The sequence below is a fragment of the Diadema antillarum genome, unplaced genomic scaffold, assembly GCF_040938485.1.
Source record: "Diadema antillarum isolate AM-2024a unplaced genomic scaffold, OU_Dant_1.0 seq00002262_RagTag, whole genome shotgun sequence".
NCBI lineage: Eukaryota > Metazoa > Echinodermata > Echinoidea > Diadematoida > Diadematidae > Diadema > Diadema antillarum.
Window position 1 is genome coordinate 13,518 of NW_027272891.1, and position 144,179 is coordinate 157,696.

The 144,179-nt window shown below is 38.8% G+C and overlaps 1 protein-coding gene, 1 long non-coding RNA gene and 1 other non-coding gene across 4 annotated transcripts; 1 reads left to right on the forward strand and 2 right to left on the reverse strand.

Moving 5' to 3' along the window:
* The first annotated feature begins 1,859 nt into the window (after positions 1–1,859).
* Trnas-gga (transfer RNA serine (anticodon GGA)) lies at positions 1,860–1,932 on the forward strand. Its single transcript has one exon. It is a non-coding gene; the product is annotated as a tRNA-Ser (tRNA).
* An 18,894-nt stretch (positions 1,933–20,826) lies between these two features.
* Positions 20,827–101,255, reverse strand: LOC139714388 (uncharacterized). The gene is made up of 3 exons (XR_011709693.1): positions 101,062–101,255; positions 62,976–63,034; positions 20,827–21,757 (listed from the first exon to the last, which is right to left on the reverse strand). It is a non-coding gene; the product is annotated as an uncharacterized lncRNA (long non-coding RNA).
* A 35,537-nt stretch (positions 101,256–136,792) lies between these two features.
* On the reverse strand, positions 136,793–142,134 carry LOC139714387 (galectin-3-binding protein-like). 2 transcript variants are annotated; one of them, XM_071626099.1, is made up of 3 exons: positions 141,972–142,134; positions 140,593–140,931; positions 136,793–138,792 (listed from the first exon to the last, which is right to left on the reverse strand). In XM_071626099.1, the coding sequence occupies exons 1-3, from the start codon at positions 142,039–142,041 to the stop codon at positions 138,500–138,502; spliced, it is 702 nt and encodes a 233-aa protein (XP_071482200.1). In that variant the 5' UTR covers positions 142,042–142,134; the 3' UTR covers positions 136,793–138,499. The 2 variants fall into 2 exon arrangements, with proteins under 2 accessions (XP_071482200.1, XP_071482199.1); XM_071626098.1 differs by having other exon boundaries at positions 140,593–140,934.
* Positions 142,135–144,179: the final 2,045 nt, after the last annotated feature.

Genomic DNA, 144,179 nt, shown 5'->3' on the forward strand with positions numbered 1-144,179 from the left:
CGGCCTCCTCCAAATTTCTATAATCCTATATTCAAAACTTATTGGAAATGTTTTATTATTAGATGTCTTTGAATGAAGATTGTTAGGTAAAACACTGCTCTTCAAAATGGGATGGCTACACATACTTTTGTTGTCTACAGTAAAAGTTTTTTTTTCTAAAATTCCATTTTTTTTTATATAAGAGTCTACTGTATTTGTACAGTTTGTGTATTTTATTGCTTGGTTTACGGAATAACTATGCAGCAAAATGTTCAACTATATTTCAATTGCGGGTGACACGTACATGGCTTTTGAACAATCTTTTATCTGCACTCAGTATATAGGAATATTCCAAACTTTCAAAAATTGTGATAAAATGAACTCAATATGTGTATTTGTTGATTATGTATGTATAATTTTTTTTTTTGACAGGTAAAACACATCCTGGATGATGACTTGATGGGGAAACCAAGGCATGGAGTTTTCAAGTGGTCGTTCAAAGACGACATCTCCGGAGAATCTACAAACAATATCCTGTGCAGAATGCCTGATCCCATTCTCTTGGAGGAGCAAAGCACCACAAGACAGCAGTTGTTGTTTTTTTTTTCCTTCAAGCTGTAAAGTATATCAGATATGACTTGAGCTTTTAACTTTTTGCAAGATACAATGTACTAAGAAACCACTTATGAAATTTTTATGAGCATACAATTCTACAAGGAATTCAAAGTTTAGCTTATGAAACATGGTCTTCAAATGGCTGAGGTATGAAACCACAAAGTAAACCAATGTTATTGAAATAGAAGATCTGGGTTTCAACTTTTATGAGGATCACTTTGTTTAACTTTCTTTTTGGATATCTCAGCCTTTTCAAAACCGATTTTCACTTAAGTAAACTTTCAATGCCTTTAAGAGAACCTATATGCTATTTCAAAAAGTTAAAAGCTGAGTCATCACCTAAACCAATACTTACCATCCCTTTTGTTGTAAAGCAAGATATAAACAGGGATACAACTGAATAAAAAAAGTTGTTACATTAGCTGCTTTGTTTCTTACTGTGGCTGATGAACATTAAGGCGATAAAAGAACGGACAATGTCAGTTTTTATTATGTTCAGAGCCTGTATGTTGATTGAGTTTGGAATATGATGACTGAAATTCTAGGATGGGCCCTATACGCCATTTGAATGCATATGTATCGAATGGGCGGGCACATAAAAAGGGTGGCTTTTTTTGTGTGTGTGTGTGTTTGTTTGTTTTTGTTTGGTCTAATTTACAAATCAACTCATAGACTGTAAAGTTAAGAGTTCTCTGACAGTACCTGAACATTTCGGAAAGTGTTATTCTTCGAAAACAGTTGATGGCACATTAACTTTTTTATGTTTCTTACTGTGGCTTATTTACATTAAAGGTCCAGTTTACCTTTGGGAGCAGTGATTTAAAATATGTTCAAGATATCACATTTGATGCATATGTGTCAGTCTGTTGTATCACAATATCCTACCATTTAAAATGTTTGCAATAAAGCCGAAAATATAAGGAGATATCAGTATCATTCTTGATAAACCACATGTTTAGTAACTATGGCTGATGGACATTAAGGCGATAGAAGAGTGAACAATGCAAGTTTTAATTCTTGTTTATGGAGCCTGTATGAGCCTAAACACCATATAAAAATGTACACTGTATTGATTTGGCAGGCAAAGAAAAGGGCGCATTCAAATTCATGGAATTTTTCTGTCAAGATGTTTTCATTGCTGTCAGGCAGAAGCTCAGTGGTCTAGTGGAGATGACGCCTGTCCGGAGATCAGGGGGTCGTAGGTTCAATCCTGCTCGAGTATGTACGTCCATGATTTATTAAATTTGTTTCTGCTGTCAGACAGAAGCTCGATGGTCTAGTGGAGATGACGCCTGTCCGGAGATCAGGGGGTCGTAGGTTCAAATCCTGCTCGAGTATGTACGCCCATGATTTTTTATATCATGGCTACTATAGAAACACTGAACAATTTCAGAAAGTGTCATTCTTTGTGTATTGATTCCCTGTATGGATTATTTCCTTAATGAATGTTACAACTATTCATTTTCAAATGAATGTAAATTGAAATGAACAGATTTAACTGTTGCACTATCAAATAACAGCTTCTTTTCACATTGAAATCAGCTATTGGTACATTAACTGCTTTATGTTTCTGACTGTGGCTGATAGACATTAAATGCAATAGAAAAATGAACAATGCAAGTTTTAATTCCTGTTTCAAGAGCCTGTGTGTTGATTGAGTTTGGGATGTGATGACTGAAATTCTAGTTAATTCCTTATAAACTGTATCAATACATTTGTATGTAATTTTGTATCAGTAAAAAAAATTCACTTTAGTTTTAAATTTGGACAGGCAAATACGATCCACTTGATTTACATGTACGTGTATGTAGGAATATCAAGGTGTAATGGACACGAAATGATAACTGCTGACCCAATGACAAGAGCAAAATGCTCCTTTGCATACAGTATTTTGATATTTCAGCCTTTGTAAATACTGCACATTGTGGTTTAAAATGAACTACACAATATACTGGAGAATGGGAGTGTATTGTATACCTTGGAAATTAAAAAACTCTGTAAAGTTCAAGTTTCTGTCCTACTCTTGTGTTACATACGTTCACCACTAATGCAGTGATACATGTCATATCATGTACTTTGGAATTTCAAGAAACTCTATATGCCAATGAAGCTTTGGCTTTCCCTCACACACACATGCACCCACACAGATATGAATATGACAACAGTTTGCCCGATTATGGAGGAACTTAGTACAAACATGATCTCGCCTTTCGGATATGATGCACAAATTTTCTGGCATTAATCATGAATGCACACTTCAAAATGACACAAATAATGAATGTTTTCACAAATATGGACAACCTAAATTGTTCTTATCATAATATATCAGTACAATAAATAGTGTCAGATGATTTCAAATCAATATTTGTATTCTTTGTATGAGGAATCCATCATTCCAATATTTCTGTCCTACTCTATGTGTTACACGCGTTCGCCCCATAGCTATTATACATGTCTTACTTACATACCCACTCAAGCTCTATTTGAATACAAAGTTATCTTTTCCTACTTAAAAATATTTGATATAGGTATTAGGCAACCAAACTCTGAAATATGGATACTCTGAAGACAATTTTAATTTTTCATGTTTTTCCAACCTAAAACTACCCATTTACTGTGGAAATGCCCACATGCACTTCAAGATCAGGCTACTGTAAAAAGTGGAGATTTCCACGAGAGTATTTCTATGCAACTTTTTTCAACATGACAACTTTTTGCAAAAAAGAATAGAAATACTACTACTAATGAAAATAACATAACAATAATGACAAAGGATTAAAATTAACAATGATAATAAGCATGATGATGATGATAATAATAATAATAATAATAATAATAATAATAACAACAGCAAAATATGATGAACTAACAAATGCTTCGATCAATTGGAGAATTTAGACACACAATATTGTCAATGTGTTCGGATAGTGCTTTCGCCTTTTTTAGTATCACATCACACTCAGCTCACTATGTCTACGTGGGCGGGCAAATCCTATCAGAGTTTCGCCAGTTCACTTCTTCTTGACTGAAATTGGGCACACACAGGAATTGAAGTGCAATATTTTCTTCCATGCCAGAGTTTAATGTAAAAGTGTGCACTATTGCACTGCTCATAATGATAACAACCATGCTCCAACAAAATTTTAGATGTAACCAATATGTATTCCAAGTGACTGTATGATAGAAAAGTTGTGTATTAGGATGGTAGAATAGATTAAAAAATAATAATAATCAATAAATAATAATAATAATAATAATAATAATAATAATAATAATAATAATAATAATAATAATAATAAAAATAATAATAATAATAATGATAATGATAATGATAATGATTAACTCAAATAAGTTCAAAAATGTGCATCAATTGGATACCTATGGGGAGGTAAACACCATGAACAGGAGGACTCAATATGCTTTAACATGATATACTTCATTTTGATTTGAATTAAAATGTTTCTTGCATTCTTAACAAAGTAGTTAAATATCTGTAATTGGGTGCTTCCAATCACATTTCATTCATAGCCCAGTGTGAAAGGGCTATACTAGATTGGAAATCACAACTGTACAGATCCCTGATAAATATCTGATACCAGCATATGTATGATATGGGGGGGGGGGAAGACAAACACACTCGCTATCTGACTCATAACACTTTTTGGGTCAGATGGGTCCTGAAAATCCCATTCATAAATAGCCTGTCCTTGCAACAAGTGTATCTTTATCACACTCAAGCCTCTCCTGGAAGCCTGGCAAACACTTGTGAAGGACTGATACAGCAGATGGACTGGAACACGAAAACAAATATCCTCAATAACATATCACTTCACAATCACTTCATATCAGCAAAGTTTTCTGTATTTAAGAGTGCAGGGCACTGTTGCAGGTACAGAGTTTTGAACACTGCCCATTTTTGAAAGTTGTAGTGCTCACCAACGTAATACATCATCCGAAAGGCTTAGAAAAGGAATGTATCTCGTTTGAAATTTGTTAGAAATTTCTAAAATTAGTCAAGTGCTGATTTGTCACAAGGGAGTTTTGTGCTTGCTTAAAAATTTAGCTGCGCAAGGTAAATAAAATTGGTACTTTTTGGCCAAAGCACCGATGAGCAGTAAACCAATCGGATACCAAAAATCTTTGTACAATGTTGTAGATAAAAAAAAAGTCATAACGCCATGTGACATCTTCATCTCATCCACCCATTACATGAACCTTTAACTTTGAGAAAACTTTCTGCTTTCATGTCTTTTTTCAATGAAATTTGTAGGGCCTACCTATAATTATGCTGTTTAAACTCTATTATTGAATTTATCAAGAAAATGGAGTACAACTTGCATCAAACTCTGTTCTTCCATTTGAAAGGATTTTTCCCTTAACTCATTGAGGATGGTTTGATTTTGCTCGAACACGCATTTCCCATATACACCTTCACAAGTATACGCGGGACTCGTCCTCAACGGGTTAAAAAGTAATTTTTCTCCAACCCCCGAATGCTGTACAGCCACCAGATACCTACAAGGCTAGATTACCCCACATTTCTGAACACATTCCACTTGTGGAAGGCAGCAAAGAGAAAGTCAATGCAACCTCTTAGCAGCTAAGAGCTACAGTAGACCCACTCCTTCAATTCTGCGTCCCCCGATAAGTGTCACCCATGGCCGACTCCAAAAGGCTATGCGGGCTACGCACAAGTTGGAGGGTTCGTCCAGTGTTAAATGACCCGTCTGAATATTCACCTGCATTCACCTCGCGAGATCAAATTTGATGACCGGTTTGGGCGGCGAGGGTTGTTTTCACTCGCCAGGTCGAGGAGCAGAAATTGATGCGCCGTTCTCGGGTTTTGAGTCGAGCCCCTGACAGCGAGCGCCAGATGCATCGATTTCGCGGGGGAAACTGGAGTAATGAGGGGCCTGAGAAAGGAGGCCAAGATCCACTAAACAGCCAAAGAAACCAGAAAACTTGACAGACCAGAGACAATCCATACAAAATCTGCTCTCTCTTCCATTGTTTCTACTTTCACTGAGTTGAAGAAGTTCCAGACTTCAAAGGCCTTGCAAAAAATGGGGACAAAATCAACTTTTCACCGAGTCGACACAGTCTCAACCTTCAGCAGCCGACCTATATACTCCATTGGCCATACCTGCACTGCACAGTGCAAGATGCAAGCTGCGTCAGCGATGCATCAATGAGACTTACGCAGGTACACTCAACCAGAACTGTTTGTTAGTAGTTCATCTCCGCTTGGATCACTGCTCCACAAACTTGCAACCTTTACCTTCTTGGCTGACATTCAAACATGACATTGTCAAAACAAACAGACTGCCCGGTGTACATCATCCGTGATTCCAGAAATGTGAAGTGTTGAGAGGCAGTCATCCTGAAGAATGAGACTGTGTGAAACATTTTCTTGCCGGGCACAATGTCCTGGAGCATTCCACATAGCAATGTCTACTGTAAAGGCCATTATTTTCGCATGTTATTTGCGAATGAGGAGGTCGCAGCCCTTTTCGTGATTTAACATTGAGGTTATCATAAGTGCACCAAAGCCTGTCGGTTCACAATATTTTCACATGTAGTTAAATTCGCAATTCCAACAAGAAGTCATGATATCTGCAAAAATTAAACCCATGCAAAAATAACAGCATTTACAGGACTGTAAAATATGATATATTCGTGGCAGGAAATTATCACGAATTGGAGCCGATGGCCTTTTCGCTGCATGAAATTTTTGCGTATTGCCACTAGCATTCGATGCATATAGTGCAGACAAGAACTTTTGTGTGCATTTTAATTTCACAAATCTTATCTCTCGCGAAACTTGCAAAATTAAAATGCACACGAATGTTCCTTGTTTTATAGTATCACAACCGACGCAATGATTAAGAGTGAATTGGCAACTTTTAGGTGCATTTTTTTTTTTTTTTTTTGGGGGGGGGGGGGGGATGGGGTATGAAGGAACGGCCGAAAGGAAAAATATGGCCAGTAACGGTGTCCATTCTCCATGGTACAATAAGTCATTATGATGTTGATCAAAGCAAGATATATGACATCATAAATCTTCTCTTATTGTAGACTGCCAGCTTTGCCTTTATAAAAACACTTGAAACAAAATGAAAATGGAGCAATTTTATTTGTCTTCCTGCCATATTCCAGTTTATTAAAGGCTTCCTCTTGGAAAGTACTGCTGTCCTTCTCAGTGGTGGAATCCCACCTTCAAGCTAAATTTCGTGGATATTGCAACAGCCTCACTGGTACATGTAAGAGTGCTGCTGCAGTGAAAACAAACAATGCACATATCTGGCATTCGTCAAAAAAGCTAGTTATACGTTAACTTGCTCCAACGCCCGGACCATCTCTTTAGTGATGACAGATAATCTCGAGATCACCTGTCAGCCAGACGACCATAAAGTCAAGTGACAGTGAAGATGCTCTTGGAGGAGGCCAGAGATAAACAGAGAGAGAGAAAAAAAATATATATATAAAGAATGAAAGAGAGATAGAGGCAGAATCTTCAGCCTATTGAAGGAGGCAGACTTAAAGGCCCTGTTTATCTTTGGGAGCAGTGATTTTAAAAATGTTCAAGATATCACATTTGATGCATATATGTATAAGTCTGTTGTGTCACAAAACATCCTACCATATAAAATTTTTGCAATAACGCCTAAAATATAAAGAGATATCAGTATTTTTCTCATTAAACCATAACTATAGACGGTTTAGTCTGGAAACATTTTTATTATAACTATTGTTCACATTTTGTGTACTTAACAAATTACTTAACTTCGATTATACAGATTCAAATTTTTACAGTGGTTGTTTCTGTCCCTAACTCATATTTTAAAGCCATTTTGAAGCACTGATGCTGGGTTTTTGTTTCTTCTGCAAATGATGGTAAATTGTGCCTTTAACCAGCAGAAGAAGCAGAAGAAGAAGAAGAAGGAAAAGAAGAAGAAGAAGAAGAAGAAGAAGAAGAAGAAGAAAAAGAAGAAAAAGAAAAAGAAGAAAAAGAAGAAGAAGAAGAAGAAGAAGAAGAAGAAGAAGAAGAACAAAAGAAGATGATGATGATGAAGAAGAAGAAGAAGAAGAAGAAGAGAGAAAGGGGGAGAGGGAGGGTGCACAGAGAAGAAAGAGATGGAAGAGACAGCTAAAGATACAGAGAGAAAGAGACTGACAGATACCCAATTTAACCCAATTTTGAATACCAAAATTTTAATTTGAGTTTTCAAAACAACGTTTCTACATTATACGACATGAACAATGGATTTGTTTAGCAAGTAAGTAAAAAAAAAAAAAAAAAAAGCTAAGGTGTTTTTTTTTTCTTATAAAGATTCATAATTTTGAGATATGAGGTCTTGCCACCCTCATATATATACATGTTGTATATTTATGTGACATGATACTTGTGCTGTTCCTTCACAAGATGACACAGTGTATCTAATTTTGATATTTTTTCAATGTTGTGCTTATAAAATGTTACTTTTTCTTCTCAGGCCTACTTTTAATAGGCCTAGACAGACACATCACTTGCAGGACCCCTCACCCTCTGTTGTCTTTACTAGTGATCACCTTTTTTACTCCCATCGAGGAGATTTTTATAATACATGTATTATGTTATTGCCAACATTTTGTTTGTTTGTTGGTCAGTTTGTTTGTTTTGTTGGTCTGTTACATAAAAAGTTACAATGAAATTTTCAGGGTAGGTCTGGTCCGTAGTGAAATAATACACGAAACAGGTGATTTGTGTTTGGTGGTTATCCAGATCACGATCTGGATCCAGTATGATTTTAACCCTTTTGCGTTCTTTCAGTGCTGATTGGCACAGAAAACTCCATAGCAATGTGCACACTGTCCAGAGTCCCTGGTACAGACAGAGTTAAAGGAGGCCTGAACAGTTTTATGATCTTCCGAGTGACCCCGTGGCCTCGATGCATGTTTGCACACTCCGAGGACCTTTAAGTTCATGGCTACATGTGTGAATATGAGCAAAATGAGGAAAACTTGGCATGGTCTCATACAGCACAAATGTGAGACACAATACAATCCAGAATATATTGTACAGAGATAGTTTCAGTTTTTCAGCGTCAACAATAGATTCATACCTATAATCTTCATAAACCTTTATCCCGCATACAACAGAGTATGGTCGATACAGGTTTAAAACACTGCGGCAAATTCTCTCCTCAATGGAGTGAAGCGCAATATACAGAGACAAGTTTCAGAACCAGCCCTCGGAGACCGCGAGTGATAGACGAGAGCCATTAACGACAGGGAAATGCAGAAACAGGAGATGGGCGCAAACCGACAGCCGCCCCAATCTCGGCAGCGCTTTAAACAGGCCGAGCGTCAATGCAAGGCATGTGAACTATCCATGATTTTCCCCTCTCCAGGACCAATAAAACCGTGCCTAACTACCACTCGCCCCCATTTTCTCGTTTGGCATTAAGATTGATGCCACTGGAGATTGCCTTTCGCATCCTCCGTCAGTTCAGAACCCCAACCGAACCGGAGGAGGGATGCCAGGAGTGGTAGGGGGGATGGGGGGGGGGGGGGGGGGGGGGAGGGATCATCATCCTCTCCTCCCTGGTCCTTACAGTGCTGGCAGGAGGACAAAAGAAGATGACGTGCTTTGGAAATTCCTCTCTCATGCTCCGCTGGCCACTCCCATCAGTCAATGTCGCAACGGTCTAGATTGACAGTCCGCAGGCCTCATCCCCCTCCTCCTCCTCCTCTTCCTCGCTTCTCTTTAACCACACACCTCTCGTAATTCAGAGAGCAAATTGGGACGAGGGAGAGAGTGAGCCTGTCAAGTATCAGCAAGATACGACTGCATCATCGGAAGGGCCTCCTCCCAATCACTTCATATCTTGTTATATGTTTACAAATTGCTTTACAGATTGCTTACTATACCAACACACACACACACACACACACACACACACACACACACACACACACACACACACACACACACACATTCATATAATCAAACATATACACATACTGGTAATCCATTTCTGCATTCCTATTCCTCTTTTTATCCTCTTCCTCTTCCTTCTTTTCTATGTCATTTCCTTCTCATCAAGCCGAAACTTTGCAGTGTGCATTTAATCATTGGACAAAGCCCTGCTGCACAAATTGTCATTTCATAATTATATAGATGACTATTGCACAACAACATTGTTACAGTTCATTCTATAATAGGTGTTCAAAATTTGGCGCATTCACTTTCTATCAATGCTAAGGTACATGTGCACATTTTATCACTGTATAAGTTTCTACAAAAAAAAGAAAGAAATTAATCAAATGCAACAAATAACACTAAATAGATGCTCATGTTATATGGCTGCTTCTCAAAGACACTTTGACTGTCAGTCAAGTCCAATTCAGTTCTGAGCAAACATTTGTATAATGCTGATTTCACTTTGATATCTATATACAGTGTATTCATATTATGGGGAGAGAGATCAGTAGAAAGCTTTCTGTAAAATACAATTGCATATCTGTGCATTTTTGTTCTCTATATTGCTATTTACTCAGTATTTTTCCATATTATTGTATATATTTCCACATTTGCATGACTCAACTTCTCTTTACACAAGGTATAATGTTTGAATGGAAAATACACCTGACCAAAAAACAAACAAACAAACAAACAAACCACAACATCTTTCCCTCAACCCTGACAAGGCTACATACCATACAGTTATGAAACACAAACATTAGGCTAATGAATGTTGTTAATTTGGCTCGTCCATTAGCGTTTGCAAAGGCCGAGGTGGTAAAGGAAGCGAAGAGCATTATTACATCAAAACGTCACATGACGGAACGAGGGTTGGATCGATCAATACGATATGGGTATGGCCGTCATTCGGGCCATACTGCATTGATCGCAATTCTAACCTGATCCATAAAGGAAGGTGGGGGGAAAATTAAAGTACCTTGAGGGGATGTTCACATCTGTAGCTAGTAGGATGTAAAACTGAAGCTACGTTCACACTGTAAGTTGATTTTCTGGGAAGTTATACTTGAAGACCTGTCAGCCTAAAAAGTCAACACTGATGATACAAGGTGCTATATTTCTAAACTCATCTGCTTGCTTACCAGACAAGTACAGTTTTCAGAATAAGAAAGTAAAATCCTTCAGATAAAATCAAGTATGCTGTGCATATGGAGGCATTTTCATACATTGAATAGGACTATTCAAAATACTGTAACAACATACTTCATTAAACCCCTAAAGTTTAACACTGAAATACCAACAGTAGATATTCAAGATATCAAACTCGGTCTTTTGAATAAATACCAAATTTCTTACTTTTTAGCCAAATCACCCATTTTAAAGGGATGAAGGGATGGTACAGTATTGGTGGAGATGAGAATTGGGCTTTTAACTTTTTTGCGAGATACCAACAAAATACTTATGATATAGTACAGAGCATACCATTTTAAGAGGAATTCAAAGTTTATTTGATAAAAATCGGGTTTGGAATGACTGAAACATCCCGAACAAAAGTAAAACAAAGCGATCATAAAAATTGCTCTTTTTTGGATATCTCAGCCATTTAAAAACCAATTTTCATCAAATAAATGTTGCATTCCTCATAGAATTACATGCTCTTTCATATTTCATAAGAGGTTTCTCATTATCTCACCAAAAAATGTTAGAAACCTGAAATTAGGTCTCACCCAAAACTATACGATCCCTTTAAGGCTTTGTCTTTGTGGGAATACAATCTTACCAACACAGATACACTGTAGATATTTGTAATTTATTTGTTTTAACCCTCTCAGCCCCTAGAAACAAACAAATAAAAGTATGTATGTTGTATATGCACTCCAAAATTTGCCAACACCAGGTGCTCATTAAACCTCCAGAACACAAAGCAGATTACTATAAAACGAGGAATGTTTGCGTGCATCTTAATTTCGCGAATTTTGCGAGAGCCAAGATTCGCAAAATTAAAATGCACATGAAAGTTCTCGTCTACATTATTCGTATTGAATGTTAGAGGCAACACGCAAACATTTTTCATGCCGCGAAAAAGGCTGTCGGCTCAAAATTTCATGCTGCAAAAATATAATGTTTTACAGTAATGATGCTATCATTAGTCTTTATTAGCATAGCTCATCAAAGGACCATACACACACACACACACACACACACACACGCAAAAACATTCGTTCCCTGTATGGATGCCAAACTTTATCCCTAAAAAAAAAAAAAAAAATCAGCAGAGACAAGAGTACCCACAATCCAATATTTGTTGGTGTCACAAGAGGGAGGGACTACTACTAATGGATCATTCCCATTCCAAATATATCATCCCTGGCTTTTCTCCAGGGCTGTCTTTTCATTTCTTCCCAGTTCTTCTTCTTTGTGGGTGCAACATACAATTGTATTGATACAGAATGAATGATCGATCTTTTTTCACGGTTGTCAAACACGCACGCATGTCTTTCTTCCCCTCACCCCCCCCCCCCATATTCTTTAGTCCATTTTTTTTTTTTTTTTGCATGGTACAGAGTTCATGCTAAAATGACATTGAAAAATCATCATACTCATAATGACAAAAATCAAAACATCTCATTTAATGTTGAAATAGAGCACAGATGTCTATTGCATGTCTTTTGACACCACACACACACACACACACACACACACACACATACATTGATTTTACTACACAAACACAAAGTGGGGGCACTGTGGCATAGTGGATAAGACTCCCGACTCCCGATCAGAGGACCCGAGTTCGAATCCCGCCCAGTGTTTACCTCCTTGGACAAGATGTTTTTACCCACCATGTCGCTCTCGACACAGGTGTATAATTATATAGAATGGGTACCTGGCCACGCTAGGGTAATAATAATAGCAGGGCCCTCTGGTAGAGCAGTGGCAACACTGAAGAGGCTACCCTGGGTAAATAAGACCTTATTATTAATATTATCAAACTCTACTTTGACTTTGGGCTTCAGTGATAAAGCATTCCCTTGCAGAGTGTGGTGTGGAATCTTGAGCAAAAGTTGACTCATGAAAGTAAGCTTGACTAAAAATTTACCCAATCAACATCACCATGACGTTCAATTCACCACTAAAATGTAAAATCTCTGCGGAAAAAAAAAAGAACAAGAAAAAGGAGACAGCTTCCTTAGATCAAAAGCAAACTTATTGTCTACAAACACATTCCCTTCAATGAGCATCTCCTTTAACCTGTTGAAGACTAGTCCTGAGTATACTCAGGCAGGTGTCTATGGGAAATATGTGTTAGAGCAAAATCAGCTGATCCTCAATGGGTTAAAGGGATCGTACAGTTCTGGTTGAGACCTAATTTCAGGTTTCTAATATTTTAAGGTGAGATAATGAGAAATCTCATATGAAATATGAAAGAGCATGCAATTCTAGGAGGAATTCGACGTTTATTTGATAAAAATTGGTTTTGAAACGGCTGAGATATCAAAAAAGAGCGATTCTCATAAAGTGTGGGACCCACACTTTGTAACGATCGCTTTGTTTTACTTTGTTTTTGGATGTTTCAGTTATTCCAAACCCGATTTTCATCAAATAAACTTTGAATTCCTCTTAAAATGGTATGCTCTGTACTATATCATAAGTGTTTTCTTGGTATCTTGCAAAAATATAAAGGCCCAATTCTCATCTCAACCAATACTGTACTATCCCTTTAAAGGGTGTGTACAGTTCTGGTCGAGGTGAAGATTTAGCTTTTAACGTTTTGCGAGATATTCAGAAACTACTCTATGAGATATCAAAGAGCATGCAGTTCTAAGGGGTATCAAAAGTTTATTCGATGAAAAGTGGTTTCGAAATGGCTGAGATATCCAAAAACAAGGTAAAACAAAGATATCCTAATAAAGTTGTGGCATGTCGCCTTTTATTATTAGCACTTTTTTGATATCTCAGCCATTTGAAAACCAATTTTCATCAAATAAACGTTGAATCCTTCTTAAAATTGCATGCTCTTTCATATTTCATAAGAGGCTTTTCATTATCTCACTTAGGAATGTTCAAAACATGAATCCCTACCTCAACCAGTACTGTACAGTCCCTTTAAGTACTGCGGTATATTCCAAAAATCATCAGGTAGGCAGCTAGAATTCCTCAAGTGAAGCTCCTTAAATGTCTTTTTTGTTTATCATCATATTATTCTATCACCTTTCACTTTTTATCTACTAAACCAATTGCATTTAGATAAGCCCAATATTAATGACATACAGACAATGACGGACAACTTTGTTGGCAATTTGTAGGGAGCATGTGCGTTTGTTTTCTATTGCTCGTTTTTCCACCAAAAAAAAATCAACGAGTGCACTTTGGAAGAGAAGTGGAATATAGGATGCACACACAGCATTATGCTTTATCATGGCTATACTCATGATAACAGCACAATCAAAATATATCCTACTGACTGATACTGCAGGAGAGATATAAATGATATCTAGGAGGAAGAGGACCCCCAGCTTGAGACTGATGTATTTAATATACTCCAATGACAATGTAGCTGTACTCTGGGTTCATTCAAGAGACCCGATCCATCATATTTCTTCCCCCTAACCCCTAGCCAATCCGTCAAGAGTCTGCATATGTTCTGCTGAAAACTGTGATACACTTTTATGACTTCTAGACGATGTATTGTTCTTTTCTCTATATGAGGGTGTAGAATCATACTGATTCACTATGCAGTCCACATTTCTATGACTCAACATGACTTTGTTTTTGTTTTCAATAGTTTTACGGAACGCTAGTTTAAAAAAAAAAACAACAACAGCACAATACAGTCATACACTTTGATGAATTTTCTGCTTCATGAATTGTGCAATGTCAAAGCAAAATCTTATGGAATGAGGAAGTACTAAACTCTGTCAGAAGTACCACATTTTTTCATTGCCACTACAGACTGGATGAGGACAAATCTGCTCCATGAGTAAATGTCTCCAACACGAAATTTTAAATGTTTTTTTTTTCTCCTCACTCAGAGTCTCTGATTACAACAATCAGAACCATGTGTACTTCTATGACGATATTACTATTTCAGGGCACAGTATGATAAATGTATTTTGAAATTTGTAAATGTCGTTATCATGCCATGAAGCGGAAATTTGTGAATGAATGAATGAATGAATGAATGAAAGAATGAATGAAATGAAATAATGAATCGTGAAGTTTATCACAAGAGTGTGACATTGTGTAACTTGTCCAGATTGAACTTTGAAATAATGGTAGACTGGTGACATTCATAGTATTTCCTTAAATCTTAATCTACATGTACATGATTGCAGGTCCAACTGATATACACTGCAGTGTTGATAGACAATCTGTGCATGAGTAATGTTACAATACATTGTACAATTACTACCCAAGAAGGTAAGGAGGGAAAGCCTATAACATTGTATATCAGGACAACAACCCCACCCCCCCCCCCCCCCTAAATAAATGCAATGTACTGGTTTAATAGTGATAAGGTTAGAGTGAAGATTAGGGTTAGGGTTAAGTTTAGGGTAAGAGTTTGGGTTAGGGTAAGGATTAGATTCAGGATTAGGATGAGGGTTCGGGTCAGGGGAAGGGTCTGGGGTAATTGCTCAGGGGGTAATTGCCCTAGACCCATGAATTATATAAATTTCAAGTTGGGCAGTATGCTTCTCATGCTTGTACAACCTCATAGTAGGCATATCACACCATTTTTAAAACTTTTTTATTTTAACTTAAAACCGTTTGCAGAGGAAGGAGGGGCATAAAAGAAACACAAAACAGAAAAAAAAATTGAAATTCGTTTTTTCGTTCTCGAGTTATGCGAAAAATAAGACTCGAAAAAAGACCCTAAATTCAGCCATTTTGGGAAAATTGCATTTTTGGCACATTTTGACCCAGTATTTAAAAAAAAATCATAAATTCATAATTGCCCAAACACCGTCAAGTTGCTAGAAAGCTGGACATACCACAAAGAAAAGAAAAAATGAGCATTCAGAATTTTGTAATTTTCTTGTAATAAAGCGTGGAAATACCTCAATTTGGTCATGAAATCACTGACGGGCCAGTCAAATTTGTTGAAAAATAAACTAAGTCCAGCTAACATGTGTAAAAGATAGGCATAGCGCTGCACAAGGTCAAACCCTGACTCGTGGTTCGCGGCCGTAGCGTAGCATAGGAAGTTGTGCAAAAAAGAGTGGAAGGCGGAAAACAATAAGCTGTCCCAAATGCCATGAAAATAATTGAAAAATGAATCATATATCAAATGAAAGGAAAATACTTCAAAATTAATAATCTGATATCGAAATTTAGATATTCGAGCAAATTCGGGTAAAAAAGTACATCTTCTTGCCTTCCCGTCGCTTGCCTGCGCGAGTCGCTATCTTGGAAAATTTCGGGACTCGGTACCCGATGCCAAGGTATACAGCTTGGTGATTGGCAACCTCATTTCCAGATATATTACGTGTGGCACCCGGAAACGATGCAGAAAGCACACACAAACAGGTTACGAAATTGCGTGGCGCGGAGGTTGCCACCGAGATATCGCCGTTCGAGCTTCCCTGACCGTGTCGGTAAGCCGCGCTTCAAGCCTCTTTTTTTCGTATTTGTCATCCAAAACAGACACACATCAACACAGACACGCAAGAAACAGATATTTTTTCCTTAAATATGTATGTTTTTATTTCTCATCATTCAAAAATTTGACAAAACAATCATGATTTCTCACCCCAGTATCATCACTCACTTCACATGAAAATGGCCGAACACGCACGATCATTTTGAAATGGCTGATTTTTGGGTGCGCGCGAGTGACGTGCCTACTCATAGATTATAGGACGAAATACACAAAAGTTTGTCACATGGATGATTTGATTTTTGACGAATCAATAAGCATAATTGTTTTGATTTTTAAGATGATCATTTGCATTACTGTAGGGATGTTACAGTTTCAGTTGAGGTGGATGGGACCCACCTTTTATTGGGACCACTTTGCTTTTGGATATCTCAGCCATTTCAAAACTGGTTTTTATGAAATAAATCACTTTAAAGATATGAAAGAGCATACAATTTTGAGAGGAATTCATTATCCAAGTTCATCCAAGTTAAAGGACAAGTTCACCTTCATATACATGTGGACTGAGTGAATGCAACAATATTAGTAGAACACATCAGTGAAAGTTTGGGGGAAATCGGACAATCCATTCAAAAGTTATGAATTTTTAAAGTATCTGCGCAGTTACTGCTGGATGAGAAGACTACTACAGTGTATGATGTTATATGCATACAACGACATAAAGAAAATAAAAAGAGAATTTCACAAAATTTTGCTTTTTGAAAAAAAGTGTAAATTCCCTCAACTTGTCACGGACGTATGTTAAGGGTAATATTATTCCCCTTGCCTTCTAAAAGAGGGAAGTCAAAAGACCTTTTATTAAGCGAGGAAAGTGAAAATATGTTAAATTTTCTTCATATTTTTTTAATATCGTTGTACTCATGTGACATCACAAGCTATAGTAGTCTTCTCATCCAGCCTGCAGTGAGCAGAAACTTCGAAAGTGCATAACTCTAGAACGGAGTGTCTGATTTTCCTCAAACTTTCACTGATGTGTTTTACTAATATTGCTGCATTCACTCAACCCACACGTCTGTGAAGGTGAACTTGTCCTTTAAATGTATGTATGGCCTACGTGTTCATAGAATGTGTTCCTATAAAGCATCTTTACTCAAAAGAACACTGGAGATAAGCAAAGGAGCACCCTAACCTTGTATCCTGTTGGGTACATGTCATACCCCAGCTCTGCACACGCAGTGCCTCACCTTTTCCAAGATTGTCAGCGTAATGATACCACCAAGAATGCATCTTCAACCACACAATGAACTTTTGACCCACTTCTCCCAGGCACCTAGGGGCCACCAATACCACTGGTATTACTCTCCTTCCCCCCTGCCCCACCCCCTCCCTCATATAGCTCCTCGCCTTAATTAACCACATTTTTTTTTTCTTCATATACCTCATCCAACCAATTTTCATCCCCTATTTGAGTCTCATTCCAATTTATTATCGCCTCCGATCGACAATGGAAGTAGAATAATCAATCATGACCTTGGACCTGACACAAATAGGTGGGGAGGAGTATTCATCCATTCATAATATTTTTCTTTTTGTAGGTAGCTACAGTACCACAGAGGGGAGTGTGCCTGTGTGTGTGTGTGTGTGTGTGTGTGTATGTGGGGGGGGGGGGGGGGAGAGCAGGGTATCGCTGTACCCTGGACAGCTACACAAACAACAGGCCACAAGGCTGGCTGGCAAAATGTCACCTCCCAGTGTCCAAGCTGTCCCTCCCACTTCTCACCTTGTCCTCACATCACCCTACAATACAAACAAACACAATGACACACACACACACACACACACACACACACACACACACACACACACATATAGACACACACAAAGACATAGACATACAGACACAGACACACACACACATGTAAACTTTTAGTCTTGCTTGTAAGCGAAAATACATTAAATTACTCTATTACGTGGAGCAAGAAAGGATGGAAAAGGGAAGAAAGATAATTGAAGTTCACAGATGAATATCAAAATACAATTATACATTGTGTAGGCCTATATTTTAAAGGGTGTGTACAGTTCTGGTCGAGGTGGAGATTTAGCTTTTAACGTTTTGCGAGATATTCAGAAACCACTCTATGAGATGTCAAAGAGCATGCAGTTCTAAGGGGTATCAAAAGTTTATTCGATGAAAATCGGTTTTGAAATGGCTGAGATATCTAAAAACAAGGTGAAACAAAGAGATCCTAATAAAGTTGTGGCATGTCGCCTTTTATTATTAGCACTGTTTGGGATATCTCAGCCATTTGGAAACCAATTTTCATCAAATAAACGTTGAATCCTTCTTAAAATTACATGCTCTTGCATATTTCATAAGAGGCTTTTCATTATCTCACTTAGGAATGTTCAAAACATGAATCCCTACCTCAACCAGTACTGTACAGTCCCTTTAAAGAGTAGTGACCCTTGGATATAGCTAGATGGAGAGATGGAGAGTGATGTAGAACATATGGGTCAAGCACAGGGGAAAGAGGACAGAATTAGAATGCAAATATTGACTGTCATTCATAAAAAGAGGCTGTCCATTTTTTGTTAGATATCAAAGGCCTCCAATGCATTATAGGATGACCCACCCCTTTTTTTTTCTGTTATCAAACACCCCTTACTAGACAAACCGCCCCTCCCACAATACACACACTCACTCACTAACACACATACATGTACACACTTGACCCTACCTCGCAAATGCGTTCACACACACATGCACAAACAGGCAACATTCTGACAAAACCTTTTTTGGTCCAGATTCCCTTCCAACAGGTTTTTTTCTCAAGTTTTTAATTTTTATTCTAATTATTCACTGTACTGTTGAATATTGCTGCCCATTTGATAATTCTGAGCTGCATGGTTACACATGCTACCATACAGTCTCTGTAAAAGTGCAAATATGAAGGTGTGGAAAATTCAGAGTTGACAGCAAAGGGCCTAGCTCACTAGAGGAGGCTTTGCCATGACTGCCGCCACTGATCAGTCACCGCAACTCATGCAATTGGAAAGACCACGAAATGGCTTGAGCTCTCACCTAACATAGAAGGCAACTCGAGAGCAACGTCCCAAACATCTCAAAAAAAGGTTACAATGTATTCGCCCAGTAGTCACAGAGACATCGGCACAACATCTCTGAGACACCTTCTCAGTCACAGAGATGTCTCTGCGGTGTCTCCAGTAGGTCACCAATGGGCATCTGCAAGGTCAGGGAAAAGTCTCGTAGACCTCAGGACAACATCAGTCTTTGCGACTTGGCCACAAATAGGGAGACGTCGCAGAGACATCCCCGACATCAGTTGGAGACTGGAAAAATTCTTTTTTTAAAAAATTAATAACATGTTCAAATCTCTTGCGACTCCCCAGAGACCAGGCTAGTCTCTAGGAGACAAAGTGGAGATGTCTCTAGGAGACAAAGTAGAGATGTCTTCATGATCAATTCATGACCAGCGAGACTGGAGTTGCCACCAGGGCCCCATTTCATAAAAGAGGTTAGGATAGCATCTCTTGCTGGAATGACAACTTCCAATAGCAACAGCCAATCAGGAAGCTGGATTCCTTGTTGTTACCATGACAATTGCTATTCCAGCAAGAGTTGCTGTCATATCAACGTTTTATGAAATGGGGCCCAGGTTGCCACCTAGTCTTCAAGCCAATGAGATACACACTTTAATGCTAAATAGTTGGGGAGGGGGGGGGGGGGGAAAGAAACTTGTGAGTGACCAGATTAGCCAAACTCAATAATTTTCATAGACAGTACTGTTGGAATAAATGCAGTTCATGGCTCAAATCAAGTTCAAGAGTATGATTCTCAAAATTTTTGTGTGCAGGAATTTGTTTTCATGCTTTTTGAACATCATCATACAGCTAGCTTTGTCAGCAGAGTAAGATAATTTCTGAGACTGATTAACAACATTACCAAACAGTATCTTTAATGTTAACTTTGCCTTGCTTAGTTCTACATGCTTTACTTCACAAGCAAAGGGTGGATTCCTTTCTTGAACTGCTTTTGTAATTGCTAGCAATTTTTTTCGAGTGTCAAAATATTTGCTGGACCTGCATTTCCAAATGCCGGCCATCTGCCGGCACTTTAAATTTGGGTTGACACACAGAATTATTCATTGAAAAGGAAGGTAGTGAATGTCTTCAATTTCTTTCAACAGTGCACCTCTACATTCTAATAATGTCAAATTTGCAATAATAACGGAACTCAATCCCCCCCCCCCCCGCCCCGCTTCTATCTCTTCTCTTGCATATACACACACACACACTATTAGGTCAACTAAAATGAAATGTGGGGCTATAGAAAAGGGAGTGTACAACTGTATGTTTGGATGAGCGCTACGTGGACAGAACAATATAAACATGACAGCCAAAGAATACTCTACCTACTCTTCTCCTTTCTGTCCTGTGATCACACACAAAACTAATCAAAATGGCCAATGAAAGCATGGAGTTGGGGGGGGGGGGAGAAGTTTGCATCCGTTCTCTTCACGTACAATGCTAGCTCAATATCTGGGCAAATACTTGAGCAAGAAATCATCATATTTGCCCGAGCGAAAATCAACATTTGTGCAGGGAGTTTTACCCCTGCATTCTCTCTCTCTCAATCAATCCCGTCTCTTGCCATACCAGTGCAGTGACCTGTTGGTGAGCTCCTCCTAGAGTTTATATGTCTACCCACGCTACCTTCTTTGGACGACATCAGACAGCAGTAAGAAACAGGGCAAGCACACACAGACGCTTCGGTGGGCTCAAGGTTTTTCGGTAATTTTTTTGGTTGTTTTTTGTCGAGTGTTGACCGCTGCTAGTGATGAGAGCAGTTTTTCAAGCTTTTCCTGTGTTGACTCCAGACAAACATTTGCGCAAGAATACACTAGAATGTTTGACTAAATAAAACACGAGTGATCAATAAAAAGAAAAGAAAAGAGAAGGAAGAGTAGTACTCACTTGTCGTCTGTATCAAGATTTGCAAGGTGGTTCCGCAGCAAAAGTACTCCGATAGTGTCACAGACAATCAAAGAAATCAATTCCGTTGTATGGTTCGGCACAGAGGTCGGATGAGATCGTCACAGATTTCGCTTTGCAAATACGGCAAAACACGGTCCGCTCAAATTAGCACTCCATTGGAAAAAAAACAAAATGAAATGAAATTACAAATAAATCCAACTTCCTCAGTGAGCACAGCAGAGTTAGAACATCCGATTGAGAGGGAATTCCAGCGGATGGTCGGATCCAGATGAAGATACGATTCCGAAATGAAAAGGGAGTGCAGACTACGGGATCGTGAGATGCATGCATAGGGAGCAGGAGTTAATGAGAGTAAAGTGGCTTTGGTATCGTTTTTCCCGGCCCTCTTTTGGCGATCTTGTCAGGGCACGATTATTGCGCTTGACGTTTTGCGAACTACCATCTCCCTCTCGTCTCGATGCTATTGCTACGCTGGTTGGCTGCACACGCCGTTCCCTCCTCCGCATACACACGCCCGAAAAGAAAAGATGAAGAACAGGAAGATGCCGCACGAATCGAACATCCGCGATGATTTATGTGCAATTAACCTGCAAAGAAAGAAGGATGGATCAGAGCGAGGACTGCCAAAATAAAGTGTAATTGTGGAGAGACACAACAAAGCATTTTCTGCCTCGCATGCCCACAAAAGGAGGCGAAATCAGTTCTCTTCACACACCAAATTGCCGTGTCGATCGCAGAAATCGCAGAAAGGAAAGGGGGGTCCCTTTGCTCCAGCCCCTGCACCAAATTCTGTTTGCGGAACAGCAACTGTAGCCCGCAGCACTATGAAAGCGAGAGAAAAATTGGAGAAGGGATAAAGAATGAGAGAAAAAAGAAAGAACCTCATCCCCATCCCCCCCCCCCTTTTTGATACACCAAGAGCATGGCACGTTCATTTCATTGTATCCTATAAGAAATCTATTAGAAAAACAGTCTTTCCCATTTCAACACTAGCCTACAACCACCAACAGAAAATGGAATAAGAATTATATGATACAAAGCAAAATAAAAATGGTAATGGACAATAGAAAGAGAGAAGTTCAGATCCCTTCACACAAACTGCTAAAAGATTGGTTGTCCCAGAAATGCAATTAATCAATGTTATTCTTCAGGCAATGCTTGGCAAACAAAAATTTGGAGAAAAGAAGAAAGAAAAGGAGGGGGAAAAAGTGGCTGCACATTTGTCATAGAGAGAAGGGGGGAATATCTTTTGTCAATATTTTGCAGAGAAGTGGTTTTTACCATTGGATATTCCCAGGTTGGTTGAAAAGCCCAGTTCCAGACCCCTTTGTACCCGCCTCGACCACCAAAAACCAAAGACCCAGAGGGAGCTTGGCTTTAAAGGAGGGGTGCGGCCACCAGATCATCGTTCACCGAAATCTCGGTATTAAAAACCAGGGTCACCGCAATATAATTTCTGTTCATAATCTCTACTAAACACCTTGTGACAACCGCCTTCCAACGATTATTAGTGATTGTCGCCAATTTGACACATTTTCTTTGACAGATTGTTTTTTTCCTGTTTTGTTTTGTTTCTGTTTTTTTTTTTTGGTTGCCTTTGCCCCCTCCCCCCCCCCCTCCTGCAGTTTTGACCCACATGCATCATGAATGGAATGCAAGTGACACCTTACAAATGCTGGCTTACAGATCTATGGAATTGACCTCCAGTTGGCCTCAAAATCCTCATGTATTTGGTGAGATTGATAGCCTTCATTATAATCACTTTTTTTTTTCCAACGGGGATAATTAACATTTTCTGAGTAGGAATAAGGTCATACCAGCCTGCCCCTGAAGCATTAATACCTAATTACTCCTGACCCCTAACCTGCTGATAAAATGTGACCTTGCATGTAATGCTCTTTGATTTGCAACAAATGGGTCGACGGAGTCTCAAACAGTACTGAGGAGCAGCCTCTGTAACTTCATCAAACAAGCTAAGATTCTTGGATCTCGAAAAAACAGTTTAAGAGGATACATAACTTTGATGTATTTGATAAATAAACTATGTAATTCATAGTAGGTGTTTTCACATCAGCTCAATGTTTCGAAATAGTGCAATATTTTCAGAATCTGGAGCTTGGATTTTCTCAAGTGCAATGTCAGATACTCATTAAAACACATATACACACAGGGCAACCGAAGCTCACTTTTGGACAAGAAGAACGAATTAGTGCTTGTTTGCTGAATGTAATAACTAATATACAAAGGACACCTCAAATTGCAAAAAAAAAAAAAGCCCATTGAGGCAAGTGGTAAAAAAAATTCTTTGTGATGCCCTGATACAATGTATGTACACAATTGTATCTGAGGGATACGTCATAGCCCTAAACAAACTGTACATGGTAACACAAGATGAGACAACATCTTTAAATCATAAGATCCAGAAGGGACTAAAATGCCACACAATATGAAATCAATCCCATCGATGGATAAAAAAACAATTTGATGAAACAACTATTTTGAAAAATATCATTCTATAGAAGAGAGGATGGAAAGATTGAGATAACAGTGTCCGCCGATAATTTTTGAGAACGCCATTTGAAGATTTTCTGATGTGATGACGTTTGGAAAGTGATAATCCATTGTCCACTGATGGCACTGGAGTTATCTCGATCCGTCTGTTCGTGGGAGGAATATCTTTGAGGGCGTCGACCTTGTAGCATCACCTGGGAACACAGACCAGGAGGTACATCCATTTAAAGGATGAAGGATGAGCACAATTTAGGTGCATCCTTTGTCTCCCGATCACTGCAGCGGAGGAAAGATGGAAATCGTTTGGGGATTACTTCTGCGCCTTCTTCCAAACTGTCAATATATTGATGTCCCCCCCCCCCCCCCCCCCCACCAATTCGCCAGGACCCTCAATGCATGCTTTCATGCTCGGCTTGATAATCTGATTTCAGTCAAAGATGCATCATCAGGTATGAACTGGCAGATTGGGAATTGCGCCATAAATCTTTCATGTATCTCAGAAATATCATACACTGGGACCATCAGATTATGGCGGGTTATAATCACCGCTAAATTGACGTCTAATAAACGATCGATAGATCGGTATCAAAACAAACATGGTAATCTTCCCCTCACAACGCCAGCTTAGAAATGTGACCCAGGGGCAACTCCGTGCCTCCCCTTTTGCGAAAGGAGGATTAGCATTCCATAATGCACTGCTCTTGATGTTAACAACGATGACAAGAGGGAACAATGATGATAATCAGGGGGCGAAGCGCATGCACCGGATTTGTTGAATCTTTCTCTTCAATCTTTTTCTGTCTTTGATAGGGCCGGTTACCCCTCCATCTCTTTCCGAGGACTACAACCTGTTCTGCTGATTTTATCATTCAAAAAAACAAGATGATAGCTTACTTTTGTTTTATTTGTTTGTTTGTTTGTTTTTTCTATGGAAAAATACACCATATGCTGAGTTGAGTTGTTGCTAAATGTCTCTCTCCTGTAAAGCAGAATGGAAAAGTCTGAGAACCATTCCTCAGTTGTACCAAACGCTCTAATATGAATATGGGGTAAATTATCTATTTAAAGTGATACCAGCGTGTAAAAACTGATTATTTGTGGCTTTGATGAGGGGGAAATACTCAATATAATGCACCTTAATAGGAGGCATGAAATTCACTCTTTTGAATTCAAATATAAATAATACAGTATATGTTTTAGCATAGACTCAGAAAACACATGCAATTTTGGGATGGTGAAACCAGTCTCTTGATTTTAGGACAGCCAGATTCATCTGAGCAGAACCTTGGGGGGGGGGGGGGGAGGGTTGAGTAGAACCACCTCCCTTTACCCCCCTCCCATGTCAATGAGTCTGCAAAGCAGTTTGAGAGTCCCGTAGTCATAGCAACATACCTGTTTTTATTCTCTCTAATCTTAGAGGAGGGGGGGAAAAAAGCAATTTTGTGGAATCTCGTTTGTGACCAAAATACAGCAGAAAAAAAAAATGAGAGAATCTGAAAAAAAAAAATTTGGATAGTTGAAACAACACACACAATATCAGACAGTCAATTGTCCATCACACACGATATGTACAACAGATGACCAGTCCAGGTTGGATGATCACAACACTGTCCCCATGGTCATTCCTGTGAGATGAGTATGTATGAAAATGTCACAACTTTTCATATTATCTGGAAATCACCCTTTTTTTCTTTAATTCTTCTTCAAAGATTCGACTAAAGAAAACAAAAATCAAGGCTGATTTGCTGTGAAGTACACATCCTTCCTAACAGAATATCTACCTCCATTTACATTTCCCCAAAGTGGCCTGGTATCTTGGCGAGATTTTGTTAATTCTTTAAAAGCAAAATGAAGATTTGATTTCCCTGTCGTGAAATTTTGTGGACGAGTGCGGCTCACACTGTGAGATATACAGTTAGTCATCATCATTCCAGTTTCTTTGAAGGTTTCTGTTGAACACACACACAAACGCAGACACAAAGAGTCTAAATCCCCCCATTAGTTGTTGCAGAAAATAGTAGGAGTCTTCTTTTGGGGGCATTTTGCTGGGTTTACATTGTGCGTGCACTCGTTCATCAATCATGGAACGGTGGAATTGTGCGGGAATACTGCCCGCAGGGATGCACTATTATCTCCCTCCAAGACTGATCACAATTCAGCACGGGTCCACGATGACTTTTGAGGGCTGCGATAATGATCGCGGGGAACGCTGATCAGATGGCAGCATGCGCCTTTCACGACATATTAAAAATGTGACAACGCATTAACCTTGAGCTTGCCAGCACAATGGACGGGAGTAGATAAAGTTTTGCGAATTTTCGGCCTGGCAAATTTGGAAATGATTCCCCCGAATATATCTGTCTTCTTTTCTTTTTCTGTCCTTTTTAGTTTTGGAAAGGGGGGGGGGGCCAAGTCGAGATGATTACCTTGCTTTCACGCTTTAAAGGTTTAATGCAAAGCAGCTTTGTGTCGTGAACTTCTTGTTAAAGACTAAATGTGAATATAGTTGTATTCCAACTTTAAACATGGGTTAGCATCCCAATCGATCATCTTCACTTGCTGCATATCTGTGTGCGAATGTTGTCCCAGTCTCATTATATTAAATCTAGAGATACCAATCAATGATGCGGTGGATCAATTCTAAATGTTGCCAACCTCTGCTGATGGAGCAGCCACATCATACTTTAAACAGGTGACAAAACCAATAACAGCTCAGGCATACAAAAGCTTTATTACAGAAAGAAATCATGCTGTCATGACTAGAACTAATCCAGACTAATGATACCAAGAACGCCAGAAGAAAACCTTATCTGAATAAGGATCATTCTAACACTACTGTCTATGTGTGTTTGTGTTTGGGGGGGGGGGGGGGGGAGGGGAGGGTGTCTGCAAGCATGTATTTTGAATGTTGCAGAACATATCAATATTCTTGAATTGTTGCTAAAATGTTTCTAGAATTGTTATCATACATTTCTATTACATTGATCAATGAATATTACTGGTTACATTCCACATAAATGGTCTACAGAAATGAGGATTCTTGAATAGTCTGGCATGGTGACTGCGGCCATCCGCACCAAACTCTGCGTCACATCATGGAAGACTGCTACCTTTGGAAGCTTCCAAGAGGGCATGTAGAACTTGTCAAACCAAGTGATGCTGCCCCTGGACTGGATCAGCAACTTGAGCATTAAAGGTACTGTTTACCATTGGGGGCAATGATTTCAAAAATGTTGGATATATCACATTCGATGCATACAATGTACAATGTGTAGGTCGCCTGTATCACAAGGTATCCTACCATGTAAAGATTTTGCCATAAAGCCTAAGACATAATGAGATATCGCCTTTTTTTTTTCTCAATAAACCATAACTGTAGACGGTTTGGTTTAGAAACATTCTTATTAGAACTATTGTTCACATTTTGTATATTTAACTATACTTAACAATAATTATACCGATTCGAATTTTTACATTGGCTGTTTCTACCTGAACTTACATTTTAGAACTATTTTGAAGCACTAAAGCTGGGTTTTTGTTTCATCTGCAAATGGAAAATTATGCCTTTAACCTATGAGGCTATGACCGCTCCCTTGACCAGCATCATACGGACAGAATACAAAGAGGCAATGACCAGTAAAGGAGAGACAGAGAGCTCAAGACAAAAAATATATCACTGGGATCATATCTATATTAAATAGCTAATTAGGTTTGGAGGATAAAAAACAAACAATAAACATGGACTGGTTAATCCTACATATATGTTCAGTAGATGTCCAATAAGCTGAAATACATTCTAAATATTGATACTGTTTAAATACAGAAGTCAAAACGTAAGTTCTCATGTACACATTATAGACACAGCACTTTTAAACGGATCAAGATTTTTATGCCACAGAGAAAGAAGACTCTGAATATTCAGTCCCCCAGTAACGACTCCAAACATTTGGTCCCCCAGTAACGACAATTCAGAAACTCGTTACGGCGCTTACTAGCCCAAATGCACAACTCCATTGCAACTAGATGGGTGCTCGTGGAGTTTAAAACGACCAGATCAACACAGCTTACCACCGGCTTTCCCAATTTCCATCAAGAATCATTTCCATCATTGCTAACTTGGCTTCTCATTTCCGTCCTTATTAGATGGAATTTTGTTGGAATGGCTAAGACTCAACATCCATGTCCTCTGTGCAATATTTTTTTTTTGTTCTTTTCTTTTTAAAAGGCTGTGAGTCGGAAAGTTGCGCTGCACTTCCGAGGTCGCAATCCTGGTAAGACTAGGGGAATGGGAAGCACGCAGTATGGGCTGTGACTGTGAGATTTACCAGTAGCGAGCCTGTTAAGGCAATGCAGCGCACATGTCAGCGTATCTACACTGACTCGAAATGCACAAAGCTCACGGTGGGCGTTTGGCACCTCTGTATGCATGTGACCCGCTACAACAAAAGGATCCGAAAGTCAGGGGAGGACAGTTTTCTGAAAATGACATGAATTTATTCCCTTACTTTTCCACTTCATTTTCATATGTTATGTTTGTTTGTTTGTTTGTTTGTTTTATTTAAACACGGGTAAAAAATACTTGCACTCAGCCGTTAGGCTGTTTTTCAGCAAGTCCGTATGATATACTCTGTACAAAAAACATAATGTGGTACAATCAACATATAGAATAATACATAGACAATAATCGGTATAACGAAACAAAAAGATGAAAAAAAAATACATATATACACAACACTCTTTACAAAACAGTCAGACAGTAGAATGCAGTAAGAAGAAGAAAAAAATCTCGGAAAGGAAGTGATTAAAAAAAAAGAAGATATTACTCAGAAATAGAAAAACTCATAAATCAAGTAAGAAAACAGAATCGATATCCTTCAGAAATTGTGCTAACCTTGTACATGTTCTCGTGGCTTCCAGTAATTGATTGAATAATTGAGCTGCTATGTAAACAGTACTACTTTTGCAGAAATGTAACACAACTCCTAAAATTGCTCGGATATGGAGATATTGATGAACTTATTAGCGCATGTCGTGTGGTTTAGGAAATCAGCGTTTCGAAAAAACCGCCTTCAAAGTTTTCCTTTTGACGCTATCATGATCAAGGGGAGGCAAGACAGTTTTCACCTCTTGACAATGGAAGGTCTGCTCATAGCAACCTCCGCGATGTTCATTCAAGCTTAGCACCAGTGGTCTACACACAACCAATCAGTAACAAGGATGCCACGCACTGACCAATAACATCACTCCCTCGTTGCAATGGGCGGAGTCTAGCTGCAGCGCTAAATCCAAATCTTCGGACATGTTTCTGTTCCGTTGAAAGTCGTAAAATCGTGGCTCAGAAAAACGCTAATTTCTTGCCTTTCCTTTGATCATTTAGCTTCAAAATTTCGGCAGATGATAGATGATGATACATTAGACTACAAAATTCTACCAAAAGCAAAAATCCAATCGTTTCGACCAATTGTGATGATCTGACTTCAAACTCGATTTTCTCGGCTCAGCCGTCAGCGACTTTAGGATCCTTTTCTTGTGGTGGATCACATATGATAAGACCATCATAATGTTGCATCACAAGCAGTGAACAAAGTGTCTCCACACAAAATCCATCATCATTATTACATGCTGATATCACACTTTAATTCAAAGAGAGTCCGCCCATTTGCATTTGTCATAAAGATGTCCCCTCTTGTATTTTGTGAAAAAGTACAAGAAAAATAAGAAAATGCATGCTCAAGTATGTGAAAAATTTTGCAGCGCCGCCAAGAATGGAACATTTGTTTGCCCAACAATGTCGAAACATCGGTGCAACAATAGATGGGAAAACAGAGGCGAAAAATATTGACACCTTAGGGGCTGTAAACAGGTGTATGAATGGGAATCGCTCTTCCCTTGCCCCACCCCCCCCCCCCCCCCCATCTCTCCTCTGTGTCCCAGTCAGGGTAGCGCGGCTTGTGTAGACAGTCCGTCAAATTTTATACCATATGATGTCAGTTCACCGGTTCACCCGTGAGTTGATGCTATAATACAGGAACCTTGTATACCCGGTTCTCGGAAAGAACAGGTTAAGAACCTTTTCAAGTGCTGCGACCAAAACAAACAGTTTTACGTACATTAATGAGCAACAAAAGGCTCAACTGACAGAGAACTTTTTACTTTGCTTTTTAAAACAAAACATGAAAAAATAAACAGTAACAATAGTAAAAAGATAGAGCAAAAAACAACAACAACAAGGGGTTTCTGAGACTTCCAGGATCGAAGTTCAAATGTGCTCTTGATAAACACTACATGATTTCTAGAAATTTGAATAGCTAACTGGTACTGGGCGGCCATCACTGCACAAGTTGATTGTGTGTGCAAGATGTGCTCTTGAACTGCTTTTGAGGTCAATGGAAACTTGATGAATTTTATGACTGTATAATATGGGTATTACTTTATACAATAAATTCACGATGATCTTTGTTTGTTTTTTTATTGCGTAGGGGGACAGTTTAATGACCAAGTATTGTGTGTGACACAAGCCAGAAACACATGCCAATATGTTGAAGGTGCACATTTTTCATTTGAGCAAATCATGTGACCCATGATGAGAGAGATTTGCCTAGCTTTCACACGTACCGAGTGATGAACTTGAAACACGATTGCAACGACATGACACTAGAATCGTTTTTCAAATTTGAAAGCATTCCTGCTGTGTAAATGCAAATTGGAATCGCGGAGGGTGATTTGACATACAAATTCCAGTCATGTTTCAAATGATGATGCAGAAGCGTTTTCCAATCACGTTTCACCAAAATTAAGCAGCGAAACAAAATTGTGTTTTTGGGGGCGGAGCTTTCAGTGACCTTTCAAACACTTCCGCAGAAAGACCGTGCTCCTCAAACACTTGCACTGCAATCAAAGCGCGCGCTACTTACAGCTCAAGAGTGATTGATGGAAATTTGGAAAGAAGACAAACCATCCCTTCTCAATCTGAAATTCAAAACTGAAGAATTTGCGAAGCCTTCCTCAGTTGTATGAATGAACAATGATTCAAATTGTGATTGCAATCGTGTTTGTAACTCAGCATTCAATATTAAGCACTCTCGGTATGAGTGAAAGCAAGGTAAGACCATTTTCACACGAGCAGAGAAATTTAATAACTGGAATGCTGAACTAGAAATGTCGCTACAGCGACTGGTTATACCCCCGCCAAACAACATTTCATAAGCTTTGGTCAAAACAACATTTCATAAGCTTTGGTCAAAAAACTGAGGAAGTAGTTAAATCCGCAAGATCTTTCCTTGATCTTCTGCCATTAATATGCCGTTACCATGGCAACGTACTTTCGGGTACTGTCAAAAAATGCGTCTTGCACATCTACAACCAAAGGCACACATCTGTACCAAGTTTCATAGAAATTGGGCAAAAACTGAGGAAGTAGTTTGCAACACAAAATTTTCCATCATTTTGGCTCATAATATGTGAGCTGTTACCATGGCAACATACTTTTTGTCACTGTCAAGAAATGTGTCATGCTGACCTATATCCTAAGACAAACATTCAATATGAATTCCATGAAAATTGGAAGAACACTGATGAAGCAGTTTTGCCATGAAGCATTTTGCCCTATATTTTACCAATAACATGCCGTTACCATGGCAACGCACTTTTTGCCACTGCGGAAATATGTGTCTTGCACATTAACCCGTTCACTACTGGATTCTGAAATCCCCATAGACTTAATACACAGGCCACCAGGTTCCCGTATGGAACGGGTTAACATATTCAGATGAACATCTGTACCTAATTTCATAAAAATTGATCAAAAACTGTGGGAGGAGTTCGCGACGCAAGATTTGTACCCATTTTTGCCCATAATATGCCGTTACCATGGCAACGTACTTTTGGGTACTGTCGAAAAATACGTCTTGCACATCTACAACCCAAGGCACACATCTGTGCCCAGTTTTATGGGAATCGGTTGAAAACTGAGGAAGTAGTTCGCGACGCAAGATTTGCAACGGACCGACCGCCCGACCGACCGCCCGACCGCCCGACCGTCCGCTGATTCCTATATACCTCCTTCACACTTCGTTTGGCGGGGGTATAATTACAATTCCGCTATTAAAATCATCGTCTGTACAAATGATCAAGGAAGGCTTCACGGATTCTGCCGTTTTGCATTTCAGAGTGAAGAAAGGAGGTGTGGCTTCTTTCTGAGTATCTATCAATCACTCTCGAATGGAGCTCGCAAAGCCATAAGAGTGGCAAATTTGAATTTCTCCTTTTGCTGTTCAACCAGACTCACAAGCAGTAGTAGCGGTAACGGTAACTTTACTGCCGGTGGCATTTCTTCTTGTGTTCATCCTCTCTTTCGTGAAGAGGTGGGTATATTTAAAGGATTTCATGCACAAATTGAACATTCATACACATTGCTTTAAAATCTGTTGATATAAAAATTAAGGTCTGGCTTTCCGCACTCATAATACAGCACAGCTGCACAGCTTCACATGCAGTGCATGCATTTAAGGCGCACATAACAAAATTTGGAAGTCAATCCGTGCACAGGACTGTTTTGTTCCATCATTTAGGCGAATTGTCACATGACTGGAAATTTGAAATTTTTGCATAATATTCATATTTTGAATCGCTCAATTCAAAATACCCTCCGTGATTGTAGTTGGCATACAAAAAGCCAAAATGCTTTATTGGAATTATGATTTGTATCACCAGAACCCTCAATCAAATGACACATTCTCCGCTCGTGTGAAAACGGTCAATGTGTGCTACAGCACTGCAACAATTGCCACCACGGAGGTGCCACATACCCCCTTGTTGCTACTGAGCACTGCTGTCACATATATCTTGTCTTGTGTGAAAATTTTTGCATAAAGCACAAGAGAGGAATTATGTTTTATACCAGCTGTTAAACAACTGACAGGTAATATGTTGTGGTAAGCTAGAATGAAACAATAACCATTAACACCCCCCAGGCACTCTTTTCACTGCACGCCTGAAGGGCAATACCCTTGATGATATCGCATCAAAATTTTCCCTACAGAAGTTTCAAAGAGTCAAGGTCAGGATAGATTTCTAGACAATGGCCTCTTGTCCAGGCTGAGAGCCATATTTTTCTCTCTACCTGCAGTATATTTGTGTGTTTGGCTTTGCTCCTTCCAAAATATCTATCTGGTGCAAGCTGAGAAGTAATCACACGCACACACACACACACACACACACACACACACACACAGATACACACACAAACACAAAAGACTATCAAGGCATTCACACGTACCAAGAATGCTTAATTTGAAACAATTGTGTAATTAAGCAAACTCATATCAAGTTTGTAATCGAGCAAGTTTGCCGTGCGAATGGAAATTGGAATCGCGGAGGGTGATGTGACATTCAATTACAATCATTAAGTTTCAAATCCCGGTCCTGAGGTGTTTTTCAACCACGTTTCGCCAGAATTAAGCAACGAAACTAGCGTGTAAATGTGATTGACCTCCAATCATGTTTTCGGGCGCAGAGATTACGTGACCATTCAACCACTTCCAGAGAAAACCAGTGTTCTCCACAGGCTACAGGAATGATCGACGGGAACTTGGAAAGAGGCCACACCTCCCCTCCTTGTTCTGATATTCAAAACCACAGAATCCGCAAAGCTTCTTCCTGCATGTGAACAGACGGTGATTTGAAACTTAATTGCAAACAAGTTTGTAATCAAATGTGGAATTAAGCAACTCGGTATGTGTGAAAAGGCCCTCTCACATACCCGAGATATTAGCAATTGAAGTGAAATACTCTGTATGGATTGGTTGGAGAATAATGCCTGTCAGCCTTGCCACAAGGCCACACCAGAATCGACATGAAGCGGGATAACCAAGGATGATGACGTTTGATGGCATTCGCATCATGACTGAAAGAAGCCAGACACCGAATTAAGGTGCACTTGGACCCACGTGTCTAAGACCCCGTTTACAGTGAGCGAAAAAGCCGGGCTCGGCTGCGGCAGAGCCCGGCCTTCATTTCAGTGTAAACGCGCAAAAGGCCAAATGCGGGGCCAAAATCGGCCGCGCATTTGGCCACGCTCTGGAGGTGGTCTCAGCCATGGCTTAGCCGCGGCCAAGCCTGGCCTTTTCTCAGTGTAAACGCAAACTGGGCCAAATGAGGTACCAAATTTAGTCTGGCTTCAAGACCCTCTGCCCGTACTATTTCGCTATTCAGGATATTAACCCCCTAAACGTCGAAAACTAGTAGTTTAGGGTGGTTTTGTCCAGGAAAGGATTTTTCCTTCGGCAAAGGCCTTTGCCGCACGGCGACTTCGTCACCACGGAATCCAGTTGGCAAAGGGTCTGGAAACCAGACAATACCAAATTGCATTTGTTTACAAGCAGAGCGCCACTACGACAAAATATTGAAAGGTTTGAATTAAAAGTCCGGGCCGAGCCCGGCACAGTAAATGGACAGAATTGCAGGGCTCGGCCCCGCAATTGAGGCCGGGCTCGGCCGTGGCTCGGCCGCGGCTCAGCCCAGCCCCGCACTGTAAATGGGGTCTTAGAGACGTGAGCAGCAGCAGCAGTGCCAAGTTGAATGGCACTCCATGAGATATCTCACACGAGGGCGACAAATAGCAACCACCACGGCATCATCATCATCTCCCCCTGAAAATTCTCGGCGGCCTCCAAACTCATTAAATCGCACTCATGGGCGGCTGACAGACAACATGCTTCACCTTGACGTACGGGAAGATCATCAAATGAAGGACTGGTATGTGGAAGATCTGAAGAGCATAATGGCTTCAAGTTTTCCACACTTGTCTTCGTGAGCACACATGCAAAACATTAAAGGGGAAAGTCCAGGTGAGATTCGTAATTTCACGTCATGGAGTACATAAATCGACAGCTCCACGTTTACATTTGTGGAATCAATTGTGGTCCTTGATAAGAGAAATCAATACTCTGAAAACTCGAAACAAATTACACTGAACACGGATGATGACATAGCAGCATCACCATAAGAATGCATGAGTGGGGGCTTACTATAAGAATGCATGAGTAGGAGGCTAACATACTTCAGAAATACAGCAATGTAACTAGACTTGGAACTTGTCAACATTGACAAATTAGGTGATCCGATCTATTCGAAAATCCATGATTTGAGTCCTGATCCCATTAGGCATGACCATACAGATTTCATCTATGTTTAGGGACATTGGCCGTGTGATGTTTGGATTCTCATTTAGAAAAGGGAGTCAGGTCTGCCATCTTTGGTACCAAATTCCGTATACACTGTAACAAAGATACAGAATGAAGTATATTTGACCATTGACCCCACTTTGCACAGCCAAGATGGCTTCTGAGCAAAAAGTGGTTATTTTGTGAAATGATCCTTGTAACATGGTCTTTGCATGTTCAAAATATGGAAACAAATGTATTCACCAAGATACAGGATGAAACATTTATGACCTTTGACCCTAATTTACCTAGCCAAGATGGTGTTCGATCAAGTAGTTGTTATTTTATAAAATAATGTACGTTACATGAGCTAAACATGTGCAAAATATGGGGGTAATAGGGAATGTCTTTCTCGAGTTATTGCAAAGAAAGTTCAAAAAAGAAAGAAATATGAAAATACATTGAAGCTAAGCTTTAATTTTAGCAAAGTTTTTCGACATGATTTCCACGTCTTATGAAAAAACGGAGGACACATAACGATAACGCAAGGTCTCAGCTACAACATATTAAAATCAAGGAGAAATTCACCAAGGGGTAAGTGAGCTAGTGCTCGATAAAGACAATCATGTCAATTTTCACATCTAGAAAAATTCCCTCCCATAGAGATAACACGTTATAACGAAGAGAGAGAAAAAAGTACATATGACCTTTGACCCCACTTTGCACAGACAAGATGGCATCTGAGCAAAAAGTGGTTCTTTTGTGAAATGATTCTTGTAACATGGTCTTTGCGAGTGCAAAATATGGGAAAGATAGGACATGTATTCACCAAGATACAGGATAAAACATTTATGACCTTTGACCCTAATTTACATACCCAAGATGGTGTCCGATCAAGTAGTTGTTATCTTATGAAATAATGTACGTGACATGAACTAAACATGTGCAAAATATTGGGCTGATAGGGCATGTTTTTCTTAAGTTATTACAAAGAAAGTTGCAAAAAGAAAGGAATATGAAAATACATCGAAGATAAGCTTTAATTTCAACCAAGTTTTTGGACGTGATTCCGACACCGTATGAAAAAACGAAGGGCACAGTAACGATAGCCCAAAGTCTCAGCTACAACATATCAAAATCTGGGAGAAATTCACCGCAGCATAAGTGAGCTAGTGCTCGAAAAGGACAGTCATGTCAATTTTCATTTCCAGAAAAACTGCACTCCCATAGAGATAACACGTGAACTGGTCAAATTTGACAAGATTACTTTCAATCCATTTTTACGAGGTGATGCGGTCATCCAATCAAAATTGTATTATCCCATTTTTGAAAGACCATTAAATAAGCTACAACATACTGAAATCTGGGTAAAAATCGGCAAAGGATTAGTGAGATACGCTCGAATGAACTTGAAATTTGATGACGTCATTTTAAAAATTTTCTTTTTTTACTTTATTAAGAAATATGATATCTTTTAATTATTTTTTTAGCATCGCCAACCCATAAATGACATGTACAACTCATCAGCTTTCAGAATATGTAAAGAAAATTGGGGGTCACCGTCCATCCTGACGAGTAAAATCAGATTTGAAATTGGCGGTTTTTTGGCATAGTTGCACTGTATATCGCCATTGACGCGCGCGGAATTTCAACTTTGACGGGCCCGTATGACGTCATATTGGGGCGGATTGACTTGAAACTTGGTAGAAATATTCCTTGACATTTCAGACATCTGATCAAAGTGAAAAAACGGGAAATTTCTATTGTATATGAGCTGTGCATGCGTATATGTGCGCGCGCGTACGCGTCCATCCAATTTTTTGAATTTTTCAAAAAATGCTCCAAATGGTCTGAAACGTGTGCAAAAAAAAATTGAGCTTGATTGGAGCATACAAATATTTCAATGCGCGCATACACACGTGTCTTAAGGGTAGATATGAATATAGAGAATATGAGTAGAATTCGCTTGACTTGAAATATATGTGACGTAAATTTCATTGAAAAAATCCATTCCATTAATGAGATATGAATGAGAATGTGTTTTCATATAATGACGTCATAGTGACATCACGGTCGACTGATCACTATGATTTTACTTGATCTGTCGTCTTTGGGACACAATACATACATGGTATAAGTTTGAACTTGATATGCATAGCACTTTCTGAGCTAACCTCTGCACAACTTTTGGGGAGAAATAAAGGAAAAAAAAGAAGAAGAAGAAAGAATCCGTACAGAAACAGAAGGTGATCCGAGAGGATACTAGGATCACCTAATTCCATTTAATACAATACTGCTCACTTTGAAACAAGGTCACCTATGTAGAATGTATGCCTGCCATCTTCTTTTGTCCTGCTTCCTTGAGACCCCATTCATGCATTCTTATGGTGAAGCTGCTATGTCATCATCTTTGTTCTTTTTGATTTGTTATAAATTTAGAAAACATTATTATTCCTTAGATCCCAATGACTATAAATTTTGAAATTCTATATCCAGTATAACCAACTTATAGTTGTTCAAATGCAGAAGCCTGAAAATCATTTGGAGCGTTCCTTTACAGGGAACAGGAGCTTATTTGGGAACCACTCCTCATGTCACATGTGAACTCATCCCCAAGAGATTTTGCTGCCTTACAAAAGATTCCAGACAGATAATTAGTATGGTAGCTTCTAATATTTGAAACATCAGTATGAGGTCATTTCAAAGGACCCTCTGGTTATCTTGAAATGATATTGTGGCTTGATTTTTCATGTTAGAATAGTGTTAGCATGTCTGTTTAACCTGTTGAGGACGAGTCCCAAGTATACTCGGGCAGGTGTCTATGGAAAGTGTGTGTTGTAGCAAAATCAGTCCGTCCTCAACGGGTTAAAGGGAAGCAGTCCTGAGATTTTCACTGTACTCATAATTAAGAAGAGTAAAAAATATAACCTTTCACCAATTTATACGCGTGGACATCAAAAATTTTCTCTGTACGCGATTTTTAAAAAATAATTCCTGCAAGCGATCGTGTAAGAGCCTGCCAAATGGTGCAACGTCATTGATGCCCTACTCTCAAGTTGACAGCCGTGCCTCAGAAAACCAATAGTGTTCAAAATGATCATATCTGATTTTTTCATAAAATGTGACAAAATGTGGTTTTATTATTTCAAACAAAATATTTCAAGCTTGTTTATATATACAATTAATATAAAAATAAATAGTAAACATGTATTTACAAATAACTAGGGATGACGAGCAGAACACCGCTGGAAAGAGTTGGGCATCGATGACGTATGACTCTCCGCCAAGACTTGCTCATTTGCAGAGTCACACTTTTTTAACCGAAATGTACGAGCTTATTTGGTGATTTGAAAGTTTGTTTTTGATGAAAGTAGTTCATTGGAGGTAACAACAACAACATATTTTTTTTAATTTCGTGAGGACTGCGTCCCTTTAATGAAAGGTGTCACTCGGGGTGAAATTTATGAAGGCTACTTCCACACAAAGGTACACCTCTACAATATATTTTATTATATTCCACATACTAAGAATGTTGCAATAGGATTGGTCCAGAGCTGATCACATGATGAAGCGTAGTTTTGCCCATCACATCACCTGAGAAGAAAAGTTCGTTACACTCTATGTTGATAGTCCCTTTTGTTTCGGTGATCTCCACGCAGTCCACACAGTCCTAACGCAGGATGAGTACGCGCGAAATGAAAGTGCGTTGCACTGTGGACTATCATGTGACCTAGGTCACTTGATAGTACACAGTGCAACGCACTTTCACTTCGGTGCCGCGCGGTGCGCGCAGCAAATTCATTGTTTTGTCATCTACGCGCACATGTAGTCTAAGCCCTAAGGATACCTAAAGACAGCTAAAACGGTTTCAGATGTGGAATAAAATGGGAATTTCTAGGACCCTAGATGTGGAATATAAAGCAAATATAGTAGAGCAGATAAGCCGAAAAATTGTGCAAAGTTTGACTAAAGCATGAAACTTTCACCAGTGTAAGTACATGTTATCAGATTCATTTTAAGATCGGGAGGTAAGTCTGAATTGACCTCTGATGACCTCCAAAGGTCAATGACCTCAAAATTTGATAGAAATTGATATTTTGCGTCATTGATTAATGTTCAATATGGTAATGATGTACTAAAAACTCATTTTTGTTACAGTGGAATTGTCTTCATGTTCCATAGAACCCTGACAGGTTTCTACCTTTGACCTCCGATGACCTCCAGAGGTCAATGACCTCAAAATTTGATAAAAATTGATACTTTGCATCATTGATTAATGTTAAATAATATGGTAATGATGTACTAAAAACTCATTTTTGTTACAGTGGAATTGTCTTCATGTTCCATAAATCCTTGACAGGTTTCTACCTTTGACCTCTAATGACCTCCAGAGGTCAATTATTGACCTCAAATTATCAGAATTTTGATATTTGGTGCAATTGGTTGATGATAAACATAACGATGTCCTAAAAATTCATTTGTGTTACAACTGAATCGTTTTCCTATTCCTCAGATCAAGGGAAATTATTTACATGTCTCTGCCTTTGACCTCTGAGGACTGTGACAAGTCAATGACCTCAAAATATCAAAATATCGATATTTGATGTATATTCAATGGTGAACTGTATACCTGGTGTGCAATCATGCATTATGCTATTAGCATTTATACTACACTGTACAAGAAGTGTCTTCTCATTCCACAGAACATTGGTCATTACCCTGTGTATATCCAACTTTGACCTCTAAGGACAATGTGAGGTCAGACTTTTAGAATATCACTAAAAATTTGTGTAGGATTGCGAATATTGATGTTTGGCTTCATTGGTTTAATCCTAAATGTTTAATCATGTACAAATCATGCTTTGACATTATAATCAAAGTACGGGTATGTATGCACATTCCACAAAGCATTGGTTCATAGTAACAGGTCTCAGGAATGTGAGCGGTCAATTACTTCATAAATGAAGCTTACGTGTCTTCAGTGATGGCAGTGACCTCAAATATAATATTTATGTTTGGGTTAGTTATGCAGACTAGCTTGCATGAAATTATGTGCAACATTATCCAATTTGCACTGGACAAAATTTGTACGCTTAAACATGGAAGGTGGGGAGAGGAGTACCATATTTTGGGTTGATGCTTAATAGTTTGTTAACAGGCATATGGCAAAGTCCCTTGAACTGGATGAAAGGGTGACACTGGAGATGCTAACCAGAAAACAACAGGCCCACCTCATCAGATGTACGTCACGAGTCAAACAACCCGAGTCGTACAGCCCATGAGTTACGCAGTCCACGAGTCATACATCCCGTGACCTAAATACTATACTAGTAGATGAACAAGGTCAATGAGCTCGACATCAAATATAATAGGCCCACAAGCTGTGCGGTCCGCGAGCTCGACACTCGAGGAAAACAAGGCCCACGAGATTAATATATGTATTACATCAGAAAGCTTAATCTATTCAGTGTAGGTCTTGTGGACCTCCCCCTCCCCCCATGTGTCGGACTCTTATGGGCCTGGTTTGCCTAAGTGTCAAGCTCATGGGCAATGCTACCTAGGTTCGAGCTGGCGGGCCTGTGTTGGTCAGTGTCAAGCTCGTGGGCTGTATGGTTTCGGTGAATGACTCATGGTCCTGGAGCATACAGTGACGTCATGGACCATCTGGAAAGCGACATACTGTGAGGCATAACATGCATTCCACATGAAGCAACCCTGTGTCTTGCAACTTGCTATTGTCATCCAATTAAGTTTGGGTCATTACATCAGGAAATTTTGGGCATTTTTTCAATGACCTGTTTAGGAACCTCATTTCCAAATAGGAGTGGAACTACTATTTACTCTAATTGTCTTCTTTATGCCTGATACTCCTTAACACTTGGGCCTGGCCAAGAGTTGTGCCCCCATGCCCAAATATTGGTTGTTTCCAATATGCCGCCATCCGGTTTGCATCCAATGTGTGAATCAGGGTACGCTGGCAGCGGGTAATATCACTTGCATGATCCGGTTAAGACTCTCTGCCAGCAAGTGATGATTCAGTGTAACCTGCTGAAATTGGTCTAGATCTATACCCTCGATCTCTTTCAAGACAGGGCAGCATCTGCGTCTTCAGTGAAGCACGCGATCGGCACACAGATCTCCTCCACGACTAAACTGGATAGACATCCTGAGGTCAGACCAGCGTTCTTATAGGTGCACAGCCACTGTATGCGATCATCAGAGTCTTCCAATGGCAATATCTAAACAGTTTGGGTGAAGGCAAGCTTGTCTCTATGATGAGTGCATTGCACATAGAGTACAGGATGCACGAGATGATAAGAAAGCTTCTTTTTGACTCGCGGGATAGGCTAGAAGCCTTTCTCAGGCAGAGGTTCTGAATTATCGGGTCGTGCTCAGTCTGCACACAGTGAGCTGTTTGTTTGTTTGTTTGTTTGTTTGTTAATTTCCATCTGCGAAGATGGCTGGATAGCCCATATTTAGCTACGTTAAGCTGGTCTTCCATGGGGTCCAGTTGGACATGAGGTGGGACCACTTCACCAGGTTAGACACCCTGCTCTTTGCGATGAATGAATGAAGCGGGATCTTTTACGTGCATGAGTTATTACTCTTTCATACACGGGACCTCCATTTTATGTCCTATCCAAGGGACAGAGTGTTTTGCCTCTTGCTAGAGGGGACGGTATGTTTACACACAACATTGCTCAGTCCAGACTCGGGTTCGAACCCGGGCCGCGTGATCGTGAGGCAGACGCGCTACCGACTGAGCCAACTCACCGCCCTGACAGCTGAATACCATATCAAGTATACGTGTGTAATGATTGTGTGTAATGATATGGGAAAAATGAATGGAAAAATCAAAGTACATGTTTATGTATTCTACGTGGAATCTGTTCCTGTCTGTTGTCTTGGAAGAAATGCATCAATCTTGCAATGCTGTTGTTTACTATTTTCCCTCTCCATCACGAGTATATAATTATGGAACGTGTTGATCAAAGTTTTTGTGATGTCGGAAAATGCCGGGCTGTATTGCATGTGGCCTATTGAAGGTGGCCTTCAATTTGTTTTTCACAGTATTATTGGCATGTTTAACAGACTGTAACTCACCAAGATGCCTCTAGAAATGTTTTGAAAAACTTCTGCTTGATTTTTCATGAGCGGATGATTATCAGTTGTCTTTCTGCTTTTTCATCTTGTGTGAAACAAAGTATTGTTTCTCTTCAAAAGATAGCGTGCCAATTAATCTGCACTTACTGTTGGTGCTCTATCGGCCCTATAAGACATTCAAACCCACCTTCTTCCTAGAAATCCGTAGGTGTTGTGGTGTGGAACAGGATCTGAACATCTCTCATGAAGCAAGACTTCTCTTTTCTTTTCTTTTCTCCACTAACAATATGAAACAAAGATATCCGTAGGCGTTGTGGTATAAAGACATGGTAGAGCGAGACTTCTCTTCTCTTTTCTTTTCTTTTCTTTTCTTTTCCCCACTAACAAACAAGTTTAGCAGGAAACACAGAAGCATTCGCACGTACTGTTAACATTTCCCATCACATGCTTTTAACATCGGAATTTTCATGTACACATTTTGCCTGGAAAAGAATTACCAAGAACTTTTCAACATAATACATGTTCAAAAGAAGCCATTTAGTTCATATATAATTTACTCGACAGAGTGATTTATAGGGGCCTACTTATCACTGTCCACGTACTCGAACAGTTTTCGCTAAAGATACAAGTATGTTTACAAGACTGCAAACAGTAGAATGATTTGCCCCTTAACATATCAGACTACTACATCTCTTGGAATGTCTTCAAACATAAATGAAAGTCATTCCTCTTAAATGATTACTCTCGGTCGACGAATGAAGTCCTCGTCTGCATGTCATTGTCGATCTCGTCAGTGTGACTGGGCCGTCCGTTGAGCGGTCTGCCGTCACGCTCTCAGTAGGCCTATTCTCTTCGTCACCATCACTCTCCACTTTGTATCAGTCTGACAGGGCGCTTCAACATCTCCATCTCCGATAACACCAGTTGACTATTTGGAGTTTGTAATTGCACTCCAAATTGGCGTAAACTAGAGTTTTGTGTTATCGTGACTCATAGTTTTTCCTACTGTCCTGCTGCTCGCCGGTTCAGTCATGACAGTCAGATCCTCATCACATTCACAGCGTAGGTCGATGGTGCATTCAGCGTCGATAAAGATTAGTTGGTTGACTTGGAGGAGGGGGGGCATGATGTACCAAGAAAGTAGAACTCCTGACTTTATCTCTGTGGTCTCCAACTATTCTCAAAGTTCCTGAAAATTCTCTCAAAATCCTCAAAACTCTGCAGCCTTTGCTTCACTAAATAGCGTGAAGCCGCTCCCACTGTGCTTGCCACTCTAACTGATTTCTCGGCTGAAACATGTTTTTTTTTTTTATAACTAATTTACTAACAAACTTCCTTTCCCTAAAGCATTTCATTGGCTCAATCTTATATCGGGGTGTGGCGTTCACTAGAAATTAATTCCTTACTGGTCAAATGTTCAATATGCTCCTTCTATTCGTTTCTGTGAAAACTCAATTTTCTATGATTCATCTCATTTTCTGATTAACTCGCCCACTGTCTTTTAGTTTCTTCATTCACTTGTTCTCTGTAACCACTGGTAAAGACTTTATTGTTTCTTGGATATCAAAATGATAAATCAAATGAATATTAGTGTCCTTATGGCAACCAGCGTCATCATTGTTCTGGGTCATTATCCCTGAATTTGTCTTTGGAGTTCCTGTTTGACCCACTCCACTAAACAATAAATGCTAAAATAGAGGGATAAATTCTGACAGGAGGGCCACCTTCCAGCTCAGACTCAGAGGGTCATTTATGTTTGGGGATTAGAGGGTAAAAACACGTCATCACGTCATTCTCCGTAATTTGACGCGGGGCTTTGGGGATGGAGAGTGCTGACCACTAGCGGGGAAAGTAGCCAACATCAAACTTATAAATTTCTATGACCATAGACTTTTCTTGGAAGAGGTGGTTTTGACCCCCCCCCCCCCCAAAAAAAAAAAAAAAAAGAAAAAGAAAGGAAATAGCTGGAAGGAAGATAAACGGTTTCATAAACTGCAAGAAGGGGAAAAGACTGAGCATAATTGACCTCACAGGGTGTCTAGGAAAAAGACTGCAGTGTTCTGTTTTCTTTTACTCTCTATCCTATTCTATTCTATTCTATTCTATTCTATTCTATTCTATTCTATTCTATTCCTTATCATAAACATGTGCTAGTAGCTATCTGGGCTACAATTGTGTCTGTTTTGTACATCCTCTAAAGGTCACCTGAGGTCAAAGGTAGAGCCCTATCTGTGCTCTTTGGAATAATGAAGACAATTTCTTGTAAAACAGGTATGCTTGTTTTGTACACCTTAACCATGTTTATCATTATCTAATGCAGAGACTCCAACCCCAAGCACCTTCTGCTGCTGGAGATTCTCCCGCCTGAAACCCCTAGCAAACGGGAGACTCCAAGTTTATGTGTGCGAAGCGCGAAGTTCCTTGGGTTATACAGTGCCGACCGCGGGAAACGTCACGCTTTTCCGAGATCTGGACGAGGCCACTGACGCGTATCCCCGCGGGTACCCGCGGGTATACGCGTTCAGTGGACGAGTCCATCCGCCCGCACGGATAATCCATCCTCGGGAATTTGCGTCTCGATTGACGCGGGTTGGACGAGGGTGGACGAGGGTGGACGAGGGTATTCAAGGGCACATTCCCGTTAAGCTTTATTTTGACCGCTCAATCAAAATACATTTCATGGAGTTCCGACTTTGCCCATTTTCATCAAATTCCGATTTCAGGGGCTTCTTTTCGATTTAATCACACTCTGATGTCCACTGCCTTGATTGTTCGCTACTTTCTAAAGAAGTACACCTGCGGAAGTTGTGCACATGCGTTCATCACTCAAGTATCAATAATTATTAGAACATATCGACATCGGTTACGATCATCTCGCTATTCACGACTTTTAACGACCTGCGCCACCAAAATTTCATTGCTGAAAATTCGGTGGCCCAATCGGGCTACAAAAAAAGTCGGATGTTTGCCTTTACTTTTGAAAATGAACAGCGGTAACAGTCGGCTCCGTAAGACGCAAAAATGAATGTCGCATGTTTACTTTTGATTTTAGAAATGAATCACGGTGACATTTGACTCCGTATGATACTGGAATAAATACCGAATGTTTGCTTTGGCGTTCGGAAGTGAATGATAATATTCAACTCCGTAAGACGATAAGATAAATGCCGGATGTTTGCTCTTACGTTCGAAAGTAAATAGCAATAACATTCAGCTCCGGAAGATGCTTGAGTAGGCTATATGTCGAATGATCCCTTTGACGTTCGGAAATGAATAACAAAAATATTCAACTCCGTACGATGATAAAATAAAAGACGGATATTTGCTTTTACTTTCGAAAATAAATAGCAATAACATTCGGCTTCGGAAAATGCTAACATAAATGTCAGATGATTGCTTTTACGTTCGGAAGTGAATAGCAGTAATATTCTGCTCCATATACGATGCTAAAATAACTGTTGGATGTTTGCTTTTAGATTTCGAAATGAATAACAGTAACATTCAGGTGCGTTCGGTGGTAAAATTAATGTTCAATGATTGCTTTGATGTTCGGAAATGAATAACAATGACATTCAACTCCGTATATACGTTTATAAAATATACAATGTATATCTGATGTTTGCTTTTACGTTCGGAAGTAAATAGCAATAACATTCAGCTCCCGAAGATGCTAAAGTAAATGTCGAATGATCCCTTTGACGTTCGGAAATAAATAACAAAAATATTCAACTTCTTACGATAATAAAATGAATGACGGATGATTGCCTGTACTTTCGAAAGTAAATAGCAATAGCATTCGGCTCCGGAAGATGACAAAATAGATGTCAGATGATTGCTTTTACGTTCGGAAGTGAATAGCAGTAATATTCTGCTCCATACGATGCTAAAATAACTGTCGGATGTTCGCTTTTAAATTTCGACATGAATAACAGTAACATTCACCTGCGTTCGATGGTTCGGAAATGAACACAATAATATTCAACTCCGTGTATACGATGATAACATAAATGTCTGATGTTTGCCTTTATGTTCAAGAGTAAATGGCAATAACATTCAGCTCCGGAAGATGCTAAAATAAATGTCGAATGTTTGCTGTGACGTTCGGAAATTAATAACAAAAATATTCAACTCCGTATATACGATTTTGCGTTCGGAAGTGAATAGCAGTAATGTTCTGCTCCATACGATGCTAAAATAACTGTCGGATGTTCGCTTTTAAATTTCGAAATGAATAACAGTATACATTCAGCTGCGTTCGATGGTTCGGAAATGAACACAATGATATTCAACTCCGTGTATATGATAACATAAATGTCTGATGTTTGCTTTTATGTTCAAGAGTAAATAGCAATAACATTCAGCTCCGGAAGATGCTAAAATAAATAACGCATGTTTGTTGTGACGTTCGGAAATGAATAACCAAAATAACTCCGTATATACGATGATAAAATAAATGTCTGATATTCGGTTTTACGTTCGAAATATAACAATAACAATCAGCTCCCTTCGACTTTCGGAAATGAATGATAATGATATTCAACTCCGTACGATGTTTAAATAAATGTCGGATGCTTGCTTATAATTTATATTGCTATGTACTTTCGCAAATAAATAGCAATAACATTCGGCTCCGGAAGATGCCAAAATGATTAATGTCACATGATTGCTTTTACGTTTGGAAGTGAATAGCAGTTACATTCTGTTCCGTACTATGCTAAAATAAATGTCGGATATTTGCTACATGTGTATTACATTTCGAAATGAATAGTAACATTTGGCTGCGTTTGATGGTAAAAAACAAAACAAAAACAAAACAAAACACACACACACACACACAAAACTGTCTGATGTCTGCCTTGACGTTCAAAATTCGGCCCCGTACGATATGATGAAATAATTGTCAGATGACTCATTTCACTTTCGCAAGTGGACAACAGTGACATTCGGCTCCGTACGATGATAAAATAGATGTCGGATGTTTGCTTTTATATTTGGAAATGACTAACTGTTAAATTCTGCTCCGTATACGACAGAGCTGCCAACCTTTCGAAGCACAAATTAGTACTCAGCAGCTCCAAAATTCGTATTTTCCACCAGAATTCGTATTTTTTTCAATCTCCCTCTTTTTGCTATGAGGCCTACAGGCTCTAAACATAACGTTATGACACATGCCGAAGCATCCAGCTGGTCACCAGCACGATAAAGATTCTAAACTACGCAATGTTCAGCGTTGATTGATTGCTTTCTCGCAATGTGTACAAGTGCAAGTTTGTACCTCCAAAATGTTTCTGGGCTGATTATGGAAGCTTCCATTTTCTAGCAGGGGACGGGGAATGCTTGATCTTCTCAAGAGAGCTTCTGTGTGAGCGGATGCAAAACTCTGTTCTGTGTTTCCAATTATGTACTATCAAAACATAATCATGCGTTGTTTTCAGGCTTTTTTCATTTTATTGGATTTTAAACATCAGTATTTTTCGAAGTATTCCAATTCCTTTTCCCCTGACTGGAATCGGAAAGTCTGCTATAACGATGATCGCAAAATGCCGCGCTGTGTGTGGAAGCGCCGATGTGGTGCAAACACGTGGCTTCATTTTCAAGTTTAAATGAATGCGCCATGTGCTCCTGCCTATAAGAGGTTACTGCAAGTTCGATGGATCGAATGCGCCATAGCTGAGCTGAGCTGAATGGCTTGTTTACGGTAAACATGCAATTTACGTTCGATATGAAGAAATCATTACGTCTTTCACGAGGGAAAAACACACAAAACAAACAAACAAACAAACAAAATACACCCACGAACGAATGTTGATAGCCAAAACTTTGAAAAGTAATAAGCAGTTTTGATGCGCGTGAACTGAAATTAATTGTCATTACACGTTGTATTTTGCTGTCTAACCAGGTGATGACTGCATCTCATTGGACCTTCTCGTAGTGAATTTGTCTGGGCATACGAGACCTTTCATGTATTTCTGTGATTGCATTTTTAATTGACTAAATAATCAATCCTTTTGTTATTGTTCAGGGAACATTAGATATTCGATCAAGTACACTATAATCGACTCTTCGATGTTCCCTACTATGCGCCAAAAGAAAGGCTATAGACATAGAACCATGATATCTTTGGAATTTTTCCTTTAATTCAACTAATGAGCTGGTTCTTCGATCGATATTTCCAGGATACTTACACGCTGTTTATTCCAATGCGCGCATTCTTTCGTTTGGCACGCACCTGGGTGTGGCACCTGCTTTTGTGGAAATTTCCACAAGGGAGAGGGGTGGGGTGTCAAGTTTCTTCGAGCCGAAGAGACTGCATACACAATCTCTTCGCTTTTATTTATTGTCATTCGTGTTTTCGCCTTATTCTTTGCTGATATTGAACATTTAGATTTAACTTTACGAAAGTTGCTATAGCACATGGTTCGTTTTGTTGTGAGGTGTACGTAATTTCTTTTTTTTTTTAATCATTCTTGAGAGGGGAAAGAAGAGTAAGGGGGAAAGAAGACTAGAGGGAAAGGGAAATAAAACAAACGTCACGTACGCTGAGCATTCACAGGAAGCCGTCTTTTTACACCAGTCACCAGCATAGTTATCATCACTATCAGACATCACTCGAGATCATTTTAGCCTTTTCCTATGATCAACATTAAGAAACACGCATAATCCCTCGAGATAAATACCTAGGAAACTCAATAATAAATACAAAGTATCAACACCTCCCAACAACACAAACATTTAGAAAAGACAGCAAATAGCACATCGAAGCGACTGGGATCAAACTCCGTCGCTTCGATTGCAGCGAAGCGGAGAAATCGCCGTTACGAAAATAACAGTGCGAGACACTAAGAGAATTACGTTTAAATACTTCAAAGTATAAAGGGAACAGATAAAGTGATATAAAATGTAAGAAATCGTACTAAACGAGGTGTGAGAAACGATGGAAATAAAACGAAGTTTAGTAGTAAGCTTAGGCCCTAGCAAAAGTTTTGCAGCACCGAAAGCTACGCGAAAATAAACACACATATAAAACTCGGTATTGCGACGAGATCCTATGGGATCAAGTCAATAAACGATACAAAACAAAGGAAATTGATTCATTTTGACGGGAAAATAGTTTGTTATAAGTATTCTGTTATATGAGATCTCCTTTAATAGGCCTAGAAATAATCGAGTTTCCACGATACTCTGGAAAGAAAGTTCGAACGCTTTTCACCTGCACATATACTGCAGAGGGCAGTGCACATCAGTCATCAATACACGAACAGAAACTCACCTCTTCAACTTCCTCGCAGAAAATGATGCAATAGCGTTATAAAAAAAAAACAGACAACACTCTAAAAATCATTTCGTACTTGGGAGGCAAGGGACAAGAGGATGAAAAGAAGAGAAAAAGAAGCAGACATTGCACAACGGGACGCTTTCACCCCGCCTCATACGGTACTGTAGTGGCAGCTGGCTAATTGGGATACCACGGCGATCCATGTAAACATCCAGGGTCCGTAGGCGACGGGGATTCACGCGCGCGAAGTTCTGTTCGGTGTACACAGTACGCAAGCAGCGATATGCGTGTGCGCACATTTTTCTATTCAGCGCTTTCCACATACGGTGCGTACGCGTTGCATCGATATCCCAGCTGAATACAGATAACATGGCACATGCGACGTGCGTTTGCTATATTTTTACCCATTATTTTGCCCCACTGTGAATTCGTACTTTCTAAGGACGTTTTCATATTGTCGTATTCCCTTCGATTTTTCGTATACGAATTTTTCGGAACGGTTGGCAGCTCTGGTACAATGCTAACATAAATAACAGATTATTGCTTTCACATTTGAAAATGATTAATGGTATACATAGGCTCAGTATGATGCTTAAATAAATAGAGGATGTTTGCTTCACATTCGGAAATCAATAAGGGTAACATTCAGCTCCATAAGATGCTAAAATGAATGTCGGTTGTTTGCTTTTATACAGTGTATTTGAAAATGATTAACGGTAATATTCGGCTCCGTAAGGTTCTAACATACTATATAGTCCATGGGCCAAGACCCGAAAAATGGGTTGTTGGTACCATCTGAGGTGGCACAACCTTTTTGGTGTCAGTTTGTTTGTCGGGCATAGATATGCTCATCAAGCTATGATAGCATTTCCAAATGAGTAGCTTAGTCATAATAAATGAATTTTTAACCAATTTGGTCTCGTTTTTATATCCCTATACTTCTGAATCGAAACTAAACCGCTATACAAAGAAGAGCACTGCCTTCTGTATGTCCACAGGTGTTCTGTTGTAAACGCGGTGCGCTTAGTCTTTATTCAAGGCAGCGAAGGGAATATCCAAAGGGTTATGATGTCCACAGCTGTCACGCGGTGCGCTTAGTCTTTATCTAGACCAATGTGCCGTTATCATATATAAAGTTCCTCATAAAAGGGATTATCTATACTGTTTTTATACTACCCTATCAACAAACACATCAGTTTTAAACAAAAATCACTCTGTTCATTTACAATATCATTCATTATAATGTATCGTAGTGTACCGGTACATTGTTTTTGCATTATCTTATATTGTTGGAGGGAAATAAAGCGACATTGGCGTGGTATCAGCGTTTTCACCGTAGCGTTTTCGCCGGAAAATGATAAATAATTGAAAGATACGGTAAAATTCACCAAGAATTGCTTTTGTTGTTGTTGTTGTTTTTAGATAAAAGGATATACACTGTATCATATGCTTTGGATATTCCCTTTGCCGTCTAGAATAAAGACTAAGCGCACCGCGTTTACAATAGAGCACCTGTGAACATACCACAGGAGCTGCATTTTACAGCTCTATGGAACATACAGAAGACAGTGCTCTTCTTTGTATAGCGGTTAGTTTCGATTCAGAAGTATAGGGATATAACAACGAGACCAAATTGGTTAAAAATTCATTTACTATGACTAAGCTACTCATTTGGAAATGCTATCATAGCTTGATAAGCATATCTGTTCCCGACAAACAAAATGACACCAAAAAGGTTTTGCCACCTCAGATGGTACCAATATCTGGCCTGGCCCATGGACTAATAGTAAATGTTGGATGATTGCTTTTACAATCAGAAATGAATAGCGGTAACTTTCGGCTCTTTACAATGCTAAAACAAACAATCTGGAAATGCTCCCACTTTCTCATCCCAAAAGTAAGCTATGACCACCTAATAGCATAGGCATCAACTTTTATAATTATCTATAAGCCTATTTGCTAAATCTTAGAATTCAGAATAATGGTGATTGAGATGATCTATTTTTGTATTCATTTATTTTAGACATGGGTACCTGTCACGTCAGTAATGCTTATAATTGTTTTTAGTAAGACCGATTTAGTTTTTCCTATGTTTTTCTTGATTTTTTTGGCCACCAAAAAAAAAATAGAAATCAATGATTTTGGTGGTCAAAAATAAAAATTAGTTTGGAGCCCTGCGATATCATTGGGCTCATCATTACTTAATCTTTCCCATGATACGCTAATATTTATATCATCAATCTGCCGACGTCATCCGACAATTCATGATTCAAATCTTTTTTTTTCATCGTCCGTAACCCAACTTTGAACACAGACAGGGTATTCTTTCTCATTCTAGAGTAATGAAGGAGCGCACTTTCGGCTGTGATCTAAGTCCTATTATCATCATGAGTTCATGTCGCCGTTTAGTGATCTAAACTTCAGCTTTGCTGAACTGTTCAATGTCTTGAGCAGGAAGCGAAAACAATGGCTGGACTAAGGAACCTTCGTTTTTAAAAGGGGGAAATAAACAACACTGAAACCGAACAAGCCGGCCGAGCATTGTTTAGGTTAACCACGCGTGGTGATAATCGCGCCCATTGATCGCTCTGTCCAGCTGGCTTAACCCTATTCTAACTGGGAGGAGTTTTTACTGGGGGTGACCCCCCCCCCCCCCTCCTTCAGATCTCGGCCACCGATCGCGCGATCGCTGCGAAATTTTTCCTGAAGATAGAGCTGGATGTCAACTACAAGATTACATGGTCATACAATAGAAAAATATTGCCTTTCTATTTTTAATAAATTGATTATGCAAAGTTGTGCATGAAATCATATTTTCACCTATAACTCCATAAAAAAGACTGAAGTATTGCTAAATTTTTGTGTCAAAATTCCTCAAGACATATAAACCAATTTTCATTTAAAAATAAAGCACAGTCAAAACCAATTTCTTTTGTTTTTTATTGTTTTGTTAATTTCTTATGTATTTTATTGATTGTTCGACCTTGTGTTTTCTGTTGTTTTTCAAAATTTGTTGCAGGCACTTTTTCAGGCTTATCTACACTATATAGAATTTATTAATTTCAATGGTTCAAAGATGAAATACTATAATTTATATCAATTTAACCCCAAAAACACAATTTACATTCAATTTGCACACGATATCATGAATTTGAGCTGTTTTCCGGTTGACATGCATTTGCATAACATTACGTAACTTCAGAACGGTGTACTCAGACGTCGCAAATTTGGTCTCAAAATATGCGGAAGACTTCAATGAAAAAAGTTGTGAAACGACGCGGCAAAATATTTGCGCGTTGCAGAATCGTGACGCGAAACGTGGGGGGGGGGGGGTCAATTTGACCCATTTGACCCCCCCCCCCCCCCCCACCCAGTTAGAATAGGGTTAAGAGTATGCATATTGACCAAAAATAGTCAGAGGGATGCTAATTTACTCTTACAAGCTATCGCTACTATTTAAGTTGAAAACTGGAACTTTCTGAAAGGTTAAAGATGATCGTAAAATCAGTTCTGGCTACAGGATTTTATAATAATTATAATAGCATACAACATGTACCAAGTTTTCATCGTTTACCTGTCTTATCACTCCAAAGCAGTTCAGCTTAACTGTTGGCTTATAGAAGTGATCATCAATCGGTAAGGATTAGTCAGATGAATTCATGAATTCACTTTATGCATCACGGCTAATCGAACTATTCAACATCGTTGAAGTAACCATACTTTTTTATTTTCATAGTTCAAACTATTTCTTAACATTTATATGCAAAACGAAAGTACTCTACACGTTTTTCAAAATGCTCAGATGTAATGAGTCAATTCCACAAAGATTGCATTACAGCAACCTTTACTGACCTAAACAAGTTTTCTATAGAGCTATCAGTTCTATTATAATGGCATTCTGATAACTTCGACTGCGTTTTGAACTCGTACCGAGCACAGCATTCAAAACAACGGGTTCCTCAGGTCCTCTTTAGGTACTGGTATACTTGCTAAAAGCATTCTCTTTAGCTTCCATTGACAACAACATGCCATGGGAGGAGAATGGAAGCGATCAACTTTCTCGGTAAATGAGGCTTTTCGTATATAGCACACATTGCGTGCCTCTTTCTTTTTTTCTGTTTCTGTTGTTTCAAACTACACTGCAGCCGACACACAACACAAACACACCAAAGTTTACATTCAGGCAACCGTATTTTGATATTGGTTAGAATCGAATTATATCTGTCTTGTGATTGGCTAATTATCTGTAGCAAAAACAAAACAAAACAAAACAAAACAAAAACAAAACAAACAAACACAAAAATGCTGAAAACTGCTTATCGAATATCAGTGGCGTGCCAAAGGAGTAAAATGGAGTCTATACTCTAAAGGGGCCTGAGCTTTTGATTCCAGAAGAATCTTCGTCAGAGGCAAAATGATAATCAGGCAGGGAAAGCAATCACATTATAAAGAAGTTCACACAACACGAACAGTCAGGGACAGGCTAGGGACACGGAACTAAGAAAACAAAAGGAGAGGATGGGAGGTCATGGGCAAGGAGGCCAACAGGTGAAGGGAGGGGGATTAAAGCAGGAGGGTGGATAGACAAAAGGTATAGGAGGGTCAGTGATAATCCTGAGTGCCATGGGGGTGCATCCATTTAAGAATGAATTTTCTCACACACCCAAGCTGTCGCCATTTATGTGTGTGCGATGAAGCGTTAACGCCGTCGCTAAGCAGGACTGTTGCATCATGGGGGGGGGGGGGGGGGGAACGGGTTGTGAGCTTGAACATAACCTGAACTTTAAGGGCGATTTTCTTTTTTTTTTCTTTTATGACTTCTAGGGATGCGGAAAGGGGTTGTTTTATATATTATTGTAAAGATAAAACTATACAATGTATGTAGAATTCAAGTATTTATATATACATGTGTAGACATGCCTAAAATTTCGTTTACTGCGACATACGCATTTCGACCGAGCGCATCACGACCTGTATGGACTACGCACATGTATTCTTTTATCTTGCGCTCTGCTTTTGTGGGAATTTCTTCAAGCATAGGTGTCAGGTTTTCCTACGTTACGTCTGCGGTCATTAATTCCATATTTGTTAGTTTGTCTGCTTTCTTATTCTGTGTTTTATGCATTTTACTTGAACTTAAAGGTCTAGACATTTCGTTTGCTAAATGCACGCGAGTCACGTTGCATTGTATGATGTATTTTGTTTCGTTGACCATTCATGAGAAGCGTTTCTTTGAGCAAACTCTCTTTTCACACCAAAATCACTTATAGAAGGTAGTCATCCACATTGGTTATCAAAATAATAATTCCGTCATTTTCCTTTCGTTCAGAAACAGGAATCAGAATTCTCAACACGTCATCCACATTGGTTATCAAAACAATTCCGTCATTTTCCTTTCGTTCAGAAACAAAAATCTGTTATTCTCAACACGTTATTACAAAAATTACATCTCACAGCGATAATAGGGCCTACTAGAACCAACTCATCGCAGCAAAATGACACATTACGGTTACGAGGACATACACAATGCTTGAACAAATTACTTTGCTTCAAAATGTAGAAACAGATGAAGTGACATAACAAGAGAAAGGGCGCACCGAAAGAGGTACACTGTATCAAGATCAACTAAGATAAACTCTAACAAAAGAAGAAGAAGGAGGAGGAAACTATTCCCCCCCCCCACACACACACACGCACACACATACACACAAACGAGTAGATACACAAAGGTCATATGTTTACCTTTGGGAGCAGTGATTTGAAAGATGTTTTAGATATCACATGTGATGCATAATAGGTCCGTTGTGCAAAGCATCCTACATAATTTTTTGTAATAAAGCCTAGAATATAAGGAGATATCAGTATTTCTCTTATAGATTGTAAAGAACCTTCGGAATTAGGACCTTTGTTTCATTTTCGGATTAACGAACCTTCGGCATAACGAACCTTATTTCATTTTTTGATAAATGAACCTTTGGAATAACAAGTTACAAACCTCATATTTTCGGATTAACGAACCTTCGGAATAGCAAACTGTAACCGTTCACATAGTGTACTGTATTTTCGATCATACGGATTCAATTTTTTTTTTTCCAGCGGTTGTTTCTATCCCTATAACTCACATTTCAGAACTATGGGGGTTTTGTTTCATGTACGTGGTGAATTAATACGCCTTTAACGCAAGAGCAAAAACATGGGAAAGTTTGAATGCTTTTCACGTGCACATCGTCACATAAAGAGAATCAGGTGCTGACGGACCATAGAAGTGTCTCAAAATCAATACTGCCATGCAGCTTGCACCAAAATCACAATTCTGATAGGTATTATCCCGTAACAGGGGAGGATCCAGGAATTCCGTAAAGTGGGGGCGCGTTTACAAAATTAAAGGGGGGCGCACGCACCCCTCCCCCATTTTTTGTTTTTTTTACATTTCTTTTGTTTCAACAACAACAACAAAAAAAATAAAGGGGGGGGGGGCGCCGGTTGCGGTCCTCCCTGGATCCGCCCCTGCGTAACCAAGTAAGTTTGAGAGAGAAAAGTTTGAGCCAAAAACACAGCGTTGACAAGTACTACCACAAATTGCATTTTAAATATGGTATATAGTACACAGTACGAGAAAGTATACAGCACGAGATCTCTAGTTTGATTTTCATTTCGCTTCAAATAGTAGACGAGCAGTGACAATCCGTCAAAGTGCAAACTACAGCTAGGGCCTAGCGGCACAGTTTACAGGTCTACCTTCTGTTCGCTGCATGGTACACATAAACAGGAACAAAAGCGTTTTCTTCTTTTGCATGTTAGCATGGGGACGATAGTGAATTAAGTTCACCAAGATTCAATGTTTGTAAACAAGAAAGCAGCGCGTAGCAAAGACCTCAGATCGTTGTTATAGCACACGTGCATCTATTGTGGTAACATTTTAATCAACGCACTAACACCATCTGAACATACTGAACGATCATGCCACACAATCACTGTGAAGGGGAAATGTTCAGCAACAACAAGAGCACGAGTATGTAGCCTACCATATACTGTACGCGCATTCATTCCGTGAGTGCCAAATACAAGCTAGAAACACACGCAATAAAGAAACATTGCAAGTTCATGAACCGAGGGACCTTTTTTTTTTTTGTCTTATATCTTAACAAGATAAAGACGTTGTGATTTCGGGTGCTGTTCGTTATTCCGAAGGTTCGTTATTCCGAAGGTTCGTTTATCCGAAACACATAAATTCCCTAAACCATAGAGGTTCGTTAATCCGAAAACGAAAAAAAGGTTCGTTAATTCGAACATTTGCGGCGTTATTTCGAAGGTTCGTTAATCCAAAAATGACATAGGGTTCGTCATTCCGAAGGTTCGTTAATCCGAAAATGAAATAGGGTTCGTTATCTCGAAGGTTCATTGATCCGAAATGATATAGGATCCGAAATGATATAGGGTCCGTAACGAACCTTCGAAGTAAGTCGAGCTTTGTTTCATTTTCGGATTAACGAACCTTCGGAATAACGAACCTTATTTCATTTTCGGATTAACAAACCTTCGGACTAAAGAACCTTACTAACGAACCTTCGGAATAACGAGCTGTAACCGTGATTTCATATCCAATTTGTTTAATTGGACCTTTTAAAAGCTATGATTGTATCGAATCATTGAAATGAAATTTAACGGCCTTCTGTCCGCCGTATCAAAAGTGTGATGATAAAGGGGATGTGCGCATTGTCATTCGAAATACATGTAACTACATGTAACTCTACATTTAAGTAATTAGTCTGATTATTATATAGCAACTGATTTTGGGATTGATAGTCACTACTGACAGTTTTTATTCTCGTAAACGGCACCTGTCAATCTCACAGGCGTCAAGTCGAAGCACTCACACGTCATGAATTGACCATAAGGTAAAAACGACAGAACTCTACACACAAGAGTTCTGTGATAAAAACACGCTGGGCACACAAGATGAGTATGTTGGAACCACATGGCGCACTCACTGCTGGCAGGGCAAGTACGTGCTTTGCTCATCGAACTGATCGTTTTTATAGCGATCATAATATCGCTGCACAGCAGAGATTCGTATTCCAATGCACAGTAGGCCTACTCTCTCTCTCTCTCTCTCTCTTTCTCTATAAAAAAAAATGAAAACATTCACACTTGAAGGGGTGGATACATTTAAAACGGAGTCAATTTAGAGTGAAATTGGAGTGAATTTTGAGTGAAAATGTTCATTTTCACTCGGAGTGACCTCCGGGATCACTCGAAGATTTTGGAGTGCTATTGATGTAGCGCGATTCCGCTGCTTAAATGCATTCAGTTTTGCTCATAATCATTAATTTCATCCTTCTTTTTTTTTCTTGGAAAGCAAGCACTCCTTAAAGAGGGAAAACCCCGATTGGACAAATTGCGAAGTAAACATGCATTGACATAGTTATGTGATACGTATAAACAATTTATCATGAAAGGAGAGAAGGGTACCTACAGTACATGTATCCAAGATAAACATTATGCATGCACGTGTAGTACCACTTCTCGGGGACTCGAGTGAAGTTAAACGCAGCTTTGTTGATTACATAATGCCACTCTGGTGGTTTCGCCATACCCTTCTCTCTCTCCTACGTTTTCTTTGTTTTCTCCCTCTCTTTGTCTTTTTTTTTTCCCTACAAATCGTGTACTTTAAGAATAGACAGACGGTGTTAAACTTCAACTCAAGTGGCTTCTTAAGATCTGCGCCTCTTTCATCCATCTTAGGGACCGTGACACTATTGTGAATGACACAATTAAAAGCATCACACAAGGACTTTCACGCCTCGTTAGACCTTTAAGACTCAGATCTTTTTCTTTCTTTTTATGTGTGTGTGTGTAGACGTGGACGCCATTGGGAAATATCAAGCTCGAGACAATAAGTGGCCACTTACAATATAATGACCGACCGATGTTGAAGGTAGATTAAATCAGTAACTAAGTCAGAAATTGGGGAACCAGTAAATAAATAGGCAGCGATCGACACTTCGACGGTTTGCCAATCTAATGTGCAGCGATCGACGTCGAAAGTGTCAATCAAATACGTTATTTACGGTCGACGTCGAAGGTTGATAAAATCAGTAAGCAGCGATCGATGTCGAAGGTTGATAATCGGATGGGTGCTGTTCGTAATATTCCGAAGGTTCGTAATTCCGAAGGGTCGTTAAATTCGAAACACACAAATTCCCTAAACCTACAGGTTCGTTAATTCGAACGTTTGTGGCGTTATTCCGAAGGTTCGTTATTCTGAAGACTCATGAATCCGAAAATGAAATTAACGGAACAATATACCTTCTGAATAACGAATCTTCGGACTAGAGAGCCTTCGGAATAACGAACATCGGAATAATAGCTACCGATGTGTAAGGTTGATGAAATTATTAAATAGCGACCAATGTCCAAAGTTGATTAGGTCATACCGTCCGACGTTAGTGATCGAGAAAACTATAAAGTAGCGGCTGATGTCGAAAGTTGATAAAATAAGGACAATTAAATCAAATAGGTATAGCGTCCATAATGTCGAGATCAAATAAAATTGAGCAGCAACGAAGTGTCGAAGGTTTATGCAATCAACTTGGTATCGCACGACGTCGAATGTTAAGCAAAATTATCTGATTTATCCGACATTTGTTTTAGCATTGTAAAGAGGCTAAAGTTACCGTTATTCATTTCTGATCGCAAAAGCAATCATCCAACATTTACTAGTATTTTGACACCTTACGGAGCCGAATGTTACCGTTAATCATTTTCAAATGTTAAAGCAAACAACCGACATTCATTTTAGCATCTTACGGAGCTGAATGTTATCCTTTTTCATTTCCAAACGTGAAAGCAAACATCCGCTATTTATTTTAGCATCTAACTGAGCCGATTGATACCGTTAATCAGTTCCAAATGTAAAAGCAACAATCTGTTATTTATTTTAGCATCGTTCGGAGCAGAACATTACCGTTATTCATTTCCAAATTTAAAAGCAAACATCCGACAATCATTTTAGCATCGTACGGAGCCGAATGTTACTGTTTTTTCATTTTGAACGTCAAGGCAGACATCAGACATTTACTTTACCATCAAACGCAGCTGAATGTTACTGTTCTTCATTTCGAAATGTAATAGCAAATATCCGACATTTATTTTATTATATGGAGCAGACTGTTACTGCTATTCACCTCCAAACGTAAAAAGCAATCATCTGCCATTTTCTGGGCATCTTCCGGAGCCAAATGTTATTGCTATTTACTTTCGAAAGTAAAAGCAAACACCCGACATCTGTTTAATCATCATACGGAGTTGAATATTAGTGTTATTAATTTCCGAACATCAAAGGGATCATTCGACATTCATTTTAGCATCTTCCGGAGCTGAATGTTATTGTTATTTACTTTTGAACGTAAAAGCAAACATCCGGCATTTATTTTTATCATCGTACAGAGTTGAATATTATTGTTATTCATTTCCGAACGTCAAAGCAAAGATCCGACATTTATTTTAGCATCTTCCGGAGCTGAATGTTATTGTTATTTACTTTTGAACGTAAAAGCAAACATCCGGCATTTATTTTTATCATCGTACAGAGTTGAATATTATTGTTATTCATTTCCGAACGTCAAAGCAAAGATCCGACATTTATTTTAGCATCTTCCGGAGCTGAATGTTATTGTTATTTACTTTCGAACGTAAAAGCAAACATCCGGCATTTATTTTTATCATCGTACAGAGTTGAATATTATTGTTATTCATTTCCGAACGTCAAAGCAAAGATCCGACATTTATTTTAGCATCTTCCGGAGATGAATGTTATTGCTATTTACTTCCGAAAGTAAAAGCAAACATCCGACATTTATTTAATCATCGTACGGAGTATTATTGTTATTCATTTCCAAACGTCAAAGGGATCATTCGACATTTGCTTTAGCATATTCGGGAGCTGAATGTTATGGTTATTATTTTACTTTCGAACGTAAAAGCAAACATCCGGCAAATTACTGATACTTTTCAAAAGATTTTCGCGGATCGATTTCAGCTAATTTCCTTCATGTAGCCGATGGTTGACGGGAGAGTTTGATTTTCATATCATTAATTCCGCGCTGGAGCGCTCGGGCAAATGCGGGTGTTTAGACGAGCGTGAAAGTGCGGGCGACTTCCCTCGTCTGTACGCGTCCAAACGCCCGCGTATTACCTAGTACGCCCGGACGAAAGGGCTTCCCGCATTTGCCCTAGGGGTTTTCGTGACGTTTCCCGCGGTCGGCACTGTAGATGCTCTCTGGTGCTATCTAAGGCTTATTTTTGCAACATACGATAGCAATACGTAAGAAATCCTTTCCAACGGGAGACATTGAGCCAGGGCGGGAGAAATTAAATCTCAAACGGGAGAACGGGAGATTTTGCAAAAATGGGTTTTCGGCGGGAGACCTCCCGTCGAAAACGGGAGAGTTGGAGTCTCTGCTAATGACACTACAGATCAATATTATGATATTTTGAGGTCATTGACCTCTAAAAGGTCACCAGAGGTCAGAGTTAGAAACCTGTCTTTGCTCTTTGGAATATAAAGACAGTTTCATTGCAAAACAGATATGCTTGTTTTGCACATCTTAACCATGTTTATCATTAACTAATAACATCACAGATCAATATTATGGTATTTTGAGGTCATTGACCTCTAAAGGTCATCAGAGGTCAAAGGTAGAAACCTGTCAATGCCCTGTGGAATCAGAAGATTTGTAGTACAAATGCATATTTAGTGCAGCGTAACCAAGATCTAAGCCTATCATTCACAAATGCCTCCAAACATCAATATTCTGATATTCAAAGTTCATTGACCTCTGGAGGTCATCAGAGGTCAAATCAGACTTACCTCCCGATCTTAAAATGAATCTTATGGTATGTACTAACACTGGTAAAAGTTTCATACTTTAGTCAAATTTTGCACAATTCTCATGATTTTGAGGGCTTAACCGCTCTACTAATAATCAACTTTTAGTTTCAGGCAATGAGACAAACTATCACTTCCTCGGCGATCTGAATGTGTACGCTATCTTTCCTCAGCTGCGCTTCAGAAAGATAGCTACATCCAGATCGCCTCGGAAGTGACAGTTTGTCCCATCACCTTCACCAACGTTGATTATTTGCTTATGGCATGATATTGGTTTGGTACAAAATCAACAGCAAGATTTATTATTTCCCCATTTAAGACACACACACACACACAAAAAAAAAAATCAGTTCATCTTCAAGCATTCCCTTTCAACTAACTGACCCTTCAGGTCTGCTTGTTTTGTTTTTTTGGTTTGTTTTTCAAAACAACAAGACAAATTTGGATTGAGCCATTACCAATAAAAAAAAAATCTATATATATTTTTAATAATAAAGATACTACTACATAAATATGACACAATGCAACGAACTACCTGTACTAGTCACAAATTTCATACTTAGCCGACTTTACTTTCTTCTCTGTTAGTTTTGAAAAAAAAAAAAACCTGCATTTTCATTTAAAGGAATGGTATATTTTCAGATGGAGGATTCAGATTTAAACTTTTTGTGAGATAATTAGCAACCATTTATATGAAATATTAAAGAGCATAAAATTCTAAGGGGATTTAAGAGTTTATTTGATGAAAATTGGTTTTGAAATGCATGAGATATCCAGATACAAAGAGATTGCAATAAAAGGTGGGACCCAACTTTAATTAGAGCCAGTTTGTTTTACTTTGTTTTTGGATATCTCAGCCATTTCAAATCCAATTTCCATCAAATAAATTTTAAATACCCCTTTGAATTGTATGTTCTTTTTATATTTCATATTAAGTGCTTCCTAATCATTCTGTAAAAAGTTAAAATCTGAATCCCCCATCTCAACCAAAACTATACCATCCTTTTCAAACCTAATACTTTCTTGGTTACCAAAGATCATAATGTAGCCACACTGCTCCCTTAAAACCATCCATAATTCCCGACTACATATGCAACAGACTCCCATCCGTGGACAATGAAAGAAGACACATTCAGGCGAGCGTGACATCATGAATGTGAATCGCCCTCGGGGTATGAACAGAATGTCACCGATGCCGATGTCTCACCGTACCGCACAATAATGTGATTACAATGCGAGCTCAGAAACCCTTACTGAAGACATGAACCATGTTTGCAACCATTGGGTGACCCTATAGCGCACCAACCTAGACAAACATATCACAACATGTGAGTTTTATATGAACCATGAAATGTTTCTGTAACTCAATTCTCCTACGGTATATATGGGGGAAAACTGAGTGCATCATTTTGCTTTTCTTTTCTTTTCTTTTTTGGGTGGGGGTATGGAGCAAATGAATAGGGCAGCTTTTTAAAGAAGAAGAATTAATCCCAAAGAAGGGTTGGTAGGCATGCCAAAGAAACCTATCGGAGAAGAATGGGTGATATATGACAAATGACGAGAAATTTATGGCACAGCTGGAATGTTAGTGAATCATCGTCTTTCATCCCATGCCACAATGTATCGGGACATCTCAATAGCCAGTTATTTCTTGAAAACTTCTGAAACTATGTGACCAAGACTGCTATCAGAGCCATACTGGCATGTTACGCTAGTGCTACTAGACTTTCTGAGGTTCAATCAGCTATCACTTTCTCCACAGATGCAAAATCCCCTACGTTTCTAAAAATCACTGTCATCTACAAATGTATTGCCTCCGCTTGAAACATGGTTACATATTTGAAATAATAAACACATCTTACCAAGCAGGACTTTTTCTCATCCATCAAAAAGCAGGATTCAGACTCCACCCATTGGTCATCTGTGAGATAGACAGAAGGTAGGGAGAGAAAAAAAAAGTGAAAGATAAACATGAAATCTACACATTATAAAACTATCTGAACAAATTAGATGATGTGCATACAAATTTGGTACAGAATGGCATATGGGACACAATGGCTAGGATTTAACAGACAACGTAAAATTTCAGTTTCTTTTTTCACCTGAACTGACACTGACCCTGGCACAAGGTCGAATCACATCTGGTTATTCTTCATTAAAGTAAAACAAACATGTAATCACTCACTATATGCCATGAACACTGTCTTGCCCAAAAATTAGACAAACTTTCTGTGCAACTACATTGGCAGTCACATTTGCTCTTTTATTTGAAACCGCTGTCAAAAGAAAAAGGCAAGAAATGTTTTGCGGGAAGGAGGTCCAGCAAATTCTTCGCTGGAATTATGACCTTTGACCTCGACAGGATCATTCACCCACAAGGCATTCATAACTTCCATCCACATACGGATGAAGTCAGATGCAGAAAAGAAAGACCCTGGAAGAGGAATGAGAGAAATCGGTTCTCCCCAGCTGTCTAAGGGTTACCCTCATGAGCTGACTTTTACCAGCCAATTGTCACAAGAGGGGGTGCTCTAATGGGCCTCCGCTGAGCAATCATTTCGCTAAATTAGTTTCCATTACCAGAGCTATGCACCTACACGCTAGATTTATGTCCTATCATTTGTACTACAGCCAAAACTTTGGGTTGCTCTGTAACCTTTTCAAGAGCTGCTTCGTACAAAGCAATGGCAAGTTAGTTCGCACTGCATGCATACACATATACACTCAAGTCAAGTACATTGTTGTGCATGCCATAACCGCATCTGTTGCCATGGTAATGGAGAAACATGAAGGGAATTAAATGTGTAAGCCTCCTCCAATACCTACCTCATGTTGTGTATGATTATAGCACTCATATTACATCACTGCTATGATGCTACAAATCAGCTTTTGAGTTGAGAGGCAGCCTTTATTTCTCAAAAGTACTACTTTCAACAGGTGGTGTATTCATGGACTGCCTTCAAGACAACCCCAAGCACAAAGAACTCTCCATCCTGAGCCCATACAAGTGTTTCAAGAAACAAGATGATCCAGTTCCAATCTGCTTTAGGTATAATACTCCACACAAGGTACCATCAGAATGGTACAAGGTGGCTAAAGAATCAGACTTTTGTCCAGCGTGAATAGGGAACTTATGCTTTGGTCATGGCAGTTCATTCAAATGGTTGATTCTGGCAACCTCTGTCTTACTTACACATTTCCCACCCAATCTTTACCCTATACATCGCTTTTCATTCGAAAGGTGTTTGTGATTTTGCTTTGGGGTTTTTTTCTGCTGCACCGATATTTCTACTTCATATCATACTATGAATCCATATATTGCTTTAACATCTGCTGTCATGACACCTCATTTTTCTTCATTTTTTTTTTCTGGTATACATCATAGACGTTTCGTTGTGGAACACTGGAATATCTATGTGATTTATTTCATGTTGTAAAGCACAGTTTGCTCTCTTCCTTTCCTCCCTTTCTTTCCCTATTAAGCTATCTATCTATCTATCTATTTGTCCACCTTTCTGTATATTCTCTCTCAACCTGTATCTTATCTCTCCATTCTATCTATCTACCTTTCTCTATTTACCTGTATCTCTATATCTAACTACCTGTACCTGCATATTTCTGCATTCTATTGATCTGTCAATTTCTTTTATTATATACCATATCTCTATATCTCTCCATTCTATCTATCTATCTTTATATCTCTCTAGCTGCATAGATCTCTATATCCCTCCATTCTATACATCTATCTTTAACCCTATCTATACCTATATGTCTATATCTTTCCAATTTATCTATTTATATATCTATCTACCTGTATTACATTTTTTCCATTCTCATGGTCTTTCCTTGGTGTGTACTATGCGCCACACACAAAGTATGTATCTCTTTACTTTGTTGGAATACTTAATCTTTGGACACATACACACACAGGGCCAAAGTGTCTTTGACAACATACATTGAGTGTGTTTGCAGGCACTTGATGTTCAAAATGTGCGCGCCATGTGTACATTATCACGTCACCAAAGTGCAGATGGAATGCCGCCTGGATTGCAACACTGAACATTTTGTATTTTTATTGCCCTCGGCTCTTCAGAAAGAGTCTTTTCGGAGCAGGAGATTACTGCGCAGAGAACCTCATCAATCATGAGAATCTGTGTGTTGTGCTCTTTCTTTCTTTCTCTCTCACTCAAAATCTCTAGTCTTCTAGTCTTTTCTTTCCCTCTTTCACTTCAGACACTTACTGCTGAATACTTAAAGGAAACCAAAACCCCAAGAGAAATGTGGATTGCGTGAAAGTAGCAACATTAGTAGAACTCATCAGTGAAAGTTTGAGGAAAATCGCACAATCGATGCATAAGTTATGAAGTTTTTGTGTTGGAACCGCTGGATGAAGAGACTACTTAAGTTTATGACATCACGAGTGGACAGCAATTATAAAGAAAATATAAAGAAAATTAAACATTAATTAAACACTTTTCTAGCATAATGAAAGAGCACTTGACTAACAGCTTTCAGAAACCAGGGGAAATAATTACTACCCTTAACATACAAAATGTATGTCAGTATCAAGTTGACGGAGAATTTTTGTTGAATTCCCTTTATATTTTCTTTATATTGTTGTCCACACATGATGTCATGACCTCTAGTAGTCTCCTCATCCAGCGGTTCCAACACCAAAACTTTAAAAATTCATAACTTTTGTATCGATTGTCTGATTTTTCTCAAACTTTTACTGATGTGTTTTACTAATGTTGCTGCTTTCACTCAATCCACATTTCTCTTTGGGTTTTGGTTTCCTTAATAAGGGGTAATATCCCCCCCCCCCTTTAAAAGTGGTAATGAACTACCCATCATTCCCTTTGGCTCGAGAGAATCATTTTCTGCCATCCTATATACATACTTCTTTCGCTGTTGTTCTTTGTTTTTGACATTCTTTTCTCAATTACATTTCTTTACAGCATGCACTGCTTCTATCTGTAAGCTGTCAATCCCTTTAATGCCACGTTTCATTTCAGATCAACATTTCTTCTGCTTCTTGAACACCAATGTCCTGCTTCGTCTCCCTCACTCTTTGAGAACGTATATGTACATTACACAAGTTATGATTTCAGATCTACATTAGATGGGAGTTCAGTCTTTAACCTCTTCAGTGCCAGGGACTTTGGACATTTAATACAGTGCTATGGAAGTTTCCTGAGCCACTACGCACTCAAAGCACACAAAGGGTTAAATGGAGAGCTCCAGTGTATGTTTGTGTCAACTGGAAACAGATGGAGGAAAACCATACACATTTAATAGCTACAATCAGAAATGGAGCAAAGTTGAGCATCTGCTGATAGTGGCATTTTATTTTTAAACAGCTGCAACCAAGCAAGGACCTTGTTTTCCCTCCGCCATTGATACCAGAAGATACAGACCTGATTCCCCCTCTCCCTTTCCCCCTTCCACTCCCCCTCCCCTCCCCTCCTGCTCCCCCCCCTCCCGCTCCCCCTCCCCTCCCCTTCCCCATCCCCATCACATTTGACAGCCATCCTGAGGAATAAGACAAGGTCAAGTTTCTCATCTGTTTATTCCACTGCACAAAATGAAAAAGAAAAGCTGTGCTCAATATTCAATGACAAGACAACCATAACATTATTGTAAAATGAGGAACTTTCGCATGCATTATAATTTAATGAATTTCGCAAGAGCCAAAGATTCCGGACTTTAAAATGCACGCAAAACGCATACGCTATATGCATTGAATGCCAGTGGCAATTCATGAAAATGTCATGACACGAAAAAGGCCGTTGGCTCCAATTTGCTAAAAAATTCTGAATATTTATATCATGTTTTACAGTAAATCTTACAAGTTAAGGAAGGGTGATTTGATATTCATCACAGAGGGCACCAGCACTCATGAAATTCTGCATTCAAATGGCCATAGGGGTGTACCAGGACAATGACAGGACTTTATAATTACTCAAATGAAAGTAATTCTTCTATTCTTTGTCACATATATCTAACAGGACATTCAAATCACAGAAAATGTGTCTTTCACACGACTACAGAAAGTGAAGGTAACAAAAGGTGAGCCTAGTTTGATGAAAATCATGAATCAAACTTTTACTTGTAGTGGAGGGATCCCCCCCCCCCCCCCCCAAAGCTTGACTGTCATATTCATTAATATTTACTGCTCAAATCTTACAAACAACATCAAATTGTTTAGGGTCAGGTAGAGAATTAGAGATGCACAATGCCGAGAAAAACAAAAACAGGAATTGACAAATACATCACATTTTCATTGAAATGACGGGCCCACTATACATTGTATCATACATCCATGAATTCTGTCTATACAATGTATTTGTCTCTAACACTGATACAAACCAAGCTCCTTCAATTTCTTTAAAAGCATATCAAGGACATCTTTTCTGGCACAGAAAAGTGAGAGAGAGAGAAAGACATCCAGAGCAGCTAGTCAGGCCATCTTGTTGTCCCTTGAGCTAATGGCGGCTCAGTTAAAATCACTGCCAGCCAGCAGCCATTTATACGCAGCATTCATTTCCGGCAAGATTCTGCGAATCGCATCCGTTCACCGTGCCTCGATTCACAGTGTGAAAATGTACCCAAGTGAGTTTTATATCTCTACTTGCTTGAGTACACACCATTTACTCTGCTCAAATGGGGTCTAAATCACATACCACGCTTTATTTGGCACAGTAATATCTTTTATGCTCCAATTTCATGACTGTTATTCTTCTTCATCAAGCTAAATATATCATCCAAATAATTGCCAGCTCACTGTCAAGAACAGGGGGAAGAAAAAAGGATAATTCAGACTCCCACTTTAAGCAAATATAGGCACATATGCATGTACATTTATGTACCTACATACAAATACAGTGTATGTAACGATAGACAAACAGGTATCACAAGGTTTGCAAACCTCAGCACATCATAAGCTACTTAGAAATGAAAAAATATTGATAAAAAGTACAGAAAAATTACATATTTTGAAGGCACAATTCATATTTCTATGGTTAAAATCAGAAGAAATTTTCTTTTATGCATGCCTATTCTACAAAAATGTTCATAAGAGTGAGAAAAAAAAACCAGAGAAATGATTTTCTGATTGCTGCAATTAGTACACTTCTTGCACCACACAAAAATCATTAGTTTTCATACCGCTTTAATAGCTAAGAGGGATCTTTCAAAACCATTAATCTTGGGTGTGATAAAACAGATCCAGGAACTGATAATGACTGCATCTTATCATATTTTACGATAAAGGTCAGTTTATAAACCATATACACTAGTCTAAACACTGCAAACATATGCAGGACATGACAAAATCTCTTACTGCTCCTTGTAGGGGTTGTCAAACCCATCCAAAATCAAATTGCCTCCTTACGAGCCTTGAAACTGTTTTGCTGTTTTGATCTCTTCTTTTCTATTCCATTCATTTAAATATTAAGTGCCAAATGGGCATATTTGGGTCTTCCATCTATGGGTGACTGTGTGTACTACCAATGTAGCTCTCATTGGGGCATCATATGCACACTCTCGGCACTTGTCTGAATTCGGGGGCAGTCCATAGGGATTCCCTAATCTCATGCTCTCCTGCCCATGTGCCGATTTCTCATTCTAAAGGTTGGGAAATCCTGCTGCCCCTACGTTTTTTGAGGCTCGGGACCAAAACAATGCAAGAGTGAGGCACTTGAAAGGTCTACGTCCACTCTCGCTGACCCGCTGGAGGACATAGGAGAATGGGCAAGGAAAATAAGTCCAATACGATTATCACTGCGGAGATAAAATCCCTCTAAAAGAAACTTAAGGTGTAGCCTTGCATCCAGACTGTTGGCCCATTTTATTCTGCAACATGGCTGCAGGTGTTCTTTAGAAACTGGCCGCGTCTTCGGTACAGGCCATATCTTTCTCACAACTTCTACGAGATCGCTCAAGACGAATCCTTTTCTTTTCTTATTGTCCCCCATGAGGCAGACTGATAAGAAAGCACAATGACCTCAATCTCTCAAAATCTGGTCCAGATTCACAAAGTCAGGAAAAACTGCCTTCCTATACCTGCGTAAAAATACAGTGTCAAATATGAGATACGTTTCAACTGAGAATGGAGGACTATTTCTATTGAAGGTGGGAAAGATGATATTCAATATTTCTCAAATTTTATTCAGGAAAGGATGATAAGTTTTTGAGTTTTTGGGGGTTTTTTTGTTTTTTTCCTCTATAAATTTTAAATTAAGAGATCTAAGAGTACTGGGAGAAGTTAAAGCAATGTGGCACTGTCACTATCAATATCATCACAATAAACATCCATATTGTTATCATTGTCAGTAGTAGCAGTAGCAGTTGTAGTATTATCATTATCATTATTATAATTACCATCATTATCATTAACATCTTAAGATCATTATTGCAATGTTACGATCAGTGAAATGGCAACTTCTACTTGCATCATGGGATAATTTCAAATTTAAACTCTGCCTGACATTTGAAAAGACAGAGACAAAGGACTTAATGCAGCTAGAGGTAACCCCTTTCTGTACCAGGCACTTTGGAGAGTGTGTACAATGTCATGGGGATTTCTTTGCCAATTGGTACTCAAAGCACGCAAGGGATTAAGTGAAACTACTTCATAAGACATTAGAGAGCAGATGCTGAAAATCTCACCGACAATGACTTCCAGCAAGAGTCTAGGACTGAAGCCATAATAAACAATGAAGTGTTGCAGAAGGAGTTCCAGAGTCGCCTTTGCCCACACCCCCACCCCCGAAGCAGGATTTCATGAATTGAGACGGATAAGAACCGGACCTCTAGTCAAAGATGTCCTTCTATATACCTCTGTAAAATAGAAAGACTTTGCTGTACTAACAGACTGTGTGCTATGTGTAAAAGAGATGTTTTGGACAACATCAAATGTGAGTGTGTAATTCCTTTCCCTTCTCCCACTAACCCCATTTTCCACCAATCGCCTGGAGGATGAAACCTCTCGCATCAGACGAGATGAAAGCAGACGTAAGCCTGGATAGAAGCGAAATGGGTTAAAATAGATGACATCATTAAGTTATGAAGTGTCAACACAGTTTGATGAAGTCTGGTCTTTAATTGATGGTAGACACCGTGACTTGTAAAGGTGTTACCTCCAGCACTTTGCGTTGTGAGGTCACAAAGAGCGACCAAAAGAGATTAAAACCACAATGTTAGCCAGTAAAACGACTGCCGTCACAAATCTGCACTGTCCACACCATGGTGATAAATGCTTCACGCAATTTGTTTCACAGTTGTTGTTGTGTTTTTCCACAACTTTCGACATGAACTCCTGTTTTCTTGTCCTTCCCTAGTCAATAGCACAGTGGAACTCTTCCTCTGCGGCGGGGAAGCCTTAGATTTGATTTCGACGCACTGCTGTTTGTGTCATCTCATTCTCATCCCTTTTGAGAGAGAGGGTATAGGGGCAAACGTGGTAAATGAAGTCTTTCCCCCCTTCACATGCCAGGAAAAGTCTGCGCACTCGAGCCGCCGTCTCCGGATAATTGGCGAAAAATTGCCGCTCTATTAGCCTCCCCGTCACCCCGCGAGATAATGAAGAGTTTTACAGACGCGGATTCTCCAAGGTAGCACTCCGTCAAGAGGTATTGTACAAAGTGTATCCACGGAGGTGTTGCAGCTTAGGGGACTTATGAAATCCTCTCACAAATTTACTCGCATTTTGTCCCCGGACCACCCCAGATCAATGTCCATCCACACAACTAAAAACCGCTTATCACCTGCAGTAATTTTTACTCAGTACTTGTAATGACTGATGAAAGGCTGATGGCATACAGTGTAAAATTACACATTGAATGATCACAGTGATGTCCATCCTCCTCAACAGCCTCAATGTGTGTCATCCCTGTCAAAATACACTCGCTGGGGATTGTCATAAAAGTCACACGGGCCACATGACATTACGCCATTATATATTTTCTTTGTGCAAAGTGCACTGTTACACTTTAAAGATTTAACCCATTGAGGACGAGTCCCAAGTATACTCAGGCAGGTGTCTATGGGAAATGTGTTGTAGCAAAATCAGTCCGTCCTCAATGGGTTAAAGATTTCAACCCGCTGAGGATGAGTACTGAGTATACTCTGGCAGGTGTCTATGGGAAATGTGTGTTGTATCAAAATCAACCCGTCCTCATCAGGTTAAGCAGGTTCCAAACCTTGCTTGCTCACTCCTCAGTACTCTGATGCCTAAAAATATACTTGTTTTCATACATTATCTTAGATACATCCTTGACATTTATTAAGGAGTCCCAGTGCACAGGTACAGTACTCCTTGGATGCCATGAATAATATCACAAATTATTGTAGACAGAATATTAGATGAGTGCATCAATTAATTCAATCAATCAACTGATTAATCCATCAACTAATTTAATAAAACATAAGAAAGATAATAAGCACATAAATGAGGCCATGGGAAACATTCCTGACCCGAGATATGTGAAAACAAAGAAACCAAAAAGAAAAAAAAAACTCTAGTGGCAAGTAGACTTCTACTTGTAATACAACCAGGACCTCCCTGATACAACAGGGTAGCCAAGACTTTGAGGCTGGCTCCAGAAATCAGAAAACACCACCTATATACTGTACAACCAGAAACATTCGCAGCACGAAACTTTCACGAATTGGAGCCAACAGCCTTTTTTGCAGCACGAAACTTTCCCTAAGTGCCACTGGCATTCAATGCAATATGTACACGAAAAATTTTGTCTGCACTTAACTTATAAATGCAAATCTTGGCTTCTCATGAAAAACTACACAAAAAAAAAAAAATTCATGCACATGAAAATTTCTGGTTTTACAGTATTTAGCACAGGGTGGGTCTACAGTGTATGACGGGGTTTTGATGAAAAGGCTAAATCAGATCTTAGATCTTAAATTAGATCTTTCTAGACTAGATGTTATGAAGGAAACCAAATATTTCCTTTCAATCTATACTTCCAAGATGAAGTTTTAAGTTATGTAAATGAATATTTCTGCAAGAATTTGAACAAAACCAGACATGGAATGAGGAAGTAACCAGCTTTCTTAACACTTCTTTTCTTGGCATCCATTAAACTGTCAATAATCAACTCAGAGCAGATCGTGGAGAGCTTACCACAGATTTTTGTAAAACTTTTCTGTGCCTAGGCACTTCACTTTCTAAACTCCACAAGCTTTTTTTCATCAGCATCCAGCACCGGATCTATTCAAATTTGGCCTAGTTGTGAAGTTAGCAAGCCCATTCAAATGTAGTCCTCAATAGCCCTTTTTACACTTGTATTTCTTAATCCCGTACTTTCTCTGACCCAGGACTATCGTTAGTCCCGTACCAATTTTTTCAGCTTTTTACACTCGCCAATTAGTCCCGCACTAAGCTCTTGTCCGGGGCTAAGGAGAAAATTGACCTTTTACACTCGTATTTCTTAGTCCGGTACTTTCCAAACTACATGAATATTCATGATTACGCTGTGCACTGTACACGTACACGCACGCACCGGCAGCACTTGATTACCTCGTTTCTGATTGGTCAGTGGGGGTCGGACTTCGTCTCCGTCTCTTAGCCCCGAATTATTTTTTCGTCCTGTTTACACTCGCTTGCTTGGCACCGCAATTGCGGTGCTAACCCTGCTGTTTTGCAGGGCCAGATAGTACAGGACTATCGGTGGGGCTAGCCCACTTTGGCAAAAACAAGTGTAAACAGAAAGTGGGCTAAGGAAAGTCCGGTACCAATGGTGGGTCTAAGGCCCCCCCCCCCCCCCCCCCCCCCCCTTAGCCCCACCGTTGGTACGGGACTAAGCAAAAATTTGCAAGTATAAAAAGCCCTACTGTTCCTTGGTCCAACAAGAAGGGCATGGTGACACAAAAGAGATTAGGGGGATGACATCTCTATTCAATGGCAATTATACTTTCCTGACAGCTGTGTCAGTTGGTGTGAAAAATGCTCTACAGCGTGTGTGGCAAGCAGTGAACCAAACACAGAATAAAGGGTTTGAATAATTCAAGTTGCATTCTGATTTCCGTCTGACCTATATGTTTGTTTTCATGGGTCAACTTCACGTCTCACAGAAAATACACATACAAATTTTATGGACCAAAAATATTTCGCGAGCTGTCCTCAGTCTGTCACATATGATGATCACTTTCCAGTGTAACCGGTGATGACGTATCTTATCTGCAAAAAAAAAAAATGCATTGTGCTTTTTCTTGACTGATTATAATCTCACTCACTCATTTTATTGGTGATTTCACTTGACATTCCAGTTGCATTGGTTTCCAAGAACTTTGTTTTGTTGTTGTTTTGTACACATGTATCCAAGGAATGCTTTTAACCCGTTGAGGACGAGTCTCGAGAATACTCGGGCAGGTGTCTATGGGAAATACGTGTTATAGCAAAATCAGTCTGTACTCAACAGGTTAAGGAAGCCTGATATATACTGTACATATGCAATGTTGTGATTTTCTTTTTCTTCCGACAAAGAAACATGCAAAAAATAAAAACGATAAATGCCATTGTCTATCAATTACCATTCCTTTACATAATTGCATCAAAGGACTTCGACTGGTACGTTAGAGTTTACTATCAGTTGTTACATCAATTGTGGGTTAGTATTTCATGTTAAAATTAGTAGATAGAGGCCGTGCACATATTGTAGTTTCCATGCTTCCATTTAAGTACAGACCTATTCTGTTTTTCTCTTTTATAGTCCTTCAGAAATCCTTCCCAGTAAACTTTACAGCACAATTAGAGCCCAGGTATACAAAAAAGGGAGCTACAATTGTGTGCATGTGTGTGTGTGTGTTTGAATGCACACCATACAAGGCTCCGTACATTCAATCATAGAGTTGGTCTATGGTTAACAGAGACACAATGCCACCTAAATCAGTGGTTAGGGCTACCTATGTCCACATATCAAAGAAAGTGAATAGCGAGGGGAGATTAACAGTCAGCGAGCTGTTAGAAGCACACAAAATGATCAGAGATCGAAAAAGCACAAACATCGTCCTGAATAGTATAATACGCACCAGACGAGAGATGTGTACCTATCCAGACTGCTTCGTCCTCCTGTTAAAAATGCCCCCAGGGAAAGCAAGAATCGAACATTCGCAGACAGACGGACAGGATAAATGCAAATCGTACATGTCCAGAAACTCACAGAGGTACCATAAAAATCTGTGGCCCAAGGCAAAATAATGATTACTGGGACTAGCAAACACCTTGTAATCATGAGCGGGAGGTAATCTAAAGAAAACATCGGCTGGGCCGCACAAAGATATAAAGAGGAATGTATCTATTCTCTAATCCTTTGATAGAGAAATCACACAATAAGATGGACATTTGACCATTCCATTCTCTTTTTCTTTCTCTTTTTTTCCCTTCTTTTGGTCCTCTGTCCTGTTCCGGCCACAAGCTTGGACTGGTCATCCAGGCCTGGCCATAAGTACAGTGGCTTCTCAGCCAATGACATCAGCAGGAAAAGTGTAGAAGATCAGGAGCCACACAATCAATATCCGGAAATGTCAATAGGCCACTTTTGTGTTCCCTGGAACTAATTACTGCCCGTCAATGCGGAATATAGAAAGACCATGGCACTTCAGATATTATGTATGTGTGTTTAAGAGACAATTAACTGAAATCCCTCACTCCGCCTTCTCTGGCATCGCGCATCTTTGTTGTTGTTGAACACTGCATTTTACAAAGTTTTGTTTAGTGCTTCATCTCTGGACTCTCCCACGCCAAAATCTCCACCCTGATTCTGTTATATGGGGTGATTCGGCAGGAAAAGAGCACCATTGATGGTACACAATTAATTGATTTCACTTGATCGATACGAGAGCAAAAAACCTCTTAAGTGGTTTCACTTAACTCTGTAGATAGGGACATTAAACAGTCTGTTCTTTTTCTTTCCCTAGACATGGAAATATATCGGTGTACAATATACCGGTGTCTATCACAAGATGCTGACATGAACCCAGTAACTATTAAAAGTACAAACAAATTAAATGGTTCCATATCAAGGATAAGGATCAAAGTTTTATACGACATGTTTCATAATCCCTGATTTTCAGATTAGGATTTGGCCATCCCCAAGGATCAATTTTCATTTCAAGGAGAAACTTTGTACAAACTGGAAGAGGCCACTACACAAACATCCATTACATGCACCACAATATAGCAATCATGTCCCAGTATACAATGCAGACTGAATTCTTCATCTGTAGCAAAATACTGTGTAGGGACGAGATTAGATGATTCTGAATATCAAGTAGCACCCACTTGGGTACAACCCATCATACGGAGAGGACTTTGTAATGAAGAAATATATATCCACCCACTTCTTTCACTCTTGAAACCTGCAAGCAGCCATTTTAAAAGATTTTATTGGAGCCTTCCAACCCCCAACACTCCCCCCCTCCCATGTTTTCTAAGTGATTATTTTTGTTTCTATTTTTCGAGGAACTGAAAAAAAAATCCCTCAGTGTTAATAGAATGAAGTCTGTGAGGGACAAGGCCAATAGCTGCCCGGATTGAAAGATGGTCACTAGCGGTCATTTGCACCCTATTTACATCCCCTGAGCCCCAATTTCAGCCTGTATTACCCCAAGCCCCTCTCCATCCAACTCCCATGTAGCTTCATAAAGACCTGGCTGGCATTTTCCCCCAGCTCAAAATGGGATAAACTATTTAATCCCTACAAATGCTATTAAGCCAGCCAAAGTTTTACCTACCCTCCCTGACCCCATGTCTATTGTATTACCATTATTTTATTCACTTAAGATGATAACTCTACCCTTTTTCATAACCCCCCCCCCCCCCCCCATAATGAACGAACTCTGATGGTATAGTATTGGTAGAGATGAGGACTGGGCTTTTAAATTTTTTCTCAAGATATCAAGAAACCACTTATGAAATAATACAGAGCATACCATTTGAAGAGGATTTCAAAGATTATTGGATGAAAATTGGTTTTGGAATGGCTGAGACATCAAAAAACAGTAAAACAGAGTGATACTAATAAAAGGTGGGTCCCATCTTTTATTAGGATTGCTCTGCTTTTGCTATCTCAGTCCGGGAAACCCGCTCATGAGGACCGCCCCCGCGTACGAGGATGGTCCCTCCTCATGAGGACCTCCCCCCGCCTCATGAGGCCCCCCGGGGAACGCCTCATGAGGCCCCCCATTCACTTCTTATTCATCTCACATCTGACGTATAAATTGTCGCAACTTTGCACGGTGATTTTTTGTTACACACACATGTCCACTATCCATGATGAAAAGAAAAAAAAATCCTGTCTGTTTTTTTTTTTTTTTAAATCGAGTTTTAATCACCCGATGCAGAGCGCCCATCAAAACACGGGCGCCAGCGCGTTCGCACAATGCAAGACTGCCGCACCTAGCGGCCTGATCCGACTAAATATTTTCGATGCTTTTTTCTGCGGCTCTCACCTCTCCGCGCACGAATCAGCCTCGTGAAGCTGAAGTCTGACATCTTTTTACACAAATTCGTAACGAGAAAAATTAAATCAGTACTAACCTGATCTTGTCCATATATTCCAAATTACTATTCCACACTGATAGAGTAGGTGGGTAGATGACATACTCCAGTTTGTTAGCAAAATAATCACTTTGTAGGTATGACGAGTTCACTTTCTTCGTTAATTCCGCCCACGATTCCGCCGTTTGGGCGCTTTTTCTGGAATCATCCCGCGACGCGACGTACGTTGCATCACATCACGCATCCAGCACATACTAAGTACCAGACTGGTATGTGCTGGATGCGTGATGTGATGCGACGTACGTCGCGTCGCGGGATGATTCCAGAGAAAGCGCCCAAACGGTAAGCGGGCGGCGGAATCGTGGGCGGAATTGACGAAGAAAGTGAACTCGTCATACCTACAAAGTGATTATTTTGCTAACAAACTGGAGTATGTCATCTACCCACCTACTCTATCAGTACTCTATCGATTCCGCCGCCCGCTTACCGTTTGGGCGCTTTCTCTGGAATCATCCCGCGACGCGACGCATCACATCACGCATCCAGCACATACTAAGTACCAGACTGGTATGTGCTGGATGCGTGATGTGATGCGACGTACGTCGCGTCGCGGGATGATTCCAGAAAAAGCGCCCAAACGGCGGAATCGTGGGCGGAATTGACGAAGAAAGTGAACTCGTCATACCTACAAAGTGATTATTTTGCTAACAAACTGGAGTATGTCATCTACCCACCTACTCTATCAGTGTGGAATAGTAATTTGGAATATATGGACAAGATCAGGTTAGTACTGATTTAATTTTTCTCGTTACGAATTTGTGTAAAAAGATGTCAGACTTCAGCTTCACGAGGCTGATTCGTGCGCGGAGAGGTGAGAGCCGCAGAAAAAAGCATCGAAAATATTTAGTCGGATCAGGCCGCTAGGTGCGGCAGTCTTGCATTGTGCGAACGCGCTGGCGCCCGTGTTTTGATGGGCGCTCTGCATCGGGTGATTAAAACTCGATTTAAAAAAAAAAAAAAACAGACAGGATTTTTTCTTCTTTTCATCATGGATAGTGGACATGTGTGTGTAACAAAAAATCACCGTGCAAAGTTGCGACAATTTATACGTCAGATGTGAGATGAATAAGAAGTGAATGGGGGGCCTCATGAGGCGTTCCCCGGGGGGCCTCATGAGGCGGGGGGAGGTCCTCATGAGGAGGGACCATCCTCGTACGCGGGGGCGGTCCTCATGAGCGGGTTTCCCGGACTGATCTCAGTCATTTCAAAACCAATTTTCATCAAATGAACATTCGACCCCTCTTGGAATTATGTGCTCTTTCATATTTCCTGGGAGGTTTCTCATTACCTCGCCAAAGGATGTTAGAAACTTAACGTTAGGTCTCAGCTGAAACTATACGATCCCTTTAAAGGGATAGCTTGGCAGAGACTCGGAGATTTTCCGCTCATTAATTTCAGGTCTTAAAGAAGCAGCTCTCAAGCAATGGAGAAAAGGTTGGAATTGCTACTGCAGACAAAGTATCTCTTCAGCAATGGCAATACTGTATTATAGGCCTACGCCATGCATTTAGCAAATCTAAATTTTAGTACGCCCATGTATAATTGTATTTAAATAAAGTAAAGATGTGGTATTTCTTCTTGTTTTTCTGTTAGTTTCCTACCATAAGTCACCACCTAAATATACAGTAAGGCCCTAGGAATACACTTGCTCTTCTAAAAAAAAAGATACAAAGCATGGAAACATATGTTACACAGGTTTGAAAAAATAACAGCAAATAAATAAATGATTTCATAATAGTACATGGTAGAAAACATTTGGCTTATCAGTTCTAATTTGATCAATTGCAGTTTCTACGACTACTGTTATATATAGAAAATGGTTAATCAAACAAAATATCTGATCTTCTGTGCCGCAATCTTTCTTAAATATCCATGATCAAAAGAGTGGATGCATCAATGATAGTTGTTGGGGTTGTGTTTTTTTTTTATATCTTGAATTCTATTATCAATATATCACACAGACAAGATTTTTTTTTTTCTCGTGACAGGATTTTTTTTTCACCTATATCCTCTCTCAGTGGGCCATAATGCACTATTCCATCTTTATTATAAGTGATGTGGTTGTCTGATTTTACTCACGTTGAATCAAAATTAATCTAACTATGGTGTGAAGATGCACTTTAAACAATGTCTTTATCTTTCTATCTAATCTAACTAGCTAGCTATCCATAGTCCCACAGCTTGGAATCCACTGAGGTTATTCGGTCTAATGCATTAATCACTAAGCTATCACATAGAACCTGTGGCAAGGATGAGACGCATAAAATTTTCATCTGGATCACGCGAGTCCCATGATTTGAGATACACCCCCTCCTAATCACTGAGGAAGAGGGGAACGGCAAACACCTCCTTCATTCCCCCTCCCCCTTATTGAGGCTCCTCAAGGACCTCCCCTCTCCACTAAATACGGTGAAGGAGCTGAGGACAGTTTTCAAGTGTTAGAGCCTACCAAAAAGAATGGATACTGTGTTTGTCCATCCGCATAGGAATAGCTTGCATGATCCCAGCTTAACTACTTCCCATTTGGAGATAGTGCCTGGCATTATGCCCATAAAGTACTGAGGAGGTGGACGTAAAATTGGATTTGGTTTCTTGAAGTACCATCAACGTCCACGCATGTTTACGTTTTAAAGAAACGCTAATTCTATGATAGGTTCAGGTTACAGAGTACTTTGTAACAACTAATTAATAATAATAAATAATATTATTAATAAGGTCTTATTTACCCAGGGTAGCCTCTTCAGTGTTGCCACTGCTCTACCAGAGGGCCCTGCTATCATTATTACCCTAGCGTTGCCAGGTACCCATTTATACACCTGGGTCGAGAGGGACATTGTGGGTAAAAACATCTTGTCCAAGGACGTAAGCACTGGGCGGGATTCGATCTCGCGGTCCTCCGTTCGGGAGTCGTGAGTCTTATCCACTATGCCACAGCGCCCCCTGTTCCAATGCACTATTTACATACACAAGGGAGGATGAGAAGAATCTAAACAAACTCATGAAAAGGAGAATAATGCCAATACTTAAATCTTAAAATAATATCTAAGATGAAGTATAAAAGGGGAATATACCAAGAATATGCAAATTTAGTGAATGCAGCAATATTAGTAGAACACAGTGAATTTTAAGGATAACAAATGTCATGATTTATTTTTCAGTCCTTTTGCCGCCATCATCAGATTAGACTACAACAATTTGTAATATACAGAAAATATAAGAATAATTCCATAAAATGTCTCTTTTACGAAAAGTACACATTCTACCTACATTTTATATGTCATCAGCAAATGTTGCTCAGCATCATTCATCCTCCCATCTACAAGAGGTTCAAGTCAAGCGCAGTTTAATTAAATGATAAAGAATGAAAATATGTTGGTCAAAAAGAACACTCACAGAGGTACTGTAATTACATAAATGAATGATTAAATTCCGAAATCGGGACAGCTCTTGCTTTTTTCTTGCCATGACATATAGATACCTCATATCTAAGGTTGGTATCTAAACTGGCCTTGCCGTGGAAACTACCCCGGTAGCTGGCGACCCAGTGGCGACTTGAACCTCCACTGACTGTGGAGACATCTCTGCAGCATCTCCATGATGTCTCCTGGAGACTAGCTTCATCTCCGGAGAGTGGTGGGAGCAAGGCGTTTGATTTTTTTTTTCCTTCTTTTTTTTTCTAAGACTTTATCCAGTCTCCAGCTGGTCTTGGAGATGTCTCCACAACATCTCCATCAGCCATCAGTTGAGGCCATGTCACTGAGACTGACTTTGTCTGTGATGTCTCAGGGATGTCTCCACAACCTCGCAGAGACTCATGGCTACCTATACCAGAGAAGTCCCCACGACTGAGAAAATGTCTCGCTAAAAGTCACCGCGACCACTGACTCCAAAGTAAATAAGTTGTCACCTTGTTTGGAGATGTCTCGCAGATAGCCCTGGAGTCATCTTCTTGGTGACGGCTTGAGCCATTTTTGTTTGTTTGGTTGTTGTTTTTTTTTGTCTTTTGAGTAGTAAAAGTCACTGGCAGTCCAGTTGACATCTCTTACGGTGAGATTTCAGGGAGCAAGCCATCTGCAGGATCTGTACTTTACATATAACTGAGTGAAAGAAATTGTGGATTCATTAGGTGCCAGTACACATCATATCATAGTCTCTTTAAAACTAAGTGCTGATTTTGTTGCATTTACAATTGCACAGCACTAGCCTGTTTGAGCAACTGTATCTTCTACCCTGGGGGACTTTTGTGGAAGTGGCTACTTTACAATAACGTACACTTTAAAACAGATTTTAACCCTTGCATTACAGTTTACGCATTGAGAGAGTGTGAAGTGTTATGACCGTGGGAATTTCAACACTTGACAAGTCGGCCATTTTGAGGGGGAAAGTTGTGTCAACCTCCCGCTCCTGGACAAACACCAGACACAAAAACCGAGAAAACACTTCAGCTTCGCAGACACCTGCACACAAAGCATATAATGTCCACTTTCAGCACCGGCTAGTGGACAGCAACTGCCCAATGGAGGAGATCCACAACACAAACAGTGGAAACATCAATACAGACACTTACTACTACTAGTATGTGGATAGCAGTGTATAGGTGTCAAGGGGAATGTCCCATTGGTCAAGTGTTACAAACTATGTCTAGAGGCTATGATTCAAGGACCCTTAAAGACCTTGACCATCTACACTTTTGTAGTTGACACCTTATCAAGCTCTTTCACGACATGGAGACGTTTCACTCCGTGACAGTTGGACATTCTGGAGAGAAAATAGCTGGAAGTTTTTGAAGAGGAGAAGCACCCATCTTTATTGCACAACTAACATGTAACCTGTCCCCATTGCCATCAGATTCAACTTCACCCATTGAGGATGAGCTCATTTTGCTATAGGGGAAGTCCAAGATATCGCGCACCTTACGTATGGGACATTCAGAGATTTTAAACCTCTGAAAAGTAATGAAGGATCACTTGGATTTTATTGTTTATCATCAGGAGGACTGGTATCCCTGAGAAGAATATTGTGTTTAAGTTTGATGTCATTTGACCTTGGGTTAATTATTTTATTAAGAAAAATATGGCAACTTACGTATGGGACCAGAGAAAAACTGGATTTTTCAAAATAAAGTTTGAACTGAAAATTCTCTGAAAGTACCTTACTGATCAAGTTCTGTTTAGAAGTGAAGAAAGGTACAATACTGAAGTGTCTTTCAGCAAAGTTTCACTGCAAAAGAACAAAGCATATTTTCATGAAGTTGGTTTAATTAACGAAAGTACACCTTACGTATGGGACATGGCTCAACTTACGTATGGGACATTTGTCTTTAGTGCACAAATGCATTCATGGGAATGACTTTAAATTTCCCCATAGTGTCATATTCAGTTCCACAAATCATGCTACAACATGTAACAAATGAAATAGACTTCTAAGTGGGTACTTTCCCGGTTCAGGTACCTAGCAAAAGCTAAAATAAAACAAATAAAAGTAATTACCAATTTACAATTAAATGTCTTAGTTTGGATTCTGTCATGCATTAACACTGTCCTCATGATGTCTACACATACAGATATAGTATATACTGACACTCTATTTCTAGCTCATTTCCAATACTCTAGTCAATATTTTTTTATCAAATGAAAAAAAAAAATGAGCGAATTCTAGCTTGCGACCTTGATATAGCATACATGTACCTGTACAATAACTAATTTGTAGTCTTGATAATTTCAACTTTAGAATCAAATGTCATGTACAATGTAATTTGCAAATACAGTTTGAAGTGGGTACTTTCAGTAGCTCTAGGCTTACCTTGCAAGTTGTCTAAGTTTTTATAAAGCTTTATAATTGTTTGAAATGCAGCACAAAACACAACAACAACAAGAGTACTTCATTTTGCTCTGTAATCATGTTTTGCCATGTAAATTTTAGCTGAACTGCAAATCAATCAAATTTTAATGAAAGTTTTAGATTTTAAGGAGATAGAAGAATGTATGTACCAATGCTGGCTTTTGTTTTTTCAAATTGCTTGGCTTCATGTCTATGAAACCAAAGACGACAAAATTTGTGTTATTTTGTACATACTTACAATGTACATGCTTGTGTAGTGATACAGGAAAGATTATCATTTGCACATTCAAATCTAGATTTGAAACACTTAAGTAACTCACTGATCTGCAACTTACAATTTTGAATAAATTCTAATAACCTCATTTAATCATACACTACCAGATTGCAATGTATGTTGGTGATTGTGTAGATGTGGGGTACAAAGTAAGTATGAGTTGATGAAGGTGTCTCAGAGCACATCTTTCTCTTCAAACACAAAATAGAAAAGAATATTGAATTCCCTATTCAAGTGTAATTTTTGTTTTTAGCACTCCAACCACAGAACCAGTATTGATATTGTGGTTTATGGCAAATGTAAACTATAGTCTTCATTTTACAGGATTTTCAGAAATCATGTTCATAACCTTGTCATGACATATTCTGAGGGTGAGCAGTTGAAATATTAACAATCATATCAAAATAAAAAGTATTCTCATAGGGTTTTTCCTTTGCTACTAGTAATGACAAAGTTACCTGCTGTCACCTTAAGTGATTTTTCTTTTCAGTAAGACCTATAATGTTGTCATTGACGAGCGCCATAAGCACAATTGTTTTGATTTCCCTTTTGAGGCTGTACAACCTGTAGTACATGCTGAACAGTGTACTGCACCTAAAAATGACACTCAGAGAATCCCATTCTCTTGGACAAAGTCATTTTGTAGAGAGGTAAAGTTGAAAATGATAACTGAATTAAGAAAATGTCCAATATCAAAATGTTAACGGGGAATGTTAATTTAAGACCAGCTACATTGTGTACACAGCCTGTAATGAAAATAAGAAAATACAAGCATAAATGAATATGCTTTATTTTCCTTTCTTAATCATAGAATGACTCAATAATGCTGTTCTTACACTCTCCCTGAGGTCAACTGAGTAGTAGAGGCAGATATATAGACATATCCTTCAGAGTAGGTGCAAAGATAACCATTAACCAAACAAATGTAAGGACATATAGCATCCTTGTCAAAAGGCGATTTTCCCATTCACTTTGTATGTAATGTCCCATACGTAAGGCGTATGTCCCATACGTAAGCAAACTTTAATTAGTTATAAGATGAAGGACTAATTAAATTTCCACATTTAGTTTTGCTAATCTGGAGATGAAATGAATAAATTAGAACTTTCTAAAGTATGATTGGTCAATGTTAGAAATCTTAAAAAAAAACTTAAAAAAACATACTCAAATCCTTACGTATGGGACACTATGTTCTGGGAAAGTGCATAATTTGCATAATTAATGTGCTGACCTTGTCTTACAATTGCAGATTATACTAGCTCATACAGGGGTCATGTCCATAAAGGAACTAGGTCAAGGACAAATTCAACTGATTTTAGATGAATATTTATAATTTGTCCCATACGTAAGGTTTGTTTTTGATTTATGCAAATCAAGGCCATATTTCTTGCATAAATTTGCATAATTCAATATTTTCCTTGCTGGAAATATATGATTTAACTCTTTGGCTACAACATGATATCAATAACTTTTTGATTAAATCAAGATGAATTTTGAGCATCTGAGGGGACATTATCTTGGACTTGCCCTATAACACACATTTCCCAAATACACCTGCCAAAGAATTCTCGGGACAAGTCTTCAGTGGGTTAATATTCTTCATAGGAAAGAGATTAAATCACACATTTGGGTTTTAGTTTCAGTTTTCAAAATTTAGTTCCATATCATGCTTTTCAGGGTGATTTTTAGAAATGGGAGGAAAATCAAATGAAAAGAATGGTAGAAATAGAAAGTATAGCCCGCTCCCATCAAAATGAAAAAGCTTAAAAAGAAATCTCCAATAAAGTAAACATTCAGGTTCCAAAATCAACCATGTATTTTCATGCACACTATTGTTCAGCTGTAACAGAATTGTTATACAGTGCAAGAAAACTGCCAATCCCGAGGACTTCGTTGTAATGAGCGTCGCCTATAGAATCATTAGATGCAACAGATGTATCCTGTTCTTAATTTCTTATCATACAAATATAAAAATGTGAAAATTTGTGAGCAGTTCACCTCTGCTAATTTGAGTGTGTGGCAGCGACTAGCATAATGAAAACAGGGGAAGCCTTCAAATTCCACAGCTTTCCGGTTGTAGGTCCAATTTTGATCAAACATTCTGTTCTTCATAAATTTTAGTCTCGAGATCCATTTCGCTATAAACTAGAATGAAGTGCTGTCTGCTCCGAGTCTGTGTCTGTGAAGGAGAGAGTTGTATTATGCAAGTGTGCAGCTACGTTGTACGATAAAGCTCAGCTTCTTGCAAATCGGATGAGGTACTTGGGAGCTGGCGAAAGATGGGGGGAAAACTGGTGCTGTAGGGTTGGGAGAGGGGATCGGAATCCAGCGAAATAAGGGCTCTGATTGAATTACCCCAACCTGCTAAGTGGGTTACGTCCTGATGAGATGTCAGACACAGGAGCAAGTGATAAGGATGAAGACATCCTCTGGAAATGTTGCCATGGCGATGATGTACATTGTAGAAGAAGAGGTGGGAGAAGAGTAAGATGAAGTAACGCTGTGTTAAAACTATGCATCACCCACCAGCCTCGTGGTGGCGAAATTCAATTCTTCGCAGTGATTCCACTCCAGACGATGTGTACTGTTTATCCGACAACTCTTCTTCCCACTTTGATAGTCTTGCTTCAAGTCTTTTCAAGTTCTTGCCAACAGAATTCCTATCAATCATCCCACACAAACCAACAGTGCCCAGTAAAGATGATATTGAATACCTTGGGTGCTTTTGTTTCAGACAAGTGCTATGTGTGACTGTGCACCACAAAACCACCCACAATTTGCCAGATTAGATCATATATACAATGTATCTTTTCAATACTTAAAGGACAAGCTCACCTTCATATACATGTGGATTGAGTGAAGGCAACAATATTAGTAGAACACATCAGTGAAAGTTTGGGGAAAATCCGACAATCCGTTCAAAAGTCATGAATTTTTAAAATATCTGTGCAATCACTGCTGGAGGAGAAGACTACTACAGTGTATGATGTCACATGCGTACAAAGATATAAGGAAAACAAAAAAAGAATTGCACAAAACTTGACTTTTTGAAGAAAGCGCACATTTCCTTGACTTGTTACTGACTTATGTTAGGGGTAATATTATTCCCCCTAACTTCTGAAAGACAGAAGTCGAGTGTTCTTTAATTATGTGAGAAAAGTGAGAATATCTTGAACTTTCTTTATACTTTCTTTATATAGTTGTACTCATATGACATCACAAGCTATAGTAGTCTTTTCATCCAGCTGTGATTGAGCAGAAACTTCAAAAATTCATAACTTTTGAACGGATTGTCCGATTTTCCTCAAACTCTCATTGATGTGTTCTACTAATATTGCTGCATTCACTCAACCCACATGTCTATGAAGGTGAACTTGTCCTTTAATGTCAGATTTTGAAAGATTCTCAACTGTTGCTCAACTCTATTAAGCGCAAATAAATATATGGGATATACTGAATTTTACAAGCTAATATTATTTAAAAAAAGGGGGTTGAAGTTGAGGGTCCTACTCTAAATTGTGTGCACATAAAGGAGGCATTCACGACTCCATGGTACTCTCTAAAAAAAATCGACTGAAAATTTTCACTCAAAAAGAGTGAATACAAAAAAGAGTGAATTTCGAGTGAAATTGGAGTGAATTTTGAGTGAAAATGCTCATTTTCACTCATTTTGGAGTGACATCAGGGATTGAATAAGAGTGAATATTTTCGCTCAATTTTTTTTAGAGAGTAACTGACAAAAAGGGATGATCAGATAATATCTCGAAATTTGGCACGTTTACTACATTCATTCTCTATCAGAATATTCAGAGCATCAGTGCTCTCACTGGCTGTTATTTGGCAAATTTCTTGCAGGGTTTCTTCCTTATGTTCGTTCCTGAGCCTCCTGAGTAAAAGACTGAGAAGAGCATTGTCAAAATGAAAAAGATTTGTGTCCAAAAGCTCTTTTGAAAATAACACACTTGCCAAATTTAGCTTTGTTGTGCTTAAAACCTCAGATTTAGATAGAATTACTATTTCAATAAAATGAAAATGACCCCAGCCTCCCTTCATGGGTTTTGAGATACAAGATTACAAATGACAGTTGTACTTTAAGACACTGATCTACAAAAGAAGTAACTGGTATTAAAAAAGAGGATAGTGAAGACAGCTTGACAGGATATTCTCAAGAGGATTACCGTGCTGAAGCCTGTATGAGAGTCTTGTCCTAATCCTAATCCTGTGCAATCCATGATCGGCTTAGGGACAAAGGAGCACCCTTGGATGACAGAGTGAATGCTCATCTTCTCTGGTTTGGTAGTTCAGAGCATTCTGTCTCAACTTGAAACCCACGCAACTCACTGGACCCTCACACCACCATGCTCATGTTGAACATCTCTGCAGTAGAAAGTGGTGTGCATACATAAATACCGCAGAAGTGAATGCAAGCATTTCCATCAGTCTCAATAATACAAGATATTCAAGAACACACCGACTCAATGAACCCCCGTAATGTGTTGTTTTGTTTGTAAAGATCAAGCAACACAAATACCGCACCAGATTCCAGACATTTCTGGCAAATGAAGCTCTTTTTTGCTTAGTCATGATTTCATTTCTTTTAATTCTCTATTCCCTACCTTTTTTCCTCTCCCTTCCATTCCCAAGCAGACATCATTGCCATGCATAGAAAGTATTGTACCCTGAGAAACATGCCACTTATAATCATCTGCATTCATACATGTATTCTTCTCCGTCGAAGGCACTATACCTGCATGTCAATCCTGATAAGGGAATGTTTTAGTCTGAAAGGATGTTACATTCAATGCCCTTGACGAGGGGAGAGCAGTTGCACTAATCAATACACGTTTGCCAAACAAGAGCGCAATTTACCACACCACCGGGTCGCCGCCGTAACGATCGGACAGAATGATGCCCTTCCCTTCACTTTCTTCTATAATCCAGCTCTTTAGCGTTACGGCACACCGACGCAATCAGCTCCACTTCCGCGAGGAAAATTTGGACAAAGCATCACGGATCCGTCAATTATCTTCATGGTTGCCCGCATTTAATCAATTGATTAGCAGCTGCCATTAACTCCATGAAGTCACTTTTCACTACATGTAGGCATAAATTGTGATGAATTGACTTCCATAGAGGAAAAACTCTTCAGATGTACAATGTCGTCATCTGCATATAACAAAATAGGATATTAACTACAAGTACGATAAACGCAAGAACTAAAAACTGGCAAACATACACAGTGGCTCACGTACAGTGTAGATGCAACTGCCTGTCTTAACAGGTGTCCTACACCTTCCCACTTGGCTAGTATTTTGGACAGAATTTGTCCTCTCTGGCTGACCTCTGACCCGAATTCTTCATATTCATTTGACAGCTTCAATACGCTACTTGGGTTTAAAAAAATAAGAGAAAAGGAAAAGGAGGTGACCATGGGTAAACTGCAACATGTATTTTCTGACAGGAATCGTTAAAAATTGTGTGAATCTGTCGACAACATGGCAGCAACTGATTTCCGTATTTGTTTAATGCTGTTGTGTTACTGTCTTTTAAAAGAATGATGTCATAATGAAAGTCATTGACAATATGCTTCAGGGCTCAACCTTTTCTTGGAAAAAATACAATGTTTCTTCAATTTTATCACGCTTTGTACTGTCATCACGGCCACCGCGTCTTTCCCTGACTTCTACTATGAAGTGATACCAAACTCCAGATCCCCAGTTCGTTGACCCCACATCAAGTTGCTAAATCAATATGAGGGCATCTGCTTATGACATAGGGGGAGTTTAAACAACAAAAAAATCAATCTTGTTAAACCGGTTATCCTCCCCCACTTAAGCGGAAATACTGAGGAGGAATAAAAAGAAAAAAAACCCTTGTTCCTTAACATCACCATGGGGGCTTGACAGCAGGTCAATAGGATTGACAGTACGGTGTATAGTGACGGCCCAAAGCTAAAGTGTCTACACCCTTTAAATGTATCACAAAGTGTTTTCTACAGAAAACATAATTGCTCCAAGAAAAAAGCCATTGAGAATGACATCACTGACATCAATAAATTAACATGTATGAAGTAAACAGCAAAATGTTTGAGCAGCACTGGGGGCGTGTAGCCGAAGTTATGGCAGATTGAATGACGGTATTAACCCACTGAGGAGGGTCCGATATTGCTACAATGCGCATTTCCCACAGACACCTATAGCTGCCTGAGTATTCTCGGGACTCTTGAATTCTTCAACAGGTTTACACTGGTACTCATTCAATGTCCCAAAATACTCTCTCATTTTCCCTCTAAAAACAAATATCAAAACCATCCCCATCACATATCAATGACATTGTTTGCATAAAACTCTTCATTTTAACACTCATGTGTCATGCATCAAGTATCTGAAACTGGATATATCGGACCGCTATACATGTTCTTTTTCTTTTTTTACACCGGGCGAGTCAAATCTATCTGGGAAGATAATACTAAATGTTGATGTGTCATCAGGTGCGTTCACACTGAAATTACTGTGGTATCAAATGTCATGGGAATTTGTTGGCACTGTTCTCATTGGTGATATGGTACTGTATACGCCATACAAGTGTATATTTTAATAGCGAGTCTAATTATTCGCAAATCAGGACTTCTCGTCTTTTCCAAAAGTGGTTAAATTTGGGATTGGGGAGTAGAGTACTGAACGGAGAAATGCATACATGCACGTCACATTATGTTGGGGATCACATTTAATATTTTTGCATGTTTTTAAATTCATGAATAGTACCTGACTTGAGAAATTCGCGAAAACAAAAACTTATCAAAATATTTGCTGTATACAGTAATAGATGTCGCAGTATTTCAGTTGGTACCATTCGCATTTCCGACCCGTCCGCACTCGGAAGTATTTAAAGCACTGCACAAGCACGTACGAGGTAAAGACAAGAAGTGTGTCAGGCCACATGAGAAATACGCAGCAAGTGTCGTGGGTGGTATTTTGTGACAAGATTCTCACTCAAAACATGCATGCATATATCAAGCAAATTAACAACTTTTGTTTACCATGGTATTTCATGAATTATTTTGCAGTGCCTCTGCTATCACATTATCAAATACCATATAAAATACCTCGGTCTTTCACCATAAGTGTGAATGGGCTTAAATTGATAACTCAACCAAATATGGAATGGTACATAAAGATTAACAAAAAAACACACAAATAAACAAACAAACAAAATTTTGCCATGAGAGGTGGCCTGACTAGGCAACTAAAAGTCAAAATAAATTGTTCTATTTCTTTTTATTTTGGGCCGCTACATCTCCTTTTCGAGCCATAAAAAATTTGAAATTCAAAGATTTTAGTAGCCAACATGGGCCATTGGAGAAAAAAGTTAGTGTTGAGCCCTGCATACCAGTAGCTTTCCAAAAAAATAAAAAATGCCAAATTCATTAATTACCCAAGAATATTCTAACTAGTCTGTGGTATCAAACATTCACTGATCCGGTACAACTTGATTTCCTCATGTGGGTTCATTCTCCGCAAAGGAAAAAACAACTCACTTCATGGACAGCAATTTGTTTAATACACGAATGATGACCCCCCCATGGTACACAAATTTAAATTGCATTATTTCAAGATGTCTGTAAACATTACACAATGTTCTTTAAAGGATATGTCACTCTGCTTCATAAAATACACACTGTATCCTGCCTCATGTTCCAATTTCCGTGTTCATCATGATTCCATTGAGTTTACGTCAGCGTTTTCTTTGAACTAAGAGTGAAATAAAGGGATCACAACTCTCATCTTCCTAACAAAGCATGGCGCCGTTTTGCATCCTACTCTGTATTCTTTTTTTTCTGGTTTCTTTTCCTCTGCCAGTGAACCTCTCTCTGTCTTGATTGGAAAAGCCATCCTTTTCAATTCTAATCCACTTTCTGCGTAGAACACTTTCACTGTAATAACACTTTTTGCTTTGTTTTTCTAGAAAACCCGTAGAGAGTCTGTTTTTATTGAAAACTTCCTGCAGTCAGGGAAGATTGTCATCGAATACTAAAATGTACTTTATGGGAACATAAAACTGCCTAGATTGATCAATACATGATATTAAAGAGCCACCCCATGTTAGAGTTTTACATTCAGAGGACAGTGTAGACAAGCAAATGACGGAATTCTGAAGCCACTGTGTATTAAGACAGCTCACAGCGGCATATGATAAGAGCGGGATTCAGAAAACCATCGACATTACATGTGTACTTCTCCTGATTGCATTCTCGACAAAGAGCTTGTTCATTGAAGCTCCCTCCGAGCATTCCATCCCAACCCGATGAAGGCGGGCAGCGCTGCATGTCGTCGCCAAGCGCTATCGAATTTGCTATGAGCATTTAATCAACTGATGTCGATGACAAAGTGCATTGGAGATCTGAAGGAGCATCTTGCTAGAACAAATCCTGTTTACATCAAAGATGATGGGATGAGGGCGAGTAATAACAATGCGTGAGACATTTTGGTGCTGTTCAATACAACATGCTTCCATTTACAATACACGAATCACACTCTGTTTACAGAGTACATATCCGTAACAACAAATTCATTATGAATCCAAAATGCAACAAAATGTTAGACTAAATCCTTTCACAGCATAATATGACACACAAAGACATTTCTCGGAATTGAAATCTCCTGTCAGTAAATATTACTGTATAAATATACAGTAGTTACTTTCCTTGTAAATACTTACTTTTTTTGTCTCACATTATATGTACATTGAAATGACTTGAAATATTCCTTCTCTTCCCCAATACATGTATTGTAGCTGACATGTCCTCACTTTTAAGCCCTTCACTTAATACTAGTACATTCTCCTTCCCTTCTGCCCCCCCCCCCCCCCCCCCCCCCTCTATTGTACACTTTTGATCACATTTCCCAGCCATACCAAACCCTGGTACTCCATGAAATCACCGTGTCATGTTGGATAATGCTCCTCATGATATCATGGAGCCTCTCTCCTCCATGATACTGCTTCATCTTTTTTTCCCTTTTTCCCCTCTCTCTGGTACCAGAACAGCTTGATGTAAACGATATCATTATGAAGCAGTAATGAATGGGCTTAATAGGCCATGAAACGACACAATAAAACAACGTGCGGTGATCACTCAACTACAGGTACTCTACAAGTACCTTCCAGAATACCAACGTGTGTCTGTCCATCTGTCTGTTAGCAAGAGGAAGACAGAAAGAGGGGGGGGGGGGGCGAGAGAGGGGGGAGAATGAAAAAGAGAGAAGTATAGACAGAGAGATAAGAGGATGGACATTTGAATGGCATTCCCCCATTATGTGCCAGCTCATTAGTGACAGGCTTCCAGCAGAGTACGATTGTACAAAAACTGTCAGCAATGTGACGTATGTATGAAGTTCTGACTATAAGCAGCTTTAGTTTGTTCCCAACCTCCCAAAGCACACCCTGCAAATAGCACTGCAGTATTCAGAGAGCTGAAATAAGGCATAAAAACATTTCTGGTGATTTTCCACGAAACCTGCCATATTCTTAACACAAAAAAGTACAAAATACTGCCAAAAAAGGGGTAAAAGTTGACATCTCTGCCCACCAGTTTCCATCCTCAGTACATGGTGCTCACAATCTTCTTTCCGTAAACTTTTTTTTGTTTTCTTTCTTCCTTTCAATCATCATTTTTTTGTTCCCTCTCCCTAGAAAGTTGTTGTTTTTTGGTTGAAACTCCCCTTTTTCTTTCTTCTTGCAAATAAACACCCCCATCTTTCCTATCATTTACATGAACCTCTTAATGTGGTGTACACACGCTGACACTTTCTTATCATTTTCCTCTCTTTTATACTGAGTTCTCTCCCTTTTCTCTTTCTCTCGCTTTGTAGAGATAGATACTGTATATTCGCCGGTAATTTTGCGAGGGTTTAATTTTTGTGAATTTCGCGAATCACAGTTGGATCGCGAATTTCACACCACACGAAAATGTCTTTATGCGCTAGCGTAATAGTGCATTTACATTTCATAGCATCGGTGTCAGTTTGCGAAAATGACATCTCGCGAAAATGTCTATGACTTCCTCATTCGCGAAAATATCTTTACACGAAAATAACGGGGGATACAGTAGATATAGATAGATTGATAAAGAGATAGATAGATCTATAGACAGATAGATATAATGTAATGGATGTTGAATCACTAATGAACTACAATGTACACCCAGTGATTTAACATCCAGAAGTGGAGTATGAGTGCAGCTTGCAATGACTCTTGTTCAGTGTTCAGTGGTGAGGCAGAAATGTAAAGTGGTTTTATAAATAGATCGTCGAAGTTCTAACTTGAAGATTAGCTAAGAATGTTCACACAGTCCCTAGCTTTGAGCTGGGTTGAAGTTCTAAATTCATCTTCAGTGTAAAACTACATTGTAACTATTGAAGCAGGGGATGCATGGACTGATCAACCCTTATGCTTCAAAATGATACACTTAGACAAAAAAAAAAACTATTAAGAATCAATACAATTCACAGCAAAGAAAAATGTAATTGAGGCAAGATAGAAATTTACAGCTCTTGTACTATAATGTATACATTCCTCTTTTTCACTTCAACTGCAATTATAATTAGGCGCGGTCAGATGGGCAAAAGATCGAGAAGTCTTCACGATCTTTTGTCATCACGAAATCTTCATGATCTTTTGTCATTTGGTCGCACCAGTTGGCAAAAGATCGAGAAGTTTGGCAGAGGTGATGGTATGGGGGAACTTCCACGAACAGTTTTGTGGGAAGTTTGCAGTCACATCGGCAAAACTTCAAGCTCTTTGAGATCGCAATCTTAAACTTTTCGATCCTTTGACAGTCTGACAAGATCCAATGTAAATAATCGGTTCTGTACACTGTATGCTTTTGATCATCTACTGTTCACATGACATGAGCTAACATTTGGTAAATGAACTCTCTCTCACAACCCTCTCTCTCTCTCTCTATCTATCTCTCCTTTTCTTAATCCTCTATCTCATACACCCACACACTGTCCACACAACAGACCAAATGATAATCATGGGACTTGAAGTTTGGTGTGACACTAAAGTGTGTAGATTTATCTTTTGCTGGTGGTGAATTTCTCTTAAAAAATTCTCACTTATCCTCTTCAAAGCTCTGGGCATCCTTTCCTAAGGGAACCATGTTCAATTATCATTCCAGTCAGTTTTAATAGTCAATGTATCAAAAGATAAAAATAATCATCTTTATTGCTCCACAACAACGGGAATCTCTCCATTATCAAGTCAGAGCATTTCTTTGAAATCAAACTTGGAACCTCTCCGACAAGATTAGTCAAAGTTTGGCATTTAATCTATTTCCTCGCGATGATGCTGCTGTTTATGAGATATCTTACTTTTCTTTTTTGTTCCAATCAATAAATTTGCAACTATCCTAAATGTGATAGAGCCATTTCAGACTTTATTTAATAAGCGCAAAGAATGGAAGAAGCAAGGGACAGGCATTAACTTGAGTATTCCGGGGGCATAAATCATACATTTGTCATCGGGGGAAAAAAAAAGAATATGAATAGGGGGTAAAAAGTGAAGACATTCGGCATAAAGCAGCGGTATTTCCAAGCGATACATCAGTTGATATATTCTCGATGATCTCCACCACCATTTGAATGGGATAGACCTGGCATTAAAGAACTTTGCCTCGAGTCAGCTAGGCAATTTGTCTTCTCTGCAATATTAGTCCTTGCAAATGTGGGTAGGGGTCAGGACTGAACGGATTATGATTCATAATATATCGTGGCATGAGGTCCCCTATTAGAAAATAAATCAGTCACTTACTGTCATCTTGAAATAATCTTTACGCTACTCATAAACATTAATGAGCTTCTTTTAAATGCTGTTTGCAATGAAAACAGGAAAGAACGATAACTTTTTTTTAAAAGACAAAATAGAAAGTTGGATAAGTCATTGGCAAGAGGCAAAGATAAACGCTGACTCATCTTCAACTATGAAGACAAATGGGAGATTTTGAAAAGTTCTGTGAGATCTTGACTCAGTGATGCCAGCCTACAATTGCACAGCAACAGGTCAAGCCACTTGCATGATGTTGGGGTGGGGTGGGCGGACCGGAGTTGGAGGTAGGGGGACGGGGGTGGGGGGTTAGGGAATGTTAAAGAATACAAACCACGGAGCATGACCAAAATATCACCCATTCAGACAGTTTGCAGAATGCACAGTTTCAAAAGCCAAAATGAGAGCGTTTGGTATAAAAATGCATTTATTAAAAAGATCAGTGCAAGATAAAGCTGAACTTGGCATGTTCTGTGAGAGTGATCAAATCATTTGAATGTCTGTGTAGCTCACGATCTTTGGGGTTACATAAAAATGCCCCAGAAGATTCTAGACACCAAAAATATCTAGTTTGTAACTGGTCTCATGGAACATGACTCACAGTCATATGATATTTCAACAGTTTCAACAGGTTGTCAATGGTCCTCGTAGATTCCAGCAATGATTATGATGCTCGTGGTATTACACAGGGATGCCAAGTTCAAAAAATCTTTATGAGTGAGATTTTCATGACTCGGCATCTCGGCGAGCGAATGTGCGTGCAAGCGAGGGTGTCGGAAGGGTTCCCCCCCCCCCCCCCACATGGCCTCCCACATTAGGGAGCTTTTTCAATTTTTTAGCTCTTAATGGTGCGATCAGGTGCATACTTAAGTGACTATTTTTTACTTATTTTGAAAGACAAAATGAAAATATGGGTTCAATTGTAACTATCACTTTAATCCTTTGAGCTATGCTCCTTATTATGGGCCCAAATTACAGACTTTGCCCGATGCGTGAGAAAAATGGGTGCCATGCGTGAGATAGTGAGACGACCCCTAAATGCTTGAGTCTCACTCAGAATGCGTGAGACTTGGTACAATTCTGTAGGTCTGATTACATTGCAACCACTCGACCTAAACAGCAATGAGTGTTGAGCTCATTCGTGCATATGGGGCAATCATGGCTCGACACTAACTTTTTTGTTTGGTGGCCCGATGGGGCCACCAAAATCCTAAATTTCAAATTTTTGGTGGCCCGAGAGAAAAATTTGGTGTCCCCCAAAACAATAAAAAACATTAAAAGTCCATTTTTTTTATTGAGTCAAATATCTAAGTTTTATGATCATATAGGCCTAAGAATTACAAGTTGGACATAACTACTCATAAATAAACTTCAACAAACTTGCAACACTCACTCTCAGGCACTCATTCAGTCCTTTTCATCCATCCTTTAAACAAATTTAACTGCTAATTTCCGGCGCAAAAAGTTACGAATTTATTGACATACTTTTCAAAAAATTTTGGTGGCCCGAGGCGGGCCACCAAATTTGCCCTTTTTAAAAATTTGGTGGCCCGACTTTCATTTTTGGTGGCCCCGGGCCACCGGGCCACCGTTAGTGTCGAGCCCTGGGCAATACAGCTCAGATGACCTGTACCCAAATCATCTCATCTTTCTGGAAATGTTCATGTTCATTTCAACATTCAATTGCTTGAATGGGGGATGGGGGGGGGGGGGGGGGGTGGTCGTCCTCCTCTGTGGGAATGAACGTAGCTAGTCTCATAGCACAGACTGAGTAAACACACTTCTCAATCCTCATAATTAGCTAAACTCTGAGACAATGAAAAGATGAGTCATCTCAAATTCCAGTGTTGTGCAATTTCATTCTTTATATGTTTTATTCTTAAATTTGCCTCTCTACTGGAACTCTTAAGACTCAAGAGTTGAAATAGTAGACAGACACAAATAGTAGATTTGCCACAATCCAACTTGATAAGAGTAGCACTATCATAGCTGTTGGTGTGTGTTGATCCTTTTTGCAAATATTGACTCAAGATATGCAAGACAAATAGGGCAAGGGGGGGGGGGGGGTAGCAAACCATTCCAGCAGTCAGGGAAAAAAGGGGGAAAAAATGGCATGCATAATTTATGTGAGTTTACAGTTGGTATGAAAGCACGGACAAGAGGCGATAAAAAAAAAGATAGAAAAAAAAGGAAACTTCAATTGTTTCCTGACTTACCTCAGCGGATAACCCCTGCAAGAGGGGGGGGGGGGGGGTTCACAACTTTCAGAATTTCACGCAAACGGTTCATGAACTATCGACAATGCCATTATCACACAGTGGGAGACGGTCACAGAGGGATACAACTTTGTAGGACGTAAATACGACAAGTCACGGCTAAATGCAGGCGTACGCTGACAAAGGAGGTGGCAAATGATGCATCAAAATGTGTAAAAAGCCCTGTACCATTTGTTTACACACAAGCCTGCCACCCATGTGATGACGGAATAATTCAATTCTGTTGAAAGTCATCTTGATCTGTTTATTCTTTCGTATATGGGAGAGTAGACAGATATAGCTAATATCAGCAATTAGGCCTTGGACATATTAAAGGGTGTGTACAGTTCTGGTCGAGGTGTAGATTTAGCTTTTAACATTTTGCGAGATATTCAGAAACCACTCCATGAGATGTCAAAGAGCATGCAGTTCTAAGGGGTATCAAAAGTTTATTCGATGAAAATCGGTTTTGAAATGGCTGAGATATCCAAAAACAAGGTGAAACAAAGAGATCCTAATAAAGTTGTGGCATGTCGCCTTTTATTATTAGCACTTTTTTGGATATCTCAGACATTTGAAAACCAATTTTCATCAAATAAACATTGAATCCTTCTTAGAATTACATGCTCTTTCATATTTCATAAGAGGCTTTTCATTATCTCACTTAGGAATGTTCAAAACATGAATCCCTACCTCAACCAGTACTGTACAGTCCCTATGGTGCTATTATGCATCTTCAGGGAATAATTTTCCTGGTATCGCATCACAATTTGCTATGCATTTTTACACCACTGCTATACAAACTAACTTTTGTGTAGCAGTTTTCTTACATAGAAGTGTACAGGATATCATTGAAGATATTTTTCATCAGCTGAAATTGCTAATCAAATTTGAGTTTGAAAATAATTCCCTTATCTTGTACACTATTAATTCATTTTTATTTATCTTATTATATGAAAAGCAGATATACATCTCCTTTCATTTCATTATATTTTGACCTACTGTTGGTATTAATTAATTTATTCATTTATTTAAAATATATGCAGTTATTTATTTGAAATTTATTTATCTATTTATTTAAATTTATTCATTCATTCACTCATTCATTCATTTATCTATTTACTTCAATTCATTTGTACAGGGTGGCCCCTTCAGTTTAAATAGGGAACTGACATAGGGGCCCTGCATTTATACGTAACAGTAATTTATAGCAATGCAAAGTACAATGTATTGTATAGCAGTTATCTTTCCTTCTTTCCTCCCCCCCCCCCCCCCCCCATGAAACAGTACATCACAAGAAAGGTAGAATCAATGTGCTTCTTATGCCTTCCTTGCAGTCTATAGTAGGAACAAAAAGGTCTCCATGGGGAGGGGGGGCATGGAGAGTTGTTATGGAGTAACTTGAAATTACATTGTACCAACCTCCTTTACACCATCCACTTTTATATGTGATAGCTGAAAACATAAGATTAGGAGTGCTCAGTATTGGAAAGTTCTACAGACTTTCAAGCACATTTTCCTACTTTATTATAAATCTGCTACTGGATATATACTCAGCTCAACCTGTGGTTAATCTCCCCCCCCCCCCCAAAAAAAAATAAATAAATAAAATAAATAAATAAAATAAAATAAATAAATAAATAAATAAATAAATAAATAAAAAATAAATAAATAATAATAAGAAGAATAATGATAATAATTAATTATCCAAATTAATCATGATAATTTAAAAAAAAAATCTTTTAATGAAATGTGACCTTGAAGCCCAGCATATTTCTTAATGCATTGAAAATTTTAGGAATTTGGTACCGTATAATACCATCTACTGTAGCCTATGCGTACAAACAAAATGAAACTCATTGAAAGGCAATACACATACCAGCTGTCTGTACTGAATTCACATGTATAACTAGATAATAACAGTTGAAGTACAAATTACTTGAATGAAATTAAAGCACTGTAAGACACCATGGATTATGCAGATATATTGAAGTCTTTTAAGCCTGTGTAGCCACAAAACAAAAGAGTTCCACCTGCATACATATTAACATGCACAGGATAACTTGGAAAATTCCTACTTCATATTTGGCAATCTATGGATAATAGCAGTTCCTACCCTTCCACACTATTCTTTTTTTTTAACATGATACATTTTTCCTAGAATCTAGGCAATTTGTATGTCTGATCTTCACTTTTCAGATCATAATTTCCTAGTGTTAAATTTTCGGCCAAAAAAAGTGCTTGCAAAAAATTAGTAACTAAATATTAGTGACTGTGAAATACAAGGATATTGGTAACAATTTTCTTTTCCAAAATAGTTGAAATGCTGTGTAGCATGCAACAGAACACCAACAAGAATAGTATGTTATATCCATATAAACATCTGACATTAGTATAAATATTGTATGAGTTGTTTTACAAAGAAAATGGAAGGCGTGAACACAGGCTAATACATAAAAGAGTTGTGGCTTTATCTAACAGGAAAATGAAATGTAGTGTGATATCTTACTTTGTATATAGCAGAGTGAAAAGTTGACATACGAACACAATTTACATCACAACAAGGTACTTTTCTCCCCTAAGCTGCTTCCAACAACATCAGCACTGCAACAATGCTGATGAAAATCAATGATTTTCATTACCACGCGATGTTATCCAGCGTGCCTTGAAACCCTTCCAGCTCTTCTTTTCTCTGCAGAGAAACTCGACCCTCCATCATTGGATGGACGACAATAATCCAGTGATTAAGTAAAAATAAGCTAGAGGGGGAAGCTTGCATTTTCGCCGTTGCTGAATGTGTGAGAAAATGCAGCGGGGCTTGCAGGAAAATGGAAGAAAGCAAAAGCCTTCAATGGAGAAAACAACCTCAAATCAGCTTTGCCCGTCAGCCACAAATGAGAGAACATAAGCCACCAGCTAAAATGTCTGGAGTCGTGCACAAGAGCTCGAGTTTTTCACATCCGCTTGGCTCTTTTCTCTTTTATGTCACCTTCTAAGAGAATTAGGATTCGATAAAATGGGAAGCGGGGGTATTAGGTGACTGAGAAAACACATTGCAAAAGCCAGGGTGGGCGAAGCAAAACGAATATGTCTCAATGTTCTCTTTGATTTGAAAATGCCCACCTCCATTTCGAGGACGATGTATCACCTTGCTTGTTCGCAAATGAAATGTGCCAAGAAAATAGCACTGCCCTGCAAATTTCCTGGGAATGTTTCTCCAACGGTATTTCATCTATATTTCTTCACTTTGGTTATGATTTCTCTCTTTTACTCAGTAGTTTTTCGTGTCATGGTATAGAGAAGTTATATAGTTTGTAACCTACATATTTTCATATGATCCATAATCCTTTATGTCTATAAATCCACATTTGAATTATTCTAACATTAGCCGTGAAGTATTCATTCAGACAGTTGCAAAGGCAGTGGTTGTTGTAGAACTGTTAGAAACTCTAGTTCTAGAAATCTAGATGTTGTACTATTGTAGCCTGTGCATTTCATTTTGGTTGATGCTATTGCACAAGCTAACCAGCACAAGAATGCTTGCTTGAAGAGTGTAGCTATGCACACCACTAAAGGAAATGTCGTTAAGATGTCGCGTGTCTGCACAGTTCTTCTAAATCGGTTCATCAGCGGTTCGAGTTTTGGGTCACACGACAGCAAGCCTTCCCAGCGCGTGGCCGTGTCTGTGGACCAATGCACCGTCTCGCCAACATGGATGATATGATGTGCACCCCAGCCAGCCCAGGGAGTTAAGGTGGCTGCTTCAAGACCCTACGCTGCTACCTTACCACGCACACACACACACATCACATACACACGAATTGCGCATCTCTCGGCTTACCGCCAGCCGATACCTAAATTCCTCTTTCTCTATACACTTTGCCCTCTCTCTCTATCAAAGCCTGTACAGCGATGGATGCAAAGTTGTGAAACTTGGAGCTTCGGTACCAACAAACACACTCTGAAACTATTCAAACTGTTAGGTGAATTTAACCACACCAATTCTGTCCGAACCCGAAAAAGACCAGCGACAACGTACCCCTGCGAGAGATGTTAGTGTGCCTAACGGGCAAGTTCGGGGGTACACACGTGCCCCTCACCCACAAGAGTAGTTTAGGGGTCTACTGATTATCGACAACTAGCTTAAAATTGAGTAGAAAACGTCGTCTACTTACCTCCAAGTACAATCTAACCTCGACAGATAACCAGCATGAGGTCGCCGATAAATCTGGTCTGATGACAACACGAGCTGTCAGGTCACTTTGTAGCTTTTCAACAAATATTGGATTAGATTATCCACAAAGAGATTTTACGGCACGATAACATAGCTAGCTGCCCGCGCCGCCAGTCTGAAAACATGGTTTCGTTGAATCCACAAGCGCAGGGGGCCAGCCTTGGATTCACCGTGCGTGTCATCCAACGCTGTTGAGATGAGCGGCTTGCCTAGCGTCTGCTCGACAATGAAAGGCAATGTGCATTCTGCATTGACTGGCAAAAGATGGCGCTATACTAATCCTAGCATTCTGTACAATCAAGTACTACAGTAAATGTACTGTACTAAGTATAGCTCAACGTGTGACTGTAATGATGAGCAAGGGCTGGTCGATGATTGTGCTTTCATTATATACGCCGCAATCTTACACGAATACCTAAAAAAAAAAAAAAATGATTGATGATGAAATTGCCAGTGATGAGTTAAGAAGTTTATCGTAAGAAAATATACACAAGGAAATGACACGTCAAAAAGGAATTCAAAGTTTATTAAATACACTTGTATTCTGAAAATTGGTTTTGAAAGGCTAAGATATCCCACCTTTTTGTTTTTTTTTTGGATATCTCGGCCACTTCAAAACCAATTTTCATGAAATGGACTTTGAATTCCTCTTGGAATCATAAAATAGAATGCTCCTTGACATATGAATACCTGGATACAAAAACGGCCCAAGTTTATTTTAAAAAAAACTAATCTAAAAGAAAAAAAAGAAGAAACCATTGTATAATTTCCTAATGTCTTTAATTTTTGTCTGCATAATAGTTTTAACCAGAGACCGGAAATTAGGCAAAGTATATATTTGTTTTATGTTTTGGGTAAAAAAAAAATAATGATAATAAACAAAAGTATGGGGGGAGGGGGAAAATTGAACCGAGACATCGTGTGGTGGATGCGATGTTGTAAAGGGACCTTACACTGACATTGACACGCAGCGTGTTTTTGTTCAAAAATGTTGCATTTCACAGAAGTGACGGTACGATTCAGAAGCAATGCGCAATGTCAGAATTACTTTATGACGTCGCCATTATTTTGTTAGAAATTTATACATTTCATAGAGTGACGGTACAGTACAATGCGCGTTGCCTGAATTGTTTTGTGATGTCTCGTTTTGTTAAAAAGGTTACATTTCACACGTGAGTGACGGTATAAAGCTGTGCACAATTTCAGAATTGCTCTGTGACACCAAAGAAATGACGTCGTTCTGCAAATAGAACTTCAACGGTCAAAGTTCAAAATGATTATTTTTTTCATTTCCATCAAATAAACAAAGAAATTGTATACAATGCATAAACAGAACACATTTGTAATAAGTGCAAAAACGTAAATGAACAAAATACGGGTATAAATGGGTTACAAAATAAAGAAAACAGAATTGTAATATTTTTTGAATACATACACATACACATACATGTAGAACAAATTGAATAAGGATGGGAATGGAAATGGAGGGTCCCACTTAAAAAACCAGAGCTTGTACGATATGGGACCCTCAGTAAATGCATAAGAAAACGAACAATGAAATAACAACCTATACAGTTGTACAGCGGGAACCTACAGTTTTACAAGCGTTATAGCTTTTATGTAGGCACCATCATATTTCTGATATTTACTTGTGACGTCTTCATTTGATATGACCATATACATTTTGTGTTAAGTATGTTTTTTTTATTCTTCTCCAATCAAAAGACATGATTGTATATATTTTGTATTCTTGTTTTACTGTCAATCTTTTTGTAATCTCATCTTTGAGAAAGTGGAAATATGAAATATAAAATAAATTTGAACTGAACAAAACCTCAATGCGATACAAAACACAATCAATGTAACCAATGTCAAATGACATGAAATCAAATCAGGAAGGAAAAATTAAACTACAACACGTGCCATTGTGGACACAAGCAAAACTGGATTCCATGAGGATGAAAGAGTAATGACAAAATACAATGTGGATTGAATATGTTGCAAAGAATGTGTACTTATGCCGGTAAGAATGCACAAGAGTGGACATACACAAAAAGGCAAGAACAGACACAAAGGTATAATACGGTAATATAACACAAACATTATGGGGAGCACTTGAAGGGTTTGTTTGCAAAAGCCGATAAGTCCATTTTTGAAGATTTTGAAGTACGATCTCTGTCATAAAGTACAAAATAATACCTTTTAAATTATATATTGGTCACTACATATAAAGGTATATTTTTGAAGTTATATGGTCAAAAGCAGCAAAATTTTTCTTATTATTCTTTTTATTTTTCTTGACCTTTAATCGCAAATATCTTCATTTAGCAAATATGGACTTATCGGTTTTTGCAAACAAACTCTTCACTTGTGCTTGACAAATTATTTTTCTCTATTCAAAGAATGATTAATGTAATTATAATTGTTTAATGTTTAAAGAAATTGTAACTTGGTTGAGATGGTGAAGCGAACGTAATTCGATTGTATCTTGTAAGATTTCAATAAAAATCATTTTAATTCATTCTTGAAAGGTTTCAAAGTTTTTGCTGTTATCATACTGTTATGAAGTGATTCCAATATTTTGGCCCCTCATAATAAGAAGGTGTTCTGAGCCAGGTAAGGACTAAAAAAAAAATGGAGTGTCAATGATCATGTCCACACTCTGGACATAGCTGAAAATACCAACAATCACGTATCACTAGAAGATACATTTCTGATCCAAAATATGATATACAAATATACTCTGCCTTAAGTAAGGTCTTTTGGAGGCATCGAGGCATATAGCGTTAACCAGGAAACTGGAAATTAGGCAAAGTAAATTTGTTTTATATTTTGGGTCAAAAATTCAAAGAAAAGAAGGGAAAAATGGGAAACAAAATCGAGGCGAGACGTCGTGCAATGTTGTGTGGTGGATGCGATATTGTGAAGGGACCCTACACTGACACTGACACTGACACTGACACGCAGCTCACGGTGTCGGAACTGCTTTGTGATGTTTTGTTTAAAATTAAAAAAAAAAAAATTTCACGGATTGAAGTGACGGTACGAAGCAATTCGCAGTGTCAGAAATGCTTTATGACCTCACTATTATTTTGTTAGAATTAAATTTCACAGAGTGACAGTACAGCACAGTGCGCAATGTCAAAATTGCTTTATGGCGTCAAAGTATTGTTCGTTAGAAATTGTTACATTTTACAGGGTGACAGTACGACCAGTGCGCGTTATCAAAATTGTTTTGTGATGTCACAATTGTTTTGTTGAAAATATTACATTTCACAGAGTGACAAGCTTAGGTAAGCTGCGCACAATTTCAAAATTGCTTCGTCACATCATTTTGCAAGTAGTTTACTATTTGCAAAATGTCACAGAAGTGACGTCATTTTGTAAATACTACTTCATGGAGTGTCAAACATGCCCACATTCTGGCATAGCTGAAAATACCTATAATCGTGTGAAGGTCTTTCAACCAGTCACTACAAGGTTCTTTTTTTTTTTTAAATCCAAAACATAATATACAAAGCTTTGCCTTGAAAGTTTCTGGTTTAAAGTATAGACAGAGGTGATTCCTAAAAGAGCTATTCACTGAGGGGCGCAGCTCGAAATGAATAGGTCTTTTTCAGGTAACGAGGCATATAGTTTTAACCAGAAACCGGAAATTAGGCCAAGTAAATTTGTTTTATATTTTGGGTCAAATTCTAACACTAATTTGATCATATCTACTTGAATTAGTATGATTGTTTAGAGACTGACTAATTTTTTTAATCTTATGGATATTGTAGTAGAATGAAAAATAAAGACCCATTGCTTTTATTTGAAAGGTACTGGCAAAAATGTCCATGGTTTGATTGAATGTTTCATGGTCACCTGGTCTCGCTGTGCAAGATCATCTTTTGTTTAACACGAATTCCATAAATTGTTACGCCGGGCAAACTTACCGGTATGCATTATGTTGCTTTGAATATGAGTGAAGTGCCTAACCAACTAAGAAAATAGAAAGGTCATTTGTACCAACGTGCACATGAGCTAATTACGAACTGGCTTATAACTGATCTCTATGGAAGAACAATATCAGTGCTAGCCTTTGGATAAGGCCTCCGCTGCCTTGAACGTAGACTAAACGTGCCCAACAGTGATTACGGCGCCGCGCGAGCTGCGTCAGCAGCTCAGTGCTCTTGCGGAGCTCGTATCACAGTTTATTAATTTTATTTGCATATGAATGATGGTCTTAGATATTCAACAGCTAGTCACGATCGTGGCCAATCGTTATTGTTTTAACTGCGGTGTTTTTGCATGGACTCATTTATCAAATTAAGGGGGGAATCGGCAATTAAACGTGCACCAAATAATAAATAAATCTAGTTAAATTTTCAATAAAACATGAAATTTTCGAATAAAATGAATGAGCATTTAATGACTACAGTATTCCTTATTTAGCTACTTCAGGTCTATCCTAAAATCTTGCTCCCTCATTTACTCTTTTAACCTACCTATATAACGTGGTTTCGACTGAGTACATCTGTGAGAAAATGTACTAGTACAAGTACAGCTTTGAATGCTTGTATGTGCATTCCACATGCCTTAAAGATGGAATATTTTCGGTTTTCAGGGTTTCAGGTCTCCAACAATTTTTGATTTTTTTTTAGATAATGAGAAAACTCTTTTGAAATATGAAAGAGGATACAATATCAAGAGGAATTTAAAGTTTATTTTATGAATATTGGTTTTGAAACTGCTGAGACAAAACAGAGCAATGCTAATAAAAGGTGCGACCTATCTTTTATTAGGATCATTTTGTTTTAATTTATTTTGCATATCTCAGCCATTTCAAAAGAGATTGACATAAAATAAACTTTGAATTCCTATTAGAATTGTATGTTTTTGATCATTTCATAAAGTGGTTTCTAGGTATCTTGCAAAAAGTGAAAAAGGTGAAACCTCACCTCAACCAAAAATATTCCACCCCTTTCCATGGAGCTTTGAATTTGATTATAGGACTGAGCTAGCTGCTGGTGAACTATATGTATTTCTCTTGTTTTTCTGTTCAACATTTGAGGAGTTTTAATTGATTGACATCATGTGTAGCAGACAAAAAGAGCGTATTTTTGGCTCAAGACAAAAAGAGGTAAAGGGAAATACCCACCAAGAAAAGCTTGTGCTGTTTGGGAAAAGTCCAGTGTAGAAAGTATGGCGTTTGTGACAGCGGTTTTGCTTATTGTATAGCACGTGAAAGTGAATTTACAGGAAACTTTCATTGTATCTGGTGATCAGAAGTTAGATTGCATTTTTTCTTCGTCTCATCTCGAACACATGCATACACACATCCACACAATCTATGCAAATAATTACATCCTCATATACATACATTCATACCCCCCAAAATAAATTGTACAATACACATCCAGCTTGACACCCTCTTGCCATAACACGTGTTTGCTTGCCTATAGGGCAAGTATGATTTCATGTCTAGCCAGCATAAAAGTAGATTGTTGTTGAAGTCTGCTTGTCCAGATGGGCATTTAATCTGAAGCCCAAGTCAACTGGGTAAAAATGCATTAACGTAATTATGGTCCTGCAATATAGCCACTGTGGCCAGTTTATTAATCTGCTTGAAACTGCATGTGACGCTTGAAATTAGCTGGCTTAGGTACAAGAATGACCAGTAAACAAACTTTATTCATAACATTATACTACGCAGGTGAGACATCATCTCTTGGCATATGCCTTGCTATGAAAATTTGCCATTTCCATGGCAAAGGCATTGCTCAATAAAGTCAAAAGGGTGTCTTACTCATCTAACCTATAATACAGATAATAAAAAAAGAGGTTAAGAGCATGCACAGTCCTTTACATGACACCAGTACAGCGTCGGAAGCTTCCCTTCTAGACATGGATCAGCATGTTCACTCTTTTGTGCGTAATCATCAAGATTGTGTGCTTGCACCAAAATGGAATACGAAGTTGACTTTCTCGCAATCGACAGTTTGTATTCCCATCTAGAATGTTGTGGTATAGAAGAGCACCCTTTAATACCCAGCACAGTATAGTTCTGCTTGCTCAATAACGTCATTTTTACCCTAAAACCTTGAAATTTGAGAATTTTATTCTAAAAATGGCAAAGAATTATAACACCATATTTGAACGCATTAAGCATGATATTATGAAAAACTCAATGAGCCAAAAAACGAAAAATGTCAAAAAATCGAGATACGTAGTTCTGACAGATCACGGCCGTGCAGCGTTCAACGTCCTCCGGTCGTCACTCTACATTTCAGATATTCTTCGCTCCATCACCATCTACCCTCTTGCCACCCACATAATATTCTGTTCGACACCCTACATTCATCGTTCATCGTTCTACCTAACACCCAAAACTTACTGTTGTACACTACATGCTCGACGCTCTAATCCTAACCCCTTTTCTGCTCTCAACTTACTCACCCTCCTCTATATACACCGTGTCAACGCTATCATACCCCATTTACTACTCATAGTAATAACGACAACAAAGAGACTGATTACGAAGATGCACACCAAGTAGTAGTCATTGTAGCCACTGAAGTTAACTTGTATTTGTTCGGTCAAAAAAAAAATGTAAGTGGAATGATCAGTTCGAAAGTGTGTCTATCTTGCATGAATTGAAAATATTGAATCGTAGGTCAATATGTGTTCATAAGCATCTCAAAATATATTTCCGCTGTCATGTAAAGCGTTTCTTTATTGTCTTCATACTTTCAGTTTGTGTTTACACATTTCTTCATAGTACGGCAACGACGCGTCTACACACTGGATGACGTCATCAGTGAGTTGATCACGTGGTAGAGGGCCTTCCTCGCCGGGAGCAGAAAAATGGGTGCTCTTTAGCGCGGTCGCATAGTACGCGCGATGCGTTTCCTCCGCAGACGGCGTCGGAAGGTTCCACGGTGTGGCACCCGATTGCCACGACAACAGCGAATCGTCATAAGGAAACCCGACCCGGTCGCACAGCGCCTTTAAGATTACATCCGGGCGAGATGCTAAATCGTAGGAGTCTATCACGAGAGGGTTGGGATCGATGTTCTCGCGAACGTCCTGCCACAAGTCGTACTGTTTCTTGAAGAGTGTCAAGTGGCCGTGCACGGTGGTGTCGTCCTTCAAGATGCTGACGTTCTCGTGATAGGTACCGTTTTCGCGCAAGATGCGAGACATTGCGTTGCGCACGGACGCGAACACGCGAGAAGGTTCCCGGATGAGGAAGGCGTGGTGGAAGCCGACCGGTAGAAATCGGCGATGGTTCTCGGTCGCCATGGCGTAGGCCTGGTCCTTCATGAAGACGTACTGGCTGTCATCTGCCTCGATCTGCCGCTGGATGTCTGCATACCTGCAATATGATTGGAATGACGACTGAGCTCTTATTTTCGCGAGGATTTCATTTTCTATGATTTCGTGAATCACAATATTAGGATCTCGAATTTAACAAGTGAAAACATCGCCATGCTATGGTGATAGCGCACGTACAATAGCCTCGATTGGTGTTAGTTCTCAAAAACATCTCGCGAAATTAATGTGACCTCCCCATTCGCGAAAATATCTGTACGCGAAATTACAGCTTATGCAGTCGGTATTATAACATATAGGAGGAACGGGAATCTATCCCCTACCATAATTATTATGTTGGTTCCGTGGAAGCAGAAAATGTCGTCGAAACACACTGCATTGGGTGAAATATGAGGAAGCCTGGAACATCCGTTCTAAAGTTATACAATAGGCTTACATTATGTTTCAGTTAGTAGCGATTGTAAGATTTACGAAAATACAAAGAGAATGCGACACAATTTCATTTTCATGAAAAACACATTTCGTAAATATGTTATCACTGATACATACACACTGTATCCGATGTTAAGGGTGGTTCCATGACATTTGCTCGCGCCGACATCAATAAAATGCTCCCATGAAATATCTGCACGCCATAGTAAAGCCAAAAACTTAACTTGAAACCGTACCACAACCTAACCCTGAGTCCTTGGAGAAAATACAACCGGAGCAATTGTAGAGAAACCAATAAGGGTATTATCGAATTTTCTTAGGGCTTGATATTACTGTTGCTACTGTAAGTGATCTTTAATTATGCAAACGAAAACATGGTACATTCAAAAAGTTTTGAAATTGCGTCTATTTTTTAACTACAAGGACGAAAAACGAAACATCAAAAAGGCCTCTGCACACTCAGGTTCGAAAGTTCGTCATGACGACTACTGGCTTTACACACACACACTGTCTAACAAAGCACTGTCAAGACACACCATGAGCAACTTACCTTTATGAGATGAACCGAACCATTAAAAAAAAACTCTTTGGACCTTGGACCCGTAAGCATAATTGTATCAATGACTGCGAGACAGGCACAGAGGCACCCGGTGGGCACAGATCAAGTGTAATGCTCGTGTGGAGGTCACAGCGAGTTTATTTTCAAACCCTTATATCACATTTGGATCCAGAGAGTAAAGTTTACACTTTGTCAGGAAGCAAGTCTTTTACCCCACATTTCTCGAATCATTCCTTGGTGGCAAAAATGTAGCTATTAATATGCATTGATTTTCAAGTTGTTTTTTTTTTCAGTCAATGAATAAGACAACGCGACTTGCATGTTTCTGAAACAAACATACTTGGACGTGTACAAAATACACAAAGTGTCCTTTTACTCTTGGAGTGCTACAAAGCATGAGTACAATGTGTAAGCTGTCAATAAATTATTTCGAAAACATTTGAATGCACCTTGCTCGCACGGTTTGTATGTTCTGCGTTTCCGAGAGACAACAGTTTCGCTGTTGTGTATTTTGCACTGGAGTTTGTGAGGGCAAACTTTACTGTTAGAAATCACAGAGAACATATTCCCACATCTAGCGCAAACATCAGAAATAGGGTTCTGGAATTTATACATATTTGAAATTTTAGCCATAAATAAATATATTATGCTATCATGTAAGCGACCCACCCCATGAGTTTGAGCTCTGGCTTGTAGTTTTTCAGCTTCGTCATCAGCGCGGCGGCTTCGACGTACACGGCCTCGTTACCCGCGTATCGGTCGGGTAGGACTTTGCCGGTGTGCTCGGCGTAGACGCTGGAAAGCCACTCGGAAGCGGAGAAGTGCGCCAGCCACACGGAACTACCAGATAGACCAGTCATACACTTGGCTAGGATCGAGGAGCGCGATCTCGGCACACACCACACGATGGCCCGTCCGTTCCTGGGGCGACAAAGGGAAGGTTCGTCAACCGACATGGCGGTTGTGCCATGTGCCGATGCTGCATTCGACATCGTTGCACGTACTGTACTAGGAGAGAGCAACGAGTACAGCTTCTATACTCTTTGGTAGATAGTATGGCTGAATACCGCGTTTTGGCGACAATTCGCTCAAGTCAAGTCCCACATGTTGCATGTTGTACAAAATGAAAACGGTCTTGTCAATGTCCCCCTGTATAATCACGTTCAACCCAACGCACGTGACACCAGAGGTAACAATCAAAAATTCATCCAATGACGACACAGAGCTACAGTTTTCCGGGATTCCTCCTTCATAACGACTGTTAAAGACTGGAACCAACTCCCCAACGCAGTGGTTCAATGTCCATCATTGTCCCTGTTCAAGCAAAATTTGATGCAATTTCAATAGTCGCGCTCTGTCCACACGTAGTGCTCCTCTACAAGTTAGCGTGGATGTGTCTTCCTGGACATTTTGCTGACTAAACCATACAGATACAGATACACATACACATAAGCATCCTGGCCATTCACCTACCTATGTAGCGCGCATTTATAGCTGTAAAGGTCTCAAAACCTACTCAAAACCTGCAGACACCGAGGCCATTAACAGCTATCTTTTAGCTCTTAGCTGTGATTGGTATGGAGAATTACCCTTTGTTGACGCTGAGACCACTGATTTTCCATCTACATTTTCTAAAAGTGACGGTAAACAATAAGCTATCTGGCTTCCAATATATCGAGGACCGCTGTAGCGAGTTTTCAGGGGCAAAGGTCGAACTTGAAAATGTGAGAAATAAAAGTATATCATAGAATATGATTCACTATACGCTGCGCAATCAGGGACTGGGAGGGAATTGTTTTAGTGGCCGTATACGGCAGTGGCCGCTATAGCCAGGTGGTTGCAAAGACAGGTTTGACTGTATAGTACACATGGCTACTATACGTGCGCAGGATTTCCGGGGTTCCTCCCTTAGATCCCCCCGGTTTGACAGTTCACTGTAGTCAAAACTGTCTTCGCGACCACCTGTTTATAGCGGCCACCTGCCGTATTCGACCAATGAAAACAATGTTCCCTCCGAAAAAAGTGTCAAAGAACCTGTCTACAACGGCCACCTGTCTGTATAACGGCCACTTCTTATGTCTCTCTTGGGTAGCCGCTATAGACAGGTTTGACTGTATTTGAAAAACTGAATACTTAGTAAGTCTTTATGGAAATAATGTAATGAATCTTTATGTGTATGGAATAGGTGCATATTGGAATGTACAAGTGAATGTATATGCTGTTGGTGTTTTTTCAACCAACTGAATTAACAAAAGCCATTTATGCAGCACTCATGTAAATAACCACTTTTTGCTTGACTGTTGTTGAACTACTCTCCTAATAGAAACAGAAATCATGTATTTCAAACTCTGATTTTCAGAGGTCATTGCAGACCATTGCTAAACTGAGATGGCTTATTTGAAGGAGACAAGGTATGTTGCCAGCACCTTTAGTTGTTGACAATAATAATTACAGTCAATCATACATGACTTGACTCTGCCGCTAGATGGCGCCCTCCACAAAGTTGGCGGGTTTGTTGCCAACTTCTCACTTTTGACTGGTCTATAGCCGTCACACGGGTGATCTGATCCAGTCACGGATCGTCTCTCACTTTTCTTTCCGATCGCACGCAGCTATAACGCACCGATCTGTCACTGGGTCTTCCCCCCGACTCATCGCCTAGCGGCAGCTGCTCCACCCCCTCCCGCCACTCATGTCATGTAGAGTCGTGACATCACTACGCCTCACTCAGGAAGTTTCCCATATCGGCTGCCACTCGACTTCTATCGCCTTCCTGACATTGTCCACTCATTCGCGACGAGCCGGTGAGCGAGCAAGGAAGGAGTGGGAGACGGGGCCAACAGCGCCGCGGAAAAATCACTATCCTCTGTCTGCCCTCTTCGGTACGTCACAACTTTAGTATCAACTCTTCCTTACGCGCGGTGATTTGGAATTTACTTCAATTAGCTGTCAATATTGCACGGATACATCAACACGTAGTCTCTCACTTTCAGAGAATTATTCGCGCGGTATGTGATGGCGCGTTAAGGAGGCTATAGCTGCTATTTCATGATTTTGTTCAATGTTCAGTGTCTCGCTTCTGAATTGTTGTCATGGAAGGCGCACAAGTACCGTCACCTTGTCATCCGTCCGGCCCACCTCCGCCCTACATCGCCGTGGCAAGTGACCGCTCCAGCGGCTATTTTCAGCAGTATGGATTTGCAGACAGCAGGCCCATCTCCATGTGCAGCATCGAGAGCAACGTGTCCTTCGTTTGCTCGGAGGCTTCATCCTGGACATCGGGCGACTTCGACGACGAAGAGCATTTACTCAGCGCCGTGCACAGGTTGTCGATGTCGTCGGCCTCTTCGTGGACGGTGAGCGAACTCGGTGACGACGAGGATGGCGATAATTTTGGCATCAGCAGCGAAGGCGATATTTGCTCACAGGCCGACATGGATGCGTTGATGGCCGACTCGTTACTGACACTCGCCTGTTACAACAGCGAAACGGGTGTCGACGGTCCAATGCCTTCTAAGGAAACCGGCGAATCGACGTCGGATTCGGGCGAAGGAACGAGCAGCGCGAATTCGGTTGTCATGGCAGACGAGTGTCGGGATAGCTGCGAGGACGAAGTGGAGACAACTCCCAGTAGTACGAAACGCCAGAGTGTGCTCTTGGACGATTCCGACGGCGACATCCAAATATCTCTCGACGTGACGGCCGACGACGTCCGCGTGTCGCATGCGATACTCATCCAGCAGGACTCGACGCTCGTCGCCATGTCGGAGGCGCGAATTCTTCGTCTTCCGACGCGAGGCCTGACCCTGGGGCCCTCGTCATCGCTGATACCGCCAAGGCCGTTTGTCGGCTGTACGGGATCAAAGACTCTGAACAGATTGGGCACGATTCCGGACGTGGCCGCCGTGAATACGTCGTCGCCGCCGACAAATCGGAGGAGGGTTGCCTACCTCAACTTCTGGGAGATGATCACCAGAAACTCGGTCAAAAGTGGCGACATGAAGCGGAGATCGATGCTGTATTGACGTCTCGAGTCCTCGCCATTCCATTTTCTTTGATATACTGTATAATATCTGTACTTGTACATACCCTGTACATAACATAATTTGTAATTTTGTACTGGTTTTTCAAGAGTTTTATGATATAATTATTCCGTGATGACTCCTCATATTAGGTGGATATCATGTAAATATTTAATATTTTCAACTGTTCTCTGTTTTAAGCAAATCGCAATATTTATGAATTGAAATTTACAGGACTCCACGATCGCGAATTTGACCACTCGCGAAATCGTCGGGAATTCCCGATTCGCGAAAATTTAGACTCGCGAAATATATGGCGTATATAGTATACGATGCAGACACCCATTTCATCATGGTAGGATTTCTGTGTTATTCCCATATCGACAACATTGCGTTAAGAACGGTACATAGTGACACTGTGTATGGTAATTTACGAGTCATCTGGAGGCTGTAGTCAGAGTATTACACAGCATTTTATGGCTGTATTCGATGGTGAAATTTAGCGATTCATAAGCATTATGTCGTAATGATATTTTATAAAGCAATCCGAAAGCCTTTGAATAATAGTTCTTTCGTCATGACCTTCTTTGATTACGTAACCATCATGTTGCCAAAATGGACGATATATTTATCAAATTGGAGCAGCCGTAGAAACAATATTGCTGATCCTGAGGCACATTATACCCACACACACACATACACACACAAAGAATCCAGCTTCATTGCACGCGGGATCTTGGGGATTCTGCGCAAAGTCTTCAGAATCATAAATGAAATGGGTGTATGCTAGAATAATTATAACCGTTTGCTACATAGTACGAACTCACGTGTATGCGAGCACATTATCAGTATGTGAGTGTTCTGCTCTGACGTCGAGACACTTAGGCTCGCCAATTCATTAGCACAAATCGCACCCCCCCCCCCCCCACAAAAAAGGCTCATATAAGTTACGGACAATACTGTTATGAAATTCCGTTTCTATTCAACAAAAAAGACAAAATTTATTATATAGTAATGATCATTGTAACTCAGTTGATGGATGTTTGCTTCTTTGCTTTTGTGAAAGTGGAAATAGATTCAAATCAACCAATCAATTTATCAGACGAACAACATATTGAAAGGAAAATATCATTATACTTTTCTTGTGAGGGAAATGATCAGTCTTAACTCCCCTGAGATAAAACGAGTGTTATAACAAACGAATGTTTAGGTAGTAAAAACATAATGAAAAAGAAACGACCCCTGTGGTTCAAATTGAGCAGGGCCCATGCATGAATATAAGCCGGTGTCTAGCGATGAAAAACATTTTGGCAACAGCAGTTGGCTTTCGTCGCGAACGGGGCTTTATTTAGACTCTTCCAAAGAGGTTAATGGGTTAATTTTTCTTTCCAACCATGTTTTAAATCCCCCTTTTTTCTCCGAAAAAGCTGTTTCTAAACTGGTATCTTCCGACTACGTCAGTGACAACGCGTCGAATGAAAATCAACCTGTTGAATTCATCCATTTATTCGGCAGAGAATAATGAAGGCACCTCAATGCCATACCGGGATTGAATGTTCACCTGCCGCTTATCTATTTTATTAAAAACTCTTTTGGCAGTAATTCTGATGCGATAATCATCTATCAAGGTTACACTGCAGATCAGTTATGCCTCTTGGAGCTGGAGCCCCATTGTTATTGTCATTGAAGTCATTCTTTTCTTTCTCATTTTTGCACTGCACAAAAATGTTCATGCTAGTGCAAATGATGAGTGCTGCAGAGAATCACATTCCCTTTAACACATAATTTATCATTTGGTGCAAACGCAGTTAAAAAACTTAGAGATGTGATGTGTGTATTGGCACTGGACATTGTGTCACCATCGGTGATATCTACTTTCTCGATCTAAGATAGAATTTCAGTTATGGCGTTACTCCACTGTCACTCTGCCAAGCGATGCTATTTGGAGTTTGATCGCAAAATAGCATTAGCTCAATCTTTAAACTTAAAATTATTTTTAAAGAGATGGTATAGTTTTGGTTGAGATGGGTATACAGATTTTAACTATTTGCGAGATAATTAAAAACCACTTATGAAATATTAAAGAGCGTACAATTCTAAGGGGTATCAAAAGTTTATTTAATGAACATTTGAAATGGTTTTGAAATGGTTGAGATATCCAAAAGCAAAGTAAAGCAAAGTGGTCCTAATAAAAGGTGGGTCCCACCTTTTATCAGGACCTCTTTGTTTCTGGATATCTCAGCCATTTCTGAACCAATTTTCAAATAAACTTTGGATTTCTCTTAGAATTGTATGCTCATTCATATTTTATAAGATGTTTCTCATTATCTCACAAAAAATGTTGGAAACCTGAAGCCCCATCTCAACTAAAACTAAGTCCATCATCAGGTCTACAGAGGAAAATAAACCTTTCCAGTGATGTAAACCTCATTTGTAACAGGCAAAGGAGGAAAATTATTGAAGATATGATCAAATATATCACATTTTTTATGATTTTCTTTGTTTTTTAGAAGCTTTAATCGCAAATATCTCAGCTTGACAAGAACGGAGTTGACGCGTTTTCTCTTTTTACTCTTCATTTTCTTCAAACGATATTCCTGCATTATTAAGTTCTGAATGTAGGATGGAAGGAAACTTCTGAGCAAGTGGTATTTTTTTTTCGTTGGGGGATTAAAGAATGTTTCTTCGTGCCACATGCATTCACATACCAATACGAACAATAACTATGCTTGATCATAATTATAATACAGTGTAGGAGAAGAGTGGTACAGTGGCTAGAATCCTGGACACTTATACAGGAGCTCATCAGTTCGAGACTCCGAACTGTGCCTGTATGATGCTATATTCAATATAATATATGAAATGTTTTGTTCATGTTGTCTCTTTACTGACCCACATATAAAGGTGATAAAATGTAATTTAACTATGCCACGGCAGCAATGACAGGGCTCATTGGAACAGGAAAGCCTAGCTACAAAGTGGCTATTTTGTGGGCTGTTATATAACTGTCATCGTCGTTATATAGGCCTACTATTATTAACTTAGTACGCAAGATTCGTGTTGTTATCATTATCATAATTACCATAATAGGCCTATTGTATTGGTATTCTCATGAGCATTACTGATGTTATCACATTGTACTTGTTATCTGTCTTATCTGTGGAGTTAGTCATAAAGGGGAAATGATAAATATTTCAAGGACGATCCTACAAAAGCTGTGAATCCTTGTCGATTATCCATTCATTTCGAGAGAAGCCAAAGTCTGCTCGTCTTTGTCCTTGACGATCCACGTGTTCTCACGCGATAGGCCAAGGAACACTCCAGTCTGTATTATGCCATGGAGCTACCAAGATTATACTGTCGCATGTAGAAGAGATAGTTCGAGAGGCCTGTATCTATGAATCTTACGTTTTCGGGTGATGTTCGTTATTCCGACGGTTCGTTAATCCAAAATGAAAGAAGATTCGTTTGTCCGAAGGTTCGATATTCCGAAACTCGCAAATTCCCTATTCCTATTTAGATGTTTGATAATCCGAAAATAAAATATAGAGTTCATTAATCACTGTTAATCCAAACATCTGTGGCGTCATTCTGACGGTTCCTTATGCCGAAGGTTCGTTAATCCGAAAATGAGATAAGGTTCCTTATTCCGAATGTTCGTAAATCCGAAAATGAGATAAGGTTCCTTATTCCGAATGTTCGTAAATCCAATATTGAAATAGCGTACGTTTTTCCGAAGGTTCGCAAAACCGAAAATGAAGCATAGGTGCCAACTAACGACCCTTCGGAATTACTCAGCTTAATTTGTTTTCGGATTAACGTACCTTCAGAATGACGAACTTTTTTTTTTCATTTTCGGATTAACAAACCTTAGAAGATAATAACATTCAGACAAACGATCTGTAACACGTTTTTCTGCACTTCCCACGCGCATGAGCGGAAATGTTCTTTGCCCCTATCTAGTCACAAAGGTGTCGAATAAAACATTCCATTAAAACTTCAGAAAGTATAACAAAATAATACAGTTTAGAACAAGGGAACTATTGATAAATATCTTATTCCGAATGAGAAGTATAACCTCATTTTGCTTTTGTTATTGGAAATACATATCGTGTTGAATGTTGTCTCCAAGGATAGAATGTTATACGACTAGGCCCTATGCATACCAGCAAAGGCAGTGTGAGATTTTTTTAAAGTAAAATTTAAACAGTCTACTTCAGACTGTATAAAACGTAACTCCGTGTGTATCTAGGATAGCTATACTCATATCGAATTGTGTGATGGGGCCACGAACGGTTGATAATCTCTCTACGTCGAGTTACTCACCGCTGTGGCGATGTATAAAGTTGATTATACCTTTACTGTCGCAACACGTCATTCTACGAGTCATCATAATATGTTTACAGATGATCATGACGAGTTGGTCAAGGGGTAATTGAGGGGCCAAGCGGAGTCAGCGTAACATTTTGTCGCGAAAGTTTTTTTTTTGTGTGTGTGTGTGTCACCTTAAAAGGATGTTGGTTACTGTGAGGTTGAAGTGCACTCGCAATGTATCTTCAACTCATAACGTTCCATTGTGGTTTATTTACAATATGCCTACAATCGCTGTGAAGTGGGGAAAAAACACCAACACGGCGTCAGCGTGTGCACGAAACTTCAAATCAGGCTCCATCACAGGCACTCAACGGCGTGTCAGATTTTTATTAAGTTATTTCCTGGTTTCTTTGAATATTGTGATTCACCAACGCTCAAACTTTTAAACGTTGGTTCATGTAACAACTTATTTTCTTTTTCGCATCATCAGTGTTGATGTTGATAAAGATGTAACATTATTGTATATGGCGCATTCCACCTAATATTTAATTTTTACTTTTATATGATGTTAATTGCATAATTATACTGACCAACAAATCTGTGTCTTGGAAACGAATAAAACTTGTGACAGTGTAAGTTAACACCGAATAGACATCGCACTTCTAATTGTATGACTTTGTTGTATTTATATACGTGTCTTATTAGTTGGTTATTTCTATACAATATTGGTTGTTATTTCATAATCCGGAAATGAGGGTGTTGTTGTTGTTGCTGTTGTTGTTGCTGCTGCTGCTACTGCTGCTGCTGCTGCTGCTGTTGTTGTAGTTGTTGTTGTTGTTGTGGGTGTTCTTTTTTTTTGGGGGGGGGGTGGCCATTCTTATGAGTAAATCGTGATGATAACTGTAAAAATAATGTTTTAATGACTGTTGAATATTATGACTTTTTATTAAATCATTGTGAGTAGAATGATAATAGCAGTTATGTAATAGTGATGATGGTGATGATGATGATGATGATGATTATGACGATTGTTATTATTATCATGAGAATAATACATGTGCTTTTTCGAGTACGTCGTTTTGCATGTAGTGATACAATGTATACGTCACTATATCTACCAAAACGTTGCTTCCTGGTAACACGGAAAATCACTTTATCAAATATAGAGCAATACACACACACTCACACACACACACACACACACACACACACACATATATATATATATATATATATATATATATATATATAATTTTCGTTGTCATTCGGTGATAACCGGATAACTTCTCAATTCTATGGTCATATAAAAACTGTTCGGAGCACTTTAAGTTGGTCCTTGGATCGTGTTTGTTTGTTTGTTTGTTTGTTCGTTTGTTTGTTTGTTTATCATTTGTTGGTTTTGTCCTTTTTTCATGTGGGGGCTCGTTGAGTCAAGGAATCCAGTGCCGAAATTAAGTCTCTAGGAGTTCTTACTGTTTACATGGTTTTTGGATGGTTTGTCAATCTGATACTTACTCCGTTGTTTTTGTTTTTATCTTCCAATGGCAAGAAATGTGTGGGCGTGTGTTATGTTAAGGTTGGGGCGTGTCTGTGTCTGTGTGTGTGTGTGTGTGGGGGGGGGGGTTACCTATGTCCTATATTTTCGTTATTATTTTTACGATGATGAGTATGATTTTCGTCTTTCTCAATGGTAGAATATAATTATGCACTCTACTTTTTTTTTGTCTGTTTGTTTTGGTTTTTACTCCTGTTCAGCTGGTATTGCCAACCCCCGGAAAATCAACAAGAAGGCCTATATACATTTGCAGAAGTCCATATCATCTTGAAACATTAATTTTTGAAGTGCCCTGTCTTCAAATGTTCAAACTATTCGCAATGAAAATAATACCGCAACATTACACAAAAAACACAACAACAACATGAAACATTTAATAAAGAACAGCGAAAAATAATTGTATAACCATTGTCCTATATCTTCATAGTTATTTGATTAGGAAGTTGACAGTTCTCAGATATCTCAATGGCTAACCGTACACTGGAAAAAACTGACAGCATTTGAAAACACTTATTTAACAGTCAGTTATAATCAATCTTCCAGTATACACACAGTCTATGAATTTTGCACGACTTTTCACATTCTGAATCAAAGCGCGGGAGGGCACATACCGTCATGATTAAACAGTTACTTGTAATTATTACCTTGGTTGTAAACGCAAACGGACGTCTGTGCATGGGCTGTTCACTCGAAGGCAGGAAATGGGCCCCTTGCTCTCCTATCGCTCCTAATTAAAAAGGCGCTTATTTTACGCCAGTTGTCATCGGCTGGATTAATACAGGGGGAATCTTGGTAGTGTTAACGTTTCACATTTCCAGGATAATTTTTTTCCTTGCTATCTCCCCCGCCCCCTCTCTCCCCCTCTCTTTCTTTTATAAGGCGATGCCAGAGTCGGATAGTAGTATTTCTTGAGTTTTTGCCCAAGTAATATATTTTCTTTTTTTTTTCAGCTTGACGACATTTAGTGGGGCTTGGCTGGGTTACGTCTATAGCCGAGGTACTAATAAAAGCACACGGTGTTAAAATTTCATACTGCTGCACATGCAAGCATGCTGGTATGCAATACTCTGTTTCCTGTGACATTGAACATTAGTAATAGTCACAATTCACAACAACAACAAAAAAGCAGCTGCAATAATGATTGCTTTCTATTTTCTTCTAAACACTCACCATTATGAAATAAAGAAAAGAAATCACACCGCTGTTTATTCTTCTTCATCAAAAATTAAGCCCCGATGTCAAAGCAGCACTTGCAAACTTTTGTCAAAATATCGTTTTTCGTCGCATGCATTCTAAAAACTATATAACTGGCTCGTACCGTACATGTATTACGATTGTTCATATGGCAGTTCTTATGGTGAATAACCAAACAGAAAACACTGTGTACTTATAGTTACAATAATGATAGTGGTGATGACAGTATTAAGTGTCATTCGAAAGTCATTACATTTAAATCCAAAAAAGGTAAAAACGGTTCTCCTGATCATGTCATAACACTTATGATTGCGATGCATACCTTCATTTCCTCATTGTTATTGCCATAACAGTCATAATGATAGTTTTTTTTTTAAATCATCTGCCAATTCTCATGACCATCACTGCATGTAAATTTACTGTCACTGCTAATGCTTATGGCAATACTATGTCAAAACGAAATTTCTTTGCTCGAGTGAATATCGAACCAGAAACAAGGTGACAAAGAAAGTGTTCTATATAGCTTTAATTCCACACCAATTAAAAGTTAGTCTGAAAAGAAAGAGTAAAATATGACAAGCATGTAAAACATTAATTAAAAACTCTAATTAAAATCGGAGAAAAAGTAAGGAAGTTATGAAATTTCAAAAATTCCCTAATTTTTGTACAATAGTTCTTGAACAGTAAAGACATGAATATGTAAATGAGCGAACTGATGATGTCATCACCTCACAATTTTTCATTGATTGATCAGGCACGAAAAATGGCGAAATTTTCAATTTTTCTAGTCAAAAGGTGTAAAACCTAATGTTCTTATTCGTTATATCAACGTCAAAATAATGCTCACTCACATGTGACACCGGAGCGTGATTGCGCTTGATCAAAAAAAAAATGGAAATTTCATGATTTTATGTATATACTGCCTGTCTGGCAAATTAGTAGCTATGAGGGGATGACATCATCAATTCAATATTTGAATATTCATACTGACTGTTCAAGAACTGTTTGTGGAAATTACCAAAACTTCTCAGTTTCCTAACTTTCATAATTTTCATCCGATTTTGATCCAACTTTCACTGTTGTGCTTGTAAGATTTGGACTATTATTGACTACATGTTTTTTTTTCCACGTTAACTTCAGGGGAATTTCATGAAGCGTTTTGGTCGGATGTTTTTCTGCCAAACTGTTACAAGCTACTGAAATCCTTGCATCTGATTGGCTGAATGCAAATTTGTCCGACAACTTTGTCGGACGAAATGCTCAATGAAATGCCAAGAAACGCCAAGAAAACCACCTCTTCTTCCTCCCCTCCCCCCCCCCCATCTCTCTCTCTCTCTGTCTCTCGTCCAATCAATGTGTTTATGATGGCAAGAATTTGAATAATTGCAGTTAGTCGAGCCAAGGTTTACTCCCCAAATCCGGTCGATATGAGACACGCAGTAGTTTCAGAAGAGAGAAATCCTTCGTCTTAGGTAATTCCATAGCTAATATGGCAGCTTTATGAGAGAGTTTATATCTTTACGAGGCCTTTTTTATATACTCGGCCCTTCCTAGTCAAAACTGTTTTTAAGCGCTTTCCAAATATAATACGGACGAAATGTTAATACATGCGACCAGTGCAGATGAAATCCTCTTATCTCCTCAGAAAATCCTCCCCACATGAATAAAAATAATTACAGTTTGAGCGATTTCACATGAGTGCAAAACAGGCGAGGGGGAATAAGTGGAAGTCGATGCATGAACGGAGGAATTGGAGAGGTTTATGTCAAGGAACATCACGGACGCACGCGATAATCCCAGCAGTGTAATGACTCACGGAGCGCGAAACCCCGCATGGGATCGGCGCAGATGATCCACGTGCGTAAAGCAGGAAGTTTCTTCTCTTGGGGAAGTCCTTCGCAAAGAGTATAAAAGCAAGCCATTACTACGCGCTATATGCTGACCATCGGGGTTAATCATAACCTTACATCCTTTGAAATTCTTAATTATCAATTTTATGATGACGTTATTAATGCTGAGCCTTCTTAATCTTGAAGAAATTGATAATGATAATAATGTTCATGATGATGATGATGATAATAATGATAATAATATGAATGATAATAATAATAATGATAATATTAATGATAACAATAATAATAATATTAATGATAATAATAATAATAATGATATTACTATTATTATTATTATATTATTGTTATCATCATTATTATTATCATTATCATAAAATCTATGAAAAAAAGATATAATGATAAAAAGATCACGCTCTCTAGAATGTCAAACAGCAAAGATTAAGAAAAAAAAAAACTTGGACCAAAATCTTTAAAGATAAAAAAAACAGGTATCCTAAGCATTATGCATACCCATACATATTCAAACACACTCAAACAGGCAGTGTTATATAAACATTATTTTCTCGAAATATACACATTTATGTACACGTGCACATATGCACACAGACATACATTCTTGCATACGTACAGTTTTATGTAGCATACATACACCGACATAATATTCATACACGCACATTATAACTAGCCTCCGTAACTACACATGTAAGCATAATTACAAATAATCATGATTGTGCAGTACATGTGCCATGCACAGCACCACTGAAGTATATATTAGATGGGCTGATTATCTTTTCAAACTTGCTAATCAGTATGCTTATATTTCCCACCATGTGATTGTCGAAGGTCCTAAAAATGACAGTTACTATAAACGATGTGTGGTGGATAGGTCCGGCAATAATTTATTTAACAGTTATTTTTAAAAAGTAGACCAGACCAATGCTATCCCGAAATTATACCCAAGGTCAGAGACTGATTATTTTGGGGGTGATTTATTATGTTGATGACACTATTAGCGTGCACACAGTCACTTTATAAGACACAACAACAACAACAACAACAACAACAACAACAACAAAATGTGTGGAAAGCTTTCACGATGAGGCAAGTGATAAAGTAAGTCAATACCTGATAGAGCAAATCTCAGAAAAGATGTAACAAGACATCATGGTTTTGTGATATTGCGAACATGTTAAAACCACACAACCATTTGCCTCTCCAAAATATCCACACATTTACGAATGTATGGGACTATACGGAATATACAGCAATTATCTCTCCTGTATATACGATAATCTCCTGTACTAGTACCGTGTATAGCGAGGTTGATAATGATTGGGATCAACAAGCAGCTTCCCCTGAACTGAAAGTATATAGTCAATGGTTGTTTTCTCAGTTGTCGCAAAAAATTATGATTTTGTCAAGTCATAATTGCACAAGATGGTACAAAGTGTACTTTGTACTCGGATATCAAGATGCTGTAATATTGTTAGGGGCGCGCTTATAGACTATTGATAAATAGTTGTATTATGTTCAGCGTAGGAGAACTATGTTTTATCCAACAGATTATTGACTGGATTAATCACCAAAATATGTCAGTTTACGTACATTGTATAATATTATACTCTTTGTTGTTTGTTTGTTTTTATTTCAATCACTTATACGGTTAAAAAACACTATCAGCTTCAGGGCTATTTTTCAGTGAGTCCGTATATGAGTTTACAGCATATTAAACAACACAATATGATACAGAACAAAAGATAATATTCACAACATGCGACGTTGTGTCTTTTGAATGGCTTACAAAGTTGCGCACCACTAGTTGTGTTTTGATGAACAGAGTAATATCCTAAAGTGCCAGGGTGAAACAATCTATTGTGCTCCGAAACAGAAACGGCAATTAAGGAGAATTTAAGTTCATTGTAAACAAGTTGGTATAATCATTTATTACTCTGCTCCATTCGAAACTCTTCCCCTGTACTTATAATGTGACTCCTATTATTCTCTATACAATAAATTGGTTGTGTCGTCATGTTGATAATATGAACCTCTCATTGCTCGAGGGTATTTGGGCTATAAAACCACAAAGTGATTGGTATAATGTTTGCATTATTATGATACCTCTATATGAATCTTGGGCGCATAGTGCAAAACGACACTTCGCTTCAGGTTAATTACCCTAATGTTCAACTGTGAGTTTACAGGGTGACATTCTCAGAGAGAGAGAGAGGGGGGGGGGGGGGGGAGTGGGAGGGATAAAGAGAGAAGACGGCAAAAATACATTCTTCTTTGCATACCAATTCACATCATAAATTAAAAATGCCATTCGTAATTCTCCAAGATTTTTGATTGATGGATGGATAGATGTATGGATTGATTGATCGATTAATTGATTGATTGATTGATTGATTGATTGATTGATTGATCAATTTTATTTCCACGTTTCTTTTTTCATGCATAAATGTAAGACAAAGTGAATTGAACAAAGTTATTAAGTGCAATATTGTTTGAATCTAAACAGTTATAACATATAAGTGATTGGTTAAATTGTACGACATTATTCCATGATAGAACAAAATTAAAATTTCAATAACTTTGCCCTATATTCTAACCAGTCTTAAAGCGGGGAAGACAGGTTCAGGTTCAAGCCGGTTCATGCAGGCAAAGACGTAATGAAAACAGATAAATAAAATGTAAACAAACAAACAAATAAACAAACAAACAAAACATAGATACACATTTGCAATCAGACGAACAAACAAACAGCAAAGAAACAAAATATTAACAAATAAACAAACAACATATAAATACACATTTGTGATGAAACAAACATACAAACAAACAAGAATCAAGATAAAGTTTTACATGGGAGATGGGTTTGGGGTTGATGTCCACATAGTAAGGAGATTTTCAGTAAACCTGTGTGTAGCATTTACCTTTTATAATCACTGCTTACTATAGCCATGTATACCTATAAAGGCCCTAAAATTGGCAAGTAGCACCAACGGTATGTATAAGCTACAGTCAGCTTCTGACATATTGCAGTCTACTGGGCAAAATGCGGCCTCCTATGTTTTCATGCACTCATTAGAGAAACTTGATAATGCATTTCCGTGTATAAATTTTAATTGTTGACGCATGAAGATCCGATCATTGTGCAGTAAGACAGGACCAAAAATAATACAGGTGTAATTGGAAGGAAGCTGTTCCTCACGCCCTCGACCGACATTTCAGCGCAGCTGGTGCCTTTTTCTTTCATTACAAAATAATCAAAGTCATAATGTTTAAGTGATAGTGAGTTTCTCCCACCTACGGATTAACAGATTTTACAGCGAGTGGATTTTTTTAGCGGGCAAGTCGAACGACTGATGCATCAGTCACGTCATCAAGAGATATTCGGTCAGATTCCGAAGAAGAAGAAGAAAAATCTGGATCAGCGTGGCGATTGTAGACGGTCAAACTAGTAATATTCTTTTCTAGTAGACAGAATTAGCGGATATGGACAATTCCCTGTCATGTACCATGATTATAACGAGAGATAGCACTTCAGTGGCTTGCGAACGAACACTGGTCTTCTAACATAATCTTTCGACGGCAGGTTTGCAAAAGACCTTCGCAATCAGTATGTTTTTCATTCTCGTAATCCTGTAGATTCCTGAAGTTCAAATCTTGACGGGCTTTCACCTAAAGTATGTTATTACCTTGACTTTAACTTGTTGACACATTAAAGGATAACTTCACGGGGTATCAAACGCATGAGTGAAAACAAAAATAAACACACGGCAGACGAAAAAAACCCTAATCCGTCGTTTAATGCATCCGTGTTACAGCATCTTAGTGCGTGGGTTGCCGCCTTATTATGCTTCTTTTGCTTCCTGCTCGCTCCCTTTCTGGTGACGTCACGGGCCGTAAAGGTCACGTTCAATTATAATCATCCTACTTGAGCGCTTTGCAGAAGTGGCCTTGAGTACCGAAGTCCTCTTGCAAGCTTGAAATGCAACGACTAAACAATTAGTCATCGAAAAAAAAAAAACATTTTGGTGTATATGGGAACCTTATTAAGACTTTGACATTTACACGAAGAGTCCGTCTTTTGTTTTATTTTTTTCCCGTTCTTTATGGTCTCAACATGAACACACGTCTCCTTTTTTCTCTCTCTCTTTATTCTTAAGGAAAAAAAAACAACATCCTCATGTGATTAACTGACCTAAGTACATTGCCCTGAGCATTTTTTCCCTTCAACTATAATGTTTCAATGATATTTCTACCGGTTTGACAAAGTTTGTCGGCATATGTTGTTTCCAGATTAAGCCACAATCAAACATACCTACTACACCCTGTGCTTGGCTCACCTTGTATACCTCCTTGTGAAGGTCACAAGTTGGTAAGATTGTAAGATTAAAACTGCTTCCTGTTACTTCCTTATTTTCTCAGGCAATTCACCTCAGATTCATTAATAGTTCAGTACATGTAATTAGTTATTGTGCATGAGGGAACTACAAATTACAAGGCAAACTTTTCAGCAATCCCCTCCATTTCCAATAACCTTTCTTTCATGCAGCAAAGTTATGTATTATGATTGCATTTCATTCGTCATTAAAAGAAGTGAGTCTCTTCGATTTTGCATGAAAAATGAAATTGCATACGTTATGCTGTGATTACTGTATACTTTGTTGGGAATGAAATGAAGTGAAATGGAATGATATGAAATCGTAGAAAATGCAAACATCATAATAGTATAGATCAAACCTATACCGACAAGGGGCTCGGTGAATAACAAATAAACGACTGCTACGACTTCCCAATCAAACTGTTAAAACTCGATTTTTTTTTAAGTGCTTATGGCGTTATTCTTTACAATTCTAAAAGAGGTATAAAGTGTAGGATATGGTATTTACAGGTTGCCATGGTAATTATCTACAGATGAAATTACGAAGTCTTTCAAGTTGAATATTCCCCCATATCGGTCGAAGGCATAATTCAACACGAGACATTCTTATATAGTCTTACATAACACAACAATGATAATGACATGTGTGTCTTGCATACTGAATTACACTGTCCGTTGTCATCTCTTTGAATGAGAAGATTATAATATATATTATATACATTATCATAATTGTATGAATAAACTAAACAAAGTTCAAAAATTCGATATTCTTCTAAAACCAGAAAAGCAAATCTACCTGCATTTGGTGTTTCATCAAATACAGTAAAGAATACATTCCAATTCCTCGAAATGACAACAAACCACCAAAGAAGAAATTATACCAGCAACAAGTATAGAGAAAGAAAACAGAAATTAAACACACATAATTACGCTCAGTCAGTGGGAGAAAGAACTAAACCTTGCATAGCATTTGATTCGTGAAGATACATGTATTTGCAACTCATGTGATTGGAACAATAGAGATGGCACACTGTCTGATAGTAGATACTGTGTCTGGGTTTATAGGAACAAAATATGGCGGGAACAGAGGAATGTCGCAGGAAGTGAGGGGCTACCAGCCGGTTGGGATTAACGCTACACCGTGACTACCTTGGCTGTCTCTTCCGCGGGGATTAACCGCACCGATCATCTCATCTCCCGCCGGCGCTTATCCACGCCGACCGTTGCCGTAGCAACGCGGAAGGCGCAAGTCTTACGACGAGAAGCATGTCTTCATCAGGAAATTGCAGTACTAATAGGAACTCACAAGACACGAACGAAAAGGGCTCTCAAAGATAGACATATACGTGACATAAAACAAAATCAAGTGTTTTGAGCTGCGCGTTTTGTTTGTTTTTTTCTTTCTTTCTTTGTTTCTTTGTTGTTGTTTTTTGTAAGACAGATAATTTTGATAGCAAACTTGTATATAAGTATAATGTGAAGAATCCTTTCCTCTCATTACTTGTAAAACTGACCACACATATAGATAAAGAGTACAATAATATAATATACTAGGATATTACAAGACGAAAACAATACGGGAACAAGCTTATGAATATGGGTGTTCCGTCTACTAATCATAACCGACATTGCTGAACAGTGCAAGTCATGAAAGAGGAAGCAAAGAACAGGAGGTTGAAGGATGAATAAAGAAAATGATATCAAAATGCTACGAAGAAAACGGCGAAAAAAAAAACGCTCAGCGGATTATACCTCGACTAACATAAAGTTTTATCTTTGGACCTTCTTCAAAATATTGTATTTGCACAATAAGATTCTACAGAGCTTGCGCAAATTGATAATTAAACTGAACAAAACCAAGCCTGTGCCCCCTTATGAGAGCGTGCAACTCTTAATCATAAAAAATAAAGAGATTCTCTGATCATGATGAATGAGTTTTGAAAACTCTGTTGGCACTTTTATCGTCACGTGTCTTGTCACATTTGCGTTTTGTTAGGGTGTGTCTCGTTCTAATTTGCAGCTGTACATTGGAGAAGTAAAAACTGTCCTTGTCGAATCAAAGAATACAGGGGTAGCAGCTTTGCAGTTGGGGTGATAAAGCCGTTCGCAGCAACAGATGTACACGTGGAAAGGCCAGTCGCTGGAGTAATATCTCCCTTGATTATTAGCGGCATCAGCTCACATACGGTGTAATACAACGTGAGCGGGGAGACATGCACGCACGCAATATGTTTCACATCAGTCTTCCCCAAGGGAGTTTTAATTGAATTAGACATTTCCGATACATCCGCCACCGCTCCGAAGTATATCCAGGGTCCGAGGCTTGATGATCATGTTCGAACACTCATCACCTTAACGGACTAAACACGAGCCGACTGAATATGTTTCATGTGACGAAAAGTCTGGCCATCCGTTCCTCTGTACGGACTAATAAAAAGCGTTAAATGGCTACATAAAACTGGTTTTGAAGAAAGTGGGTACACGAGCAATGCATGAAGTAATGTTTAAAACTCCAGTTTAATGTATTGTTGTGTTGTGAAGTTTTACTCAATTTGTTGATTGTGGATTGCAATGACTGGTTTTTGTCGTTCAAAATGATTCAGCGTTTCCAAAGTTTTTCACCTGGAATGGCCCATAATAATATGAACAAACAGATTCAAGTCATGACAATCCGCGTGTGTTTATTTCTTTTTAAACTTTTTTTTCCAATGCTTGTAATGAGTAATGTTTACCTCCAAATGGTAATTGTTTGTGTTAAATAATCACTGATTTAACATGAGGATCGGAGGTGACGGCAATGAATTTGAAGAGCAATGTTTTTTGTTTGTTTTTGTTTGTTTTTTGCTCAAAATCAAAGACACTCTTCAGACCCCATTTCATAGAAGCAAAGAAACAACAGATAAAAACGTCATGTTCATGAACAACCCTCCCTCTCCTGTACAAAATTCGTATTCTGCAAAGATACTGCCTGTGATTATGTGGATGAACCGTCGATTATTAAAACGGTTCAGAATACATGAATGTAGTGTATGTGTTCTGATATCACGCTTCAATCAAGTAATTATCTGCTGTTCCAGTTGGAGAATAGAATGTCTACAACAACCAACGTTCATTCATTTTTATGCCATCATTATTTATATGCAAAGCACGCAAAGCCAGGAGCATATAGGTTGAAGGGAAACTTATCCCGAATATGATTATTTTACCTCAACATAGTGCGAACTCTGTCGTCGTGCATTTGTTTGTCTGTTATGGCTTATGGTGAGTATTTACTGGCAATGTATGGGAACGATTGATATAATTATTGTTAATGCTGGCAGAAAATACACACACACACACACACACACACACACACACACACATAAACTCACATTCACACACAGACACAAATAAAAGCACAGAAATACTTGAGGATGCGATGATATAGTTTGAAATGGACAAACAGATAATTCACCGACTTATTAAAGCATTTTTCTAGCAGTAAATTAAGTTAACTGTTTTGATTTGTTCCGTATTGTTTCTTTCCCTTGTTTTTTTTTGTTTCTTTTCTTTCTATAATTTGTCAAATGTATACTTTGCACTCTCCATTAGCCTTTGTTGGCTGGGAATACAGTAAATTGAATTGAATTGGATTGAATTGGATTGAATTGGACTGAATTGAATTGAATTGAACTGAATTGAATTGAATGAATTGAATTGAATTGAATTGAATTGAATTGAATTGAATTGAATTAGATTAAATTAAATTGAATTGAATTGAACTGAAATTCATTGAATTGAATTGAATTGAATCAATTGAATCAATTGAATTGAACTGAATTGACCTGCAAATACATATGAGGCTCGTCTTGGAACAAAATTTTCGTTACATAAAGTCTGATATGATAATCCCCATATAATGATCCCAACTAAACAATATGATACATATTCCCTCCTCACCCCAACTACTCCTTACCTCACCTCCACTCCTCCTCACCCTCAAAAAAAGAAAGAAAAGAAACAATATATGATAATAATGTTGATAAATGAAATGAAAGTAAAGATGGGCCACGAGGGCTGTATCAGACATTTCCATAATCACATTTTGAGGAGCTCTCTGTCAAGTTTGACGCATAAGACCGACTGGCTTCCAAAACACGAAATGATGGCGCTCACTAACTCGGCTGCATGGCGTGACTCAACCAATCAAACTTGGGCTGGTTGCCATGATGTAATGGGGTTTTAGACAGGTGGGGGATTACGCAGACCATCGGGAACAATTTGCATCTGTTTTTGAGGAGGCCCAACAGATTCCCGCCTTATTTTTTTTTTTCTGACAGAAAAGTTCTGACTGGTCGTCTGCCGATCTCTCCGCTAAGACACGTGTGTTAACACATGGACAATAATGCATGTATACGCAGGACAAACGGTTCAAAAGTCCATAACACTATAGGGACAATATTTTGGCTTCATTCAATTCATTTATATATTCTCTCTTATCTTTGTTGATTTCTTCACTATCATTTTCCTTATCATTGCCATTTATGCCCCATTATTATCAATCCCATTGTAATTATCTTGATTATAATTAATAAGTGGTGATCATCATAGCAGCACATAACATTTATGATAACCTATCACTCACGTTGATCATCATTCTATGAGTTGACTTCTCAGTGTTCAATTGGACTTGAAATTCTATCAGTTAAAACACATTCTACACAACCAGTGCGAGTTTTCATCCGACTTTCGTTCTCCTCAACGGTTCCATGACATTGCTCCTGCGACAATTAATTGCTCCCATGAAATATCTGCACCCCAAGCCAAACATAAATTCTATCCACAAACATAATCCTAACTCCAACCCTAATCCTCACATCAAACTAAACTTTAAAACCCTATCACAACCCTAACCCTAAGTCCTTGAAGAAAATAAGACAGGAGTAATTGTCGCTGGAGCAAATGTGGTGTTACCGTCCTCGACATACTCCCCAGGTTATAGCGCCACCAGCAGGTCACCGCGGACAGGAAGATTTGACCACTGTGTAACAGCGTTACGCACAGCTGTACCCGTCTGCGGTTACCTGGGGCAGGCGTCACGTAGTAACGCTACCGAAAACAGTCAAAATTTGTGACCCCAGCCTCAAATTGATGCGGGTTGCGGACCAAACCACACCAGGTGGGTTTTTGTTGTCGCTGTTGTTGTTGTTGTCCCTTTGCACAACATCTAATCCTCAATGCAACGCCCACAAACCATGATCGTGTCTAGCATATGCGCGTCTCCATCGGATGATACTTATAAGAAAAAAAAAAGTGTAGCTTAAAAATGAGCCATCCTGTCATCTTGTCAGATGGAAAATGAAGTCAAACAAAACAAAAAACTAACAAAAAATCTAATAATGATACTTGTACTAGTATTAATTATCAACAGTTAAAAAAAAATCATAAGGACTAAATTTTACAACGGGTATAGCCTCTTCAGTATACATACGTTGTCATTGCTCTATACCAGAGGGCCCCGCCAATATTAGTAATGCAGCAAAGTCGGATACCCATTTGTACACCTTGGTCGAAAGGGGCAGTGGAGATCCAGAGGTGGGCACACCGGGCGCGCGCCCCGTCTTTTTTTTTTTCAAAGAAATAAAAAGAAAAAAATGGGGGGAAGGGAGCCTACGCCCCCTTTAAAGGGAGAGTACAGTATTGGAGGAGATGAAAATTGGGCTTTTAACTTTTTGTGAGATACCAAGAAAACACTTATGATATAGTACAGAGCGTACCATTTTAAAAGGAATTCAAAGTTTATTTGATGAAAATCAGGTTTTGAATGACTGAAACATCCAAAAACAAAGTAAAACAAAGCAATCGTAATAAAGTGTGGGTCCCACACTTTATTAGAATCACTCTTTTTTGGATATCTCAGCCATTTCAAAACCAATTTTCATCAAATAAACGTTGAATTCCTCAAAGAATTACTTGCTCTTTCATATTTCATAAGAGGTTTCTCATTATCTCACCGAAAAATGTTAGAAACCTGAAATTAGGTCTCAACCAAAACTATATGATCCCTTTAATTTTGTAAAGGCGCCTCCCCTTTACGGAATTCTCATGGATCCGCCCCTGAGGAGTGGCATCGTTGGCATGAGAAACATTCAGTCACTTGCAGAATTCGAACTCGGTACCTTCGGATTGAAAGGCAAGAGCTTTAATAACTTACCACTACGCCCCCACTCGAACATGCTCTTATACGAAACAGTTATGTTATCTCGTTGACTTGCACACACTCAGATATTAATGAGTACTAGTATAAAAAAGAAGCTACTATTCTCTATCGTCGCTGGGGCGACAAGACCTCTTATCTACAAAATGTCATATGTTCAGGAGAGCAAAAAAAAAAAACATGGCGGCCAAAGCACCGTGGCAAATGGGATAGCCTTTCCTTTGACATGCCATGGTGGCTTCATTTTTGAAGTAAGACAGTTTCGATTTGGACAGGACATCACTTTAACCCATTTTTTGACCATTAATAAAAAAGAGGCATTTTCTCCATAATTAAAGATACAAGGTCTTGTCACCCGAGCGACGCTATGCATCATAGACGTATAATTCTGGAGTTAAAGCATCTCATCTGATTCATGAAAACAGGGACAAAACTTGTCAAATTTTGTTACTTCTCTGGTTTTTTCCGATCGTCATCAAACTGTCTCTCTTTTGTTTATCTTTTCATGTATGAAAAGTCAATGCGAACACGAGGTTTAGTACCATTCTCCGAGGCCTATACCATGTATGCAGATGGTGCAAAACGGATCTGACTTTCATCAATCGACGAGCATAAAGCATTCCAGAACGTGTCCCCAAATGATTGAAAAAACAGAAATCACAATTATCATTGTTTTCAATGTCGCTACATTATATCAGCACATTGAACACTATTAGATATAGGCTAACGCTGGACAGATCGAAACTGTTATGAATTCGATTTTGTGATTTGTGTCCCCTCTCCCCCCCCCCCCCTTTGTTTTTTCGTAAAGTAACTCTTGCGGTTGCATTTTCAGAAATGGCGTTTATCATGTATATTCATCCACGTCAACAAGCTTCAAATTTGAAAAATGAAAACAATTAGTATGAAAATGTAATGGACACTAATCTCTTTTTTTTGGGGGGGGGGAGGCACAAGAACAAAAAGCAAGGAAAATTTGCTTTGTTTAGCTTTTGTATTTCCTTCTCTTTTCTTTTAGTTTTATATATCTTGCGAGAGATTTTATAGGATCATGGGTGGTATGTTTGATTATCCTAATAATCCGCGACTCTCCTAAACCTAAATATGCTTGTTGTTGTTGTTGTTGTTGTTGTTGTTGTTGTTGTTGTTGTTGTTGTTGTTGTTGTTGTTGCTGCTGCTGCTGCTGCTGCTGCTGTTGCTGGTTGCTGCTGCTGTATTAGGGCATCGCTCTTCTCCCCTTCAAGGGCTTTCAAGGGTCCGTCGAACCTTTCTGGTTGCCCCACCACCAGACAAAACCCTTATGAAGCTGCCACCATCTGCTGTCTGACTCAGGATAAGGGGGGGGGGGGGGGGGGGGGGGGGGTCAAATCACGGAAAACGTGTCGGTGGTATACATGAGCAAAAACAACAACAACAACAAACATGAAATCGAAAGAGTATGTGTGAGGTCATTAGTCATCCGTACAGATAAGGTGTCTTTAGACTCATTCGTGATTAAAGGCGGTAGTCGGATAGTTTTGCATTCTTTTAGGGAAGTTTCATTGGGATCCTTGTTTTCGTTTCGTTTTGTTTGAATGTTTTTAGCCAGTCGATATCACTTTGTACCGGTACCCCTTACTATTTTTCTTTTCAACTTTACTGTCAAGATTTTTTTTTTCATTATTTTCTGCTTGAAAAAACCAAAAAAAGCCAAAAAAAACCAAGAGATCTATAAAATCAAAGAGGGATATCACTTATTCTATGTCTTAACTAGGGATACTCTGATCGCGCAAAAATAGACACGATGACCAAACTGATATGCTTATTCATTATAGATTACAATGAGTCACTTTCACTGTGAGATTTACATCTTAACGTTACGTTGGACATTGGTAATGATGTATATAAAGGGTCACTTCCTTTAATATTTCCTGAAGTAAGGGGTATACGGAAGAAGATTGCGCAAAACTACAAACACCTCAACGACGGATTAAACTGGAGGTGTGTGGTTGTTGTGTCATCAACGTCGCCGTCGCTAATAAAGGCGCTACATTAGAGAAGGGAGAGAAAGGGAGAGAGGGGGAAGAGAGAGAGAGAGAGAGACAAGATGAGCAGGTGGGATGTCCCCTGTGAAGAGTGAATCCCTATTAAACAAAATATATATATATATCTTTTCTACAATGTTTCTTTTTTTCCCACCGCATTACGTCGCTAATTAACGAGACGCAAACTTTCTGTTTATATTAATATTTCTGTTCATATTATACTATATAATAACTATAATATAATTATTATTTAATTCATTCGTGCTGCTCATCTAAATCTTTACACTCGATTTTAGTACTGGGACCTACGCTCAACCAGGTTCCATCATAGTTTCTTGAGCATTTATTCTCAGATTCCAACTTTCGTAGATTGACTACTATGTTCTCTTTGTTTGCAATGATTATTCTATTATGCTTCCTAGTATATAGCTGGATACCATGTATTATTAATTGATTTTGTTATACTTGATGTATTTTTCACCGAGAAATATGAGAATAACTTGAAACTGAAATTGAAATATAAGTATCAATAAACATTAACATTTTAACAATTTGAACTCTTGACCTAGTACATAGAGACCCTGAGTGACATAACAAAGGAATAATAAGTCAATCTTATCAACATTTTGAACAGAGCAAACAATTGTTACTTTCTATCATTATGGTGTTGTTTTATGTTATTTCTATACATCATAAATGTTATACATAAATATAAAAGGACAAGAAATCAGGGTCGTCTCTTAAAGAACAATGCTTTTATCACTGACAAGGCTATCCGCGGTAACACAAATTACATGAAAGAGATTAGTAAGTTTTGAGACGTGTTTAGTTGTGTGATGATGTCAAGATCACTCGGTGATTGGGCTGTGGTGTCACGTACAGAGTGACGATTAGTGACGTGTAACAACGCACAAGTCACGTAGACTGACTTTTCCCTCCATGGAAGGTTGCTTGTCAGCGGTTCCTCTGGATCGCTGCGTGCGCGATTACCAAATTCTGCAAGAATGTCTTGCGCTTTGTTGCTATTTCATTTTGCTTTCTTTTACATTCACCGTCACGTTACAATGCATGCACCAGGATTTGATAGGTCGGGGTAAAAGCTTTCGACAGATCAGGGTTATCATCCGTGTCATGGAACAGTAGCGAGCTTTACTAGTATATCTGCGACGCGATCACTGAGACGTCACTATAAGGCAAAAAATGGTGTTGTGCACATGCGCGAAACAGCTGTTTCCATGTGCGTCTTGAACATTACTGCCCTACTTTGGCAAAAGGAAGCAAGTGACATACCATCCGAATCTGAGTTATTGATGTTTTCATAATTCACATAATGAGCTCTTCTTCCAGGCCAAATTTCATGCAGAAACTCTCATCCTACTAAGAGATATCATGTTAGATAAGACAATCATGATAGTCCATTGACGTCAGTGTAAATGACAGACACATTTTGCTCTTTTACGAGAAATGTCACTTTTTGTCACTTGCTTCCTTTTGCCAAAGTAGGGCAGATTAGCGTCGCAGATTTTATATAAAGCTAGCTAATGAATGAGCTTTTGAAAACGGAATGTAGGTCGTAATTCACACAAAACTTTATGAATAAGATTTGGAAGAAGACAAAGACAGTTATCAAAAACCATAGGCAAATTCGTCAAAGCGTACTTATGTCCCCCCCCCCCCCAAAAAAAAAAAAAAAACAACAACACCCAACAACAACAAACAAACAAACAAACAAACAAACCCAAAACAAAAAACAACAACAACAACAAAACAAAAACAAATCGAAATGAAGAGAAAATAGACATAGTTGTAATGTTTTGCGCGTTATTATTGACATTCAAGGTCCTACAGTTCTTTTATGCTGTCAGAATACATACGTTGTCTACAAAGTGGCTTGACCAATTATTGTTTGGCCTAAGTTATTACTATATTGTAGTCCTGAGTGCTTCTTTTCATATTCACAATAATCGCATTTCTAAACTTACTCGTAGATGAATGCAGCGTGACATATGAGAATCGATTTTGGCATGGAAAAGAAAATAGCAACCATAAACCAGACAAACAAAACGTTAAAGTGGTGGAAAACGTAAGTGGGGGAAAAGTTTATTAGGTACTTCGAAATGCATATCGTTTGCTTCATGGAGAATAAAAATGCTCACAGCGTCGAAATGGATTGTATAACTGTACAACTGTATTTTCATGCAGACAGAATGCTTCTGACACACTGATCTCACCTGCCATATAAGAACACGAACAGAGAGGGCGGTATTACGTCGAGGCTGTCTTGAATTCGCTGACTAAAGGAGAACTCTGGATGATTTTCAGACTTTACATTTAAACATTATCAAATTGGTTAGAATTTGTACAGAGTTTCAGAATTAACAGTGATTGGGATGAGGGATGAGGAATAAGACTGTTTTGAAAACTTAGAACAAATAATAGTGTGCAAGGATGATGGCATGACAACTTCAACATAAGAGTACATGAGTTGAGGCTCAAGGAAGCTGAACAAATAAAGAAAACATGCGTAAATTCTATAAGGGGTTAACGTCTTAACATCCTTGTTCAGTGAAATTTGTTTTGCTTTTTTTTCAGAGTATTGGTTTCTCTGCTCAAAAACATCAATAAATTACACAAATCTATTCATGGAGCTGTCGATACTGCATGATGCACGATGCACACAACCTTCGTCCTGCATGATGCACGATACTGCATGATGTGAAATTCGTCTGAACTTCCCCTATAATATCAACTGGATCCTTGCTTCGAAACTCTAATTTCACGTGAAGTTGTAGAGAAATTCAATCATTACGATGCTGATATTGGCATAATTTACCATTTGCAGATGACACAGAAACCCAGCATTAGTGCTTCAAAGTAGTTCTAAAATGTGAGTTAGGGATAGAAACAACCAATGTAAAAATTTGAAAAAAATATATAATCAATGTTAATACATGTATTGTTAGATATACAAAATGTGAACAATAGTTACAACAAAAATGTTTCCAGACTAAACCGTCTACAGTTATGGTTTAGTGAGAAAAATAGTGATATCTCCTTCCATATTTTAGGCTTTATTACAAAATGTGTATAAATTAGGATGTTTTGTGATACAAGTGACATAAACATTATAATGCATCAAATGTGATATTTCGAACATTTTTTAAAATCACTACTCCCACAGGTAAACGAGACCTTTAAGCACTTATATCAACCCCTATCTCAGTGCGTGTCAGAAACTGAAAGCGTGTTATATGAGTAGAAGAGTAGGAAGTAGATAAAAAAAGAGGGGGAATGAAGAAAGGAAGGATAAATGGAAGCTGGAGGAGTAGAATTCGGAGGAAGAAAAGGGAGAGGAGGAGGAGGATGAAAAGGAAAAAATGAAGAGGAAGAAGAGGAGGAGGATGGATTGGACGAGAGTGAAGAGGACGAGGAGGGAGAGGAGGAGGAGTATGAATAAGAAAAGAATAAAGGGAAGGAGGAAGAAGAGGAGGAGAAGGAGAAGGGGGAAGAAAGGAATCACAGGTGATTTTTAAGTTCCTGATCCGACGGCTAAGTTCGTCTCTTTCTCAACCGGGGACGTCGTAACCCCGCCTGGAGCAGCGGCACTCTCCGCCTCCGTGCCGGCGATTGGATGCTCGTCTTTTGTCAACGTCGTCTCCATGTCTTGCCTCCGCCGTCTTCTCTTGACGAAGGTTGTGTACAGGGTGAAGACGAGTATGATCACGATGGCGACACCCACCGGGGCGAGAACGACGATGAGTCCTCGAGCCCAGGTCGGTAGATCTTCTCCAGACCCGGGCGGGGATTCGGTTGCCATGGTTGCTGTGATGCAATGGTTTTGATTTGATAATCATTTTATATTTTGATATCATACCTGTACCAGTATATTCTTCAAAGCACGGATAGGAGAAAGGGGGGGGGAAGGATGGCAGGAGGTAGATAGCAAGATAGAGAGATAGTTATAGTAATGGAGATATAGAGGGAGGGAGGTATACCTACGATACTCTTAACTGTCTTTGTTTGTGCCATTTTTGCCGTAAGAAATAAGCGAGTATGAGAAGGATCTACAGCGGTGTATATAATATTATTTTGATGAGAATAATACATTTTGACTTCACTGATGACGAGATATCATCACTACCGTCACTGCAACAGTAACGCTACACTTATCAGCATCAACGAGGATCTATATTTCATCCATAAATACATAAATACTGGTTGACGATTGGTCATAGTGCAATCACGTGACCTGAAACCAATATATTGCGAGCATTGACGTCACATCAGGTAACATAATTTCAGAATTTGACTGGCTGCCGACGGGACTAGAATGAAATGACTTGCATTTTATGTAAACCATAATTATGATAATACATCAAATACTGCATTGTCTATCGTTGTACTACACTTGACAGTTCCGTGTTATATAATGTATAAATGTATTATATACGTTGATATATTGAATATCATTTATTTAAGGTAGATAAGATGTATATAATGCACACACTCAGACACACTGGACCCTCAATATGGAATTCTTTACCAGATACAGTCACAAATTCACCAACTACAAATATTTTTAAGAAGAATCTGAAAAGATATTTGTTAGATAGTTAGAGTTGTTTTTATGAAATACAAAATAATTTTATGGGTTTTTTGTAGGCGTTTATTTCACTAATCATCATTATTTGATATTATCACGAAAATGTATTTTTTGTGTGTTGGTCTGTTTTTTTTGTAATATTTTCACCTGTCCCATGTCTTGATCGTAAAGCAATAATTGTTTCCTCTTACTCTTTATTTTGGAAACTACCCTGACAAGACTCTGGTCTTTTGTAGTTTCCTTGTTTCGTTTATAGTTATTATATGTTATGTATCCATGTTCATGTACTCGTTTCCTGTGCAGTTTGCTATTGTACAAATGATATGTTTTTGTTGTTTTGAATGAAATAGAACAAAGTTCAAGTTCAAGTTCAAGTTATAAACATTATTTCCTTCTCGAGATAATAATTTCCCCACGCGCAGGGCGCATAGAGAAAATATAAACTCTTGGGAAAATATAATCCCCGAGTGATATTATTGCATGCGGTTCTCATATCAGCTCCTGTCACTAGGGACGGTCTCATCCTCGTCTGCTTCTAATATCAATGGTGACACGACACTATTGTTCCTGCGACAATTGCTATGGTCTTATGTTCTTCATTGTTCAAGGACTTAGGGTTTTGGTTGGGTGTGTGAGAGGGTTTCAGGTTTAGCTTGATGTGAGGATTAGGATTATGGTTAGGGTTAGGATTGTGGGTAGATTTTATGTTTGGCTTAATTAGCGTGCAGATATTTCATGGGAGCATTTTCCACAGGAGCAAGTGTCATGGAACCATTATCAATACAATGTATTCTCATTATAATTTCCCTCATGTTATCCTGGGTTACTTGAAATGATGTGACGACAGCAATTAAATGCATGCATGCTGCTTATTACTTTGCGACGCAGAACCGTCACACTACATCTGTCAATCAGTTTTATGCCACGTCGTGGTAAAATCTATATTTTCTGACGCGTCTTCAATTTAAGCGCCACAAGCATTCTATACCAAATATAACTGCTAGATATTGCTCACTTACCCGTCGTAAAGTGATCGCTGGAATTCACACACCTAACACCAACATCGTTATCATGACCACAGCCTCTTGTTTCCACCTCCCACGACCACACGACGACACAGTCCGCCAGGGCTGACTCTGAACCGATGCATCGGACGCGTTGTATGTGTACCGGCCCTTCGCCCGCACCGAAAAACTCAAGGCTTGTCAAGCCTTCTAGCAGGCCGAGTTGGCGACATACGACTTGGGTTTCGGTGGGGCTCCACTTCCCATTACACACCGTTCCCCATGAGTCATTGTGGAAGATCTCGACTCGGCCTGCGAGCGAAGTGGAACCGTTTACCAGACGAATATCGCCTTCTTCTGACGCATTTCAGAAATATACAGGGTAAGAATGGTTTGGGGAAATAATGATTATGAGAAACTGAACCGCCCATCAAATTAACAGAGGAAAACAATATTTGAATAAAACTGCAAGTAGTACTCACAACGAGGAAGTGAAAAAGAGCACTTGAATTGGGAAAAAAAGTAGACTGGAATCTTACGCAATAGGTAATACAATTATTACGACTGAAAATCAGATCTCTTTCGATGGAATACCGCCAAGAATAATAATTTCGTGTTGGTTGTTTTTAATACCCTAGGTTTGTACATGTGTTTGGTGACAAACGTTTGGTTTTTAGAGGAATGGACATGATTTTGACAATGAGAGTCATTTAAAGATAGAAGTCATTGCCCGTTAGTCATGTTCATGGGTAGTATTCGCGAAACGAAAATACAACACAATCTATCTCAATGAGGCTTTGAGGTAGGCCTACTTACGTAGATTTAACAATGTGGGACTAAATATGGTTCAACTACCCAATGTGGTTAAATAACACTGTATTCGCTGTCTTCTGGTAGTAAGCTGTGAATGATTGTTTAATTTTCGACTTGTTTGTTTATGCGATGACATTTACGTTTATGAATTCTAAAAAGTACACTCGGGATTTTGCTTTAACATCATAATAAACATGGCAGATGATCGATATTTTATTTTGGGAAGCCACTTACAAACAGACGTGGCCATACCCAAACAAACAATAACATGCACACATAGAAAGACAGACACTCACTCAAACCGTCATGTAGAATATTATGGTATGAATATTATATGGCAAATAATACTTTTGAATGCATTTCCTTCTATTAAGCGACAGAGACTCATATGTGCTATTTATAGCGCAAACGTCACAACGTAACTTTCCAAGTAATGAGTTGGTTATATCTCTGCACAACTTGCCTAACACTTTATAAGAATAACAATAGCAATAGATTAAAAAAAGTAACCCAGCAGAGGAGAGACAAAAAAACCGTAAGAAGAACCATTTCTATTCAATTCTTGACAAATACCCACGTACCCGTAATTTCTTGTGTCGCCGTGAGAGAACTTAGAATCAAAATAAAGAAGGTGTCCAAGCAGGGCTGCATTATGATTGTATATAGATCTACGCGAATTCAACGGATTAGGAACGATCCTATACACGTGTTAGTGTGACCGTCTGCACAAACCAAGTCCCAGTACGCAAATGCCATGACGCGGAGGTAATACATGTATCGTCAATGGTCGAATCACAAAATGGTACGGAGCGATATTCGAAAGTCAACACAGAGAACCTTTGAGAGCAGCAGACATTTGTTTACATAATATGTAGCTACTCAAATAAAGCACTCACTGGTTTCACTCTGAAAGGTGGCTTCAAGGTAAAAAGGAACAAAGTAAAACCAAAACTCAAATATAAACATTCTTTAATTGACATTCACAGGACTGGCAAACTAAAGAGGGAACTTAGGTATGGATGCAGCATCATGACTTTGTCTTTATTCGGAACGGAAGGAAGTTTATGATTAACAAGTATGAATAAATATATGAAAATGCTAACGAACTTTCAAAACCCTCTTACAGACTCTGCTTGTTCCCATGATATTGCACTGCATAGAATTGTACTGTACTTATTAGTATAATACATATATGTAAATATATCATAAAAAATTAAAACAAAGTTCATTCTGTATTCACCAACAGTTTATTTCGGTACACAAATTTTCGAGCGATTCGCTCTTTCTCAAGTGTTGATACTGAGAACTCAAGTGTTGATACTGAGAACAATTTCTCAGTATCAACACTTGAGGAAGGACGAATCACTCGAAAATTAATTTTGTGTGCCGAAATAAAGCACTATTGTTGAATACAGCATGAACTTTGTTTCAGTTTAGTTTTTGATATTATCACGCCAACACGTGGACACCTCCCTCTCTCCCTCCCTCCCTCTCCCTCTCTCTCTCTCTCTCTCTCTCTCTCTATATATATATATATATATGTGTGTGTGTGTGTGTGTGTGTTTGTGTGTGTGTGTGTGTGTGTGTATACGTGACATTATAACATAATACATAATCATAACACAGGAACATAGGAAAACTCGAAAATTCCGATGCACATAATTGTGCGTATTATTATGTGTCATACATACATACATAAATGTATACATTCATACATATACATTATAAGTATTGTATATATATATATATATATATATATATATATACATGTATATATATATGTATATATTATATATCATATATTATATATTATATATTTTATCCTTACTTTTGGTCTTAATTGTACCCGTGCTCCTCATCCTGTTCCCCTCACTAGGCTTTTGTTGGGACCTACACTCAACAAGCTTTGCTTTTTAGTAGGTTCCATCGTATTTCTCTTCGCATCCTTTACTTTGATTGAAAATGACACATCGACCGTTATGTATTACTTTTGTATTCCTATTTCTTCATGTATATATCCAAGCTGGACATTCTGTATTATATTTTGTTATATACCATGTATTTTCCATTGAGAAATACGAAAATAAATTTAAAAAAATTGAAATATTATATATTATATATTATATTATATATTATATACTTAACATGCATTTACATATAATGAATATTATATGCTACTTCAGGTAAAGCAGTTTCTTACCTTCAGTGTTGGAAGACCTACGTCAATTATTTCCCAAAGAAGATGCGACTTGGATATTTGACACCATCGATTAATCCACTTTTATGATCTCACCGCAACAAAGCCACTATTCTTTGCATCAAAAACTTTGTCGAAAGTTCCCTAATTTAAAAAGTATTTCACAAATTAAGTGTCCCCTTCGTTCATGCAGCCAGAATTTGAGTTTATCAATTTTGTGACTACGGGTCAAGCAGCTTGTGGTTATTATATTGTGGATACCGCTCCAGACCAAGGAGGTTCTAGAGAATGGAGTCACAACCGTCTTATTTCCTTTGCTAGATGTTCGAAGCCGCCGCTCAAAAAATATTTGAAGCATGTGCCAAACAGGATCTGCCGCGCAGATACGAAGACAATAAGCCAGTTCGGAGATAGCTCATATATACACATGGGTACAAATGACCTTTCATTTTTCTCTGTTGGTTAGGCACTTCACTCAATTCAAAGCAACATAATGCAGCAGCTTGCCCAACATAGCAATTTATGGAACTCGTATTCAAACTAAGAATGAACCTGTGTAGATGAAGTGACCAGAATGGTTCGTCAATCAACA

What these genes read in the sequence shown, in the direction of transcription:
- LOC139714387 (XM_071626098.1), bottom strand. Translation starts at nt 142,041, where the DNA reads ATGCAGCCCTGCTTGGACACCTTCTTTATTTTGATTCTAAGTTCTCTC. An exon ending in GGCGACACAAGAAATTACGG is followed by an intron (nt 140,935 to 141,971) that starts GTACGTGGGTAT and finishes GAAATGCGTCAG; the next exon opens with AAGAAGGCGATATTCGTCTG. An exon ending in CAGCGATCACTTTACGACGG is followed by an intron (nt 138,793 to 140,592) that starts GTAAGTGAGCAA and finishes ATTGCATCACAG; the next exon opens with CAACCATGGCAACCGAATCC.